The 103494-nt window shown below is 35.0% G+C and overlaps 3 protein-coding genes and 1 long non-coding RNA gene across 12 annotated transcripts; 1 reads left to right on the plus strand and 3 right to left on the minus strand.

Moving 5' to 3' along the window:
- Positions 1 to 1012: 1012 nt before the first annotated feature.
- LOC129265039 (aftiphilin-like) lies at positions 1013 to 45215 on the minus strand. Of its 2 annotated transcripts, XM_054903018.2 has the most exons (8): positions 45077 to 45201; positions 40133 to 41902; positions 34826 to 34974; positions 27157 to 27289; positions 16853 to 17014; positions 14456 to 14516; positions 12817 to 12888; positions 2997 to 7352 (listed from the first exon to the last, which is right to left on the minus strand). In XM_054903018.2, exons 2-8 carry the CDS (start codon positions 41891 to 41893, stop codon positions 6985 to 6987), a joined length of 2706 nt encoding a protein of 901 aa, XP_054758993.2. In that variant the 5' UTR covers positions 41894 to 41902; positions 45077 to 45201; the 3' UTR covers positions 2997 to 6984. The 2 variants fall into 2 exon arrangements, with proteins under 2 accessions (XP_063957911.1, XP_054758993.2); XM_064101841.1 differs by lacking the exon at positions 12817 to 12888 and having other exon boundaries at positions 1013 to 7352; positions 45077 to 45215.
- Positions 45216 to 49952: 4737 nt separating this feature from the next.
- LOC129265554 (TAF6-like RNA polymerase II p300/CBP-associated factor-associated factor 65 kDa subunit 6L) lies at positions 49953 to 60640 on the minus strand. Its single transcript, XM_054903538.2, has 10 exons — positions 60557 to 60640; positions 59507 to 59657; positions 58875 to 58931; positions 57172 to 57222; positions 56675 to 56772; positions 55868 to 56041; positions 54795 to 54919; positions 53924 to 54056; positions 53375 to 53497; positions 49953 to 53067 (listed from the first exon to the last, which is right to left on the minus strand). Exons 1-10 carry the CDS (start codon positions 60626 to 60628, stop codon positions 52315 to 52317), a joined length of 1737 nt encoding a protein of 578 aa, XP_054759513.2. The 5' UTR covers positions 60629 to 60640; the 3' UTR covers positions 49953 to 52314.
- Positions 60641 to 73868: 13228 nt separating this feature from the next.
- Positions 73869 to 78237, plus strand: LOC129265037 (uncharacterized). Its single transcript, XR_010294061.1, has 4 exons — positions 73869 to 74347; positions 75326 to 75428; positions 76800 to 76906; positions 77117 to 78237. It is a non-coding gene; the product is annotated as an uncharacterized LOC129265037 (long non-coding RNA).
- Positions 78238 to 78558: 321 nt separating this feature from the next.
- On the minus strand, positions 78559 to 99596 carry LOC129265036 (adipocyte plasma membrane-associated protein-like). Of its 8 annotated transcripts, none has more exons than XM_064101846.1 (11): positions 99258 to 99303; positions 97942 to 98010; positions 96273 to 96408; positions 92268 to 92381; positions 91557 to 91672; positions 91126 to 91221; positions 88621 to 88734; positions 84957 to 85131; positions 83694 to 83828; positions 83111 to 83303; positions 78559 to 82783 (listed from the first exon to the last, which is right to left on the minus strand). In XM_064101846.1, exons 3-11 carry the CDS (start codon positions 96383 to 96385, stop codon positions 82583 to 82585), a joined length of 1257 nt encoding a protein of 418 aa, XP_063957916.1. In that variant the 5' UTR covers positions 96386 to 96408; positions 97942 to 98010; positions 99258 to 99303; the 3' UTR covers positions 78559 to 82582. The 8 variants fall into 8 exon arrangements, with proteins under 8 accessions (XP_063957916.1, XP_063957915.1, XP_063957913.1 ...); XM_064101845.1 differs by having other exon boundaries at positions 97919 to 98010; XM_064101843.1 differs by lacking the exons at positions 97942 to 98010; positions 99258 to 99303 and adding exons at positions 96884 to 96919; positions 97042 to 97080.
- Positions 99597 to 103494: the final 3898 nt, after the last annotated feature.

The raw sequence follows: 103494 nt of genomic DNA on the forward strand, positions 1-103494 counted from the left end.
TAATATGCACACAAAAATATTGGCCTTGCCAATAGAAGAGGTTCTACCTGATTAATTAGGACACCGTTCTCATTACTCTTTCTGAAACTAATGTTACTGGAAACTGGTTTGGAAGATCGCTTTGCTAGCGTTCCCATTTGATCACCCGAAAGTGGTTTTCAATTTACTTCACGAAAAGCGATCTTGTTGCTATGGGAACGCTCTCAGTGGGGAGACACGTTTCGCGCGAAATTTTAAACTGCAGTGTAGGCATTCCACACACATGGTGTGGAGTAGTGCACTCAAAATATGAGATCGCTTCCCGCAGAACGGTTGGGTCCTCACTTACGCTAAAACTAGTTTAACGAGGCAAAGCGATCTTCAAAACTACATCGCGAGGTGGTTTTATGAACCGGTTTGGAAGATCGCTTCAACCGCTCTCATTACACATTAAACCGTGTTAATAGCTCCATGGTTAAACTAGTTTCCAGTAAACTAGTTTTAGGAAGGTAGTGAGAACGGTGTCTTTGACTGCTAGAAAATTATTGGGGAAACACAATGGATACTGACTTCAAAGACAGCAGTGGAGTTAAGTGATCAGCTACCAATATATTGTTAATATTTGACCTCAGGAAATCATTTGCAAACCAAAGTAAATACAGTAGGTAAGAATGATGACAGGTAAATCATTTAACATAAATGTCAATCTATCTGATATTGTGATAAGGTAAAAACAAGGAACATTTGCCAATATGTTTCATATCATCACCATTTTCACCAAGTGTCAATGAAAAAATGTTGACAAATTAAACTAGACTGTCAATTGTTTTATTTTTTAGCAAAGTTGAGAATCATCATGATCTCATTCATTTCCTTGAATATTGTACTATCGTGGTATCAAACATGACGTTAAATCACAATTTTTTTTAAACTATCCAAAACAGCTACAAAAGTAAACCTATTATTCAATTTAAAAAATTGTTTGTTACTTTGGTCAGTTTGTGAGGATGGTGATGAAATAGAACATTTTTTTGAAAATTTTTAATATTACTGTTCAGTTTTAATTAAGGTTTGATTTAATATTTACACTGAATTATTGAGCAATTCACACTATTAAAGGAAAGGGGAAAATGTAAACATAAAATGAAACAAGAAAAAGCATCGAATTAAAACAAAAAGATGAAGATCATAAACATTCCATATCCATGGCAATATACTTTTTTTCTATATGCATGAAATCAAGCTTTTCCAATGAAATTTTATTGGATTAGTATATAATGACATCATATAAAAAATATATTATGACAGCAAGAGTACAGTTAAGTCACATTCACGTACTAGTGTATCATATCCAGTGACCATATAGATTTTGCTAAAGTACAGTTAAAGAGTTCTTGACGTAAAATGAGATCCCCATTATAAGTACATTTAGAAAATAGTAGCCCCTTGGTTTATGCTCACAATATGAATGGTGAAGAAAATAAGCAAAAGAGTAAATTGATCTCAGAAAATACTTCAAATAGAATTGAAAATTTCAACATATTGTTGTTTAGCTACTGCATTGTTGACTATGTTTAAAAACAGCAAGGCAGTATCTTATGACTCCTGTTTGTAAAGCAGTTATGGAAAACAAATAAAAGAACAACCACTACTGAAGTCTCCTAACACACAATTGGATGATACACCAATACTATTCTGACATAAACATGTTTATACCTGTGTATATTTATATATCTGTGATGGGCATGAACATATTACATCTGTTTGTGTTTTCTATTGTTACAACACCTTGTTATTAAACTTTGATACAATAGCTTCTCTCTTCTACCATGAAGGCTGATGCCTTTGTCAAGGCTGTCTCATTTTTTTACCATTCATAAGAAAAAAAAGAATTGTTTTCTCTCACCCAGCCGGCTCCATTGATAAAAGAAACAGAAAGAAACATGTATATCTTGATTTGTAACTAGGGACAACTAGAAAACTAAGACTATGAGTTTAGAATAGGGGAGTGGGCTATTTAGTTATTCAGTTATAAGGACCAAGTTGAGTAGAAGTAAGAGATATGATTGATTTGTCAAGTATAGTACACTGAATCATGATTGTATGATAAAAGACTTATGGAAGCCTACAACTGCACTTTTACACTATCTAAATCAACTACACTGTGTTATCTAATTTAACATGACTCTCTATCCTGAATGATATCATGATTTTCATCAAACAAAGAACAAAATATCTTTATAATCTGATCATAAGTGGCAATGCCAGTGTCATTATAAACATTCAACTGACTTATTTGAGTTTGTGGAATTGTTTTTCTTCACGGGGTTGGGGTGGGGTCACAAAATGATATTAACTTCAAATTTACCAGGATCTGTTCATGCATCTAAAACAAAATACTGCAGATTTTTTATTGCAAAAAAACAAAAAATATATTTAAAATGAAAGCTTATATCATAATAGTTGTATCTATGATTCTTTGTTCTTCTGTTGGCCTACTTTTGTTTTCAATTTCATTTTCAATGAGATAAGCTTACAGATAACCATGATAAAAACTAAATTCATTAGTTAGTAGAGACATTCTACAGCCACTTTTCCTCTTCCTTTCAATTATACATGACATTTGCTTTACTGTGAGTCACACTCATCTTAGTCTTACTCAACTACTTAAAGGTAAAACATCAGTCATCTAATTAAAATATTTCTTTTTCAACACTTCAAGGTCTGCTGGTTGACTCCCTCAATATGCAGTAAAATATATTACCCATTTTGCCGTATCAAATATTGATTTGTTAATTTTCATATTTCCAACGTGATTTAATCAATGAAAACCAGCTAAGTTTAGATGAAACATTGCCAGCCTTGGTTGTCCCATAAAAAATGTACTCACAAAATTCACAGTAACTATTAATAGCTACATAAATTTTCACATATGATTGGATAATGGCTAGTTTGTCTACTTTTAATATTGTTATTAATGACCCCCCGCCCCCCTTAAATCAGTCCCATTTTTTTTTCAGAAGGATATTGCAAGATGAATTAGCTACAGATCCTGGTATTTTTCCCCAATTTGCAAAACAGTTACTCACATATTTTGATATAGGAATTACCCCCATGATAGTATATTACCCTAATAATTAAAAGGTAGAGTCCTTTCAAAGAATAATTGTAAAAAGCAAAGAATGAATAGAAAAGATAATCACTACTTATTAAGGTAGGAGAGAATGAATGACATGACCATGAACTTGGCAAGAGTCTGGTCACTGCCCAAGTTGGTCAATTTAAATGGACAGTATGATGACCAGTTATGTCAGTTTGATTACTGCTATCCACTCACTTGATTACTTCTCTTAAACAAAGACCATCAACAGGTGCTAGAGTGAGAAGCACACTATCTGTGGCTCCAATATCCTGTGACCTGACAGGCTCAATTACAGCAGAGAAATACAACTCATTGCTCTCAAACCAATCCTTTTAAAACTACATTACAGCAGCTAATGATGTGTCATCATACCTTAAACAAACTCTAATAATTCTTCTATAGCGACCCAACGCACAGGGACTGGCTCAATTCCAGTATATTCAGAGGCTCATACGGTGAAAGTGCATGTAACTTTACAAACAGGAAGATTGTATTTTGCTATATAACTTTGCCTTTGGGAAAGTTGGAGAACACCTTTAGGCTACTGTAACAATGAATGTTACAACTAAATCTGCATAATTTATGTTACTTTCTGAAAGTGACAAAGTCTATCAGTAATCAATAACTATCATGGCATGGTATTAATTTATATATTTATCATGAAACTTTAACCTCAGTTCCAAGAATCTTGCAATCTGCAGTAGGTAGACTAGTTCAGTCAACATTATAAATGAACTGTGATTCTAGATGCTGCAAAGAACAAACAATACCCATGAAAGTTACTGCCTGGGGCCTAAACTATTTTTGAGGTAACAAGAAATATTTCTTTGTCTACAAAGGAGCTCAATATCAATTGAAAGGAAAAAGCAAGCATGACACACAAACATGCAGTAGAACAAAGACTTGTACACATTTACACAATGTCTGCATTCTCTCAGTAGAGGGCAGCAAACAATCACAATTATTGGGGAATGTTGAGTAGCCTTATCTTTGGAAAGTAATTATCATGTGCTGTCCCAGACAGAGTCAGCAAGTCAACTAACATTGAACTAGTATATTATTAGTATTGAGCAAAGTATGATGTAAGTATATAATACAAATATACTAGTATACCAATTCATACTAACAGAGCGAACAGATAATATTACAGTGAAATATCAGAATACATATAAGATTTTAAAGATGAATACACATATATTTCTAAATAACACAAAAGTAACCTCTTACAAAACAAGGATTAATATAGAGAATACATTTTATAAACCAAATCATAATTGCTCATTAAAATATTACATGCAAATATCAATTTAGTTGGGGCTGTGCAGCAAATGATTCTGGATTTCATAATAGGAAAATTAATATTTTCTTTGATAGAGAGCAATTTAACCCGATTATAATTGATGCTGTCTTCTAAAATCTGATTGCAAATAGAAATCATTTAATTTAAGATAGATATAGATATTTATTCTTAATTGAAATCTTTCAATATCTTGAAAAGTGAAATATAATCATCTCCTTAGAAGGATCATGGAATGGAATATGAGAAATACATATAAATACACATAAATACATATTTTACTTGTGATAAAATTAGAATAAAGATTGTACTGTAGCTGCAAATGAAACAATACTAATTTCATTATAGCGTGATCGAACATATATTCATATGCACATAAAGAGTAATGGCACAATTATCATTCATGTTTTCATACTCCATTGATTCTGAAGTAGTCTAACAATTACCTCACAAGAAACGAGATAAAAAATTTAGTGCCTTTTATTTTCATCAACTAGAATGGCAATACAGTACATCTGTTACATTACAAAGTAGTAAATAATGGTTATTACCGGTAACGGTTGGAAGTCAAATACATGAAACTCAATATCGACTCAACCTACTCCATATCACATAGATATAAACATGTTTTCAATGGAATAATACATACTGTACATGAAATATTATCATTATTTATCAAATTCTTGTAGTGAAATATCAGCACTGGTAGCAATATATATTCTCTGTAATTATGTACACTCAAACTCCTTTTTCATGTATAAACAAAACAATGAATAGAAGTACAGGTATATGCCTCAATAGTTTACTCAATAGCATGATCAATAGAAATGATTTGCGTATAATTTACTTTGGCTCTCTATTTCAGATTATTCTGAATGTTATTTGACTGAATTCCACAATAAATATAATCAAAGGAAAGGGATGCAAATTTTGTTGGTCGGTATATTAGCCTCGTTTGACGATCAAGACAAGGGGATATTTATTAAAGATTACGTAGCTTTGCCATTAGAGTAACTACCATGGAAACCTTTAATTTGATTTAGTTGTTGAGCCCTGTAACCACGGGAGTTACCAAATTGGCAAAGTAACCATAATTGTAATTTCTCATACACAGAGACATACATGTATTCTAATGCTGATTGCAATTATAATGCATTATGTGCTGATATGATCAAAATATAAGAGCTATACTAGACATCATTTTTTTAGACTTTGGATTAAAATTGAATTTCATACTATGGAATAAACTAAGGTACATGTGTTTACTTGAGGTAATAACTACTTTGCATGTTCATTTACACATTAACACTTTGCAGATATTCAATATTTTTGTCTGAGCCAGGCTACAGGTTGTGGAACAAAGTATGAATTTTCCCCATTTTTCATTTGAAAACTTCACATATTTTTTTAATACTGGGTGGGAGCAAATATTCATAGTGATATTCAAAAACATTTTGCTCTTATAAGAGGTGGCAGGGGCACTTAACTGTTATTTTGAAGGGGACATGTTGGAGGATAAAACAGGAGGAGTGCGGAAGTCAAAGAGGTATGTGTCTTTATTACATGGGTACCCAATTTAAAAGTTCACTTTCTGTAGTATAGATGGATCAGGTTCATATTATACAAATGATGCATATAAATAAGCGCGTGCATGTAGGGCTAAGTAATGAATGATATGTGAGAAGAGCCAATGGATATACAGCACCGAGGTACGCAGGACCGAGTGCGGTATATCCATTTGGCGAATCGAACACAGAGTTGGTTATTTAGGTCCTCCATGCACAAGAATGTATACATTGTTGGTTTTATACAACCTTCCCCCTCCCCAATGTTACTGAGTTGCCCCAAACGCTATATTTGATCTAAATTCTAGACAATTCTAGATAATTCCAGACCTCACACTATCCTGCACTCTGACCTCTTAGTGCAGGATAGTGCATTTGGTATGTCAGAGTGCAAGATAGTACATTTGGTATGACGTCAGAGTGCAGGATAGTGCTTCTGGTATGAGGTCAGAGTGCAGGATAGTGCATTTTGGATGCCATAGTGCAATTCGCTGAATATCATGTGATCCGATTTAGACCAATCAGATTACAGATTATCCTGTCAAGAGATTGACCAATTGTATCCTGTCAAGAGATTGACCAATTGTATCCTGTCAAGAGATTGACAAAGTATTATTGACTATCCTGTCATGAGATTGACCAATTGTTATTGACTATTCTGTCATGAGATTGACCAATTGTTATTGACTATCCTGTCATGAGATTGACCAATTGTTATTGACTATCCTGTCATGAGATTGACCAATTGTTATTGACTATTCTGTCATGAGATTGACCAATTGTTATTGACTATCCTGTCATGAGATTGACCAATTGTTATTGACTATCCTGCCATAAGATTAACCAAGTATTATTGACTATCCTGTCATGAGATTGACCAATTATTAGTAACTATCCTGTCAAGAGATTGATAAAATGTTATTGACTATCCTTTCATCAGAATGACCACATGTTATTGACTATCCTGTCATGAGATTGACCAAACATTACTGACCATCATGTCATGAGATTGACTCTGCCCAGCCAGTGCCCTGGACTGCATCATTCTTTGCTGCTGGTTTGGATGGAGATGAAGAGTTGGAAGAAGCGACAGGGAACATGAGAACCTTAGCTAGCATGTAGGAGAGATCTGGGAGTGAATCTAAGACAGAATTGGCTTCAGAACTGAGACCTGCCTCTCGCTTTGGTTTCTGTTTGACCATGGAGGATGAGGAATGTTTGAGGATCTCGTCAAGAGCATTAGGAGACTTTCTCTGAGAGGAAGATGATGGTTGGTTGGTAGATGAGGAAGATGGAGTCAATGCTGGTTGGAGTGGAGGTTCAGATGGACTCACCGCGAGGTCCAAGAGTTCTGGATCCACTTTTTGCACTGAGAATATAAATGAGAAAAAGAGGATAATACACATTGCAATTGTAATTTCATTTAAAACACCAACAACAAATGATACAACTTCCAATCATCCACAAGGTAAAAACAATTTAAACACTTAAAGAACATGTTTCCAGTTTTAATGATTTTTCTGGAATATTTGATTATCCACTTTTGATATACTTTCAAACTAGTTTTAATGACTGGGGTTATTCAACTTTCCTTGATTAAAGTATAATAGCTAATAGTAATCTCAAAATGAATAATAATATTCCTGTTTATTGAATATCAGATAAAGCCACATTCATATTCTAAAAATATTGGCTAAAAATATGGATACTGAAGGTGCAGGTGCTGAGAAAATTAATGAGGAAACTAGATGAGTAAAATGACCATCATGCAGAACATGCACAGCAAATAAGATGGATATATAAAGGTTAGGATACATGTATCAAGGACAAGAAATCAAGGGAGACAATGATTAAAGATGTGTGTGAGAGAGACAGAGTGGAGGGGGAGAGATAGAAGGGGGGATGGAGGGGAAGGGGTAACAATTGGGGAAGGGTGAGTGAAAGTGAAAATAAAGCAAACATAAAATCTAGTCACTTTCCTTATGGTTTAAAGATGATGTATTATATCACCCCCCCCCTGAATTGGTCTATTACTGACTATAATTCAATGAAAGTGTTGAATTAGCAACTTCCAAAGTTGAGAGTATAGTATATATCATTTATCAAAATCAGACAAAATGGTATTTTAACTACTGAAAAAAATGAAATAGGTTGGTTTTGATAGAAGTGGAATAAATGGAGGATACACATTGATGAATGTTTGGCTAAAATCCATCAAATAAAAAATAATTACAGTTGTGGGTTTTGAAGTTTCAATTATGTGAAATCACATATATGAGATAAATTATAAATATAAAATACCATTAAATCAAAATGAAACTTTCTTTACTTTTCATTTTATCAATAGACACATCACTTCATTCTATAAAAATTCTATTTTCAGTAATCATGAAACAAATGAAATCTATGGCATTTATATTACATGACATACATGTATGGGGTACCTGCTTAAGAGACACTACGAAATAACAAAATTTTTTTAAAAATGTAAAACTCTGTTATTCTTTGAATGCTATTCATGCCTACCTAAAAAATGAATCATTCATCTAACTATATTTTGATATATTACATCATTTGCTCTATCACAGCTATGGAAGATTCAGGACTTCACAACTCCATGATAGATGTACACAGAATATATACTACATCCATAAGCAAGCTATAATTCCTCATATACTTTCCATTTTATCAGCAGCAAAGCATCTACAGTGCTTCTACATTGTATTCCTTCATATTCAGAAAGAATTCAACAGCCAAGAAAGAGAAAGCCCACTAGGCCCATCATCAAGAAAATATATCAAGGAAACTCAAAATCAACACACCATATGGTTCCTGCGTTAGCTAGATGTAAACATAATACATTCTTTCAAATACAAAATATATATTGTTTACTTGCATTGCTCAAACATGCTCCTTACAGGTTGAATTAAAAAAAGTGATAATATACATGCATATATGTATATGTTTAAATAAGCCTGAAAAGAAATACCAGATGTCAAAGGAAAAAGCAAGTGGTGGATTTTAAGCACTGTCCCTTAAAAAGAAAACAAACATTTTTTTTTCATTTCACTAAAGTCATCAAGATAAGATCATTTTCTTAATGTGAAGATGATGTAATTAATGATGCAAACAAAAATGAAACAGTTCAATTGCAAAATACTTAAAATCCACAGTGATTTCTTTCTGGGATACCTCATATAAAATTTGATATTTTTCTTCTGTAGAATAGCTCTAACTGCATAAAATTTTGCTATAATCAGTGTCATAATTCCACAAATGAGTTGGTTCAATAAATCAATTTCTGTATTTCTGCCTAGACAGCTATTCCAAATTGATTTTTTTTTGGTTTAAATCAGGCTGATCCAGAAACATATCAGTTCTTGTTTAAGCTTTTACAGATTTTTTTTACAACAGTGCCATCTCTTGTTGAAATGCATGTAATTAAACAAAGTCACAATGCCAGAAACTGAAATTCAGACAGTGTAGAGAATACAATTTCAGATACCGTAGAACAATGAGATGTAGCTAATATGAGTGATGGTGCCTTTTGAAGAATCACAACTATTTTTTTCCAAAGGGAAAATAAAGTCATTGTTCGTAAAGCATAGTGCAATTCAATCTCATCCCATTCACCAACATATTCAAAAACCTTTCTTACAGCACATTTTATGTGTAATTATTCAGCAGTATAAAGTGAATATAGGAAGGTACATTCCTTTCCTTTGCAAGGATGCAATTGTATCCAATTCCCATGTTTTATCATGAGGAAATCAGAGTAATTAAAAATGCACTATAAATCAACAGCACCGTTGTAATATAAGATGGGAAATAAATTCCAGAAGTTTTGAAAAGGAAGGTTGATCAGTTAATAAGGTAAGATGAATAAAATAAGAGTAATAAAACTTACTGACGTCAATAATACATTTGAGTAATCACAATTTTTATGAACAAAATAAATCAGCGTGATGGAATTTGAAATGGGTGTATGCTTTGTAATATCAGAACGAGGCAGTTTGAACCATAATAGTTAATTTTGATTTTTGTAAGGCATATTGCACCAGGAGACAGATGTTACCCTGCTAGCGGTTAATTGCTATGTCACTGATGGTGATATAAGAGCAACTCCATCAACTAATGAGCTTGGAATATTTTACAGATAGTAGAGTAAGGAGCCATTTCAATACTCATATATATAAGGAATGCTTTTATAACAGATGATGATGTAATAAAGGAGAAAATAGAAATAAGTAAAGACAAGAAGACACATCATCCTGTCAAGTCAATTATAAGTACAAAAAACAAAAAAAAAAACACCCAAAACAACCAAGATCTATTGCACTACAAGGGGCAGATTTTGACATGCTAGCAGGTAATTGGTCTGTCACCATTCCGTCATATAATGAGCTTGGAATATTCTACTAGCTAGAAGGGCAAGGAATAATTCACTCCTAACTAAAACTCAGGAGATAACACTGTAATACCCATCAAGATGATGATATAATTTGTGCATTTTATAATACATGTGTTGCTGCGCCACTAACGTTCACTTTCAGAAGACGCTTGTGGGTCAATACCTTTTTTCTAAGATAGCATGGGCCATGATTGAGATTTAGAATTTAAGGACGTTCCACAGTTAATGCGCATCATGATCTGCACATATTTCATGCTATGCACTTTGACGTCACAATGGATGAATAGGTGATTGATTAGCTATAGGTATCAGTGGATTTTTCCCTTGATCTGCATTCTAACGGCATATCAGATGTGTTATTTTATGAAGCTGAAAATAATCCACGGACCCATCTTTTAAATACCTCTAAAATTTCAGAACACTTTACTTCGAATTAATCCAAATTATGACAAATATGACCTCAAGTTTGAATAAATGGTAGAGCAGTTTGAGATATTTCCTCATATAGATACAAAGCATTTGGCGCAATTTTGGTGTTTCAAAAAGCTCATATCCTCCAACAAAAGTGCTGATAGTTTAAAAACAAGCACATGAACCCATATTTTGTAATGTTTACACCTCTTAAGATTTCCTTCCTCTACGACTTTGCAAATATTTGTGAAAATGACATGGGTTTTGAAAAAAGTGCCGCAGTTATTGCACTTCACAAATTTGTTACAGAAATTCAATCAAATTTTTGAGATAGGTTTTTGTGATCTTTTCACACCATTTTAAAGAACTGAAGGTGCTTCTGGCCTTAAAAGGTCAATCAACTAGCGATATGAATGGATTATCCATCTTAAGTATACAGTTCTGAAATATACTGTGAAATTTGATGAAATTTACATGGGTTTTGGCTGAGTAATAGATGTTTGAACTCAACGTAGTAATCCCATGAGGTCCAAAAATGTCTAAACCTTTTGAATGCGCATTTGTTGAGAACTTGATAGCAAAAATCAAGCACATGAACCCATGTTATTTTTGGCAATCCTGGAATATTTAGGTGCTGAAGTACCTCTGTGCAAAGTTTGGTGAAAATGACATGGATTTCATATCAACTGTGGAACGTCCTTAAAAAGAAATATTTAACTTGAAGATGAATCCTAGGAAAACCTTAGCATTCAAATGAGGTTAGTAATCACTTTGAAAGTGAAAGACTGATTAATGCATGGTGTTGAATACAATGTTGTTGACCAATCTCTCAGAATCAATGCGAACGAGAGACTTTGCAATAAAGGGCACATATATCATGCAACGCACAAATTCAGGAGAATCAAGAAGTTGATAAGACAAGAAAAAAAAAACATTATCAGGCCAAGAAGACAAAAAAACAAGATGCTTTATCTCATCTAGTTGACTTTGTAAAGACAAGGGAGACAGTGGAACAAGATCCTTTATTATGACATGATGATTGTGTAAAGTTAACTTTAAGACACAAAACAAGGAGACATTAGTCTCCTCATTTTGACAAGGTCAACCAATATTCACAAGACAAAATATTGGATCTTTTCTTATCTTATTGCGTTGAATGTATTCCCCAGTAAATTCACGACATTGAGAACATATTGCATGATCAGCCTTGCTAAAGACTTTGTGCATATTGTATAATGTTGTTTTCCAGGAAAACCAAGTGGATTTCAGTTATTGATTTCTTACTGATCAGGACAGGAAGCACTACATGCGTTGATTATGCAACAGACTTTAAGAATATTTTTACCAAAAAAATGAATAATGTATTTCTGGTTTACCTCTCTAAGAGGTAAACCAGAAATACATTGCTGTCCTCTCTCTATGTTTCCTTCCAAGAATCTTCATTTCTTTCTCTTTCTCCAACTCCCACTCTCTCTACCCACTAATTTCTCTCATTTACACACAATGCAATCAAAAATGTTCTATCTGCATATCCATCCATTCCATAAATGTGTCTTTTATCAAGAAATATACATGAAGAAAGATGTATGAAAAAAAGAAGCAAAATAATACATCTTGTGAAGAAATAATAAAATTAACATGAAACCCACAGCAAATCAAACCATGCAAAGTACTGTATATATACAAGAACTAACTATGAACACCACAATGTCTACTCTATACAATAGTAAAAGAAGAATATATCTATGTAAATATATGAGCAAAGAAAATAAAGTACAAAACTGAAGAAAAATGCTATCTGACAATTGATCAAGAAAGTAAAATAAACTAGAATGTGAGTGCAATATACATGTACTTGCAAGCCACATAACTGAACATGGAAACTCTAACACAGTATTTACACTCAACACTGAAAAAAGATAGCGACTGAAATCTAAGAATTCAAGAACATGCACACTAAACTATTAATGAATGATCCTCTAGGATATGTCCTCCCTAAGAGGAGTTTTACCTGATCTAGATTTATGTCTAGAAGAAGAGCTCTTTCGCTCATTGGCGAAAAAGTCCAGGTTTAAACTGTTTGCTGTTATATATCAATAAGAATTGGTTAGATGAGAAGGGAACATAAGTTGTAAACAGGAGAAAAGTAGAGGTGTCATGCTTTATTAATTAAAAGGGGAAAAGAGAATCAGATACTATTTTTTCAACTGTAAAATTCTAAAACTCATACTACCATGACTGAATCAATGCCCATTTTGTGACAATTTAAAACACAACAGTCAACACCCGAGAAATGGCATGATTAATAAGAAATGAAATATCGTTATAGACTCATATGTGAAATGCCTACATAACCCAGAAAGTAGAATTCATGATATGATGTTCAATGTCCCATCATCATATTCATTATCTACTGCAAGACATGAAATTAATAAATATTTGATAGACAAAAAGTTAAGGGACCAATACCTACATCATTTTAAGCTACTAATTTTTCTTCAAAAAATATTTTCATCAATATATCAATTATATTGAGATATGCTTTTATTCATTTTTAGTTTAATTTGTTGTACATTGTTCTTGTATACTGCTTTACAGTCCATGCTATCAGCACTGTACATCACTGTCACCATGGACATACTACTATGAGTAGTAGGTCCATGCTGTCACCTATGACATTCATGCAATGTTCCTTCAGGGCTCCCAGTGTCATGTTTATGGTCCTATATGTTTATGATTGTCATTACATAGTATACCCCATATGAATACCAGAACCAATAATAATCCTGTAACGCAAACAGACGAACTGATCATTACAGAACAGACACTGTACTAATCATGAAATTAAAGAACATACAAAAACCCAGTGTAACATGTTTACCAAAGATATATATTCTATCACATATATCACTATAATAAATCATCTCTATCGATTTTGCTATACAAATAGATGTCCAAGTAGAATTTTTACAGCCTAGATAGAAGTATGTCACATGACTCAATCCAAATTATGATGGTGATACTAGTGACATACTTTGCATGTATACATATTTGGAAATGAAATAAATTAGGATCCCCCATGATTTATTCATAAAATCATATTAAACTGCTTTGACACAATATTTTGAAAGCAGTCGGTCTCTCTTACAGATAGAGGAAGAGGTGGTATACTACTAAGCTTATAAATGACTGAAATATAGTATCCCAAGTCTGTTTCCCAATTAGAAAGAAATACATCACGTTGCAGTTCAATATTTTAATGCAAATTAATATTTATGTGATTGAAACCATATTTTAGTACAGATTATTTATCTTCCCATGATTCAGTTGACATATAAAGTAAAGCAATACTCTATTAAAATAGGACAAATTCAGGGCTCATACTTTGGGATTTCATATTCCAGTAATTAAAAGTCATGTGTAACTTTAAATACAGCTTTGTGAAACAGCCAAGTAACTTTATATGTTAGAATCAATGTATTTGAAAAAAAATCTTTTTAACATATACTGCCTTTAAGTTTCCCTTGCTTGTTGGATTTCACCATTAAATAAAAATACTCCAAGCATGGACCTACTGTCTATATACCCCTCCCCAGAGTTATTTATTCTAATAATATTGTATATTAAATTAAGTTTTAATCATAACATACCATCTAAAGGGTTAATAAGACCACTGTTGCTCCAGTCAAACTCTGCTTTGGGTACAGTATCCTGCAAAAACAAGAGAGAGATAGATTAATTACAAATAATGTATAAACTACATCATGAATACAGTCTCCTATGACTTTTGTTTGCTCGTCAGTAGGCCTTTCCATACATATCAGGTTCAAAATTAATAATGAATATTGGACTCTCAATATTTGCAAGATTGTTTTTAGGGTTGCAATATATGAACCTTACCACGATTTTCATGGTGTTTATTTTGGAGTTTCTTCTTACATCAATGAGCCCAATGCTTTAATTGTAATTTTTTCCAGCCCTTTTCATGTGAGAAAAAAGAATTATGATAAATTATAATGGTTCAATTGATTCTGTATATTAACTGGATTGTGTTATAGTTGAGAGTAAAGATGGCAGTCATTTGTTTTGTCTTGACTTACAAGATTACGATACACATTAATATGTATTGTACATTATGTAAATATGTAGAATCCCATGAACCACATCAGAGCATATACATGCTGTATGAATTAAGATTGTAAAGAGTGCATTAACACATAAGTGCATTCTCAAATCAAAGAATAAATTTTACATTCCTTCAGTCTGTTAAGCTGTTACTTTCGCGGTTTATTTTCGCTGATTGCCATGATCGGCCGAGAAAGCGAAAATATTGGCACATTTCTTAGTCAGTGCCAATGTCCCTAACAGCAAAGCTTTGCCATTGTAAACATCCTGTGTAGTGAGAAAATTGAGATATGCATCTCTATATGTACAAAAAATAAGGCTAAGAAAGGACAGTTAGTGATTCAAAAAGTTAGCTAGAATTTCCCTTTTTTTAATTTCTGAAACAAAATCAGAGCCTAAACTATTTTTAAACATTATTTTATCAATATTTATTCACTCACTGTAATATTAAAATGTATTTTCCATGAAATAATTTGATGTTATTGTCATCTGATTGACTCTATACACACGTATTTGCAGCTCATTAATATTCATAAGTCACATGACCAGAGCTTTTAGAGGTGAAGATTCTGTTCACCAAATTCCACATTTTTGCACTTTTATCAACTTTTTGAAAAAATGAATCGAACAAAACACAAATTCCAAAGATTGCTTAAGCCTATGGATTACAGATCAAACTGTGGCATGATGAATTTTCAGATCTAAAGGTAAAAAAGTGAAATTTAAGCCACTTTTTCCACAGTTTGTAACTGTTTTTACAGGGACATATTTATGTACAAAATACACATCAGCATAAAGACTTCGAGGAGATAGATTTGTACATGATTTGCACTAATTTTGCTTCTTTGATATGCTGTGGAAGTGTTTTGCACATCTTCCAATCGCGAATTTAACAACCAGCGGACCCCGCGATTCGTGAAAAATTCTGTACGCGAAAATAACAGCTTGTATAGTATAATATGAACTATAATGAGGATGACCTTAGAAAAAAAAATGCAAAAAAAATAATGATGAGAAGCCTGTTAAAGTACCCAAATTACTAGTTTGAAATTAGGGTTACATACAACTGATTCATTATAAGTAGATATTCTTGTTATCATGGTCATTTTAGTATCAGCGTTCTCCATGTGATCTGTATAGATGAATCCGAGTTCAGATTACTCTAACTCATGGCTTTCAAAAGAAGAATAAAAGCACTTTCAATGTATTATGCAATGAACCAGGAGTGTTGCTATGTCAGTGCATACATTATCTCTTGTTAGGTATACTTGAAATCCCCCAGTTAGAAATTACCATTGGACACAGTAACCAAGCCGAATTGGTCTATATTGTAATTGGTGAGTCATTTCAAATATCAGTCTAATGGAGGCACATTAAAGACATTATACAAGTAATAATGCTGATATCTGCACCTGCCCTGCCCCCCCCCCCCGATATATTCAAGCCATTTAAAAAAAACCTTCCACACTTAAATCCCACACCAGGACACAACCCCATAGACATGGCAATTAATACCCTTAAAATGTCACATATGCATTGCACCTGAGCCAGCAAAAACTGACCTTTCATGCATTTTGTGTGTCTGAACATGTGTACAACATGCCTGCCCCTGCTCCCCCTGAACAATAGGATCACCAGTATATTAAAAGAAAGTTACACAATTGAGATATCTTTGCATTCATAAAAGTGGTTCTGTATAACTTGGTTCTGCAGAATCCATTTGCAAAACACCCTTTATTCATGTTTGCAATTTTCACATACATCAATTCACACCCTACCCCCACAAAAATCACTTGAACACAACATTTTTATTGTTAATTTAAAATCTACAAAAACTGCTTCAAGGGTGAAAATTGTCTGTTAACATAACTTCAGAGTCTTTGTGAATATAATGATATCCTTAAGCAAGACATACATCTTACCTCAGTAACAGAGGAGTTGGTTGATATGCCATCTTCTGCTGCACTGCTGACATCACTAGTGCCACCGAGGGGTATCTTGTCAGAGCCCTCACCAGGTTTACTGGGTGTTAACATACCAAGCTCCTGGGCAAACAAAGGACGTCCACCACGCCCTGGGGGTAGCTGGAAAGTGTGAGATATAGGGTAGGAGGGGTGGAGAAAAACATGTGATAGCTTGCCAACTATCAACTTCTTAATGAAACTTATTCATTTAAAAGATATTGTATTAATACTATTATTATACACATGTACACGACGTCACCAGAATTCATTTTCTATTTCTTTTAATTTACTGTTTTAAATTGAGACATATACATGTAGGCCATATTCAAAGTTCTTAAAGGTGCTGCTTTTCTGCAATTACTGCTTGTGTTAAAAAAAAATTTATTAAAAAAATAATGCCTTCATACAATAACAAAGTCAGCAGATTTGACAATGTTTGCATTTGAAATATTACAATATCTTAACAGGTTTGCCTTACTAGCTGAACAGCATAATGGCAGTGCATTTTCTGCTGAAGGATGGCTTATGAAAATATATGCACCAAGCTGGTACATTCTGATGTAGTGTACTGATATATAAGCCTCTCAGGTTGATTAGTATTCACATGGAAACATGGCATGTCTGTTGTACCTGTAGCTTATCCTAGTTTCTCTATCACACAGTGCAATCTACACTAGACACATGTAACTTAAGCTGCAATTCATGGTTTATTCAGGTGTGTAAGTTTAAGATATATATGTCCTTCAAAAATATCATATATGTATCTTCATTTTAAGGAATTCACAATTCAAATTCTAGTTTTGATGCATTACATTACAAGAAGACATAACAAAGAAATAATTTTTAATCTATAGAATGGTTTTATATCTTCAGTAGATAAACATGCATAAAACAAAACCAATATATTTTTTTTCAAAAATCGACAAAATGGCATTCTTAAACATTCTGGTAAATTGTAATAGAATTAAAATGTGCATTGCTGCAGGGGAAGGTTCAGATGAGTGAAAAAAACATGGCTGCCATTGCACTTCAATAGACCAGGGTTTCATGTGTGGAGACATAGTGGCTTGAGAGGGGTCAGACTTGGACAAGACAGTTGATAATATGAAGTGATTGTTGTCATTTAGAAAACATGTAAATGTAATTTGCCTCTAGATTCAATTTAAATGTATTGTCATCCTAGTGACAAGCATGGCAATATCAATTGCTACAGTATCATCATCGTTTTCGCTATGTATCCGATGAAGCCCAAATATAAAACTTAAAAATTGATTTTGTACTTGAAATATTCGACTATCGAATAACTTTATCATGATATTATGAAAATAACCTCAATCTCATACTTTTAACCCTCCTAATTCGTCTTCTTCTGTCTACACACATCTTCTAGGGAGGGAGGGGGGGGGGGGTGAAAACAGTGATATCATTATTGATGTATAATACTTGTACTTGAATTACTCATCAAAAAATTTTATCAGAATTCTTATTGATTCAATCAAATATTTTGTGAACTTCATACTTATCCGCGGTAGTGTTGATTATTTTAAAGTCAGAATTTAATTTTGTATATCGTGTATATACATTTGTGTTAGTGTTTATATCTATATAAATTTATAGAATTTTGCTGATTATTTTTACTCTACTTATATCATATTACCCTTGTATACAATGTTGATAGGGGGTCCATATCTTACAAGTTTTGCTTTTCAGTAGGCCCCTCCACTTTAATCATTTCATTGGTAATGCATCTTTTCATTGTAAAAATGATTTATTATGAAATGTACTTTGAGAATTTGTGGAATATGAATATATCAATAAATGAATAAAATAAATAACTAAACAAACTGCTTGAGACATCAATATATTTTGCATTATTCTGTTATATAAACTGAATAATGTTTCAATCATGTTGATCTATTCATAGGACTATTATTTATATTAAAAAAAAACACTTCAGTCAGATTCTTGAACATTTTTTCCCATCTCTGCATGGATGAAGACATAGCATCCATGTATACACATAAATACATAGAGGTAACAGGCATGTCTACACAGTGTATAACATCAATCCTACTCATCTTTTATTCCTCCCAGTACCCAGAGGTAATATAGTTGTTTTTAACTGTCAAGATATCTGGACAGAATATCTGATTGATTTATTGGATTCATCTCCATATTTTACCTCCAGCTTGATGTCAAGTGAGATTCACCTGCAGAAAGTACTCTCAAACAAGAATATTGAGGCTGATAGAGGGAGGATGCCCGTCATAAACATGGAAATACTCTCATGCATTTTAATATCTGTTATAATTTTCATCAAAGTTAAGATAGGATCTTAGCAAATAGCATGTGATATTCCAGGGTTCTAAAATTATCAGGGGATTCTAATACCGAATAAAATAACATACTACGAAAATGAGAAATATTATAATCAAAAGATGATAAAAAATTTCTAGGTGGGTGAAGTAATCACAGATAAAATATGACTCAACAATGTTTGGGACAATGATTGTAACTATACAAGCATATTAAACCAATTCTCTTGATGTTATTTTTTCTGGGTGAGGGAGTTGGGGATTACATTTTTAAAATTTGAATTCATATCTATATTCATAATTAACGTTACTTTGAGATTTATTTATCAAGAAAGAATAATATTTCAAGTTGCCCCAAGCACACAAATCTCATAAACATTATTTTCAAGAAATATTATGGTTAACTCAACAACACTACTGAATTTTATATTGAGAGTGGTAAGATTATAAAATTATATCATATTTGTGCAGGAAAAACAGCAAAACACAGAACTCAATTATCAAAGTGAAAGAACAGAAAAGTGAAAGTGAGTAAACCAGTGAATAAAATATTGAAAAACCTCTTCATCTACTAATTCTCAAATAAATCATAAAATCATAAAACAACGAACTCTATTAAAAACAAAACCACCCTACAGTTGGTATCATAGCAACAGTTACAATGAAAGATCAATGAATCAGTGTATCTTTCAAAAGAATTTAGTAAATTTTAAACAGCTTCCAATTCATAAATTGTAGCACTTTGTTTCTTGTAATTAATTATTTTTCCTCTGTATATGTAAATTGTATCATTTAACTGAATATATTATCATTAAAAAAAATCAAATCATCCATAGTACATGTACACATACAATGTGTCTGTATATAACAGCTCAACAATCAACATCACACAATCTTCAAATGTCAATCCAATAGGAAAATGGAAATTGAATGTCTATTCTACCCAATCATCCATTTCACCACAATCTATCCACAAACTGGGTTACATCTCATTGGAGACTAAGGCAATGGTCCAATGTACACTTATTATACAACTCTCAGGGACAATTTGCATTTAATTGTATGCCAAGCATGAAAATTGCCCTTCTCTGCTCTGCTCACAATCATATTCGAATGTATACTCAGCATAAAGCTATCAGATAATGGATTGAACTTCACCCTGAACTCAAGATTGCCTGAATTCCATCAGGACTGAAGCAGACATACTGATATACTGTGTCTTTGATTTCCAGTTTACTAAATGTCAAATACATTGTAGAAGTATATAGAGACTCATCAGTGAAGACATATTTTACCATTCAATATGGTTCCATAACATTTGCTCCACCGACAATTGCTCTGCTGTAAATTCCACACACTAATGGAATGACCACCTTCAGTCCGGAATTTAGCACTACCCTATCCTAAATAGTAAACCTAACCCTAAACAAACATAAAACCCTATTAAAATTTCCTCTCAAAATAAAATAAATCATACCTGTTCATGTATGCATGTTTTCTTTTCCCACTGGATCTGAACCTCTTTTAGTGCATACATGTATCTTGGACTCTCTAATGATCCCCTCATTTTTTTTCTGTTTTTAACTTTTTGTCTCATTTACTCTCCTTCTTTCTCTCCTTCTTTCTCTCTTTTTCTCTCTCTTCCCTTTTCTTCTCATAAAAGTTATCTATTCAGTTCAATAGAGTAGATGAATAATTTTAAGCTGCTGAAAATCATCATTAAAAATCATTGAAATTTCAACTTGAAATAGAAAATATTGTAATAATTCAGGTATTGAGGAAAATCACTTTGAAAAACAAAGAATATTCATTTTTTGACCAAAATTTTATGATGTTGCAGGCCAAGAGAAAAACAAGTCAGTGAGCTGGAAGGTAGAATGTTCACACAAGGTTGCCTTCATGTTCAGTATTTTAAAAGTTTCATTATAAAAAGGCTGGTAGTGAGCTGTGTAACATCCAGAGACAACAAAACTTGCTATTTACACATGTATCTGTCAAGCGTTATAGGGCTTCCCACCCCTGGCAGTGTTGATAAAGCATGTTGACATTTGATCAACAAGAATAATTCATCAAACCTGAAATTGATATTTCATTTTGACTTTCAAGAGCAGGATACTGCCTGCATATAGGTATCAATACAAATACTTTTACATGCACAAAACCGGGTAAAGCAAGGTCACAGTGATTCCTTGTTTCTTGTTTATTATCTGACTCTGAGATTGAGTTCAGTATTATTCTTTCAAATTTCTTTGGTTGGGAGGAACCCAGATTGTCTTCTTGTGTCTTTACCCAGGCTACGCAATAGGTGATTTGAAGTTCAGTGTTGACCTTTTGGTTTTGGTGTAAGGTCATTTTTTACACGAGTATGACACCAAACATAAATGAAGCTGGTCCTGAAAAGTCACTCACTAGTGTCGAAGTGTCAATAATGTGATCTTGATCACTAGGTGGTTTCAGACCGCCTCAAACTTCGTCAGTTCCAGGTATTTTCTGATCGGGAAATTTACCCGATCAGGTAATATTGGCAATGTGAAAGCAAATTGAGCGTAATCTCCCCGAAAGAAAATACCAAGGAGCTGTGTTGGAAGCTCCTTGAAAATACCCACTAAATAGTAGGTACTTGTCAAAATTACGTGAACTTTTGCTGGGATTTTTCCAAGGTCGCAGGTATTTTGGCAATTTGAAAGCAATTTATGGGAACTTTTAGCCCAGCGTATAGTTGGGTGCGGGCGCCGTGGGTGGCTGTTGAGCTACATATTTTGAATCTCGCGCCTTGCCTGCTTATCAGACCATACTGCGCATGCTCGTAACTTCAGGAATTTATCCTGAAGGGTATGTTTTGGGGTGGTGTGAATGCAGGAATAATTTATGGGTATTTTTTAGCCTTAAAAAGTTCTCGTAATTTAACAGGGATTCTTATGATCTAGGCGGTTTGAAACCACCTACCTGTAGTTTTACCAACTTAGAATAGGTTCGCAATTCAAATTGTGCTTCGAACACCAACGCCAACACCAGACTTGAAATCACCGAATTCACATAGTATGTAAATGTACACATCAATAATCCATATGACATGGAGGTTCTATGACATGTGCTCTGTCGACAATTGCTCAGATAGAAAATCTATATGTTTAAAGTCAAACATAAAACCTAACCTCCGAAACTGAATAAACCCTAATCCTTGTCTTTACATTATTCTGAAATAAAAACTCTATTAAAATCCCAGCTCTAACTCTATGCCTATTGAGATATCAAGGTTGGAGCAAATGTTGGGTCACCGACATGGAAGCCTCCCCCTAAAAATCCACAATCAGAACCCCCCCCCCCACAACAACCACAAACATATTTTTTATCTTTAAGTTTGTTTTTTGCAAGTTGATAATTTTAATAAACATTAATATGTCAAGGCCTCTGATAAAAACCTTGCATAATGGCAAAGCATTCAGAGAATTTTGAGTCTTTCACTAGTAAATAATAAACGACCCTGAGATTTTAGAAAAAAAAAGCATAGTCACATATCTTGTGTATATAATATAGCATGCATGTAGTTTATCAAAATGTTTTCCGATGATAATGATATGTTTTTTTTCCATTTGCAACTTCATTATTTAATCAGTCACATTGATCACTCTTCTTGTGTCTACCTAATGCAATGCTGGAATTAAATGTGATACCATGGTGATAATGCTCCATTGAACAACAATTTTCTGCAATTATTATGAGCTTGTGGTCTGGACTTCTAGGTGACATAAATTTTAATAAGCAGTAAGTGCTGTGTAATGCTGTCTTGATAGATAAACATACATGTATGGCTATGCCAGTATGCTGAATTTAATATAAAAAGCCAAAGAGACCATAACAAAGCATATATCAAATAGCTGAGATGGATAAATGTGGGTAATGACTTTAATAAGAATTGAACCAAGCAGCGAATTAATGAAACTGGAGGCAAATCAACACATGTCCTGTCAAATTTTTTCACTATTTTTAACACTGAATGGTACATCCATCACTACTGTAAATACTATTACTGATAAAATCTTATTAAGATATGAATATGGTACAGGTAAACTTTAAAGATGTAGGGTGATTCCCAGTTTGGTGTTGATTTTTGGTGTTACATGTAGTGTTGGGTCAACTTTAAAGTTAAATGCACCATCAACTTAATATTAGACCGCTGCTTGGATAAATCCCAGTATGTCTTTAAAGCTATTAATAATTTGATTTGAATCACCTTTTTAACTCACATCAGGCATTGGATCTAGGGAAGGGAAGGTAAAATGATTTGTTTTTTCAACACCAACACTAAACTTGATCACACAACAAATGATGTCAAGCTCAGTATTAACTAGTGTTGGTGCTGGGCAAACATAGCACTTAAAATGAATCTGGTCTGGGAATGATGTTACTACATGTAGGTTTGAAGCCGTTGATAATTAACCAATGTTTGTAACCCCATATGATTATGTTGGTTTGGGCTAGTATAGGCAGTCTGATAAAAGTCTCAACACCTACACCAACAGGGCATCAACATAAGCACCGATTAAAAAAATATACTGATGAAAAGTATATATAACGCATACAGAAATAAATTGATTTTTTTCCTAAAAATGTGAAGAAATCTTACATTAAACAAAACTTTGCATGGTAAAGAGTAATGCATTCACTGGATACAAAAATCTGTGGGAGGTAGAGAAGAAAGTGGGTGGAACTCTGTCAAAAAGCCAGTGTAGTAAAGGTAATCAGTAAGTAAAATATTAACATGAGAAGGATTTATAAGTAATATTAAGACTAAGAATCATACAACTACATGTATGTGCCATATTAGGAGAAGACATCTATTTTACTAGCTGCAGTTCAAGTACTTGAATACAGATTACAGATTATGCCAAAACAGGATTTAAGGACGTTCCACAGTTAAAGTGAAATCCATGTCATTTTCACCAAACTTTGCACATAGATACTTTAGAACCTGAATAATCGAAATATGCATAAATTAACATGGGTCCATGTGCTTGATTTTTTGCTATAGAGCTTCAAAGTTCACTCAAATGGATGTTCTCAAGAATTGCGCATTCAAAAGAATTTGGCATTTTTAGACCTCACGAGATGCACTACAGTGTGTTTAAACCTGTATTACTCAGTCAAAATCCATGAAAATTTCATCAAATTTCGCAAGAGAGTTAATAATTGTATCTTTAAGATTGGGAATCTATTTATAGTGCTATTTGTTGACTGTTTTAAGTCTAACAGCACTATCAGTTCTTAAAAAATAGCGTAAAAGATAACAAAAACCTAATCTTAAAAAATGTGAAGTTTCAATAACAAATTAGAAAGTGCAATAAATGCTGCACTTTATTAAAAATCCATGTCATTTTAACCAAACTTTGCAAAGTTGTAGAGGAAGGTATACTTAAGAGGTGCAAACAATGAAAAATAGGGGTTCATGTGCTTGTTTTCAAACTATCAGCACTTTTATTAGAGCAAATGTGCTTTTTAAAACACAAAAAACGCGCCAAATGCTTTGTATCCATCTGAAGAAAAATTAAAAACCACTCGTCCATTTATTCAAACTCAGGGTCATATTCATCATTCTTTGCAGCACTGCAGAGTAAAGTATTATGAAATTGTAGAGATACTTTTTAAAAATGGTCCATGGAATAATGCAAATTTTTTAGCTTCATAAAATAACGCATCATATTTGCAGCTAGAGCAGATAAGGAGAAATATTAGCTCATACCTACAGCTAATTAATCACATGTTCATCCATTGTGACGTCAGCGCGCAGAGTGTAAAATATGCGCAGATCATAATGCGCACAAACATAACTGTGGAACGTCCTTAAATTGAGTGGGATTTTTCCCCACATATAGTGTTCTGTTAATATGCATAAGCTCTATATTCAATGAAAAAAAAAATAGTAATGAAATATTTATCTATTGATTAAATTGTAATTCATGAAATTACCTATTCCAGGTACAGTACGTAATGCCCCCCCCCCCCCCTCTCTCTCTGACTCTCTCTTCCTTCCATACTGAAGACATTACTGCTACTTTTCAAATGACAACAATGTTTTAATAGTGCCCCTTACTCTTTATGTGTTTAAGTCATTGTCCAAATAAAGAACCCAGAACATTTTATGAGATGGAATGATAGAGCGATAATGCGTTCACTGCTGAAGAAATTTCAAACCATAATTACATTTCTTAATAGTGTATTTCACAATTAACTTTGGTTACTTGTTTCCAAGGATCCATTATAATGTACACTGTTATCTTTCTATCTTCTTCTCTCTCCCCTCTCTCTTCCCCAGTCAATTTATATTAAAATATTTAACCATCATCATTCTTCATTCTCCAATTCACAATTGGACCCCTATTTTGTTAATAGTGTTACGAATACATTTTCAGACATCCCTACCCCTACTTTGTTCAACACATGTACTACTTGGCCTTAAAAATACACCCTATTTTCACATTCCAAGTCTATTCCTGTAATTAGAATACACAATTTTTTTACTTAATACAAAAATATAAACAAAACAAAACAAGAAATTGTGAAATAAGACCAGACAGGGAATAATTTTGCTTTACAAATTTGAATACTATTTTTGGTCATAAGAGAAAAGCTCTCAACTAAGTAATGTACAGTCCTGTAGATGTAAACATATGCTATAAAAAGACTTTATGCATAGCAGTCTTTAAAAAATGTGGAGCAAATTGAGATACCAGGAAAATTATTTTCTAGTAGAAAATAAATCCATCCCCCTTTCCAAAATGTTAACTTAAATTGAAAGCCAAACAACCTATGTGTAATTTTGTTATCAAAAATAATAATATTATAAAATATACATTTTATATAATTTGCAGATATCCTAAAACCCCCCAATTTTTTTAAAAAATTTGGAACCATCATGCAAACAATACATGAGGTCAATAAGAGTGACAACCAAGCTCTCTCCTTTACTTTCTCTCCATCTCACAACATCATCTCACATGGATCTGTCTTTGAATATTTCATGATGTAATGTAAGCATAATTTTAGATAAATACGGAAGTAAAGATACAAATAAGAATGGAAAAGATTAGAATGCATGTGTAAATTATATTGGAAGTCAGGGTGGGTTGGATATATGTTTAATCACAGCAAAGACACATAATATGCATATGATATGGTATTCAATTAGGTAAAAAAGTTTGATGAGAAATAATTAGGCCCGAGTCACCCTGTTTTTTTTTGTGACCGGCAACTGCCAGGGATTTTTTCGATGGAGCCCTGTGGACCGCTAAAATAAAGAAATACATAAGAAATTCAGTGTCGCCAAAGACTATCAACTAATTTAATGCTATGTTTCATCTAGATCTATATATACAGTATATAATTTTTCACGTGATATTATTATTTCCAAACCTTGCTCAACCAAGTACTGTTATGAAATAATGGCAAGAAGCATGATTTCTCAATTTTCTTGCTTGAAGTTATCGGCCCGAACATTGTACCTGGTTGGTTTATGTGCATAGCCATTTTGTTTTGTTTGTTTGGATTGATCGCGATCACATTTTCACGCTGTTAAGTGTTGATGCCCTCTAGGCTCATAGGTCACAAACAGAACAATATATAACAGAATATAAGTCAGACCAATAAATCCAAGTAAGAAAATTGAAAAATCCTGCTTCATACTATTATTCTCATAACGATACTTGGTTGACTATTAAGGTTTGTAAATAATAGCATCATGTAAAAAATGTTATATATTGTTCTATATAAGGAAATTTAGGCCTTAACTTGGTTGGTAATTCATAGTCTTTAGCAACACTCATGGACACTGAATTTCTCATGTATTTCTTTATTTTAGCAGTGCACCAATGTGGATAAATTTGCATCGCCAACGTCAGGCGTGCACTGGTTGGCCGCTCGGTTCAACTCAAACATCGAAATAATACTTACAATATTTCTTGAATCAATTCCAAGAGACAAGAGAAGCTTTCCGCTATTCTTGGAGTCATTCCAGTGGTATTTCTGAGCCATTGTATTCTCCATATCACTGAGTGAAAGCCAAACCATACCATTTGTAGCAGAGCTAATGAAAAGATAAAAATCAAAACCAGTATTTCATAATAGATGTATAATAAAATCCATGCATTTGCAGAATTTAAATGATCAATTTTATTAGGTAAAATCATGACTTGAAGTTTTTCTCCTTGATCTCATTCAAAGATATTCCATTTGCACAATTTAATTGAGGAAAAAAATAAAATTTGAATCTATCAGCCATCAATTTTTGCACTTGTGATAGGAAAAAAACATGCCACATACATGGTGTATAAATCACAATCACCATGTAGTACACACGTAATATTCAATATTTACAATAAAATGAGGACTGTAAAGTATCCTTCAATATGAAAATACATGACTGTAAACTAAACACAGTCACCTTCAAATGTCAGATCACAAAATTATTTTCAACCTCCCTGAAGCTGTGGATGGGTTCAAATGAAGCAGTATGGCACACTGAAGAATTTTTCCAATTTTTTTACTTTCATCTTGCAGAGTATAATATTACTCTTTTGAGTCTTTTCTCCAAGCATCAGGTCACAAGAATAAAAAGGCCAACATTCAGTGCATGCATGATGTGCGCCCAATCCCTAAATGGAGATCAATACACTTAATGTATCTTTTTCATGCAATTTCCCCTGGAAAATGGATTCATCTCTCCACCCTCTAAGAACTCACCAATTCTCAATGTCAAAAATTATGTTTGTCATGGACTAAATAGCACTCAACTCAAGAACCCATTTTCATGGAAGGAGGACAGAAAATGAAACTATATAGTAGGGAATGAAACAATTGAAATGCAGCTTATGACAAATATAATGGATTCCCTCCTTTTTGGCCATTTCACTTTAATGGAACATTAATCTTTAAAAAATATAAAAAGAAGGATGGCATGGAGACCTGTTAAGAAAAGAAAAAGAAGAAAGTTCAGAGAACATATTGATGACTAACAATGAATTCAAATATCCTGTTTATTGATTTGTCTTTCAACACACAAGACAAGAAACATCTAGAAATTCAATGTTACAAACATTTAATAAAATTAGTAGGATTTGAAATTATAGTTCCAATTTTCCTGATTGAAACCAAGTACAATTTAAGAGAATGGGTCAATGTGATATTTCATACAGTATCTTGTTGTCCACCAGGTGAAGGGCTATATGGCAGATATTATAAAAAATATTAATATATATTTTTTTAGTTACATTTACATGAACGTGACAGGTAACTCATCTAATCTTTGGAGTATAAAGTAAGCATTTGAAAGATGAGAAATGTTCTTCAAATAGACCAATACTCATGTGTGCCTACTCTCATCATCACTGTCTTCTCCTAGCACATGAAACACATTCTAATTTGACTATATTTTGACAAGAACTGAAAATCCTTTGCATGTTCCGTGGTTGTTTTTTTAACAATGTGGAATATACAGTACATTTTTTGACAAAAATATTGATGTTTTAGAGAAAAATTGAATAAACCAGAAATATCACTGAAGGTGGATTAAAGGGATGCTCCAGGCTGAAAATAGTATAATTTGAACAGATATCAGATAAAATAAAACACTGATAATTTGATCAAAATCGGATAAGGAATCAGAGTTATGGTATTTTAAAGATTTGCATTATTCCAGTGAAACAGTTCTATGCATGTCTTCATTAATATTCAGCAAGCAAACAATGATGTCATATCCTCACTTGTTCTTTTGTATTTTATTATATGAAATTAGGTTTATACAATTTTTTTCCTCTAAGAATTAAAAATATTGGATTGACAACTGATTCAGTGCATTAGATATGTACTGCTCCAACTTATTTCATAAGGGAGACATAACATTAGCACATGTAAACAAAATCAAACAATTATGATTCCATGTAATAACATTTAAAAAAGGAAAGTGGGGATGTGACATTATCAGCCCATCTAATGAATATTAGTAGTTCAATCTGCATGATGTCTACACATTAGTTGTTGTAATATGCCGTTACCATGGCTACGCACTTTCCAACACATAGAAAAATATGTCTTACCCACTTTTTCACCAAGACCAATGTGTGAGCCAAATTTCATGAGAATAGGTTGAAAGCTGATGAAATATTTCAAACCGCAAGATTTTCCACTATTTAGTAGGGGTATACAAATTCAGATTCCCAATTGACTTTTTACAGGTGGCACCACTTCCAGCTGGTGCCACATATTTATTATTAAAGGACAAGTCCCCCCCACCAATAAAAAGTTGATTTGAATAAAAAGAGAAAAATCCAACAAGTGTAACACTGAAAATTTCATCAAAATTTGATGTAAAGTATTAAAGAGTTATGACATTTTAAAGTTTTGCTTAATTTCACAAAATAATTATGCACATCCCGGTTGGTATGCAAATGAGGGAACTGATGACATTACTCACTCACTATTTTTTTGGTATTTTGTTATATGAAATATGAAATATTGTAATTTTCTCCTCATTGCCCTCATTGAAACAAAGTTTTATTTCTCCCTGAACATCTGGAATTACCCCCAGGGGGGGGGGGCACTCAGTATATAATGCATAGTGGGTATGTGCCGCGGAGGGGACCCCCATTTTTACTCTCAAATTTCCGTTCCAGGGCATAGCATTTTCATCTTAATATAATATTGAGAAAAAGAACTAAGAAAGCCGCTCCGAAGCATAGCATTTTCTTCTTATCGAGAGAAAAGAAGAAAGAAATCCGCTCCAAAGCTTCGCATATTTTTCGTTACGCCGTTCCAGTTGCATTGATCAGCCACAATGAGCTGCAATTTTGGTGAAAAGCGACCGCAGAGCGCTGTCCGACCATCGCCACTGCGCGAGCGCTGGGCTAGCTGCATACACGTATGCCCGTTCCATAGGGATGCACACGCAGGCGACCTGTTTCAAGGACCCTCGTTTTCACAAACATTTGTAGTTTCGAAGCCCATTCCGAGGACCCTCCTTTTTACAATAAGTCCGCTCCAAGGCCCCCGGTTTTTGTCTTGCCCGCAGCACATACCCACCACTTTTTTGGTCGAGTACCCCCCCCCCCCCGGGGAATTACCATTGTTCATTTTATGGCTCAGTCAAGTTGGTCCTTATTGCCAAATCTGTAAAAATTAAAGTTATGTATAATTCAAACAATAAAAAAACAAAAGAAATAATGAGGGATATCAGCAATTCCCTCATTTGCATTTGTGATTAAATTGTGCATATATTAACTATTTGGTGAAAAATAAACAAAATTTTAAAATGTCATAACTTTCTTATTTTACATCTGATTTTGATGACATTTTTAGCATTATGCTTGTCTGATTTTTCTCTATTGATTGACCTTTGTGAACTCGAGTTTTCACCCCACAGCAATTGATGCAAATTTCTATATCATTATTTTAGGAATTTTCAGCTTTAAATTGACATGAAAATTGTTAAGATAAAAATATTGACATGAATAAACTACTTTTGTATGTAAAAGCACCACCCTAGTTGTTAAGTGACCTCAAATGTTTGTCGCAAACGCCAAATTTTGAGTGGAAGATTGCTTCGATGTTCTAGAAAAAATACATGGATACATTACATGTCCATGCAAATTTCTTTTTTCTGCGACATCTAACAAGGATGACATTTACATGCGGTATACAAATCCCTGAGGAAATACAACCATCCTTCTCTCTCAATAAACTATGACAGTGGTGCTGATAAACTCAATCGAGAGCATCTTACAAAACACATTTCTGCAAATGAAATTCCCTGCAGTAACACAGTCTCTTACTTATTATTTCTCCTCACTAAAGACAAACCACCACAATTATCACCATAGCTTTAAGCTTTTCTCCCTTGTTTTCCTCCTTTCTACTTAAGCTTGGCTTGTAAAAATCTGTTAAATTGAGGTGTAAAGTATAGACTGTTTTAATTAAAAGGAAAAATAATAAGAATGAGATTGTGAAAGAGAGGGGAGAAAGAGATCCACAAGACAAGATATCCTTCAGTATCTAGTATTATGGTACAATGCTTCACTTTGCAATTCAATAATTTCCTCCATAATAAACAGATAGAAGATGCTTTATATTCAAACTCAGTTTTAAACCCCTACATGTATAAGAGAATTCAGAGAAATTCCCCGGGCTACGACAAGCAAACTACGATTGCAGCTGTACTTGCTCAATTTGCACTGTATCTTTCACTACCAAACTAGGTTACACCAATGATCCAATATTGACATTCATCCTCAGGTTTAGTTTGTTGTAAAACTAGCAGAAAGAATAATAAAAAATATCGGTGAAGGTTTGAGGAAAATCTGTTAAAGATTAGAAAGTTATTAAAATTTTAAGTTTTGTATAAATTGTGATGTCAAAAACGAGCAGCTGCCCCACACGTTATGTAATATGAAATGCATAAATTTCATTTTTTTTAAATGGTTCCTGATGACTTATTTTTGTTTTCTATTCATGATCGGTGTGAAATGATTTGTCTTTTGATATACTGATGGTACAGTTAAAAAACATTTTAAAATTTCATTTTTTTACCATTCGCTATTTAGGAATGCTGCTTGCATATGACGTCACAAATCAAATAATTACAATTCTGATAACTTTATAATTCTATGATGGATTTTTCTCAAACCTTTGGTAATATTTCTTATTATTTTTTCTGTTATTTTTACAATAAACTTTTTATCAGGGTGAACTTCCCCTTCAAGGGGATCTTAAGCAATATGGAGAGACGACAAACTGTAATTGGTCTCCATGACATGTAAAACATTATTTAGTACTGGTACATGTACATTGTTTGCAATCATTGGTTTTCCAAGAGCAGCTAAAATTGCTTGCAAATATTTTTTATGTGAATGATTTTAAATCAATTTCTTAAAAGTGTTTTATTTGTGTGCTGCAGTCATTCCTTCAATAGCACAAACTAGAAAGTCAAGCAATATCCTAAAAATAGTTAAACTCATGACTTATTAAAGTGGATGTGCTCAGTAGTCACCATATCATATACATGTAGCAATGAAATGTTACAAGTTTCCTGTTAAAGTTTAATTTTACATGAAAAGACATTTCTGGCACTTACCCAGTGGATAAGACAGCCATATTTTATCTGAAAAAGAAGTTTGAATGTTTGTATTTTGTAACCTTTCAGGAATATCTTCAAACTTATTTTACAGATTAAAGATGTTGTCTTACTTAATTGGGTGCATGCCACTGAGAAATGTTTTAACATTACATGTACAACGAGCAATGGTGTTGAAATCTTATTTTTTTGCCAATGTGAGGGCCCTGTCACACCTTTCTGTTCAAGCATTGGGTTTGTCTTGAGGAGAATAAGTTTTGTAATACTACATGGGTCACTGCAGATGACATGCAATAGACCAGTTCGTAGTTACATCAGAGACAATTTTGGTCAAATGACCTTTCATTTATTTCATTATGATAGGCAGATTTCAAAGCAGGATATAACATACATGTATGCATGCCTTACATAGCAGGATGAAGAAATTGAATTATACCAGGTGGGTGTTTCATAAAGCTGTTCGTAAGATAAGAGCGACTTTAAGAACTACTGGTGATCCTTCCTTGTGGTAAATGGTATATTGATTGGCGATGGTTTAGCGCGTAAGAAAGGATCACCAGTCGTTCTTAAAGTCGCTCTTAACTTACAAACAGCTTTATGAAACGGCCCCCAGGTGACTAGAATAGCACACCATTGAAGACTCCTTGAAGGTATTTGTTGCATTTCTACTTTGAATGCATATTATAGCATGTTGGACAATGTACTTGGCAAACTGCAGTGAAATACCAGTCGTGGACGCATTTTTGTTCTTTGTGGATGCAAATGAAAAACACAATTGAAAAGAATAATCAAGACACCAAAGTTGGTGCTTATCTCATTAAATTTTAAACCACCATGCCACTTTAGTACAAATGACCTTTCTCTGATCATGCGCAGAATCTTCTGATCATGCGCAGAATGGAACTACGAACTGGCTTATTGACAGTAACTAGCATGATTGTATCTCGCACATAGCAAACAGCCAAGTAACTTGTTAAGGGTATTTGCAGGTGATTACCTGCAGAGGTCCACCCATAACATCAGTAGGACACCCATAGAAGCCACAAGTCACAGGCAGTTAACCAATTGAAGTACATACCATACATGTATAAATTACCCATGGATCTATGGCTACTCGCTAGAAACAAGTGTAACCAGCACGCATTCTATGAACATAATATGGGTGCTTTCTTGGTGAAGAGTGGTGTTAATGCTGCTACATATATCATCCATGTAGCTGGTGCATACATGGTGAGGCCGAGTCACTGCCTTTCTGAAGGTTGGCTGCAACCAAGATAATGATCAATGTTCTTTGAAGACCTCTGCCATATCACCCAGGCTTGCACCTCAGAGGCAGGAAACCCACAGGCACCCATATGCCACCTGTTACTATAACAAAACTTTCACCCACCATCCACGTACCTAACACACGTAATAAACACATAAAGTTGTAAGCAGAATGGAAGTAACACACATCCAGCGATTAAGATGCAAGCAAAATTTGCTAATATCTTTGTCTACCCATAGAAATATTGTTCCAAGATGGTAAATCCATGTTCAAGCCTGCATAGCCTGCAGGGATCAATGTTTCCAAGAAAAGTGACATATAATGCAATTTTGCCATTTTAGCTAATGTTCTGTTAAATGTTTTTACTTATCATCATCATTATTTTTTGTTTCCAAATCAAGATCTACTCTGGCAAATCATAGCATTTGAAATGATAGCACTCAAATGTTTAACATCGATTCAACAGCATTCTGATCAAAATGTCATTCCACTTTTGGAGCAAGACAAGTTAGGTATGAAACTGATGTCTATCTTATATAATCTATAATAATACTTGCAGTAGGGGAATCAGAGAATGCTTGCATTTGTTCTGTTGTTGACCACCTAAGAACAAACTTTGAAGTTGTTCTAACTAGCCATTTTCCAATATCAAAATTGGACTTTAATACCCCATGGGTCTTCAGGTATGATGATGCAGTATGTGCATGCATACTCTAAAGAAATAGTGTGAGAAAATCGGACTTTATCTGAGAAGAAAGTGAGGAATACAGATATCTTGGGAAAGTGTATTTCTTCTTTCTTCCTTTACTGGATTATTCAAACATATCTCTGGAGACTCATTAGATGCTGTTTCCTAAATTCATATTACAGGAAAGATGGTAAAACCATCATAGCAGGAATGCAACATTTTTTTAAATCAAAACGTGCAGAAAGACATATCACAAGTGAATGGTTAAAACCTTATTGTTTTTTTTTTATTTAGGTCAGTTCAGAGAAAGTGTTGAAGGGTGGCAACTTCATATACATGTAGTTGGAAAACGGTATCCTAATTCCTGTAGAGAACTCTTTCTAAGCAAAAGAAGGTTACCACTTGAAGTTGTCATAACTCTAACATGGAGCTTTATCTGAGATGTCCTAAAAATTTCTTAATTTGGATATACTGGTACAAAAAGGTTTAACAGTCCACCAATGACACAAACTTAGAATTTGGTTATATACTTTTAAAATAATACCTTTTGCCTGTCTTGGTTTTAGCTGGTACTGGTTCTTTAACTGTTATAATTTTCTGGAGGGTGTGTACTGGTTGATTGGTTGATGCTCCTTGAAGAGACCCAGGGAAACAGGATTTGAAGAGCCTTTCCACCCTTCCACCAATGGGTACCTGAAACAAAACAGATGGTTCTATCATCAATAAACTTTACCATGATTCATAACATTCCCTAGATGACAATTACAGGTTGTATGCATTTCAGAAAACAAACCTATAAAATCTAAAACTATGAAAATTTGAATACCTGTTAGTCTACAAAAACATACATGGTCAAGATTGGTGAGTTTGATATAAAGTAAGCTGTAGAATCTTAAAATTGTTTGAACAAAATACAAACTTCCAAAACAGGATAATTTTAATGATACATGTATACAGAAGAATGAAAATTACGATCCAAATCCTGCAGAAGATTATTGTGATTGTGTGTAACACACTGCTTAGAGCAAATGATAAATGGAGGTAGCATTAAAGATGACTACTATCTGCAGATCTGGCTGAATAACAAGGCACTTTCATCTGCAGCTGCAATCTGTGGAGCAGGTCTCCTATTCTCTGTGGAAAAGCCCCTACAGCTCAAAACGACAGACACAGGCTTTATTTTTTCTTCAAAATGAGCACCAGAAATCCATCTTAGGAGTATGAATGATAAACAGGAGTAGATAGGTAGACTGCAATCACACCAAATAACTCATCGTAATCAACTACAATGTAAAGCTAGAAGATTTGATGGCAATCATCTCCCTTCTTCCATGAATATGCAATCAACACGAGAAGTCATGTGGAGACATATCTCGTTACTTATGATGGAGGTTGCTTCTCATTTTAATAACCAATAATCATCATTTCCATCTACAGTAGGACTGAAACTGAGATTATCATAGGAAAAATTAATCACTTGTCCACAAAGATTTCAAAGATATACAGATCTTTAGGACATAATGACACTTACCACGTTAGCTGTTGAGGACATGATTTTTAAATTGCTTTTACTTGAAAAAAATAAAATATAAAAATTGTGTGTACAAGTGAGACAATTATGTACAATATACAACAGTGTAAAATTCATAAGTTTCTAACAAACCAGACCTCTTTCAAAATTATAAATTTTGTTTAATGTAAAAAATAAAAATAGTGGCTTGTAAATGTAGACAGTGGGACCCGAATTCACAAAGGTGGTTTTTATAAACAAGTGGAACGCCTCTGGCAGTCTCGCCTGCATTACGCGATTTAATATAGCAGCAGTGCTAACTTTGAAAACTACTATATAATAATCATTCACAAAAACACCATTCATATAATGACATAATACCACGTTCATTGACCATAAATGACATTTGAACGGTGACTTAAGACTTGTCAACTACACCCATGTCCACATTTCATTCACTCTATCTACAAACTTTCAAAGTTATGATGGCAATTCAGCAATTACCCCAACATTGCCTAAGTTTATTGACCTTAACTGACCTTTGACCTTGGTTTTGTGACCTGAAACTCACAGGGGATGTTCAGTGATACTTGATTACTCTTATATCCCAAGTTTTATGAACTAGATCCATAAACTTTCAGAGTTACGATGGTAATTCAACAAATACCCCCAACACGGCCAAAGTTCATTGACCTTTAAAGACCTTTGACCATGGTCATGTGACCTGAAACTCGTACAGGATGTTCAGTGATACTTGATTACTCTTTTGTCCAAGTTTTATGAACTAGATCCGTAAACATTCAGAGTTAGGATGGTAATTTAACAAATACCCCCAACACGGCCAGAGTTCATTGACCTTAAATGACCATTGACCATGGTCATGTGACCTGAAACTCGCACAGGATATTCAGTGGTACTTAATTAATCTAATGTCCAAGTTTCATGAACTAGATCCATAAATTTTGAAAGTTATGATGGTAATTCAACAAATACCCCCAACTTGACCAAAGTTCATTGACCCTAAATGACCTTTGACCTTGGTCACGTGGCCTGAAACTCAAGCAGGATGTTCACTTTTACTTGATTAACCTTATGCCCAAGTTTCATGAACTAGGTCCATATGCTTTCTAAGTTATGATGTCATTTCAAAAACTTAACCTTCGGTTAAGATTTTGAAAATAATTCTCCCAACATGGTCAAAGTTCATTGACCCTAAATGACCTTTGACCTTGATCATGTGACCTGAAACTCAGGCAGGATGTTCAGTAATACTTGATTAACCTTATGTCCAAGTTTCATGAACTAGGTCTATAGACTTTCTAAGTTATGATGTCATTTCAAAAACTTAACCTTAGGTTAAGATTTGATGTTGACGCCGCCGCCGCCGCCGCCGTCGGAAAAGCGGCGCCTATAGTCTCGCTCTGCTATGCAGGCGAGACAAAAACCATCGTTCCTGTACAAACTATGCTTATTTACCGCCGCTTATACCGCGTATATCAAAAAATTCCATTGCTGATGCGCGCTTTTGTCACAGTGCGTCAAATTGATGCATGTTACCATGGTTAGATACGCTATTTTATTCATGAGTCCACTGTTTGAAGAGTGTACTCATTAATTCAAAACAGTGGACTTATGAATAAAATAGCGTACTTAACCGTGGCAACAGGCGTCAATTTGACGCACTGTGACAAAAGCGCGCATCAGCAATGGAATTTTTTATATACGTGCCCGATACGCGGTAAATTAAGCATAATTTATACAGGAAATCTGCATAAACCATGGATTCAATCTTGGGTTTTCAAAACCACCTTTGTGAATTCGAGCAAGATGCTGAAAATTTCATCAAAATCAGATAACAAATAACGAAGTTATTGAATTTTAAATATTTTGTGAAAATAGTTACAAGTACATGTATATGCATGTCATCATGAATATTAATTAGGTGGGCTGATGAAGTCACATCCCCACTTTCCTTTTTCATATGTTAGATAGTACATGAAATCATAATTGTTTCATTTTTTCATACATGTGTGAATAATGTGTCTCCTTTTCAATTAAATACACTGTAAGTTGCAGCAATGAATATCTAATGCACTAAATCAGTTGACAATCCAATTTTTTCAGTTCTTGGTATTAAAAATTTGTATAATAAAATACAAAAGAACAAGTGGACATTTCATAAGTTATCATGCAGAATCCAACGCGCATATTAAATGAGCTGTGACCTTTGACCTTTGACATGCGGACTCCGAATTCGAACTTAGCCTGTATTTTGATGTCATCTACCTACATACCAAAATGTTTTAAATCCATTAAATATATTTTGAGTTATTGCGCAGAAACCAAGTGGGGGGAAAGACGGAAGGACGGACGGACAGGAGCAGCGCTTAATGCCCCCTCCAGACTCGGTCTGCGGGGGCATAAAAACCTGTCCTGATTTCCTGTTGAAACTAAGTCGAAATACTGTATCAAATTTTGTCTGCACCAGAATGAGTTCCTTACTGTATATCCCATTTACATAAAGTGCTTTGAGTCTAATGGGGCATTGAAAGAAATCATTTGCAAATTTGCAATGGATTGCAAGACCCCTTCTTACAGAGATTTGCAATTGATTCAATCAGTTGACCATAACTATGGAAAGCTAACAACATAAACATCTAAAGTGCATGTTTGTTCAAAATATTTTCTAGATATGATGGATATTCATACATTCATTGTTTTCTTGAAAATTCAGTGTGCTTCCTTTTGTTATCATAACAAAGGAAATTGTGTAAATTTCCTATAGAAAAAAATTATGATATATAGATTTCCATTCATTTGGGGTTGATAAGATCAATCGTAAGTCTTCTTAAGACGGGCCCTGACCTGCTCCCTGAAACAATAATTGCTACATTAGGCCTACATAGCTAAAATGATATAAAACGTATCAACTATAAAATTGCAACAGTTATTTGCAATTGATTGGCATTTAATTAAAAACAGAGGCATGACTGTAAAGCAACTGGAGTCAAGCCCACTACATGTAGGTTTGTCAGCTTGAGAAATGTTATACTGAATTGCATTTAGGCTTGCAAAAGGCAATTGCACAATAGATTCAATTTATAAAAAGTATAACGCAGCTGTTATTACCTACATGTATGTACTGTACAAACACAAGTAGACACTGTACATGTTTCATTTACCAGAAATTATTGATTTTTAAATATTTATTTTTCACAAAAGATCCTCAACCATACTCAAATGACACAAACTTATGAGAATGGAAGGCTAATTGCATGCATTTTTTTTATATTTGCAATTTTACCCTGTCAACATGTACATGTACTGTGGCACATGAATGTATGGATGTGTACTAAACCTATCAACAAAGAAGGAAAACTATTAATGTAATCTACTTTCATTAAAGGATAATCATGTAAAGTCAAAGCTTTGATCGTATCTATCAAATGATTGGTGGTACATACCAATATTTAAAATCAGTATCGGTCATAAATAATCAATATCAGCAGTTATATTTGTTTTCCTTTATCTCAAGGTTTTGGAGTATTTTTTTGTCAGAATATATTTTCAAAGTGTTTTGAGGATATATAAAATTTATCATAAATCATTAACACCTCAAAACATGTCCCAACTCTTGATTGCTTGTTCATTAATCTGGATGTTGGCAACTTCTTTTCCATTTCATTTGCCTTTCAGATTTTGTCAGGAAAATAAATCATTTATCTTCTTGGAGAAGTCAATACCTATTGGTACTATGAGTAACTGTATAAATGCAACATTTATTCTAAATAATTGCTACAATGTAGCACCTCACTTGGCTCTATTGCTGTTCTGTTTTTATTATGAAACTAATCTAGGAATTTGGGTAATTACATTTAAAAACAAAATCAACAAGCAAAACAATCACACAATATATTCTTTTCTTGTCCCCCCCCCCCCCCTTAATTCTTGTCAGGGTGAAAACCATGAAATTGAATAGTATAGAATATGGGATAAAAGAAATATCAATGTAGAAAATTAAATATCACTAGCTGTAAGCCAAAATTTACTGGGTGGGGTGGAACTATCAGTTAAAGCTTGCTTTAACTCTATACTAATATTCCACACTTCCATGAAACTTTATTTCAAAGCATCAACAGGGATAACATTGAGTTACTGATGTTGTACATGTAATGTACACAAGTACAGTGTACTGCACACTTAAGACTGTGTCATAACATGCAAAAATTTATGAAGCATTTTCAATTTGACCCCATGGAAGTCTATCATCTCTACATGCCATTATGAATTATGACTGTTACAGTTTGACAAGTAACAAGCAATGGTTTTATAATGACTCACCTTTGAAGAGACACTGCCTGTTCCTGGAGGGATAGTTGAACCTGATACAGTCCTGCTACTTCCAAACAATCCAAAATCATCACTTTTTGTGCTTTTAACACTTGAATCACCCAGTGTTGATCCATCATTTGAGCTGAACGTTCCAAATTCATCATTTCTGGGGTCCATAACAGAACTAGACGATGGACCAGGATTTGATCCAAAGTCTCCAAAATCATCATCATCATCTCCTGCTGCTGCTGCTGTTGCGACTGAATGATTTGGTATTTTCTCATCACCAAACCTCCCCCAATCATCACCATTTTTTCCTTGAATTTGCTTGCTGATTTCATTTACACAAGTACTTTTGGTTGATGAAAAATCTCCAAAATCATCAAAATCATCATCTTGCTTTCTGAATGAAATTACATTGTCAGACTTTTCTTTTTCAGCATTGTCAAAGTCTCCAAAATCATCATCATCATCTTCACATTGCACGGTTGTTTTACTTTGAGGTGTTGACAAATTAATTGTAGTATTGCCACAGTCAGGTTTGGGCCAGCCCTCTGAATTTGAAAGCACACCTTTCCCTGTATTGTCTGAAATTGCTTGAGGTTGCTGAGTTCTTTCCACTGATCCAAACTCTCCAAAGTCATCACTTTCTTGTGTGTTTTCTTTACCTGTACTATAAGTGTTTGACAGTTCTGGGGCTTCTGCATTAATTGAATGCTTGGCATGACTATCAGCAGATGAAAAGTTATCAAAATCACCCCATCCGTCATCATTTGCAGTATTTGGTCCAATATTTGGTGAATGATTGCTTGTATCTTCTTCACATATAACATTTCCAGAACAATCATCCTTACCTTCAGGACTAGAATCAGAGGGTGTCATGATGCTGTCAATTCCAGAATCAAAGGTTTGTCTGTCACTGTCTCTAAAGAAGCTCAGAGATCCTGTTGATGGTTTCTCTAAATGAGCAGTCAAAGAGTCACCTTTTCTTCTTGTTACCTCACTCTCATCATCATTTTCAACAATGTCTTTATGTTCACCAGTTGCTTCTTGGTAATCTGTAGAAGACTGTGAAGGAATCCTTGATTGAGAATCTGACAGCACACCTCCTGCTTTAATCCCTGTGTGTGGCATTTCACCAGGAGATATTCCACCAATGGAAGTACTGTCATCTGAGTGGAGGTCATCAGGACTTTTATCTATTAAGCCCTTGCCATCTCTGTCTAAGCTCTGAGGAAAATGAGCATTGTGTGATTCATAATTTTCATGAGAGTTGTTCTTATTGAGTACATAGGATGACACTTCACTTAACTTGCCATTGTCCAAAAATGATTGGTCGCTCTTACTGGATCCTCCGATAGGATGATTCTCAAAAGATGCAAAATCTGCAAACTCATCTTCCTCATTACTTTCATTGCCATTTATAGAGTGTGCTTTTATATTATTATTAGTTAAAAATTTGTCACTAGTGTTCTGCTTATCTTGACTAGGGTTGGGTGACCCAAATGCTGCAAATGTTCCAAAGTCCTCCTGATTGTTAGAAGGATGGGAATCATCTGTAGGATGGAAGGGGTCAGATAGATCAGGTTTGATTGGCTCAAACGATCCCTTAGTTGAACTAACCCACTTGCCTGGAGGAGAGTCTAGACCTACAGGTGCACTGGAGAAATTGCTGAATTCGTCATCATCATCATCAAATGCAACATCATCCATGGGAGGTGGTGAAGATGATACCATTGGTATAAAGGTCCCATTGCCTGATGTCGCCATCTTGAAATGCTACAAAGGGGAACAAAAATAATACAATGAAATGTAACACCTTCCAGATTTAATAGTGATTTCATGAGTATCAGCCCTAGCATCCAACTACAGGGATCTTTGTACTATGTTGCTAGAGTCCAATGTCTATGTAATTTGTTTGCGAACCATTCTGCTTTAATATATGAATGTATGAGCACAGTGATTACAGGTACTTTATAGCCTACATATAGAGCCAGTCAGAATTTTTTTACACTTTTATAATTACCCTTTGTTTGAAAGGGGAGAAGTATTTTATACTTATTTTTTAGCATTTTACTACCAAAATTGTTGGAATCCTACTCACGGTTGACTATAAAGAAGACTGAGTTAAGTTGACTGGTTGAAAACCCATTTGCGCTAACTCAAAAGTCAAAACAATGCCTTGCCTGATTTTGAGCTGTTTGTTATGCTTCTTTATTCCAAATCAGGCAAGATATTATTTAAGCTAAAGTATTTGAAAACTCTGCACAATTTGCTTGCATGCTGTCATAAACAGGGACTATCTGGTCATCGTAGAACAAGACGCACCCCATAATACAATGACCCTGCTCGGGAGACACTCTGGCAACAACCAGAAGAGGGCAATGAAAGATTGACATCGCGTCAGAATGGACTAGGCCTATCACAGAGTTCATTTAAATAAACTGATTTGTCCTTGACTCCATCCACACCAGTTGGCACAAATCTGTTTTCACTCTCTCCAGAAATGCACACTGTGCATTCTGCCATGAACTTATATCAAACAACAATGGTACCATACAAGTAATACCTCAGTCACATTTGCTCTATGTACAGCGGCTGTATGGCGAGCCGAAAACGGCCGTTTTATCAATTTTTATTCAAACCTCCTATATGTAGCCAGCCGTAGAGCAAATGTGACTGAGGTATAAGGAAGTGATGCTCTATCTATTCATATCATAGATCTACTCCATAGTTTAAAAACATACACAATAAAAAGATTTTTTTTCTGATTCGCACTGTATTATAGGTACAATATTCATTATTATAAAGTTCAAAGACCCTGTTATGAAAGTTGACTAAGGCTCAACATAATTGGGTAATCAAATTTTCGGAGAACACCTCCATCTCAAAATTTCTTCAACTGGTGTAAAGTTGTTGCATATATAACAGGGGTCTAAGTCAAGGCTTTAAAAAAAAAATTACGGTACATGTTCATAGATATCGAAAGAAAGTAGGCCAAACATTTTTATAAAAGCCTATTTTCGAAGTTTTGGTAAATCCCCCAAAAGTGAATGTCACTATAATATAATGCTAAAGATATGAAATGAAAATGTGTTTTATCTAGGACAAATTTGTTGACTGTAAATGAAAACAAAATATTTTGAATGGGTGCCTGATCAAACCCCTATGGGTTCCTTTTAAAAAATCAGCAGAGATTTAGAACAAAATTAGTGAGTGGAGGGGTCACCATGGAGATGCTATCTTGTGACAGCTTTATATAACCCCTGAAAAATATCAAAACCATTGTTGTTACTGCCATTTTGCATCATACAAAAGAAAATTTTGTTGATGTTATACATTTTAACAATTTATAAGTTTATTTTTTATCATTTCTATCATTATTGAAGATTTGATTTGAATCAATATAAACCAAATGGTAACACTGATGTACTTTTTATATGCAGTATAAATGTTGTTCATGTTATTTTTATTCAGAAAACTGACTTTCAGTGAAGCTTGTACATGTATAGCTTCCTGATATCCAATCACTTAATAAATAAGCCAAATGTTCAAAGTGTTATTTTTAAAGAAAACTAAAAACATTACAAAGAGAGGGCACTAGATACATGAATAATCCAATTTCAATTTTCACAAAGAATTGGCTGTTGAAAAAAAAAATTAAAAATTAAATGAAAGATTAGAATATTTGATGAAAACCCAAGTACAATCCACATTACATGGATTCACTTCCATAGTGTTTAAAAGCGAAGCATAAAATGGTCTTTTGAGCGATGGGACAAGTCAAAAGACTGCTTCAATAACTTCAGTTTCTTCCCCTTCACCAAAGCACCTTAGCCATCGATAACATTCAGTTTTGGACGGTAGCACCTTTTATTGCACCCCATCTACAGAGTGAAAATCCTGCTTTCCCAAAATCTTGCTCTCTCATGCCTGTATCACAGCCTATCCTCACACATTTTACAATGCCTGGTCATCTCATGCTGAGTCTAATTTCCCTGCCTAAAATCTCATGCACACCTTGTTGGTCTTTGAACTTGGTATCTCTGTTTCTAGGCAAGACTACCGGTAAACTGTGAATTGTGGCATGCACTTGTAATCCAACCTACAGACATCCTACAGTAACATTGCGAAAATTTCAAATTGATGCAGAGGTTCAGCAAGGTTCTGGCATGGCAATCTTTTAGTTAAGAAAAGTTTTTCAGCAGTTTCACCTTTGACATGTCATCAATCAAATGTTAGTCTAACAATAGTAACATTAGTAACAAGTTAACGTTAGTAAGTTAGATCTCAATAAAATGAGTCAATATTAAATAAGACAATAATCATAAATTAATGATTTCTTAATCTTATTGTGTCTGTTAAAAACTCAATTAAAACACACGCGAAAATATTGCTAGTGCAAGAAAGAACTTCATATTGAATTGCATTCATTCATTCACTCACTCACAAAGTCACAGACACAGTCACATCACGTCATAAAAATCATCATCCAAATACCGTAGCCCCCCACCCCAATTCCAACGTTAATTTCACTACACTACGGTAGGATGGGGGATCGGGTGTCCGGACACTTTATATTTTTGAAGCCTTCTTTTTTGTCTTTGGATTACCCTAAAAATATGAATTCAATAGTTGTAATCATCTTCGATTTTGTTCTCTATAATATTTCCTACATTTTGTACTAAAAATTGATGAAACTTCGCCTGTAAATTTCTTCAAATGACTTCCTAAAATTGATCGTCCGGACACACAACCTGTCCGGACACACAACAACTGGGTATACTAGTACCGGTACCGTACTACAGCACTGCACTGTACTCTGTAGTGGCAAGTCACCGGCGACTGGGTCTGACAGAATGGGATACGCCCGCCAGCTGGTCATGTTTCTCACGTTTTCTCAAACATCCTTCCAGAAAATAATTACAAAATAAATTATTAGTGAATGCTTACATGGTTACGATTCTTTAAAACAATCAGTCTCCGCTAGGAACATAAGAGAGGACAGAAATCATAAAAACAAACACCCCATTCGTGTTCCACGTCTGCTTCATGTAGGAGTCATCTTGTCTTACCTCTTGTAAACGTAGAGGGCGTGCATAGTTTTCGGTAATCAAGAGAGATCTAGCGAGAATATTTTTTTATAGTGAGCTTTCAAGAGCGACAGGCCTTTAATAGTATACTCCTGTCCCTTGCTAGAGATAAGCTTGGCTGGCGGCAGTGCCTCCACTCTTCCCGATATCCAGGAAATTCCGGGAAGTTTTGCTATTTTCCAAGAAAATTTCGGGAAGATATCATTTTGCTCGCTCGCAATTCTTTTGCCCCATTCTTCAAATTTTTTGGCTCATTAGGGTAATGGGTCCTATATTTCATCTTTCTTTGTGTGTATAGAAAAGAATTATAACATCTTATGGAAGATGGGCATCATTTGTAAAATTTCAGGAACTTTCAGAGTAAATTTCAGGTTTCATTTTGAAAAGTGGAAGCACTGGCTGGCAGGGTGTAAATTTTTATTGACAAGCAAGGAAAAAATGAAATGTCAATGACCATTTTACGCGTTGCACGGTGAAGGCAGTCTGCGAAGTGCACCATACATTTTCAAATTTTATGGGTACTTCACTACCCCCTGGATGCCAGCTGCTTAGGGGCCCCCGACTCCCTGTCCTTGTTGGTTTGCTCTGGGTTGCTCCCGCTGTGTTCTTATATACCCATCCCCTTTCTATTTTCTTTCACTGAGTACAATTACTTGTGTTTTCCATAAACTTACAAATATCTGTTAACATCTTCCTGGTTCAATACAATTCCTTCTTATATTCTTTTGATTATCAATAAAACCATTTCATGATTTGCTGAAATAATATGTTATCTTTTGCCATTAATTGATAAACTAGCACATCAATGATGTGGAGTTCATCCGGCATCTCGCAACGAATTTAACACAATTTTAATTTCAGCCCAGTCGACACTAGTGAATTATATTGGTGACATAAATTGAGGATACATGTATAGAATTGAAATTGATGAAGAAATGGCATAGAAGAATTTTTTGTGATTTATGAATTAATTTCATATAAATTAAGCATAAATAACTTTCTGGTCAAAATTTCTAAACTCTGTGTAGAACCTTGATGAACCTCATGTAGCTCTCAGATGGAACAAAAATAATCAAAATCAATCAACAAATAAATAAGTATTTTTTGTGAGTTTTGAAAATATATGAATAAATTAGCATATTTAATGAGTTTCAAAATTCTGTGTTGAAATTTTGTATCACCACCTCGAGCTATTATATAAAGCAAACAAAATTGAAAATGATCAACAAATGAAGAAGAAAAAACATTTTGTGATTTATGAATAAATTTTGCATAAATTAGCATAAATAATTTTCTACTGAAATTTCAAAATTCTGTGTAAAAGTTTGGTGAACCTTGTGAAGTTCTACCAGATGGAAGAAAAAAAAAATCAAAATTGGTCAACACTAATTAAAGAAGCATTTTATATGAATTTTTACAAATATGCATAGATTAGCATATTTAATGAGTTTCAAAATTCTGTGTAGAAGTTTTGAATCCCCTACCTAATGCTATCATATAAAGCAAACAGAATTGAAATCAAACTTGAAATGACAAAGAAGAAGCATTTTGAAATTCATTCAACAAATGAGGCATTTTCTGTGATTTATGAATTTTGCATAAATTGGCATAAATAATTTTCAACTCTGAATTTAAAAATTTTGTGTAGAAGTTTGGTGAACCTCATGAAGCTCTACCAGATGGAAGAAAAAAAAATCAAAATCGGTCAACAAATAAAGAAGAAGCATTTTATGTGAATTTTTAAAAATGTGCATAAATTAATTTTGCATAAGTTAGCATTAAACTTGTTCTAGTCAAAATTTCAAAATTCTGTGTAGAAGTTTGGTGAACCTCATGAAGCTCTACCAGATGAAAGCAAAAAATTCAAAATCGGTCAAATAAAGATGAAGAAGCATTTTTTGTGAATTTTGAAAAATGCACTGAAATTAGCATATTTTAATGAGTTTCAAATTTCTGTATAGAAGTTTTGAATCCCCCACCTAGTGCTATCATATAAAGCAAACATAATTAAAGGGGAATCCAGCCTTGGCCATAATATGTTGTGTTGGGGAGGAGAAAAATAAATTAAACAGAATGGTGAAAGTTTGAAAGAAATCGGACAAGCAATAAGAAAGTTACAGCTGCTTTAAAATTGAGATCACTGATACTATGTAGATTTCAAATTGGCAACTTGGTAAGTAAATTATGACAAGGGGCAAGGACAACTTTCCCATAGGCCATGTACTTTATTATCAGCGATTTGTGGTTTTCTCCTAAGTACCCATTCCCCTGGGGCAGTAATCTAAATATAACCCAGGTAGTATATTGTTTCATATCCTCATGAAAGAAAAATATAATTTGAAATAAAACTTTTGGGGGAAATGACATTTTAGCCATAATATGTATTGGAGTACATGGAAGAGTAGTCCTTGCCTTACATCACTATGACATCCCATATGCGGCCAATTTGAGGTCTCCATGGGTATAGTGATTACCAATATTTACAACTTTTAAAAATTCATAACTTTCTTGTTATTTGTCCAATATTGTTCAAACTTTCACCAATCAACTTGTCTGATTTTTCTTTTCCTTATAAAAACAAGTATTTATTTGGGTTGGATTCCCCTTTAAAATTGGACTTGAAATGGCGAAGAAGAATTGTGGACGGACGACAGACGACGGAGGCCACGCCACAGCATAAGCTCATCTGGCCCTTCGGGCCGGATGAGCTAAAAATGACAGCCCCAAAAGAGGTCAGAGATCACCACCATAGAAGCCAATCAAGCCAGGGTCGGGTTAGAGGGCCCTCCTCCCCTTTACCTATCCCTAAATTTCTTCTATGGTCTTGAGTTAACTGTTACGCTTGCATGTTTTCTTTGTAATATATGATGGTCATTGTGTGGTCATCATAAACTAGTAAAACAGCTTAATAGTTTGTTTGAAATGATGGATCCAGCCCTCACTCCCACACCGTATTCTTTACCCTTCACTTTCTCCTTCTTTATATATGTCCCACTCCCTTCCTGAATTTGTTTGCTCATTTTAATGAAAATTTTTGATGCTCTAAAATGATTGCTTGGGCAGTTCATCAAGTGAAAGAATGGAGGAAAATGGGGTCAGATCGGACATACAAAAAGTGATTAGTATATGGATTTGCCCTTCTCCTACTGCCTCTGTGTTATTTCTTATAATTGTTGTTTTTAAAAAGACATTTAACATTGACTGATTTTGATGGAAATATGCCCAAACTTGACCCATATTTCTCTGAGTGAACAATGAGTTCAATACAGGTTTTCAATCACAATAGAGTACATGTTTCATTGCTTGGAAGTTTAAGCCAGTCAATATATTTTTTTAATAACCATCCAAAGCAGTGATGTAATGCAATTTCATGGAAATAGAATCTATAGAAATATAGATATATATATTTGTTAAAAATGTGTTCTCTTGTGCCATGTTAATATTGGAAGATCTGAGTTAGAGCAATTGTGGATATCCAAGGCACATTCAATGTGCATATCCTTGTCTTTAGCCTTATTGTAATTATGACAAATATTGCTGCTATACAGATACAAGGTATCTTCACAATCTTACATGCCATTATGTGCATAGTTGAGAGACCATGGCAATATAAACTTATATTTTAGATCACTTCTGTATAAAATGGAGCCCATGGAAAAAAAACATGCATGTATAATAGCACCCTCCCATTCCTACAACAAATGAAAAAAAATAGTTTTGTAAATTACCAGCTCGTGTGACTGCTTGTGGAAGTAATCATATATATATATATATATATATATATATATATATATATATATATCTCAACCAATGTACACAACTTATTGAAAACAAACCACAATGTGATGTGAGTAGGAACCATCTCAATATTTCATCAAAGGGACTATGAATTTGAACTTGACAATCAATCCAAATAATGAATGTGTTGGAGAAAAGTTGGCACGATAAATTTAGTTATCAAAGTATCTTTATCTTTTACACTACCTTACAATCACTTTTACAAAACAGAAGACTTTGTAGGGGGTTATTTCATGGCAGTTGTCAGCACTGACTAAATTGTCAGCTCTGATTATCTCAGTGAACTCCTTGGTTTTGACTGCCTGAGAAGCACTGACTAGTACTATGGTTCCAAAGATGTTTGAATCTCAGATGATATCACAACAGCTGAAAATTCACAATTCAACTAACTTTGAGAATGGATTTTCCTCATGACTGCAGAATAAAAGAGTAAATTGGGGGTAATATACAAGACTCCTCTCTCTCTCTTTGATGAAAACATTCATAAAATATCATAAGGAGATTACAGGGGGAGTGGTCCTGATAGAAGCAGTGTTTTAAAACTGATAATAGGTCAACTAATGATAATTTTTATAAAGATTAAACCTTACTGCCCTGGGACAATATTTCAATCAATGTGTCATCCATATGGTATTTTCTGAATTCTACTCTGATGGGCTACATATATATAGGCCTACATGTAACATAGTTTACATGTGCAAGTATAAACTTTATACTAATATAGTCACCCACTTACATGTATGCCCTAAAGATAACTGAAATATCAATAAACATTAACAGGAAAACTCCTCAGGGGATGACTCCTCTAAGTGACCCTTTTCAGAAGCCAGACCACAGCCAAGAAATCTTTCCAGGAAGACAACTCATCCCAAGAAAAAGCATTAAATGTGTTAGGAAAAACTCCACCAAAACATCAATATCACAACTTCACAGATCAATTTCTTTCATAAACATATTTTAAGGATTGATTCCTTCTTTTATTGACACAAAAATAGTATTGAAAATCCATGTGAATCATGATCTGAATAAATTTCATACAAATGAAGGGATTCATATACATTCTACAAGTCCATCATAACATGACAAGGAACATCTCTGCCTGTTGTCAAGTTATTGTTACACTAGTCCTGCCCAAAGCTTTAAAGGGGCACTCCAGGCTGAAAATAATCATATCTAAACAAAGTGAGTAAAATTTACCAAGCGAAATGCTGAAAATTTCATCAAAATATGATAACAAATAACAAAGTTATTGAATTTTAAAGTTTCCCTGATAACATGCAAATCTTTAAAATGTCAAATCTTTGTTATTCCTTGTCCGATTTTTGTCAATTTTTCAGTGCTCCGTTTGTTTGATTTTTCTTTATGTGTTCAAATCGTTTCATTTTCAGCCTGGAGTACCACTTAATTCCCCAGGTGAAAGAAATTAATACTTGTTACCAGAAAACAAAGTTTTACAGTTTATAATTGAGTGAAATTCAGTATTCCCTTTCACAATATTGACAATAAAGTTTAGACCTTACATCAACAAAATGAAATTACTGAGGTGGAATTGGCATGTTAAAATTTCTTAATTTTCTTGTCCAGGTTGGTTAGTGTGGTCGCCATTATGAAGGCCTTTTTTCTGGCAAGCAGCCTGTGTGGAGACAAATAATGCATGATATGTCAACCTCCTTTGCGCAAGACATTGTAGACATCACGATTTTGGACATGAAAGCAAGTATAAATACAAACAAGTGGAATGCCTCTGGCGGTCTCACCTGCATCACGCGATTCAATATAGCAGCAGTGCTGACTTTGAAAACTACTATAACTTGCACAAGATGTTCAGTGATACTTGGTTACTCTTATGTACACGTTTTATGAACTAGACCAATACACTTACAGAGATATGGTAATTCAACAAATACCCCCAGCATGGCCAAAGTTCATTGACCTTACATGACCTTTGACCTTGAACATGTGACCTAAAACTCTCACAGGATGTTCAGTGATACTTGATTACTCTTATGTCCAAGTTTCATGAGTCAGATCCATAAACTTTCAAAGTTATGATGGTAATTCAACAGATACCCCCATTATGGCCAAAGTTCATTGACCTTTGACCTTGGTCATGTGACCTGAAATGCGCACAGGATGTTCAGTGATACTTGATTACTCTTATGTCCAAGTTTTATGTACTAGACCAATATACTTTCAAAGTTATGATGGTAATTCAACAAATACCCCCAATTTGGCCAAAGTTCATTGACCCTGAATTACCTTTGACCTTAATCATGTGACCTGAAACTTGCAAAGGATGTTCAGTAATACTTGATTACTATTATGTTCAAGTTTCATGAATCAGATCCATAAACTTTCAAAGTTATGATGGTAATTCAACAGATACCCCAAATTCGGCCAAAGTTCATTGACCCTAAATGACCTTTGACCTTGGTCATGTGACGTGAAACTCGTGCAAGATGTTCAGTGATACTTGATTAACCTTATGACCAAGTTTCATGAACTAGGTCCATATATTTTCTTAGTTATGATGACATTTCAAAAACTTAACCTTAGGTTAAGATTTTGATGTCGATTCCCCCAACATGGTCTAAGTTTATTGACCCTAAATGACCTTTGACCTTGGTCATGTGACATGAAACTCAGGCAGGATGTTCAGTAATACTTGATTGACCTTATGGCCAAGTTTCATGAACTAGGTCCATATACTTTCTAAGTTATGTTGTCATTTCAAAAACTTAAGATTTGGTGTTGACGCCGCCGCCGTCGGAAAAGCGGCGCCTATAGTTTCACTCTGCTATTATATGCAGGTAAGACAAAAATGTAACAGACTTTGGAGAAGAGCAGAGTCAGAGATGACACACAGCCTGAAGTCCAATGTAAGTTTGCAGCAGTTGACAGGTCTTGTTAAACCAATGCTAAACTGATAAATGATGTACCAGGGTGCCTGCTCAAAATTAGCAAGGGTACCTGGTGGAGGCCTTTTAAAAGGAGTATCATTATGATCCAGTGCCTGTTACAAAGATATTTATGATAATTCTCAAATTCGCAATGGTCCATCATGATCATTATTGCATGAATATTTTGTTCAAAATATTGATTATAAAATGATCAAAATTGTTCAAATTTTGCAAAAGATTACAACCATTGCGTTGAAAGGCCTGAAATAATTAATTGAACTCTGATATAGGAAAAGGCATTTCAAAAATACAAAGTAATTATGTATTGCAACTCCTTGGCACTAAATTATTGTCATTAATATCATTAAATGAATGAAAATTATTTCATTGAGTTAACTGATCACAAAATTGCATGAATGCTTGGTAGGTTTTTTGTGAGAGACATTCCAACTCTCTTGAATAACTTCTTTCTTTTACCAACATGTGGCATCTTGAGATTGATACGCCAAACTTTACTTTCCAACGGAATAACATGAGTCTTCTTTGATAAAGGTTTGACAGGCTTAACAATCTGAAAGATATCCCTCAACCCACCAGACCTTGATCTAGATCGCTTGCTCATTTTGCCATGTCTTGTCCTGGATGTTTGGAACCTTTGACCTGGTGATTTGCTTGGAATCTTTCCCGTTGTCTTAGGAAGCTCCGGATTAACTGTCCTTGGTTTTGATGGTATGGGAAGCACTTTACCAGCATTCTTAACATGGCGTTGTCTAAACATCGTTCCATCAAAGGTAACTCTTTCATTCACCAAGTCTTGTAAACTCGCTGTATGCTCCATATGCTTGTCCAACCTTTCCATAACCTGAAGTGCATCGGTTTCAATACCAAGTCTTACACTGAGACTATCTCCAAAATAGGAATACAATTCAGAATACAGCTCCATGAAGTTATTGTGTTTCCTTGGAGGTTTCTCTTTGAGATGTGGGGTAAGGTTTCCGGAGGAAGCACTAAGTTGAGTTACATAGCTCGCCGTACCAAAGGCAAACTCTGGCATGTTTCTGGGGCTATCACATGGTGAACTTGTCTGGCTTGGTAGATCCGTCTCTTTCTCCCCTTTATGATACTTGTGCCTCAGAAGAGTTTCAGCTGCAGTCTTAAAGTAAAACAGGCAAAGATTTTCAAATAAATCAAAATTTGACTGCTTCCTATACTATTCTACTCCTCTTCCTGAAAAAATTAGTAACTTCTACTTAGATTAAACCTAAAAGATAAAATATGTCCATGATTTGTTTGCTTGACACCAAGTAATCCTCAATTGATTAAGGTAACCAACATTTTCCACTGAACCTGTATTAATTCATCTATGGAAACATAAATATTGACAAATGTGCCAAATTTTCACAGAAACCATTAGAAATCATCAGGACAAATAGACTACATAAATGTTTAAGATGACTTACTAAGAGAGCTCCATGAACCTTATGACCATCTTCCTTCACCCTTGTAATAGATGTATCTTCTAAGATCTGCTGTAGGGTCACCCAATAACTGGATAGTCTTGGACATAACACATCCTCAACAGCCTGCAAGACAATATCCATTAAAGAATAGTCATCCTTAAACAGGTCAAATGTACATGGATTTATGAAATTACTTTGACAAACACAAATCCCAGTGATCAAGAAAACAAAAAGCAATTAAAAGAACAGATCTGTTATCAACCTTGACAAGGCAGTGTTTCATTTGATTTAACTGCACTTTAAATTATAATTACTGATTTATGCAACATAAACGCTATTACATCAAAGTAAAACATGAAACACAAATCATTTGTCACTCAAAACACTTTATATCCTACTAGTACTTCTACTACTAAATTTCTAAAATTTTCATAATGAACTTATTTGTGGGGCTTAGAATGACAAACACGGATCACTGATCGTTCCTTGGTCAATGAACACAAATCATAATAATATTTACACTGTGCAAATTAAAGATAACCTACATACCTGTGGACCTAAAGCAATGAGTCCCATCACGGCTCCATAATAGGTACAAAGAGGTCTGGCAGGGTCATTCATTACTTCTTGAAATGCTGTCAACATCTGATGATGGAACTTGTTCTTAGATTCCTTAGAACATCTGTACATGAAAATGAAAACAAAACCCTATATATTACTGTCACAAGGTTACATTGGGATAGGATTGGAGTGAAAGTGAAGTGGGAGATGACTATACATAATATTGACAATCATCTGTGGAGCACATGTTGCAAGCACAGGCCAAATATATGCTTATCCACTTAACATTATCCACATTGTACAGTAAATCCTGGCAATTGGTGTGAACATTCTTGCAATGGAGTAGAGGAAGAACAAGAGTCCTGCTTGACAAGCCTTGTTGTTCAATAGTATACTGCTATACTAGTAGTTTAAATCATTTCTTTCATAATAATTGCAGCCATCTTCAAAGCCTTTTTTAAATCTTTCACTGAATGAAATTTCAGCGGTAACTTGAAATTTGCAGTATGTTTAATCCCAGCTGAGAACTAACAACAAGTGCCACGTAACACAAAGGTTAGCGATTAATCGCTTATTTGAAAGAGTGCTTCAGATTGGTTCGTATTCAGTCTACTGAGAAAAAAGTCATGCAACGATGGTCTTGTTGGGCCATTTCATTTAGGGATTGATCACTTATCTATGTGTTACACAGTCCAAGTCTACATAACGTGAAAGAAGTGTTCAATCGCAAAATTTGAAACGCCCAATAAAAACCACTGCTGCATAAAAAATCGGTCAAAAGACTGAACAGTACCACATCAAAATTGTTAAAAAGTTGCAACTGATGGCAAATCTTTGTATGAAGGTTCATAGGACTGACCTTAAGATTGGCAGAAGCAACCTAGCAGCATAGTCTCTGAGACCCCAGTGGTCATTGATGGGATTGATAGAGACAGCCAAGGGTTCTAAGATACAGTACATCACAGTAGACACTAACTGGATCATCTGAATACAACAGAGAAAAGAACATTATATTCCTGTATTAGAATATATTAGTATTTATTCTATGACCTCCCATGTCAATCATCTAGCTACTGCTAAAAAAATCTGAATGAACAGCAACACATGCCTTACTGATTTTATTGCATATGTGAGGATTAGGTTGCTGCCTTACAAGAGTTTCAAATTACTTCTATACAAAGACATTGGAAATTTAATAGGTTAACTAATGTCCATCGCTGTCTGTCATGTATAGCGAGAACAATAGTCTGACAATCCTTACAAGGGCTATTCCCTTGACACATACCAAGGTCAGGTTCTTAAAAATAAGTTCATTTCTACAAATCCTAACAAGCGATTCTATATAGTCCACTTTTTGTTTGTTTCACATCGTGAACGGACCAGAATACTGGTACATTCATAATGGTATTTTTTAGCGTAGTTGTTACTACATTATAACCAGTGTTGTGCTCCTCAAGGTCAGCCATTGCGACGATTATGTAGGCAAGGTCTTGCACTAATCCACAGATATCTAGTCCTTGGCTTATAGTGTCTGAAGTCCTTGACCTCAGGGTAGGTCCTCTGGCAATGCCAGGATGAGGCCAGACAAGGCCAGGATATACTTCAGAAATAAGGAGGGATAATATACCAAACTATTGTTTATATAAATTAAGTTTTAGTGTTGTGATCTATGAGCCAATCACATTGCCATCTGCTCGGACATGTAGTCCTTGACTTTAGACTCAGAGGTCTGAAGAATGGTGCTATGGCCTTGGACATTCTGGCCTCATTGGTTCTGACATTCTGGCTTTGTGCACAACACTGATGACTACCTTGGATTGATGAACTCACAACCTTAAGTGCATCTTAAATAAATAGAAAAGTGACTAGAGGGTGCATTTGTTTGTATATCAGAAATGAAATAATAAACAGAGCTGAAAATAACATGCTTACATAAGGACCGAGATAGATGAACTGATTCCTGACAAGTGCATCAATGATGTATAGAAGACCTGTGAGTTGATAGAGCTCTAAACTGACTACCTTCACACCAACTGATACAAAGTTGACCAGGTAAGGAAGTAAACCTGCTATCTTACTGTTTGTCTGAAGATCTACTAACACAACCTGTAAAAACACATCAATCAAAGAAGGTTGTGATTTGAAGACATTCAAGTGTACCAAGGGTTTAAATATGAAATTTTACACCTTGAAATCTTGTTCACACTGTACATTATGCATGTTCTTCTTGTTCATTAGATTTTTAGTCTAATGATTTAATTGTCAAATATTCATTACAAACTTGCCAACCCAGTCAGTCAAAAAAGAAGGACAAGTAAAAAATATGGAAATTGCTATATTTTGTATGTAGTATTGCCAGACTTTTTAAAGATAGTTGACACACTGTCATCATGGATGAAAATCACCCCCAAGAAAAAGAAATAGGGGCATTGGCATGTATGCTTTTGTACTTGCCATTCACACACAGTATTTCATTATACATGTATGTAATCAATAAATGCTAAACCAACATCTGGGTAAGTGTCTCATTTGGCTGTCCATAGAAATATTGACAGGTAAATTTTTTTTTTTTAGAAACTGAAACAAACCATACATGTGAAATGTGGGGAGTGTTTCATAACATGATCTTAAACAATTTTTTTAGACAACTGTTACAATCTACTGAAATCCATACATCAGTTGGATTAGGAGCAAAGTTGTTACTGAAAATTTATGATATTGAAACACTACCAAGATTACCTTTGTAGCCTCCTCATCTGTGCCAAGGATAGCCTTGACGATATGCTGATAGTAAGTGACTTGATCAGACGACAACATCTCCATGCTGTGGGTCATGCCTATCATACATAGATAAAGAATACCAAAGAGTGTTAAAAGGTTTCATTCACACATCACAAAATGTTGGTTCAATTTGGGGAGAATGTTCATTACAAACTCAATTTGTCTATTTACTGAATGAACAGCCTGCCACATAAAAAACATTAATATCTTACCTCACAAATAATCATTCTTTTTTTCAAGGACTGTATACATTGTAATATTGTATATGTGGCTAGTTGATAATCATTAGCTTCAACACCACAAGATGGTGATATATCATGCCCCTATTTTTATCAATCAATGACAAACATATGAACCATAAACAATGCAGATATTAATTCTTTGAGCCCTGCACCCAAAAAGGGAAATGTGTATTAAATCCATATTGTTCATTAGGTAAAGGCAATGTTATTTACCTTGACCTTGAACTCCAAGGATTTTCTGAATACCTTCAGCAGCAGCTTGACCTGCAGAGATAAAGGGAAAAAGGAAATTCAATCACCACGGCAAGTGGAATGCCCCTGGTAGCTTTGCCTACATTTAGGGTTGCAAAATTCCTGAGAATTTTCGCAGTGGAAACTTTCCATGGGAATACACAGGAATTTATTTGGAATTTTGGGAATTTTCAAGAAATGTTGGGAATTTTCAAAAAGTAGCAATTTTCTGATATTTATATGCAGAAATTGAAAGGAGTACCCTGGGAGATGATGCTTGATTGTGATGCTTTGTCAGCAATTTGATATCACAAAAGATGAAATGAATAACAATTACTAATCTCAAGGTCAAATTTCATTTGAGGTCAACACACTTGGTGCATGTTTTTTCCCCCTTTGTGAAAAATTATTCATCTTGATTTTTTTCAAAGTCAGCCATTATAATGTTATATCTTGCCCCCCCCCCCATTTTTTGGGGGGTGGAGGGGGGCATCTCAGAAATAAATTAATAATTTGATATTGTTCATTCCTGTACCTGATTTTCCTATTTTAGCCAGTGCCATAGCTGCTGATGGGATTAGTCTGCTGTGCAAACCTAGTCTGCAGGCACAGACCCTGATTGAAACCTTGATCAACAAGTGGGTCTCCACAAAGACTACGCACGAGCACATACAAAACTTACTATTTCCTGAGCGAGAAGGCTTTGCACAGCAGACTAGTGCAAACCCTTCACTCGAGGAAAGAGGTCTGAATATGCAGCCTAAGGTTTCTGCCAATGACTTCTGTATAGAAGTTCCTTTTGTTCAACAGAAAGTTGTATTCGTGTTAGTCTTGTGTGAAGACCCACTTGTGGATCAAAGTTTGAATAAGGGTCTGTGCGTGCAGACATGTAGGGGGCACTGTTCTATTCACATGGAAGGCAGGTTCTTATATGTACATAAAAAAACCCTTGACATTTAAAGAAAAATGAAAAATAGTGTAATGCAAAGTTTTATTTTTTTCATTGTTGAATTGAAAAAAAAATCATTTTGTACATTATGCTCCATCATGTTACTGGATACATGTACTATAATGTATTTATGTACAGTTTGATGAATATTTTATACTCTGGGCAATTTAAAGAATGAAGAATAGTTTAAATACAAGTGAAAATATAATATTTGAGGATATCAATTTATAATTTTGTATTTAAAATCACAATTTATCACTTTTTGTGAAAAATTAAAAATTCCCGAAAATTCCCGAAACTTTCCATGGAAATTTTCCAAAATTTCCAGCCCTTTGAAACCCTATCTACATTTAAAAAAATTGCTTTAATTTAATTCTTTACTTTGAGACCTGATAATCTAGTATGATTTATGATATTGAATGTTACATTAACTTTCAGCACAGTGCAATATAAACTTTTTAAATTTTGATAAGATTTTTTTGTATGTCAATTAATTATCAATACTTGAGTTTACTTGAAACATGGAATGCCCCAGGACATGAACTTTGTGACCAAGAAATCGAGTCAAAGAACACTAAATACATTTTATATTCGATATTCATGGATTTCAAAATATCAAGATAGACATGTGGTTTTAAACTCAGATTGATATTTCAAAACTCAGAAGGAGAGACTGGAGAGTAGAAAATGATTGTCTGGATAATGTGCATGGTGTTAATTTTTCAAAACAACATACCTGGATCACTTGATTGAACAACAGTCTTGTGAACACCTTCTAAAGCTAGCCAATTAGCTGCAGAAATCAGCAAAAACATAAGAGGGATTATAAAAATAATATTTCATGAATTTGTTAACTGAAAGGGAGGCACGTCATCATAAAGTAATAGATTTAATAAAAAATTGTTTACACAACTTCATGAAACAGAATGGGATGGTGCTAAGCTGTTAAAAGTTATGCATGACTTGAAAATCAACTGGTGACCATTTAGTGAATGCTGAATTCGATTCACATTTGGTAATCATAAAATCCAATCTTTGTAGATTAAAATCATCATTTTCTAACAATCATCAATGGAAAAATTCAATATTATTCAACTGTTAAAAATGATCATAAGAAATGAAACTATATTATTACAGAACAAGAAAAATTCATCAGTCAGGCATAAATTCCAAACAGCTTTATGAAACATTGTCTTAGTCAATGCAATTGCTAATTGTATGCTTCTGTGTACATCTCATACCGTATAATAAGATTGTTTTCATATTTTGTTTCAAAACCCATCCATTCAGAAAACTTTGGTATGATAAAATCAATAGAAAGCATGTTTATGACAAAACAAAATAATACATGTACATGTAATACCAAACCTTTTAGAGAGGTGTTTCCTGCACTGTTGGGTATCTTGGTATCCATGGCGATCTCAGGTAAACTCAGATCTCGGTCTTCCACAAAATAAAGATTAGTATCCTTAATCTGTCTAAACACAGCAGGTTCATTAGACCCATAACCATGAATGGGCTGGATTGGAAAAACAAAACAGCAAATTATCATAATTGTTTAGGCCCAATTCATTAGTAGGCCTATGTACTAAATTTTATGATAAACAGCCTACAAGTTTATGATTCCAGTAGTTACTTGTTAATAATCCAACCACTTTGTAATTCATTGACATGGTGTATTAGTACTACACCTTTCACATAATTCTTTGAATTTGTTACATCTTTAATGCTGTATCCTTTGACTTTATACTTTTTTAAATAATTATTAATGCAAAGTATTTTTATTTATATGGCAGCAATGCTCTAAACTATACAGGTGAATTGCTAATTTGGCACATGAGAAATCATTTCTTGGCAATGGAAATGTATGCATTAAGATTCATTATATGACACCTTGATCCCTGCCATTTGATTGGTTGTTTGATTCAGCCCATTTTTCATGACATCATCATCCGTGCAATTATGGATCCATACAATTTTGTCCATTGTACGCACGTACCGAGACCCCAGGCCAGCCCCATGCACCACAAGTAAAACACTTGTGTTTGCAGCGCATGTACGTGACAATCAACAGACCAAGCTCTCACTGTGCACAGTATGAGCATATTTTGCATCAAAATTCATGAATTTCAAATAACAAGCATCGATTTTTAGGTGTCATATAAACAAAATAATGTTTTTCATTCGTGCAATGGACAGAATACTTCATTTGGTGAAAGATGAAATGAATGATCCATTCAACAAGGTGTAGCCTTGTTGAATGGATCATTTCATCTTTCATCTCAATTCTCATGAAGTATTTGTACATTGCACTTATAAACATTCATTATTTGTATAATCTTCAATGGACCAATCAAAGACTGGATAAGTGCCGTAGGCATGCTCGGTGACAGCTGGGCAGATGGGGTATCTATTTACCTCTACGTCACTCCATCTTAGAGCTTTGTTGAAATCATCAGACGTCATCCGCTTCCGTTTGCTATGCTTCATAAATTGAGAACTCGCCTATCCAGGAAAAAGAAGAGGAAAGATTAAACATTCCAGGCTGATAATAATAAACAAAAGATAGGGGAGATAGATAAAGAAAGAATAAAGGGAAATAAAGAAAGAGTAAGAGAGGAGTGAGGATAAAGAGGTTTCCTAAGCAGATGGAAATATACACCACTTGAGAGGTTAAGAGAAGATTTCCATATGTATCCCTTGCTAAAAAGTGCTAACATTATAATTATAATATTGATCTGACTTAGAAAGTTAAATAAAATCTCCAATCATGGAACAAGTATGTGTTATCCCCCCCCCCCCCGCCCCACCCTAGAAAAATGCAGCAGAGCTCAGACGCCTGATCAGGGTCAAGAATTGTGAGGGTAAAAAGTAGCAAAATTGTTCAAAAATAAAAGCAAACAAAATGTTTCCACGGCTATCCATCCAATCGTGAATATGATTACGAGTAAAAGAAACTAAGTGTGTTCAGTATGTCCATCACAAAAAGCAATATAATGTACTTAGATTGAATATTGCCCGATTGTTGTCGAGAGAGGCACGCATAGACATACATAAAATGCTTTTCATTGGCAATATATGAATATGCTTAGGGTTGAGGGGGCAGAATCCAAGCATTTTCATGCACGTTCATATATTATGAACAGAAAATATTTCTCTCAATGCCATTTTTTTTCAGGATGGGGTTATCTAAATTGACTGAAGAATCACTATAAACTTTTGTTCATGATAATTTGGGCTAGTCGTTCAGTGCAGATTACCCCACCACCAGGTTGAATGGCTACGATCTACTCACGTTTCTATATGAGAAGTTTGCCTCATTCTCAAAGAGGTGCTTTGGGCTGAAAATAATTATACCTAAAACAGACTAAAATTCACCAAGCAAAACGCTGAAAATTTCCTTAAAATCTGACAACGAAATAACAAAGTTACTGAATTATAACATTTAGCAATATTTTGTGAACAGGTGTATGCTGTTGTCAAGGACATTCATTAGGTGGGCTGGTGATGACAATGGGATTGTCCTTGCTTATGAGGACTGCTATTTTTCACTTCCCCTGCAGGACAGACAGTCAACAGCAATGACAAGGATTATGGCAGTGCTACAAAAGGATTCAGTGACCTCCATTCCACGGCCCTGTTCACCATGTACTTTTTTACGTCTAGCCGTCTTCCAACAATCTTGTTGTGAAACCCGATTTGTTTACATTGACTCGATTGGCATCGGCACTTGACAGGTGAATGAACTTTCTTAGATTTCTTGTGTGGGTGGGGAAATCTTTGAAAACTGAGAGTGAGACAGTCCCTGCAAACTAGGACTAGATCTATCCAAATTTTCTGACCAGCTCCTCTACTGAAATTTTAGAAAGTGTTATATAGATCTAGGCCTTTTATTATTCCTTCAAGTTCAAAGACTGATTTCAATCAAAGTCACATTTTCAGTATTTTGTCTGATTTTTCTTTAGACTCTAGATCCCTAGTCTAGGGTCTAGATTCTAACTTTTACAAGACCTAGATTCTAAGACCCTGTATCTGTTCCCTTCAATTTGATCATATTACTTTCATCCTGGAGTGCCCTTTTAATCAGTCAATTTCATGTAAGAGTGGTGGGGTATTCTGCACTCGTTCCTTTGCTTTTATTTTTTTTAATCTTGACTTTGGGCGCTAATGCAGTTTCGCACCGGCTGACTACCTATACCAGCAGTACCGTACCAGCATACATCACCACCAGTAATTGTTCGCCAATGTCATGGCAAGGCTCTCAGTCACATTTCGAGGTCAATAATATGCCCACCGCTTTTCCAAATATCGTGTTTGGGATTGGCTGTATTTAGCTCTGATCTCAACGTTATCGTTCAACTTCTCAGACATCGCTTCGCTTGGCCTCGCCGTAATTTTGATGGACTGAAGTTAGTGACCAAAAGATTTGCCTGGCCTGCGGCAGCTCACCCATTTGTATGCCGCCGCATTTTCACATGATTTTGGATGCTAACTTTAGTCCAAATAAAAATTACGATGAAGCCAAGCGAAGCGATGTCTGTCCGAGAATCTGAACAACATCGAGATCGAACCCGAAATACATGTACAGCCTTTCCTGATCGTGGTATTTGGAAAAGTGGTGTGCATATGCATATTGACCGTCACCTTGTGATTCTGATTGAGTTGAGCCAGAGGCCATGAGATGAGGGACTTTAATTCTAACAATGACTAGGCTGGCATTTCCGAACAATTACTACTGGTGAGGTATGCTGGCAATTGGCCAGTGCAAATCTGGGTCAGTGGCTTCAGCGCCAATCTTTGTTACTCTTTGATTCTTGATCCAACTCCCTGTCCTGCACGACCCTAGCTTCACGTAGCTACGACCTACATAGACCCAGGCCAGGGTAGCCAGGAGGCTCCTTGAGAGTAAAAATAATTTACTATAAACGTGTGCTTACTTTCCATAAAGCCAGGGATTGCATCCTATTCATGTGCGTGTACCGCGAAAAAACTGAAACTTTCACCCCCAAGATATCTACTTTCCTTCTAAAAGATCTAGCCCTAAATCATGTAAATAGGATACAACTTCATTTCGGACATTTCTATATTGATTTCATTTTTAAACAAGAATTCATTTAAAAAATGAGAAAAATATTATGAAAAGACGGGGAAAACTTGCGGGATGTTTACGACCTCATCTTGTTGATTTTTGTTCTTCGCCAACGTTACAGACGTCAGACGCATGTCCTCGATATGCGTCTGTAACGTTGGCGAAGAACAAAAAGAAACAAGATGGCGATGTAAGTTTTCACTGTCTTTTCCGCCCTTTTCTTGTTAGCACAAAATCTCCAAATCTACATCATCAATTATCTTCAGAATATCATCAGATATGGGGACTTATCATGTGATGTGTATACCGGTAAAACAAGTTCAAGGTCAAAAGGTCATCATGACGTCATCTAGACGCCATTTTGTAAAATCACATTATCAATCATATCTTCATTATCAATTTTAAAAAATTAACAATATTTACATCGCATTAACTTCAGGTCAAGGGTCAACTGTCCATGTCATCAAAGGTCATGTAAAGGTCACGACGTGCGCGTACGCGCGCGTCAAAATTTTAAAATGCTCAAAATCACTTTTTGACCAAAGTAGAGTACGAATCAGGTCATTTTAAGCATTTCAAAAATTTGCGCGCGCGCACGGTTACGCTCGCATTCTCGCGCGTAACGGCACTATACAACATAGGATCGGCATCTTTTTAAATATCAATGCATTGATAATATAATTCTGAGTAATTTGATACCTTGACCAACCTTCTACGACAAGTAATAACGGAATTAGCCTCCATCAAATTTTACAGCCCGCACGCACGCGCGCACTAACCATAGACAATATATGTGCAAAAACATGCCTATACAAAACTCATTATAGCTCTTCAGGTAGTCTGTTGACCCCCAATTTTTTTTTCATATTTGAATAGAGTATGGATGGGAGATATGATTTCATGTCACATTTGACCCGAAATTTTATCATGACGTCATCAAAATGGCGTCGGAACTCAAAATTCCCATTTTACTACTTATGACGTCATCATAATTATGCAAATTTGACTCTAACTCCATAAATATTGGTCAATTTTCGCTCAGTTTTTTATATATTGTAGCTGAGGACTCACTCTATCTAATGAGTTGGCATTTTCACAATTTAAGGAACGGATTATCCCTGAAAATGTTGATTTATAGGGGTATGTCATTTTCGCTCATTTTGTGTGCAATCTCTATGGGAAATGACTTTTTCTCCAAACTGGATTTTACATTCCTCTATTTCGCGAGCCATATCTCCATTTCTTTTTTTCGGTTTTCTCTGAGCTTGGAGTATGTTGTAGCTGAGATTGTAAGCTATTGCAAGTGTGGTCTCCATTTTCCGATCAGATGCCGGGATCATGCCCGTATTTCACTTGCAAAATTGGATTTGAGATCCTCTTGTTTTGCTTATGTGTAAGTCTATGGGAAGTGTGTAGCTCAATGGGTAAGGCATGAGACTTGCGTCCTTCGGGTCCAGGGTTCGAGCCCAGGGGGCCGGGGTGAACAGGAGATTTTTTCTTCTTTTCAACATTTCACAAATGGTCCTTTATGACCATTACAATGTATATCAAATAAAACATTGGACAATAAAAGAGATAAAAATCCCTTTTAATGTACAATGTTCCTGTACAATATGTGTATGACCTACACTTTTTCACACAACTTTTTCATTTCCCTCTTTTTCAAGAGTATTCAACACGTTCTTTTCTAAGAGAAGTTCAGTTTTCATCATGATGATCATATTGATCTCACTACATGCTGATTGTCTTCCTGATCATGAAATCAGAGACAGATCACCTAATTCGTCCTCATGACGAATTAAAATTCTAGTTTTTATTTATTTTTGGTGCGTTTCAGGCCAAAACAGAATAATGATCTTTATTTTGGTATAGTGAGCGATTGTATTACCGACCGGCCTTGTATTATCGAACGCGTGCATCATACCCATCAGAAAATAATTTCATAAGCTCAAAATTTTGCGACATCCTTCCAAAGAGAACTTGAATAGAAAGATGATGAAAAATGGTCAAAAACACATTTTCAAAGTCTTAATATTCTAAAAATAATAAAATATGGTCAAAATAGCTCATCAGTGATTTTGTAGTTTTCTCAACTTTTCCCATAGAATCACACGTTCGGTAATACGATACCTTTTTCAAGTGACCAAAATATTTCACATGCGAAGAGGGGTCCGATTGGAAGCTTATATTGTAACAAGTGGAATGCCTCTGGCCGTCTCACCTGCATCACGCGATTCAATAGAGCAGCAGTGCTGATTTTGAAAACTACTATAACTCGCACAAGACGTTCAGTGATACTTGGTTACTCTTATTTCCACGTTTTATGAACTAGACCAATACACTTATAGAGATATGATGGCAATTCAACAAATACCCCCAACGTGGCCAAAGTTCTTTGACCTTACATGACCTTTGACCTTGATCATGTGACCTGAAACTCGCACAGGATGTTCAGTGATACTTGATTACTATTATGTCCAAGTTTTATGAACTAGACCAACACACTTTCAAATTTATGGCTGTAATTCAACAAATACCCCCAATTCGGCCAAAGTTCATTGACCCTAAATTACCTTTGACCTTGGTCATGTGATGTGAAACTCAAGCAGGATGTTCAGTGATACTTGATTAACCTTATGTATAAGTTTCATGAACTAGGTCCATATATTTTCTAAGTTATGATGACATTTCAAAAACTTAACCTTAGGTTAAGATTTTGATGTTGATTCCCCCAACATGGTCTAAGTTCATTGACCCTAAATGACCTTTGACCTTGGTCATGTGACATGAAACTCAGGCAGGATGTTCAGTAATACTTGATTAACCTTATGGCCAAGTTTCATGAACTAGGTCCATATACTTTCTAAGTTATGCTGTCATTTCAAAAACTTAACCTCAGGTTAAGATTTGGTGTTGACGCCGCCGTCGCCGTCGCCGCCGCCGCCGCCGTCGGAAAAGCGGCGCCTATAGTCTCACTCTGCTATGCAGGTGAGACAAAAAAGGAAAACGATTTCGGCAAAATTTTTACATATTTATATTTTGTAGGTAATTGTGTATTTATGTTAAAAGTTTGGTGAATTTCATGAGAATAATGTATTTGATATGATTGAATTCATGAAAATTGTTCGGTAATATGATCCACTACCACCATACAGTTGCAGTTCTTTTAATTATATATAAAAGACAAAATTCGATGAGCCCGCCGTCGGGGGGATTTTGCATTGTCTGAATTTTTACCATCTAATGGTGGCTGCACGATAGCGAGCCGTCTGTGTACGAGGAGAAATAAAAAAAATGTAAAAAAACTCCTCAAAACAAATGGCTGCCAGGGGCCCGTTTCTCAACACCGTCATAAGTCTAACTTCTTGACTAAATCGGAGATAGTGAGCTACTTATCCGCTAACCGTTTCACAAAGCCCTCTTTACCAAGATCGGGTAAAACAACCTCATTAAATATTTATGACACCTCCGAACCTGTCATAATTTCTTTCTTAATGACGTATGGCATCACGTGGGTAGACTATGACATGCAAAAGTGCCTAGAAATTTTGCAATTATAATCTTACGTAATCAATCATAGAGGTTGAAATTACATCGCACCGGCTGACTACCTATACCAGCAGTACCGTACCAGCATACATCACCACCAGTAATTGTTCGCCAATGTCATGGCAAGGCTCTCAGTCACATTTCGAGGTCAATAATATGCCCACCGCTTTTCCAAATATCGTGTTTGGGATTGGCTGTATTTAGCTCTGATCTCAACGTTATCGTTCAACTTCTCAGACATCGCTTCGCTTGGCCTCGCCGTAATTTTGATGGACTGAAGTTAGTGACCAAAAGATTTGCCTGGCCTGCGGCAGCTCACCCATTTGTATGCCGCCGCATTTTCACATGATTTTGGATGCTAGCTTTAGTCCAAATAAAAATTACGATGAAGCCAAGCGAAGCGATGTCTGTCCGAGAATCTGAACAACATCGAGATCGAACCCGAAATACATGTACAGCCTTTCCTGATCGTGGTATTTGGAAAAGTGGTGTGCATATGCATATTGACCGTCACCTTGTGATTCTGATTGAGTTGAGCCAGAGGCCATGAGATGAGGGACTTTAATTCTAACAATGACTAGGCTGGCATTTCCGAACAATTACTACTGGTGAGGTATGCTGGCAATTGGCCAGTGCAAATCTGGGTCAGTGGCTTCAGCGCCAATCTTTGTTACTCTTTGATTCTTGATCCAACTCCCTGTCCTGCACGACCCTAGCTTCACGTAGCTACGACCTATATAGACCCAGGCCAGGGTAGCCAGGAGGCTCCTTGAGAGTAAAAATAATTTACTATAAACGTGTGCTTACTTTCCATAAAGCCAGGGATTGCATCCTATTCATGTGCGTGTACCGCGAAAAAACTGAAACTTTCACCCCCAAGATATCTACTTTCCTCCTAAAAGATCTAGCCCTAAATCATGTAAATAGGATACAACTTCATTTCGGACATTTCTATATTGATTTCATTTTTAAACAAGAATTCATTTAAAAAATGAGAAAAATATTATGAAAAGACGGGGAAAACTTGCGGGATGTTTACGACCTCATCTTGTTGATTTTTGTTCTTCGCCAACGTTACAGACGTCAGACGCATGTCCTCGATATGCGTCTGTAACGTTGGCGAAGAACAAAAAGAAACAAGATGGCGATGTAAGTTTTCACTGTCTTTTCCGCCCTTTTCTTGTTAGCACAAAATCTCCAAATCTACATCATCAATTATCTTCAGAATATCATCAGATATGGGGACTTATCATGTGATGTGTATACCGGTAAAACAAGTTCAAGGTCAAAAGGTCATCATGACGTCATCTAGACGCCATTTTGTAAAATCACATTATCAATCATATCTTCATTATCAATTTTAAAAAATTAACAATATTTACATCGCATTAACTTCAGGTCAAGGGTCAACTGTCCATGTCATCAAAGGTCATGTAAAGGTCACGACGTGCGCGTACGCGCGCGTCAAAATTTTAAAATGCTCAAAATCACTTTTTGACCAAAGTAGAGTACGAATCAGGTCATTTTAAGCATTTCAAAAATTTGCGCGCGCGCACGGTTACGCTCGCATTCTCGCGCGTAACGGCACTATACAACATAGGATCGGCATCTTTTTAAATATCAATGCATTGATAATATAATTCTGAGTAATTTGATACCTTGACCAACCTTCTACGACAAGTAATAACGGAATTAGCCTCCATCAAATTTTACAGCCCGCACGCACGCGCGCACTAACCATAGACAATATATGTGCAAAAACATGCCTATACAAAACTCATTATAGCTCTTCAGGTAGTCTGTTGACCCCCAATTTTTTTTTCATATTTGAATAGAGTATGGATGGGAGATATGATTTCATGTCACATTTGACCCGAAATTTTATCATGACGTCATCAAAATGGCGTCGGAACTCAAAATTCCCATTTTACTACTTATGACGTCATCATAATTATGCAAATTTGACTCTAACTCCATAAATATTGGTCAATTTTCGCTCAGTTTTTTATATATTGTAGCTGAGGACTCACTCTATCTAATGAGTTGGCATTTTCACAATTTAAGGAACGGATTATCCCTGAAAATGTTGATTTATAGGGGTATGTCATTTTCGCTCATTTTGTGTGCAATCTCTATGGGAAATGACTTTTTCTCCAAACTGGATTTTACATTCCTCTATTTCGCGAGCCATATCTCCATTTCTTTTTTTCGGTTTTCTCTGAGCTTGGAGTATGTTGTAGCTGAGATTGTAAGCTATTGCAAGTGTGGTCTCCATTTTCCGATCAGATGCCGGGATCATGCCCGTATTTCACTTGCAAAATTGGATTTGAGATCCTCTTGTTTTGCTTATGTGTAAGTCTATGGGAAGTGTGTAGCTCAATGGGTAAGGCATGAGACTTGCGTCCTTCGGGTCCAGGGTTCGAGCCCAGGGGGCCGGGGTGAACAGGAGATTTTTTCTTCTTTTCAACATTTCACAAATGGTCCTTTATGACCATTACAATGTATATCAAATAAAACATTGGACAATAAAAGAGATAAAAATCCCTTTTAATGTACAATGTTCCTGTACAATATGTGTATGACCTACACTTTTTCACACAACTTTTTCATTTCCCTCTTTTTCAAGAGTATTCAACACGTTCTTTTCTAAGAGAAGTTCAGTTTTCATCATGATGATCATATTGATCTCACTACATGCTGATTGTCTTCCTGATCATGAAATCAGAGACAGATCACCTAATTCGTCCTCATGACGAATTAAAATTCTAGTTTTTATTTATTTTTGGTGCGTTTCAGGCCAAAACAGAATAATGATCTTTATTTTGGTATAGTGAGCGATTGTATTACCGACCGGCCTTGTATTATCGAACGCGTGCATCATACCCATCAGAAAATAATTTCATAAGCTCAAAATTTTGCGACATCCTTCCAAAGAGAACTTGAATAGAAAGATGATGAAAAATGGTCAAAAACACATTTTCAAAGTCTTAATATTCTAAAAATAATAAAATATGGTCAAAATAGCTCATCAGTGATTTTGTAGTTTTCTCAACTTTTCCCATAGAATCACACGTTCGGTAATACGATACCTTTTTCAAGTGACCAAAATATTTCACATGCGAAGAGGGGTCCGATTGGAAGCTTATATTGTAACAAGTGGAATGCCTCTGGCCGTCTCACCTGCATCACGCGATTCAATAGAGCAGCAGTGCTGATTTTGAAAACTACTATAACTCGCACAAGACGTTCAGTGATACTTGGTTACTCTTATTTCCACGTTTTATGAACTAGACCAATACACTTATAGAGATATGATGGCAATTCAACAAATACCCCCAACGTGGCCAAAGTTCTTTGACCTTACATGACCTTTGACCTTGATCATGTGACCTGAAACTCGCACAGGATGTTCAGTGATACTTGATTACTATTATGTCCAAGTTTTATGAACTAGACCAACACACTTTCAAATTTATGGCTGTAATTCAACAAATACCCCAATTTGGCCAAAGTTCATTGACCCTAAATGACCTTTGACCTTGATCATGTGACCTGAAACTTGCACAGGATGTTCAGTAATACTTGATTACTATTATGTCCAAGTTTCATGAATCAGATCCATAAACTTTCAAAGTTATGATGGTAATTCAACAGATACCCCCAATTCGGCCAAAGTTCATTGACCCTAAATTACCTTTGACCTTGGTCATGTGATGTGAAACTCAAGCAGGATGTTCAGTGATACTTGATTAACCTTATGTATAAGTTTCATGAACTAGGTCCATATATTTTCTAAGTTATGATGACATTTCAAAAACTTAACCTTAGGTTAAGATTTTGATGTTGATTCCCCCAACATGGTCTAAGTTCATTGACCCTAAATGACCTTTGACCTTGGTCATGTGACATGAAACTCAGGCAGGATGTTCAGTAATACTTGATTAACCTTATGGCCAAGTTTCATGAACTAGGTCCATATACTTTCTAAGTTATGCTGTCATTTCAAAAACTTAACCTCAGGTTAAGATTTGGTGTTGACGCCGCCGTCGCCGTCGCCGCCGCCGCCGTCGGAAAAGCGGCGCCTATAGTCTCACTCTGCTATGCAGGTGAGACAAAAAGGAAAACGATTTCGGCAAAATTTTTACATATTTATATTTTGTAGGTAATTGTGTATTTATGTTAAAAGTTTGGTGAATTTCATGAGAATAATGTATTTGATATGATTGAATTCATGAAAATTGTTCGGTAATATGATCCACTACCACCATACAGTTGCAGTTCTTTTAATTATATATAAAAGACAAAATTCGATGAGCCCGCCGTCGGGGGGATTTTGCATTGTCTGAATTTTTACCATCTAATGGTGGCTGCACGATAGCGAGCCGTCTGTGTACGAGGAGAAATAAAAAAAATGTAAAAAAACTCCTCAAAACAAATGGCTGCCAGGGGCCCGTTTCTCAACACCGTCATAAGTCTAACTTCTTGACTAAATCGGAGATAGTGAGCTACTTATCCGCTAACCGTTTCACAAAGCCCTCTTTACCAAGATCGGGTAAAACAACCTCATTAAATATTTATGACACCTCCGAACCTGTCATAATTTCTTTCTTAATGACGTATGGCATCACGTGGGTAGACTATGACATGCAAAAGTGCCTAGAAATTTTGCAATTATAATCTTACGTAATCAATCATAGAGGTTGAAATTACATCACAAAACAAGTGGGTTAATGCATTCAATGATAATTGTAATACAATGAAACTATAAAAACTGTTGATAAGACGCCACAAAACCATTCATTTTGAAATAGTAGAATGATTTAATCGATAAAGATTCTACCACGTCAGGCCATCCATAACTGAACTCGTATTTGTTGTTTTCAGACCCCAGTTTCAGACAGTTGGATAAATTCTATCTCTAATTCATGCATATTACAATTTGTCAAATATCGTATGTTTCGGTATCAATGATTAAAAATGTTTCATTGAACTACATTTTGATGACGTTTGGAATCGTAAAAGACCGTATAATTATCATCATTTTACAAAGAAAACCATTATGGTTTACTTTTGTAAACTATCAATATAGGATATCCCGGGGATACCCATCTCAACGTCCACAAGTGATTTTTTAGTCATGAAATGAATGATTCATAATTTAATTTTCTCTGTAATTGAATGCTCCATTCTTCATGGTCTAACTCTATGCATAATTCACCTGTGCTATTATTTTGAAAATATTTTTTCCCCAATTTATCACAATATTTGCAATTTTGTCATAATTTTTCTTCTTGAAAATTAATAATTAGGCCTAGGCCTAGGCCCTATGCTATTTTGACTTTTGTGACTAAGGCTGTCTAAGGCTACGTCTCGTCTGCTCTTTTCACCGATAGTATCATCGATATCAAGGTATTCTAGTTAGGAAGCCTTTCGAGAAACAGGTTTAGTAAGATTGGAACTAACTCCGTGGTTGGTGGATAAAGATTCTAACTTGCCATGTGTTGAGAAACGGGCCCCAGCCAGTCAGGGCCATGAGCTCCGCCGCGCCGGCGCGGCTTGGCCTGGCTGCCCTGAGCTCCCTGGCCCAGGCCGGCAAGGCTGAGCTGAGTTAACAAACCTGCACTGCTTCTCGGAGACGATAACAAACATCTTCTGCTAAAATTGCTGCTGTTTCCTCAGACAGTCTGTCATGCCCTGCAGACTCTGCCATGGTCTTGATTGATTCTTTAGAAAAGATCGCATACTTTTTCTCATCAGTAGCTTTCGGTTTTTCCTCTTTGATTTGTTGAGGTTTTGCACAGGATGCGTTTGAGCTTGTCTCCCCCATTGCTGCAATAAAGACAAAGTGCAAACCAACGAACGTAGAGGGCAGCAACACACGACAGTGTTGCTTTTAGGAAGGTCCACTCCGCTCAGATTTTGTGACCACTTAAGCCCCGCCCCTCACTCAGCGCACTTTTTTGGTAGATTGTAGAGTTGATTTTTTTTCGTTTGTTCAATTTTATTATTTTTTATGGATACTGAAAACTCCACGAAATAATGTAAATATTCTTTAATAACTGTTTATTTATTTTTTGAAAAAAGTAAGGCAAAACGTAATCATGATTCTTGTAGTTTGCACATCAATAAACATACATAGTCTGATGACATTGAATTACCTCTTTTCTGCTTAATTTCGCTGCCCCTACAAAGCTACACCAGCCAACACGAGAGCCAATACCTTGATCTTCTGGCATAGCCGCGCCGGAACTTCCGGGACACATCGGTGCGTGTACTGCGCAAATGCAATGCTGGCCGCACTAGCAGGACTGGCAGGATATCTAGACGCTACTCGACTTAGTCAGATATAGACTTGAACGATATGGACTTAATCTGTCATTGATGTGGCACTAACTGCCAGTTGCAACGAGAAATGATCAAGGTTAGGATCCGAATTTTCCCCTACAGTGTAGATCGGAGTCTGAAAGTATAAAAGAATTAATCGCGATATCCACGAATCCGACCCAACTTTTTTGCAAGACATCAGGCAGAGCTCGAATACGGCCACCAGTCAAGCTCAAGCCCAGGTAAGTCCTAGTCTAAAGTTTGACCTAATTAACAGACCAAAATTATCTGGTCCAGTATCGAGCCATATATGTTTTGACGGGCCTTGACTTGTGAACTATCAAGAGACGAAGGTATATGTCACAGCTACTTTTTTCATTCCATAATTTCATCCTAATTTGTGCAATTAGCATGCACAAATACCAGCCAACCGTATCCTACCTTCGCATCGACCGGCCGGCCGGGGCGCTGGCGCGGTCAGCCATGGCGCTTGCACTCAAGCGATGGCACTGTTGCTGGATTGTGTAGGCGCATTAATGTGGTGCAGCGAAACATAGATGAAGAATGTTCAACCTCACGTGTATTTGTTATCATGTTGATATGCGAAAGTCATGAAATTGTTTTCACCACTACGTAATATTTTAGGAAAAATACAGAAATAGATATTGAATACTTTTATGCTTGATATTTGCTGTAAAAGTCTATCAAGTAAAAATGTTGAAAATTAGGAAATAAAAAAAAATCAACTCTACAATTTACTAAAAAAGTGCGCTGAGTGAGGGGCGGAGCTTAATAGCGGTCACAAAATGAGCTTGACTAAATCGGGGTGAAATTAGCAGATTGGTTTATTTGATGGCATAATTAATCCTGTTTACTGAAGAATTAAAAAAACAAAAGACAATAATCTGGTAATATTTTTAATTTTGAAATGTGGTACATTTTTTGTCAATTGTTTTTATATTTTTCTATTTCTATTATTGGGATTTAGTCTTGTCATAATCTGTTATTTTACCTCTATTTTGTTATTAATCTCTGAATGTATCGCGTCGGTTCATGGTTTCGTTGGCATGCCTACCAAATTGTGCGCGCACTTCATTTGTATGCGCGTATCGAGTGGACCTTCCTAAAAGCAACACTGTCGTGTGTTGCTGCCCTCTACGTTCGTTGGTGCAAACATCGAGAGAGCGGAGGGCCAGGAGCTAGCTCGGAGGTACCGGTAGGCGATACTGACATAGCGCCATGATATGGTATGTCCCAAAATCGTCATTAAAAGCCAATGATTTGAATGAAATATTTATATCAGCTTTGGTTTTCATCAGAATAATCTTACAGATCTAGTAGAGATCTAGATCTCGACATTTTTTTCACACAAAAATAAGTAGCATTGTCATTGATTTATACTGGTCCCACATATTGCATTTCAGTGCTGGAAAGTGGAAATGAGAATCAAATGAAGAGAGAAGCTAAATTTTGTCTATGTTCCGGTACTAAAGTCTAAAGTACTTACTTACTTTAGTTACTTACCTAGAATTTAGAAAAGTTATGGATACTTATGATGGAGTCTGGCATCTTCTGAACTCAATCTTAGGACTCGGTAATCTGTATTCAGCTCCAAATTCTTTCTCTTTATTGCCTTATTGGAATGATTTTAGATCTTTTGCCATCATGCATCCATTTTCGGCAGAACTAACGTCGTTAATGCGATCACTCAGTAAAAACATGACTGAGCAGATGACTTATTTTATGAGGGTGTATGTGTGTGCTTTTTTTTTTACTACAGTTACACCATGTTTTGCATTTTGCCAGGCAAGATTATGAAGATATGGATTTTCTTGCACAAATGCAAAGTTTGATTGCACACTTCTCATCCATGTTTCTTGAAAAATTAAAGGCCTATCAAGTTTCACAATGATCCCATTCACACTTTTCAGTTGTTTGCAGCCTGGTTGTTTGAATTTCAATATAGAATGTTAATGCTATTTATAGATTTACATGGATAATGGATTTAATTTTTTACCATTGCGTATGGGCTATGATTCTAGAATTCTGTTCTTTCATAAAGTATCTGTGGCAATGGTACATATATTATCAAACATTAAAGCAGCCTTTTTCGAATGGTTATTGCCTTCTGTTAGGTGGATGATATTGATGATCTTATTTGAGTGCTGAATATGAAATAAAATTTACAGAACTACATGTATTTCACCTTCAATTGTTCATTATAGTGAAGTGTGAATTGAGCTGAGTATATTTGAAAACACAACTTGCAGATCCGTAGTGCAGATTCTCAGTGTCATCAATCATGTTTCTTTCATTTTCTCTATGTAAGTATACGTTGTTTATTTATATTCATACATAATATATAAGATATTGTCATAATATATGGAATATTGTAATATATGGAGTTATGTTTGACATCCTCATTCCTCACATAAACTGTTAACAGAAATTACATGTGTGCTGGGGGGGGGGGGTAGTTATTTAGGTACATGTATGTTCCTATACTGATTACAGTAATATATTCAATGATCAAAACCGTCTCTTCCCTCCACGTGTGCAAGTTTTGTTTATTTTGTATCATATGGAGATGGAAGATTGTATATTCAGATGATGTAATTGAGGTCAATAGTATTACCTCACCTCATCTCATAACATGATGATGATGATGTACTTACCCTAGGGATATTATCAGCATTGAGAATTTGTGTAACTTCACAAGAATTTTCAAGTGATTATTGAATTTTTATGAAATTTGGATCATTGTGGAGTAGTTCCATTTTATGAAAATATATGAAATTTGATAAGTCCAAGCATTTAGGGTAAATGAGAAAGGACATGGTTGATGCCTTTCTGATTGAAAGTTGTGCAAAATTTAGGCCTATTAAACTATTCAAACATGATTGTTTAATTTTTATGTTATTTCTCTCTTCTTTCTTTGTTACAGTTGCAAAAAGCAAGTAAGTATTGGCAAAATCAATCACTATTCATTCAAACATTGCATCTTGAGCACTGTGCAGAGTGAATTTGGTGCATTATAAATCATTTACATTCATGACTATTTCATTTTACATCTAATCTAGTTGAATTACCGGTATAGAAAGATTTGATGTTATATTTCTTAATATAATTCAGAATACACGACAGCGAGTCAAATGACTGTAAATAATAAAATTCATTTTAGGCCCCTTCTACAGGGAGTTAAAAATGTCTTGAATGCATGATTGAACTGAAGATGTACTTCATATTAGACTTGTGAGATTGTGTGATCAAAGCATATTTTTAAAGCTTAGGAGAGCAGGTAATTGTAAGTTATATTGCACAAATATGAAGAAAAAAGTACCAGTATTATAGCACAAGTGAATCAACATTCATAATGATATATTTTTTGCCTGTCATTTTGAACCACAAAAATCTGTTTCCTTGGGAGAAATTAAAATTATAAGAGGTTTGTTTCTACTTTATAAGACATATTTTTGTATAATATGGTTCGACTTGGGCCAATATTTCATTTATTGAATGTGGACTTTATATGCAATAGTACCTATATTCTCTAATATTTGTCAAATTAAGTAGTGATATATACATGTATTTTACTTGCTAATTGAATATAAACTACCGGTAAATAAAATTGTGTTTAAGAATAATTGAAGACATGAAGTACAATGTGTAATACACTTCCCACTTTCTTTCCATTTCTAGACGGGTAATGGTGATGTTGAAGAGTGCAGCTGGAACAGGAACTTGTAAAGTGATGATCAGGAACAGATTAAAACCCAAAATGATGTTGGTCAAGTTTGATCCAAAAGGCAAGTTGATTAAGTCCTGGAGGTCATTAAGATGCTCAATATTCATTTTATGTATGTATTTTCATGATTTATTCACTTGTTTATATATACAAGATATTAAGAGAAAGTTTGCTGAGCTAGTGCCATGAGCTTCTTTTGGCAGTATATTATCTTGTATTATTTAGCAAATGAAGTAAAATTATTTCTGTAACTTTTTTATTCTGCCTGCAGTGAATCGACATGTATTATTCATAGAGGACAGAAAGATCAGGTCAATGTGAAAACTTTTGAAAGACTTCAACCATCAGCGGACTGTTGAATGTATCCAGAGGTATCAAGAACCTGTGCTGATGCTATGAGAGACTTGAACTTAGAAAGACTGGGAAGAAGTTTATGTGATCCCAGCTTGTATGTCATTGGATTTAAATCATGGAGTTGTACAGCATCACTGCACAACAGTCTACCTGTGACAAACAAGAGATTGTTTCATCTTTGATGAAATATTTGTGTGAAGACCATTGGACCTATTCTTTGTAAATAGGTCATTTTCATAAAGCAATTAAATCCAATGCATGTCTTTGTAGAGTGAATATGAATTCAATTTAATTGGCACAAATACCTATATTTTAGGCAGAGTCAAATTTGAATTGTGGATTGGGTGAAAAATTTTGCCTGCCAAACTTCGGATTGCAAGGTAAATGTGGATGAATTCAAACGCATAATGGTAATGGTCTATTCTGTTTCAAATAAACACATGTTCATGAATTTGATATCAAACAAAAACCTTTTTCTTAATCCCCTTAAATTCAATTAATATCTGGATGATGTTACTCCTTTTACGCAAATTATTTATCTTCCAGGTTAAATTTCCATTTAAGGCATGCACAGCGAGTCCCAGTAAAAATGTCCCTCGATAGATACCTTACTCAATAAAATTTTAGGATTTATAAAGCCTAGTTAATTTACTAACCCCTGTGAAAGTTACATTGATTTTGTATCATTAGTTTTTAATACATATTTGATGTAACAAAAGTTTGCACTTCCTTGGAAGTCTTACAGTAAAACAATGGTTAGTGATTTGCATTCAGTTCTCTTGTATTTTCAAGCTTGGCCTAATTGAAATCAACAGTGGAGATTCGAGCTATTCATCATTAATGTCATAAAACAGAAGGGTGTTTTTTTTTTTAAGTGAATCGAGAAGAAATCTGAACAGGTACTGTGAGATTAGCAAGTTCAGAACTTCTGGACTTGGGTTGAAAAGCAATGCCTTTACAACAGAGCCTGTTTATTTGAAATAAATTAAGTGAGACCTTCAAATATTTACTGAAAATACAAACTGTTTTTTTAATCTACATTCTGTTTATTTTTCCTTTTTTCTGTTTACAGGCACATTTTATTTTGGGACACAATGTACAATGTATGTTTCATTTCAGAGCATTTGGGGTCTGACAGGAAGAGAACTTTGGTTTAGTGAAATATGATTGACAAGTGTGGCTGATATAGCCTAGCAGTTGACATAGACTGAAGAAAAAAATATGTGCATGAAATTAATTCAAAGAATATCATGTTTTAGAGTCAAATTGGTCTCATTTGGTGCAAAGTAAAAAATATCTACATGTAGGTGTACATCTTGAAATAAATAGCAACAAATAACTATTCTGTGTACTTTGAGATTAATTCATATCTCGGCCATTTATTGCTGTCATGATCCATGGTTTACAAAAAAAAATATTATCAAGATTCCTACATGTACCATGTATTTAAATAAAACAAATATGGTAGCATTACAACATAACAGCTAATGTTTTGCTATCATTTCATAAACCAAAACTGTACAAGAAACAAACATCAGTGAATAGTACTGGCTGATCTTAAATATGTATGGAAGACTGAGGTTGTTAGTAGTGCTGCTCACATGTCATTATTTGTTTACATCCTTTCCTCTTTGAAGAGGTTTCTATTTCTTTAATGAAATTATGGAAAGAGTGAAAACAGGAAAGGCAATTACAATAATATCCTATTTACTCCTAGGGACTGTTTTCACTAAGGTTGTAAGCACTAAAAATTTGTCATCCTAATTCTTCTTATCCAATCAAAACCAAGGAAAATTCTTAGATCTGACAACTTGACAAATGTTGATGAAAACCTTACAGGTTCTGAAAAAACAACACAGCATGTACAAATAAATGTAGTGACGATTACAGTCAAATTCAATGCATAAACAGAGCAGCTTTGGGTGATTTCAAATAGTGTTAAATGCTGGTGTTGGGGCAAATCAAACACCAATCATAACACCTAACTTGAAGTGTCAACATACTTTGTTGGGTTTTTTCAATAAAATTATTACTATAACTTGCTCTGCCAAGTAGCCAAGTTCAGTAGCTGGTTATACATTTATCTAAACAGCAACACCACTTTAAATCACCCATTGAAAGTTAGAAACATATCTTCACCAACTTCAACTATTCTATTCACATGCTCTATTACATGTTACATGACACCTAGATATACCCTTGCCATTTGATTGTTTGATATTGATCATTCAGCCCATTTTTTAAAATGACGTAATTCAGGCACCACAAGCAAAAACACTCCCGTTTGCAGTGCGTGTGTTGTATGTACGCAACAATAAACAGACCAAGCTTGTACTGCATGAGTATATTTTGCATCAAAATTCATGAATTTAAAACGAAAAAGGATCTCTATTTTTAAGTGTCATATAAATCAAATAATGAATGTTATTTTCATTTGTGCAATGGACAAAATACTTCATTCAGTGAAAGATAAAATGAATGATCCATTTAAAAGGCTATGCCTAATTGAATGGATCATTTCATCTTTCACTTTGTGAAGTATTCTGACTGTTGCACTCATAAACATTAATTATTAGTATACTGTCACCTCAACACTTAACATGAATATATGGATGGGTTATCTCAGTCAAATGGGCATTTCAAAACGGATGAATTTTCTAAACAGATGCAAGGTTCTTTATTCTAAGTACTCTAATTCTCCATTGATAATTTGGTTGTCAAAATGTAATTACACTTGTTTGTATTCTTGGGGAAATGTTTGTGTACCCTTTACAACTCACCTTTAGTATACTGTGACCTATTTGTATGAAATTTCAATAATCTGATTTGACTGCAGTCATGCATGTGAATCTTATTTCATGAGGTGCTAGTGACAGGAATTTGCTTAATACTTTGGTTCCAGTTTGCATACTCTTACTTATCATATTTCTATAGCCAACAAGCCTTGAGCAAGTCTAAGTTGTCTGAACAATTTACGTATCATGCATTACGTTTTATCTGCTATTTGTAATCCATCATTAAATGCAGGAGAAAGGTAAAAATTTATGCTGAGACAATATAAAATCTTACATTAAATTCATGATAGTACATAGTATATCACAAGACCAGACAACAACAGGAAACACAGAATGTAAAAGCAATCTGAAATTTGAAACCCTAACTTGTCATCCACAAATATACAAAACAACATACCAAGCAATAACTGGAAGACAATGGTTACTGTTATTTCAAGTTCATTGTTGGTATTGGTGTTGAGAGTAACTGGGCTGACTTACCTAACTTTAAAAACATGATATTTGTTATATAATTTTAGAGGTTGGTCCTAGCACCAGCTCAATTAGAAAATCAGCCTAATCAACATCAAATCAACCAGTAACAAAATAACTTGAGCTGTGCTTCTGCAAAGAAATGCTTGACTAATGTGCAGAAAGGAATGCGACATGTTACTAATGGGGCATTGCAAAAAAAAAATAACATTCAATTCCAAATCAAGCCTATCACAAAATCAAGTGTAAGTCCTTTGATTAAATGCAAAATTGCAGTCAACTTGTGAGCAATTGCAACTCAAACTTTCATGTAATGCCGGCCCCATCAGGCTTGATGTAAGGAATTACAATTGATTTGCAACTGAAAATACCTTTCCTTCCATGCCCCATATGTTAAAAAGTACTTCATATTTAAAGTACCATGGTACCAAAACTTGCTTCAACCAAACTGCAAAATGTACATCTTCATCCTCTTCCAGTTAACTTTATCTGATGTTTTTAAAGTCTCACATGGGGATAATAATAACCAAGTGGTTAACTCCTTTGCACAACAAAACTCATTGACATTTCTTGTAAGAGTTCAGGTATGGTGAAACATCACCACACTTATGCTCTTAAATATATATTGAACAGTTCAAGTCTATATAAAGATATTGCCCATTATCTATATAGAGTATTTTAACGATACATTAAAAATGCACATCAAATGCCTATTCAATATGAGAGGATTGAGATTGAAACCCATAGGCTCCTGTACAAATTTGCTGTTCAATATTTATTTTTGATAAAATCACTAGATGTCGTAAAATCATTTTGATAGATATCATAAATGTATTTATCCAGTCAAGTCTAGGTATACATTTTGCACCAACTTAATCTGAAAATCTGATCATACTAGTGACTCTTGTTATTTTGCAAAACTAGAGCTGTCTCTTGCCTCTGCAAAATTGTATTTTATAACTGACAACTCGTCGACTTCAAACACAAAATGTTCTTGAGCTATGTTGTTAAGCTCTGCTATGTCCTGTCTAGACAAGCCTTAAATGTCATAAAGAACAACAAGTGTTTTTTTTCTTGCACAGATTTAATTTTGAACAGGTAACTTTAAGACCAATATTCTGGGATATACATCAGTGTACAAGTTTCCCCTGTTGCATTTCATAAACAAAATAAAACACACATACATTAAATTGTTTCTTTCTTTCTTTGAAATAGAAACACTTCACTATTTAGTAATACATGTATGTTAAACAGAGGGTTCCATAAAATGTCCTTGTATTCCTTCAAGCAATCTGCAGGATTCACTTGTCATTGTACAAATTTTGTACATGATTTTCTCCTAGAATGGTAGATCATGTTGTGCATGTACACTGATTGAAATCCATTCAATGGAAACACTACTCCTGAAGTCTTAGAAAACTTTGGTGAATTGGTAAACTGTGATGTTGGAAACTCACCAACTTGCTAATACAAACTAAACACACGAGACATAGGTCATTACTACTTTCAGTCAATTCCTACACACAAAAATACATTCCTACAATCAACATTACATGTGTGTTTCTTCATGATTGATTTTTTTTTATCAAAGCAATCCATACTTCATAACACATGTACACTCATAATTCCATATTTTCCTAAAATACAATGCTAGAACTGCAATTCATTTCAGATCAATCACAAGAAATGGGTTTACACAGAAATAAAAACAGAGCCTTTAGAAGGTTCCCATCTCGTTTTTTGACTAAAAGTGAAAATACAACATTCATCCTATGTGTTTTTATAGTACTGATCCCATTTAGGTTCAACCAATCAAAAACATAATCTTTCTATCAGTACATTATTAATAAAAAGTGGATGCACATCAAGCCTTTGGCTTATCAACCTGAGATTTTGCAAATTCTATCATCTATTTTTAGAGATTCAAATAAAAACTATACATGCCAGGGATTGCACTAAAAATAAAACAAAACAGTTGTCACATGGTTATGATTGATAACACTTCTCAAAATGAAATTCTGACTGGGGAAAGACATAAAAAAGTACATTTTAAATAAAAGAGATATGCATATATTGTACTTCATAATCATGAAGTGTTTAAGCAATACAATACACCATTACATATCTAGCTTTAGTAGGTAAGGTGCATGGTAGGAACCCAGATAGAGAGCTTTTCCTGTATCAAGAACCTCACTGACTGAAGGTACAATCTTTCCTGTAGGATCATGAAGACTCTGGACGATCTCACCTTCCTGGTTCAGTTCTATGATCAGACCATACTGAGGCATCAGATTCACTATTTGAGTAGGATCAATGAGCTGTAAAGAAAAAAAAGTTGTACAATGTTTATTAAAGCCAATCTCTAGCTTGCTTAATCTAAGCACATTTCAATAGCTTGGCTTTCATTATCAGATAAAATCAAAGATTATGCATGTGTACTAAAACTTCGTAAGCATGGAATGGGAAGAAAAATTCAGGATTCAATCTTGTATTGGTAAAGCTTTCTGGTATAAATGAACTAAATTTATTAGATAAGGATTTGAAGGGCTTATATAAAATAATAATACACAAAAAGAAAGGATGTTAAATTATTTCATTAGTAAGGGAACCAATATAACCATGGATATCACTATAAAATCACCTACTTTTGCTATAAGACGCCTAATCCAAGGATACGGGGCAAGTAGGTCTGCCGTTAGAAGCCCTCTTCTGCTGCTAGCAAATGCCAGACCCACCCAGTAGCCTCCATTACGACTAGGTCTGATATTATCAGGCATCCCTGGAAGATTATCAATGAAGACTTCTGTTGATCCTGTCATAGGTCCAGTCAAGTGATATCTACATCATCAAAGATAATAGAAAATGTCAGTGTAAGATTTAATACTCCCAGTACAACCAAATTGTCGCATTAGCTGATGACATGGCAGCTACCACAACTCTTTCAAGGAATCAATTTCTGTGTCTGGTACCCATTTACCCTACCTGGGTAAGGTAAATCGATGTCCTGATGAAATTAATTCATATAGCAATGGTGTCTGAACCCTATATACCTGGTGATTTGTAGTCCAAAGACTTGTTCACTAGACCACAATGCCTCTACATGAAGGAATCTGATGTTGCTCACAATTATTCTCAAAATACTTATCTGAAAAACACCCTCATTTATGACATGATAAGTTTGATAAAACACCCTTTACAATGTAGCTCCACAAGTAATACCATACTTACTTTAATATTCTGTATCTTGATGTTTCTGCAATGAGGAGAAAGTCTTTCTTGGGTGATAGTTGAAGTCCATTGGGGAAGTGTAATTTATCCAGTGATAGGTCACTCATACGATTCACCGGATTGAACCATAGCAGCCTAGTGGACCAAAACAAACATTTGATAGGTTAGTCACAAATATATTGAAACATGAAAATATATAACAAAATTTTACTTGCCTATGAATCATGCTGTCCAATTCGTTGAAAATTTAATCATGTGGCAATTTGTTTGATGTCTCAAATTACTTGTTCTCTATAGCCACAGATTTGCTTCAGAAAGATGGCTATATCACCTTTGAAAGATTAGTTTGTCCAAATACCTAACTAACAGTAATTATTCAGTTATTAGATATTAAACAAATATATCAGGCTTTGAGAAAGTATAGTGGAATTATTTGTCCGAGGTTGGTCTGGCAATTACTATTTTTCCCCGAGGGGCGAAGCCCCGAAGGAAATATAGTAGTTTTGCCAGTCCAAACGAGGATGAATAATTCCCACTATGCTTTCGAATGAAACTCCTGATATATTTGTTTTATATCCTACTTTTAATAATTTATAACCAAAATCTATGCGCTGAGCAAAAATGCAAAGTCATGTTACTTGCGTTGAATTACCTACTTTTCTCCGAGCCACCGTGCTCAGCGGAATGCAGATTAGCGTCTGCGCTGACGCATCGCGCTGGACTTGCCCGGGAGAGAGAGCGCGCAAGCCGGTGCGCCGAGATATCCAGTTTTGTGAAATAATGACGTCAGACCTCGATATATCCAAAAATATATTGAGGTCTGAAGTCATGCAACATCATAGTTGAAATATATTTGGTCACATGATGCTATTTGAACCAATCACTATACAGGATTCAATCTATGTAGGATATAAACATGTATATATCTTGTATATACATGTATATACCTTTTTATCTTGAATATTGTGGTTATTATTTCAAATGTTGAATTATTATTCATACATTGTACGCGCTATGGTACTTTTTATTTTTAGCGCCTCTAAGTATCCATTATTATTATCATATACACATCATAATGACAATTCGGGTGGGTGACTCATAAAGCTGTTCATAAGATACGAATGACTTTACGCACGACTGGTGATCCTTTCTTGGGCTATGTGATATAGCCCTATGTAATTGATTTATGACTTAAGAACATGAAACACCCACCTGAATGGGTTTCAAAAATACATCATCATTAATGGTGACCTTCTAACTCACCTACCACAACCTTTACTTTCCAATGCAAGTATCCCATAGTCCTTACGATACTTGCGATAACTAGAATCAGTGAAGAGGAAATCTCCATTATCCAGCTTTACAAAATCATTTGCAAACCTCATCTGATGTCCTTTGTAACTTCTCTGAGTTGAAACCAATTCAACAGGAAGGGATTCTGCATAAAAGTTAAAAAAGACAATAGTATGATATAGTCAATGGAAAATCCAGGGGTTACTTCCCTGCGCAAAACAAACAAGGCTACGCTGGAGTTTTTAAAATGGGAGTTTTTCAATGTATACTTTAATCTGTTGTACCAAAGACACTACAAGGGGAAGACCGAACACTTTGGCAAATTTTTTAAAAGCTCAATTTCGCTCAAGGGGAAGGGAGCCTGACAGCGTTGAGTAAGTAAACTGATGCAAATCGGCAAAGGTTTGTGTACAAGACATATGGGGTGGCTAAGGGTCAGTTTTTATTATTACTGTTACAGAGTGAATGAAAGCATACATTTGGGTATAGAGCTTATATGGACCAACTTTTGATTTCAGATGGGGATCCAACCAAACCAGGTTCATCTTCACTAGTTGCCATGGCAACAGATTAATTTTCAAAAATAATTTCTATTCTCCTGTACATAGTAAATAAACATGATATTAATGACTAAATTAATCAATTTCAAGCTTTCATTTTAATAGAAATAAAATTTTCCAATATTTAAGGTTATCAAAATAGTTGCAATCGGTCCATTGCCATGGTAACAGCTTATTTTCCACCCAGAAAAAAAAATTTTTTTTTTTTTTTTTTTCTTTCATTTTTTCAAAATGTAGAATATGATTTTTCTTTCATCTCTCCTCTACTTTAGGGTGTTTAACACAAAAGTACTTGTTGCTAAATGCATAAATACCATATTATACTGTTGCTATGGCAACAAAATAACACCTACTGGGCAAAACAAAAATATGGTGGAAAATACAACAAAAATGAAACATCTACAGGTTTGGCCCACTCATTTAATTTTGAAAACGAATTACAGTAAGAGTATTGTTCATTAGACTGTCACACTGATCATGCCTTGGTAACACAAGAATTTAATAATAAAATGTTGCAAACATCCAGTTGCCATGATAACAGCTAATTATCCCAAAGAAAAGTACAAATTTTGATAAAAACATGTAGAATCATATTTTTCTTTCATTTCCCCTATATTTTTAGGTGTAAAAGATAGTTATGCTTGTTGCTAAATGTATAAATACCAAGGCTTAGGCTTTGCTATGACAACCAGATAACATGGTAAACAAGATAATGGTGGAAAAAACCATAACAAATTACCTAAAATACATACATATGCGTAAGGTTTGACCCAGTCATTTCATTTTGAAAACAAATTACAGTAAGTGTTATGCATGATTTCATTATAATTATAAATATTAATGTTGCATTGGTAATGCTAGAATTCAATGATTAATAATGATGTTGCAAATAACCCATTGTCATGGTAAAGGCTTATTTTTACCAGAAAAGTGCAAATTTGTATTGCCATGGCAACCAAATAAGACTCGTTTTGTATGTGTTTAGGTAGTGGAGGATCTAGGATTGACCAAGGGGGGGGGGGGTGATGCACACAAAGCAACCAACCTTTTATTAAATATGTGTCAAGCCAAAACAAATTAAAACACTTTTTAACACTGCCCCCTTTCTTACATCGATTCACCCAGTAATGACTTATAAAAATACACATATTGCTAAAATGTTTTTTTTATATGAAAGAGCCCCACCCCGCCCCCTTTGGAGAAAAATATCACATTTTTATCCAGGCGCCCCCTCCCCATGGATCTGCTATGTGTAGAGATGTGAGTAGACATGTGAGACTACTAAATAACTAGAAATATGCGCTAAATGGGGGGGGGGGGCAAAACAATAAAGTGAAATTTGTTAGGGACCGCCCCACTCTCAGCTGCTATGATCGATACATGCACTATTTTCTCCTCTCAACTATCGGCTGTGTATTTTTTTGTATAGGAGCAATATAAAAGACTACCCATGGGGGAGGCAAAGGCAGGTCCCTGGGAACAGTTTTTTTTTACTGGGGTGCTGATGTAAATTTGAAAAAAAAAAAAAAAAGGGGGGATAAGTACAAAATGGAGATCAAATCGGTCCTGAGAAATTTGGAAAAGCAAAAAAAAAAAAAGGGTTTCCTTCAAAAATGGAAATCAAATTGGTCCCAAGAAATTTGAAAAGCAAAAGAAAAAGAAAAGGGGGAGGGGGGGGTTTAACTATAAAATGGAGGTCATTTTGGTTACTTTTTTTTTTCACATCTGCTGCCTATGGAGAATAGTACAGCACCCCCTAATGCCATGGGCAAAGGGTTGAGGAGGCGATGCCAGATCGTTGGCTTTAAACGGGAAGTTCACCCTGACAAAAAGGTTATTGTAAACATAGCAGAAAAAATATTGCATAAGGTTTGAGAAAAATCCATCAAAGAATGAAAAATTATTAGAATTTTAATTGTGAATTTTCTACATATCGTATGGTAAAAAATCAATGAAATGTCATTTTCTCAGATACTTAAAATGGCTTTTACTGAACCTTCAATATATCAATAGACAAATTATTTCACACCCATTCCTAAACAGAAAACCAAAATAAGTCATTAGCAACCATTAAAATATCAAAATTTATGCATTTTATATTACATAACATATGGGGCAGCTGCTCGTTTATGACGTCACAAATTCAAAACTTGAAATTCTAATAACTTTCTTAATCTTTAACAGATTTTTCTCAAAACCGTCACCAATATTTTCTCTGCTATTTTTACCACAAAGTTTTCTTCAGAGTGAACTTCCCCTGTAATGTATTGTGCCACCATTAAAATTGATTAAATTTTGAAAATCTGGCAACCCCACTTCTAAAATCTGAAGAAAAAAAAAATCAAATTCAAAACTGAATATATCTTTAACATTTCTAGGAAATAAGAGGTGAAATTTATCCCCCTGTGCTGCCCCTTTACCCTCTTTTGTATGCCTTGTACACAGGGTTTGGCCGACTACTCAACGCTGTAGGGCGCCCTTCCCCATGTGCGAAATTCAGCATTTCATTACATGCTCTATTGAGTGTGCGATCTTCCCTTGTAGTGTTTTTGGTTATACTTATACTAGATATATCAGACCTCCTAATATTTACATGTACTTCCTCAAATCATCTCTTGTATTTTCTTTGCAAATCACAATACCTCTTTATCAGTCAAATTGTAGAGCTCAGAAGATGATGCAACTGGAACTCCTCATTAATATTGGAATTAATAAATAACTCCAATTAATAATTCTGAAATACTTAAAAGTACATCAAATCTTTAAGTCAAACTCACATGACTTAAAACGATACAAAGGTTGAGGGTATCAGAAGACTCTTCCCTTTACTTTCATGTATTTTATTTTTCATCTTTTCTTAAGAGTTCAACAATGTTCAACTTTTTCGCAAGTCTCCGTATATGTATGTCTATCTGACTGTCTATTTATCTTTCAATCTTATATCAACTCATTTGTTTAAATAATTATGTCTGTTTATAAACTAGTATTTATCTTTCTACGACAGACCACCTAATTCGTCCGCATGACGAATTAAAATCTAGTTCTAAATTTCATTTCAATGGTAATTAACTTACTTCCTTTATGATCAATTTCAAAAAGCCCATAGTAAGCATCGATCATGTAGAGCTTATCACCAATAAACTTGATCCCCAATGGACGGCCACATTTAATCTCGTCTTCTCTGGTGCCTAGACAGAACAGAAAAATGGCTTCAGGTTCAAGAACAATCAATCAATCAAAATTAATGGAGGGAAAAACAGGCATCTAAAAAATATGTAATTATTCATGAAGTTACTGAAATAAGACTCAACTCTTGCAGCAGTGGCATACCATATACTAGTTGGGAAGATCACAAGTTATAAAAGCAGACTGCAATTCTTTAATTACATGGACAAAAGCCTGGATTACCAGTAAGAGTAGGACAGGTACATATCCATAACAGTAAGGTTCTATGTTCATGAAGCATATATACCTAGACCTCAATTTGGTTTAGATCTAGCAGGGTAATGTGGTCTAGTAGTTAGGGCATTGGACTCACAATTGAAAGGTTGTCTATTTTCTTTCATGGCCCACTACTTTGGAATTCTTTGCCGTTTAATTTGAAAACATCTTGTTCATTTAATATTTTCAAACGTAACTTCAGAAACTTTATATTTGATAATTAAACCTGTTTGTAAATATTTATATATATATATAATCTAAATCTTACCATTTGTGAATCTATGCCTTTGTATTGTCTTCTAATTGTTTTGTTTTTTACTTTTGATATTGTCAATAATTATTTCTTTTTAAAGTAAGTTGGGGTGGCCTTTTTATAAGGATATTCTTTTCCTTTTTGGCTGCTTCCCTCTCAATGCTTATTTATGTCTTTGATGTTATGTAAACTTTGTTCCTATGTATTTTACCACATTTGTATTCATTTTTATGCAGAGAGAAAAATAAACTTGAATTGAAATTGAATTGAGTTGTGAGTTCAAGTCCCCACTATGCCACTGCCTCCACTTTGATAAAGACCCTCACTACATGTATGCCTGATTAACTGAGACGTAAAATGTTTCCAATCTAATTGGTTACTTGTACACAGCTTGGAGTTATAAAAGCATAAAGCTGTCCTGCCGAGTTCCTATGGGAGTTAATGAAACAGAAACCTATAAAACGATATATATCTTTAAATTTCTTGTTTTGAGCTACCAAGCAGCATAGCAAATGCAAAACAATACTGCAATTTTTCCCTCCTCAAAAAGATTGATAAACATAACAAGTGGAATGCCTCTGGCCGTCTCACCTGCATCACGCGATTCAATATAGCAGCAGTGCTGATTTTGAAAACTACTATAACTCGCACAAGATGTTCAGTGATACTTGGTTACTCTTATTTCCACGTTTTATGAACTAGACCAATACACTTATAGAGATATGATGGCAATTCAACAAATACCCCCAACGTGGCCAAAGTTCTTTGACCTTACATGACCTTTGACCTTGATCATGTGACCTGAAACTCGCACAGGATGTTCAGTGATACTTGATTACTCTTATGTCCAAGTTTTATGAACTAGACCAACACACTTTCAAATTTATGGCTGTAATTCAACAAATACCCCAATTTGGCCAAAGTTCATTGACCCTAAATGACCTTTGACCTTGATCATGTGACCTGAAACTTGCACAGGATGTTCAGTAATACTTGATTACTATTATGTCCAAGTTTCATGAATCAGATCCATAAACTTTTAAAGTTATGATGGTAATTCAACAGATACCCCCAATTCGGCCAAAGTTCATTGACCCTAAATGACCTTTGACCTTGGTCATGTGACGTGAAACTCATGCAAGATGTTCAGTGATACTTGATTAACCTTATGTATAAGTTTCATGAACTAGGTCCATATATTTTCTAAGTTATGATGACATTTCAAAAACTTAACCTTAGGTTAAGATTTTGATGTTGATTCCCCCAACATGGTCTAAGTTCATTGACCCTAAATGACCTTTGACCTTGGTCATGTGACATGAAACTCAGGCAGGATGTTCAGTAATACTTGATTAACCTTATGGCCAAGTTTCATGAACTAGGTCCATATACTTTCTAAGTTATGCTGTCATTTCAAAAACTTAACCTCAGGTTAAGATTTGGTGTTGACGCCGCCGCCGCCGTCGCTGTCGGAAAAGCGGCGCCTATAGTCTCACTCTGCTATGCAGGTGAGACAAAAAGGTGAGTTGGCTGGTTCAACTTTACTATCCAAGGCCAAAATAGTCCAAACTTGAAACAGTTGTGCAAATAATCTGTTGAACCAACAAGCCAACTCTTAGTCTAAATGTATCAGTATTACCATAATTAGATAATTACTAATTATCAAACTGTTGCAAACTGAATAGGGAACCAAGAACTATTTGTATGTAAGTGTATATATGTATTTTAGGTCATATGGTTGGGGTCTAGAGTTGATGCTGTTCAAAAAATTTCAATACAAACTGAATAAACCATATCAGAGATAAATAATATAGTTTTGATATCAGTAAAATATTATAAAACAAATAAGGATGTACATCACTTGATCCTGAATAGAGCAACTTACCACAAGGAGGAGTACCAAGCTGTGCAATAACTTTGATGTCTTTATCATTCTTAATCTCTACCACTTTACCATCATAGGTACCTGTGTAAATGCGACCTACAAGAAAGAAAAAAAATCAAACTTTCACCCATTCTTTGTTCTTCTAAACCCCAACTTTCCATTTGGTTAGAATACCATTAATATTTGGCTAAATAGACAGCAATTGAAACAAAATGTCATTTACCAGCACATATTCATACCCCCTCCCTCCATCCATCCTCTCTATCTACCTCACTCTTACATTAACAAAAGCAAATGCCAGCACATTATTGCAACTACTTCCTTGATGACAATCTTTTTAAATGAATTCCAAGGCCCCATACTACCAGCAAGTATTGAAAAAGGAAATATTCCATGACATTTTTGATGGTAGAGTGGTTGTTATACTTTACCTTTATTATAGGCCAATGATTCAGGTCCAATAATTTTTCCTTCTAGTAGTTTCTGAGCTTTCTGGAGTTTGTTGTTTGGTGCCAATGCTCCAGTCCATGGCCGAGGAGGTGGTAACCTAGTATCACAGAAGTAATCCATACAAAGTCATAAGGAAGCAAAATAAATGCATCCAAAAAAGAATTTATTTGAGGGGGAAAAATGAAAGGTGTCTGTTAAACTGTATTGTTGTTGATACCTTGATTTCTTAGTTTTTAATACAAGATATGAAAAACAACAGAATTTATATCATGATTTATTTCAAACTAGGGATGCACTACTCAAAAGTTGCTATTGAACCAATTCTTTAAAAAAAAGTACCAAATGATATCAATCAAAACAATACAAAGACATTACCCACTATTATTATATATTTTTAAAACCAATATATTTGCATGATTCAATCTAAAAAAGAAGCAGAGTTTACACATCTATTACATACACAAACAAAGACAGAAAGGAAAGGTAATTCAAGGGGAATCTAGCCCAAATAAAAATTTGTTTATAAGAACAAAAAACTCAGTGATACAGATAGGTGAAAGTTTGAAAAACAGTTTGAATGCTGTAAACTTTTAGGTATGATGCTTTCAAATTATCTGAAATGTCATGCTCATTACAAGTATGTGAAATGAGATTTAAAGAGTGAATCAAAACGACTGTGTAACGTGACTTACTCAAATGCCTCAGGTTCTGCAGGGGATGATTTGAGTGTGATGAGTATAGTCAATGCAAGCACTATCACAAAGGTGATCTTAAATACTCTGGAAAATAAGTTACAGCATCTTGTCCTGGAAAGAAGCAGAAGAGATATCAATTAAAGCTTAACCAGATGTTATGATTGCTTGACTTGTTATAGGATTATACTCCTAGTTTTGGTTTTGTTTGATAAAAATATGAAATTAATATCTTACCTGTACATTGGCTCTAACCTTACAATTAACTATTAAAGGGGGGGGTGAGAATAATAATATTGGATTTGCAGGGCTCGAAATTGGTGGCGGTCCGGGGGCCATTGACCGCCTAAAGCTCCGTCGGGCACCCTAAAAGTCGGGTAATAGTGCCCGGGCTGACCACCAGAAAAAATAAATGTAGAAAACCGAAAATGAGTAGGTCTAAAACGAATGAAACTTCTGGATCTGGATCTGGATGTAATACAGTGCAGGACCGTTAGGTATAATGCACCGGGTTAGGAGAGGGCGCAAATGAGTTTAGTCGAACCGTAGGTGGCTTTCTTCGATCTTGGCTTTAAACACCTCTGGTGATGTACTGCTGACAACTTCGTTAGGGAGTTGATTCCAGGCCAACGTTGTATTCACAAAAAAAGAATTTCTTAACTGCTCTGTGTTACAATGTCTTATTGAGAAACACTTGGAGTTATTTGTTACTTGTTTCTCTACCACATTAGTAGCATCAAAGTTTACAAATTTCTTAGCTTTGATATTACGTTTAGGTCTTGCTTTAATAAGAAATTTATCAACAGGAAGGGCAGGAACCAACCCCTCGACCACTTTGAAGTAGGATGTAAGTTTCAGGACTTGGCGTCTTGAGGCAAGAGTAGGCAGGTTGAGATTCTCTCTCATCTTGGTAATCGAACCTGGTTCTCGAGAGCTGTAGTCCCCACAGATGAACCGTACTGCTCTACGCTGTGTTTTCTCCAGACATTGAATATCCTTCTGAAGATAGGGATCCCACACACATGCACCATATTCCAGGATAGATCTGACTAGTGCAATGTATGCTGTGCGCTTGCAGTTCTCTGGGCAGAAACTTAGGTTCCTTCTGAGTAAAGCAAGGACAGAGTTTGCCTTCCTCACAGCTTTGTTGATCTGGGGTGACCACTTCAGATTGTCAGCTAATGTTACTCCAAGGTATGGATGTTGAGATACATGTTTAAGTATACAGTCATTTATGGTGTAAAAGTATGAGGTTTTGGCATTTATGCTCATAACTTGGCACTTGCCAGCATTGAACCTCATTCCCCAAGTGGATGCCCAATTTTCTAATGCAGTAAGGTCCTGCTGCAGCTTATGATGGTCTCGTTGAGATTTAATCTGTCTATACAGCACACAGTCATCTGCGAATAAGTGAACCTGTGACTGGACAACATCAGGGAGGTCGTTGATGTGGCATAGAAATAACAAGGGTCCGAGTACTGTCCCCTGCGGCACACCTGATGTTACTTCCTCTGTTACTTCTCTCATGCAGAGCATTTAAACTTATATTTTGTTGCTTACGTTTAGAAATTTTGAAATCCGTTTAGACGAATTCTGCACTGATTATTCAATTTTTTTACAATTCTCCCCGACTTCATTGTAGATTCGATCCACATCGCGCATCAAAGACAGTCACGCTTAGTCTAGTCCCACGCATGCAATCAATCTCACTCCCGTGATCGAAAGTGCAAGTACACACTGAGCAAGACTGGTACCTAGTTTTGTAAATTTTGTGTGTATGACGCACACACTCTTATGCCGCGGTATATGGTATCATTCAACAGACTGACCCGTGATCCCACCACTTAGGTATTGTGCGGCACTACCGTACGCTCTCAATATGACCGCATATTCAATACCCTTCATTATTTCGCGGCATGTACATTGATCAACCCACTGACGGTTCGGCTAGCCCATGGCACTAGCGCACGACTTTCATGGGCCGATCGACGGCCGGCGTATCCAGTCATTGATCGGCCCATTGAACTTGAATAAAGTTAAGTCCTTTCATTATAGTATCAAATTCAACGTGTGGTGAGCTTGTTGTGTGTTATTTGGTGATCGAGGACACATTTTGTGATGTTGGGGAATGGACAACAACATGATCACTTGTTTATGTTTTGCCTCATCCAAGCCACTTGTGGTTTTGTTCCCACTCTTTCTGTAATGTACACTTCTGGGGCCCATTTCATAAAAAGTTGCTATAAATTCTTTCACAGCCAGAGGCTGAATTGTGGAATCTTTTACAAATCAAAAATATAAACATTACATAAACATCATAAATAATTACATGATTACACAATGCAAAATTAAAATACTAATATGATATCCAAAAACAAACTATGAGTACAGGATATCATGCATTAAAAGAAAACAAATTAAGCACAGAGACTCAGAGTTTACCTTAGAGAGAGTGACAGAGAGAAAGGGACTGGGACAGAAAGAGACAGTTACACAGAAAGAGAGAAACATGGACAGAGAGAAAGAGAAAAGGATCATGAGTAATTTTTTTTATCTCCTTTGAAACAAAGGCTTGAGTTTGTCCTTTTTAATCCACAGAAAGGTTCCACCAGTAATGTAGTGTTTCGCAGCAAACTTACACAAAAGTATACAGAGTTGATACACTTTACAATTTGTCATGATACAATATTTTCAATATGCATGTGATGACCACCTAAAGTTCAGTCCAGGGTGCCCGGCTGACTTCCAAAAATTAAAGTTAATCGACAGGCCTGAATTTGTATAGCGCATGTATCCACCTTGCTAGGTGCTCAAGGCGCTCCTATATTACCCCGGCTAAGCTAGTCTACCGATTCTGGTGTGCACAGCTTTTTGAGGAATTACTTCCTGCCGGTACCCATTTACCTCACCAGGGTCAAGTGCAGCACAGTGTGGATAAATTTCTTGCTGAAGGAAAATACGCCATGGCTAGGATTCGAACCCACGACCCTCTGTTTGAAAGGCGAGAGTCAGAACCACTAGACCACGACGCGCCCACTGATCAAAACTGATCAAACTTTGTGTGGTCTCTCATTGACTGTGTGTTCTAAGCAACTAGTCTTGAAAATATACATTTTGAAATAACCATCAACAATACTGAATTACCGGTAGCCTATAATTTTATTCATACAGAGACATTAAAATGATTTTGAAAGGAAAGTACTTATTTGCTGCTCGGTAATAATTGATGTGGTATGATTGAGTAAAGAATTATTTTGTAATCATTCAAGTGAGCCTATATCATAAGACTACACACCTCAGAATCTTGCATCATACTGGCCAGATGTGGGTAATTGAAAACTTGAAATGGTGCAATTACAGCTGCTAGTTTGTTGCTGCTTTAAAATTACTACTATTATTGTCTTTTAATATCCCTTCAAGTTGAAACACTTTCTATCTAAATGTGAATCTGAAGTGATTTGTTATTTTTTATTGAATCAGTTGAAGGAAATTATTTCATGAACATACACTGTATATAAAGTCACATACTATAATTCCTTTCTGTCATTTATGTTGATAAAGAGGAAATTAAAAAAAAATTATTTGCATTCCAATTAATTGTTATTTCAATTTTTATTCAAAAGAACAAACTAACTCGAAGAGTAGGTCTACCAAATTTTAAATAAAAATTTAAATATAGTTTTTGGGTGTAATTTTTTTTAAGATCACATAGAATTTTCATTTGAAAATTAGATCATAATTGTTTGTTTAAAAACTCATGCCATGTATCTGTTATGGAGTAGTATTATGCAGGTTGTTGTTTTACACCATATCTGAATATATTTGTGATCAATATCACTCTTATTTATAGTGTAGTTTCTCTTTTCATCCTACAATTTGTTTTCATGTAAACAGTACTCTTGAATGTCTTGAACTACAATTATCATAGTTTCATTTAGATTAAAAAGTGGGATCAGAAAAAAAACACTTAGGCACCTGGCCGGAGTAGATTTGTCTTTAACTTACATCATTCCTTGCTTCTTCATCTTCCTTTTCATCTGCTTGGGAGGCTCATTTTGTCCATCATCCTCAGTCAACTCTGGTTTCCGATGCCTAATTCCTTCAGTATTGGCCATCATTGACTTGATATATCTTCCTTATACTATTATTATATAGAACACAATATTCATGAAACAATGTGTAGAAGTATTAATTATGGTACATGGACTGATTCACCCAACTTCACATTTCTTTCTGTATGATGGGGTGTCCAAACTTCGTGGACATTTCAAAAATATTCATCAGGCTTAACTTTGTTCACAAAATATTCACATTTTATACAAAACAAATTCAAATCATAGCTCCCAAATTGATGGCAAATCGTAAACTATAAAATTATTGACGAAGTTGTGAAGTACATGTAGGTCAAGGGGTTAAGCTGGTATCATGATCTCAAAATTCTTCCGATCGATGAATGTGCACTGTACTGGAAATCCGTTCTGAAAAAGTGTGACCAAACTTCGCGGACCAAAGTTTTGTGGAGATTTAAACAAAAACTCATAATTCAAAAGGTGAGATAATTATATCAGATAGACGGATAAATGCTATAGAATCGGTCAGTACCAAGTTTAACTCACATTATTGATATCTGCTTGCAAAATGATTTCCTGATGCTTAATTGTTGAGATAATAAGAAGATCAGATTTTTTTCGGAATGGGCGCCAACGCGGTGACAAATTTGCCGATCTTTTGTCAATATTTTCATGAATACTGAACTTTTCCTAAAGAAACTTACCAGAGGATAATTTTAAGTCGCTTCTCATGTTGATGATATTGGATTTCAAAGTCTTGAATAAATTTTTAGATAATGGTCGTTCGCGAAAAATGGATACACGCGAAGTTTAGACTTTGGACTCTCTGCCATACTAGCTGCCACTGTGTCTGGCAGCATTCGTTAGAAAGCCAAATTTTGATAGGGGAGGGGGGTCTATCTAGATCTAGTTCAATTATTCTAATCTAAAAAAAGTTAGGCCTATTTTTTTTTAGGCTATTAATTACATGTATAGTCACATATTGTATTACCGGACACTATTATGATTCCGGACGCACATATTACTGCGTTCGAAAACAATTTCGTACCGTAAGCCTTCTGCAATTCAATTTCACATAGCAATACATAAAACAAGATTGCAAAAACAAGGCGAAAAAATCCAACTTTTACATTATTTATCTCTAAAATGACAGAAAATGCTTAAAATATCATATAACATAGTTTTGCATTAACAATTGATATATTTTCTATCGGAAATATGGGCCTGATTTGCCGAATTTCAATCTCGTCCACTCCTTCGATCGAATGATGAGGTGTGGTGTATTGTGGGTGATCGTCGACGGCTAGTTCTCAAGGTACCCATGCGCAAGGTTTACCGTGAGTAGAGCCATCGATCGGCAGCGCATCGATAGAACTTGATGAGCGAGCGTCACGATATGAACGCGAGCATATATTATTGGAAAGTGCCATGGAACATGCAGCTAACAAGAAAAAATAAAATAAGTTATCAAACACGAATTTATTACCAACATCTGCTCAGATTCGATATAAAAAGCAAATAAAAACTTAGAATTTACTCATGATATAATATAAGAACAAAATCACACAAATTTGTTCTTACATCATTATAAAGGATATCTTTACCCGTCCGGAATCATGATGTAATTTGTCGCGCACGAAAATAATTGTTTTTCGTGGAGGGGTATGCGGCAACTGCGATGCAAAGAAAATGGTTGGTAAATATAAAATAATTTTATCATATTCATAATTTTCATAATATTTGGAATAGCAAGTGTGATTTTTTCTTGATTGTATTTCCTCTAGTTGTCATTTTTAAAGCACTGAAAATGAAATAAAGGTGTCCGGCAATATAGGATACACTGCCATACGTCATACTAATATACTAGTACATACAACAAGCTTCATTTTAACCAAAATAATTTTAGTAAAAGAAAATAAAAATAAATAAAATTCCCAGTTCAAAGATCAAGTTCGACTAGTCCTCTAGATTTTACGGCATAGTATTGGTCTATAATATAAAAGTCCTTCATCAAAAATTAAGTGCAGCCCTGCGCCCCGGGGGGGCCACTTCCATTGACGAGTGGATACCATGCGCGACCACGGGGTCTCGAAAAGCACCCTAAACACGTATTTTCCATGTTCTGAAAATGCACCCCTTAACAAGTATTGGCGTCTGAAACCCTACCCTTAACAAGTATTGGAAACAAATCTATACTCTTGGCAAGTATTCCCTGAAATGAATCCCTAAACAAGTATACAGCGATATTTTATAGTTGTGTCACGGGTCCGTCGGTTTTACTAATTTTTACACACCATTTGGTTTAGTAAGGCCCCACCTTCCTCACCTCGCGCAAATCGGGACTCTAAATACGTAGTGTTGGGGCAAAAAGGACATCCTTTATACAACATTTTAATTTTGTTTTATCATCCCCGCAAATTTGACCCTAAACACGTAGCTTTCCTAGCGAAATAGATACCCTTTTTTCATTATATTGTGTTTTTGACACCCTTATCACGTTACGTACGTAACGTGCCCTATCTTGAAAAAGACATCCTTTTTACGTGTTTTTTTGGTCGCGCATGGTATCCACTCGTCAATGTAAGTGGCCCCCCCGGGCCCTGCGCCTGCTGCTGCGCCAACCAGCTCCACGGCGCACGGCCGTGCATACTGTACTGTATATGCCGTGGAACTCCCGTCTCCGGAGTCCGATCCTCTCGCGTCTCCTCAGTCCCTGCACGTCAAACGACTCTCTAACTCTAACTTGTCTAAGTCTAAAACTAAAAGCTAAGTTAAGTCTCAGCTATAAACTAACACTCATATGATAATTTCCAGGTGTTCTCTCTTGCTTTTCTTAATTCAGATCTTAAAAAATTGTTTAAATAAATGTCTTTAAAAGGCGTATTTAAAATGTAAAAGATTTTATCCGGTTTATCCCTACCTTGCTTGCCGACCTTGCTAGCGGCTTCCTCTAACTTTTATGTATTGAGGGTTTTCTACATTCACTTCCTCATACATATCCGGTATAGTCTATTTTGAGACCATGGGCATGGAAATAGTAGCAAAGATTATTAAAAATTATGCTATGATATTCTTTGGCAAAGAAATATCATATATATATATATATCAAGGCAGTTTTGAAGGTGTAATGAATCAGAAAAATTGTCTAACTTACTTCTCGCTTGGATATTAATGACATTAATCTAAATATATTCAATTGCTGAAAAGTTCAATCCCGGAGTTTATATGGATTCAGCAGGAATTTTTTTTCCAGTAAGGTACTCTTTTTCGGTTCGTGGGAACTGTTCCGTCAAAACTAGGAATATTTTGAAGAGAGCAGCTAGAATAGTTGAAAAGAACCCGGAAAAGAACTTTGATTATATTATAAGAGAAGTATAAATACTCCTCTTTACCCCCTTGTGTTTGTATGTTTGTGTGTATTTTTTTGTCATTTAATGTTATTACTATATATATACCCACTGGGCAATTTGTTACCGATTACCAATTTTACCGGTTATTACCGGTAATATCACCCGGAAATTTGAGTAACACCAAATATTACCGTTATTACCATGTTATTACCGAAATTATAATTCCTGTTGATACCTGTTACTGTAATTATCACCCTGATGAAACCTACATTTACCTATAGTTACAACAGGGTGATGAGGGGTAATAAGGGTAATGTTGAATGACTTTGATTGGTTATAACATTGCAAACTTTAGTAATAAGAGCAATCTTACAGCAATCCCAGCGAAATTTTCAAAGTCCAAAAAATTACTGTTATCACCCTGATGAAACCAACATTTTACCCAGTTACAAACAGGTTGATAAGGGGTAATGGGTAATGTTGAAACGCTTCCATTCCCAGACAGCAAAGTATCTGGATCACATACGGTTCTTATCTGGGATATCTGGGTCCCATATGGGCCCACATGGAACCCAGATGAAAACATATACTTGAACCCACATGGTGCCCAGCAGTGGCGTAACTACGGGGGGGGGGGCATGGGGGGGGGGCACGTGCCCCCCCCAATCGGCTGACACAAAAAAAAAAAACGGGGAAAAGGAGAAAAAGAGGGAGAAAGGAAGAGGAACGTAGTGGGAAAGAAGAAATTATTATTCATTATAATTGTATATTGTATTACAATCATGTTGTTATTTTACATAGGAAACATTTTTATCATAACTTTATGAAACATAATTTGCTCAGGGTCCATGTCTTCACTGTTCCTGGTGCACGCATTGTCTGTTTAAAGAGATATATAAACCTGTTGTACGAAAACCTCCCGTTTTCAAGTCAATATACATCAAATATATTATTGTTTTATATAGTGACATATGGTTCTTTTTCATGACTACTTAAAGTGATTGCCCCATGTTAAGGTCTTAATATAAAACATTTCCTGTCCGTGATTACGTTCGCTTCAGTGGATTGGTGAGATATGTCTGCTCTCCATGAATTCCTAAAATCAGTCCTTGAAATATCCCTTTTTCTGATCTAAATATCCAAAATTTTCAGCTCGCGCTTCGCGCTCGCATCATTTGGTTAGTGAAATACGTATGGTCTTCGTGAATTCCTACAAACAAGCCTTAGACTGCCCCGCTTCAGGTCTGAATTATCTAAATTTTCAGCTCGCGCTTCGCGCTCGCAATATTTGATTAGTGAGATGCGTATGATAATCATGATTACATTGACTACAAAAAGTGCTTCATGTGTTCAGATGTGATTCTAACACAATCAGCAAGCACTTGGCACTCGCATTAGATGACTATGGTGAGATATGTATAATATTAAGAGATTCCTAAAATATAGTCCTTAAGATCTCCCTGTTTGTGATCAATATATACAAAAATTTTCGGCTCGCGCTTCGCGCTCGCATTGTTTAGCGAGACAGGTACGTATCATGATCACAAAAATTCGATTGTTAAGTCCCTTTTTAGGTCTGAATATCAAAAATTTTCAGCTCGCGCTTCGCGCTCGCATTATTTGATTGCTGAGATGCGTATGTTATTCATGATTACAATGACTACAAGTGCTTCCTCAAAATGTCTCTATTAGGTCAGTGTACCTGACAACTGAGCGCGCTTCGCGCGCTCACTAAGTGACTTAATTTTTTTGCTGGTGCCCCCCCAATGCCGTGACCCACGGTACGCCACTGGTGCCCAGATAGGACTCAGATGGAAACGAGACCTCCAACCCATGCGGAACCCATTAATATTGGGTAAATGGAGTAATATCAGATGGTAATATCAGGAAAATGCTGGGAATATTAGTTACTCATGAATATTCATTACTACAATAAATGGCCAAAATTTTAGCTAATATAGCTGTAATAATTAATGTGTTTATGTTTATGCAATTATTCCACCCAGAAAATTTTCAGAAAAATGTGTAGTTTATAAATATATTTTATTAGTCATAATCATGACATTAATTTTAGAAAAATGTTTTAGGGTTGAATAATTGTTAACCATAATTTGTCAAGTGTTGTAAACTCGCTCAATATATATAAGTAAATGACAGGGTTTGGTGGATAGGTGTAGGATAGGATTAGGATTAGGATGTAGGATTTTAGGATAGGATAAGATGATATGGCTTAGAGTATGGAGTTGTAAAAATGTGCTTCAATGACCCTAATGACACTAATTGTTTTTTTAATGAGCCGACATTAATTGGGTAATATTGGGTAAACAGAGTAATATGAGGTGGTGATATCATTAAAATAACTGGAAATATCGGTTACATCATACTGGGTAATATTGGGTAAATTGAGTAATATCGGGTCCGGGTAATAACGGGGAAAGATTGGTCTACTATTTCCCCGTTACTACCCACTGGTGTTACCGTGGTAATAACTACGTTATTACCTGTTACAACCCGGGTAATATCGGGTAAAATGCCCAGTGGGTAGTTGTTTTCAATTCTTTGGTTATTCTCCCTTTGGTGTATATTATACCTTGGCTTTCTCATTCACCATTTTCCATTAATACGCTGCATTTTTTGTTGTTGTTAAATTGTACTTTTGTTATGCTTTCTGCTGTCTTTTCAAAACCTATTATTGTACATTACTATTAATTTGTGATTACATGTTTTTATCAAATAGTTAAAATTGATTTGGAAATAAAGTTTACCTTTGCCTAAAACTTAATACTGACAATGGCATTGATATTATCAAAAGATTGAAATGGCAGGTGTTTTTTTTAAAGACGTAATTATTTCCTTGCTTGTATTATGTTTAATTGTATCCATGGATATGTTCCGGTACGTTTATTTAATTCAAGATGGTGCAATGAAAACAAGATATGCCAATTCACTAAATGTTGTAGCACCCAAAACAAGCATTGATGTTTAAGAATAGCCTACGACAATCACATGTGCATGCAAGAGGAAGCATATGGAACCAGGGGCGTCGCTAGGCCTTTTCCAGGGGGGGTGGGTGCAGGCCCTGATTACCGACAAATATCGGTAGCGATTACTGACGTCCGGCAACCATGAATCTTGGAAGTGTTCTACATTCTTCTAAGTCACATTATATTTCCCGTCGCGGCCGCCAAAATCTGATTTTTTTTTTTTTTTTTTTAGGGGTCAGTCATTACTAAATTTTCATTTTTAGAAGCAACATATAAGGTATCGCATGTGGCCTGAATACAAATTACCACACGAGCGCGAAGTGCGAGCTCATTTTTTTAAATTTAATATATTTAGCCCTGAAAATTTAACATTGTGAGCAGCTTTTGTAATCATCATGGGGGTATCTAACTTAACGATCCATGCGAGCGGCGAGCTGAAAATTTTGATATACTGGCCAGCAAAAAGACCTGTTAATGTCTATTCGCAGTGATACATGAAATAATACATTTGATCTCCCCAATCCCAAAAGGTTTATATTCCGACCTGAGAACTCGAATGTAATCATGAAGAGGGTGGATATATTAACCAAACTATTGAAGCGAGTGCGAAGCGCGAGCTGAAATTTTGATATCCGACCAGAATACTGGACATTGTTAGCACTTAATTTTTGCATGAATATTATGCATATATAGCAATTCATGTGAGTGAGAGCTAATAATTTTTATTAACCTTTCTGAAAAAGTACATGTTCATGTTTGCAGTGACTCATGAATATAATACATTCCTCACTAATCAAATAGACCGAGTGTGAGCCGATTTGTT

The sequence above is a fragment of the Lytechinus pictus genome, chromosome 7 (genome assembly GCF_037042905.1).
Source record: "Lytechinus pictus isolate F3 Inbred chromosome 7, Lp3.0, whole genome shotgun sequence".
Lineage (NCBI taxonomy): Eukaryota > Metazoa > Echinodermata > Echinoidea > Temnopleuroida > Toxopneustidae > Lytechinus > Lytechinus pictus.

Coding starts and splice junctions, on each gene's coding strand:
- LOC129265039 (XM_054903018.2), bottom strand. CDS start 41,893: ATGGCGACATCAGGCAATGGGACCTTTATACCAATGGTATCATCTTCA. Junction 12,889..14,455: donor TCTTATTAACCCTTTAGATG/GTATGTTATGAT, acceptor GATATATAACAG/CAAACAGTTTAAACCTGGAC. Junction 7,353..12,816: donor TAGACATAAATCTAGATCAG/GTAAAACTCCTC, acceptor TTATATTCTCAG/TGCAAAAAGTGGATCCAGAA.
- LOC129265554 (XM_054903538.2), bottom strand. CDS start 60,628: ATGAAGCATAGCAAACGGAAGCGGATGACGTCTGATGATTTCAACAAA. Junction 58,932..59,506: donor AGGAAACACCTCTCTAAAAG/GTTTGGTATTAC, acceptor TGATTTCTGCAG/CTAATTGGCTAGCTTTAGAA. Junction 56,042..56,674: donor CAGATGAGGAGGCTACAAAG/GTAATCTTGGTA, acceptor GTGTTTTTACAG/GTTGTGTTAGTAGATCTTCA.
- LOC129265036 (XM_064101850.1), bottom strand. CDS start 96,385: ATGATGGCCAATACTGAAGGAATTAGGCATCGGAAACCAGAGTTGACT. Junction 91,222..91,556: donor ATCATTGGCCTATAATAAAG/GTAAAGTATAAC, acceptor TCTTTCTTGTAG/GTCGCATTTACACAGGTACC. Junction 83,829..84,956: donor GAAAGTAAAGGTTGTGGTAG/GTGAGTTAGAAG, acceptor TTGGTCCACTAG/GCTGCTATGGTTCAATCCGG.